General features: G+C 53.9%; 3 protein-coding genes across 4 annotated transcripts in view; all 3 read right to left on the minus strand.

Moving 5' to 3' along the window:
* Positions 1–24007: 24007 nt before the first annotated feature.
* slc35b2 (solute carrier family 35 member B2) lies at positions 24008–74613 on the minus strand. Of its 2 annotated transcripts, none has more exons than XM_078212111.1 (4): positions 74374–74613; positions 49564–49748; positions 30002–30162; positions 24008–27327 (listed from the first exon to the last, which is right to left on the minus strand). In XM_078212111.1, the coding sequence occupies exons 2-4, from the start codon at positions 49727–49729 to the stop codon at positions 26392–26394; spliced, it is 1263 nt and encodes a 420-aa protein (XP_078068237.1). In that variant the 5' UTR covers positions 49730–49748; positions 74374–74613; the 3' UTR covers positions 24008–26391. The 2 variants fall into 2 exon arrangements, with proteins under 2 accessions (XP_078068237.1, XP_078068236.1); XM_078212110.1 differs by having other exon boundaries at positions 74355–74612.
* A 7550-nt stretch (positions 74614–82163) lies between these two features.
* drc5 (dynein regulatory complex subunit 5) lies at positions 82164–102099 on the minus strand. Its single transcript, XM_078213511.1, has 4 exons — positions 101928–102099; positions 88188–89203; positions 86185–86316; positions 82164–82211 (listed from the first exon to the last, which is right to left on the minus strand). Exons 1-4 carry the CDS (start codon positions 102097–102099, stop codon positions 82164–82166), a joined length of 1368 nt encoding a protein of 455 aa, XP_078069637.1.
* Positions 102100–128441: 26342 nt separating this feature from the next.
* The window catches only part of LOC144493937 (dynein axonemal heavy chain 6-like), an 814395-nt gene continuing 799017 nt past the window's right edge, over positions 128442–143819 (minus strand). Inside the window, exons 77-80 of the mRNA XM_078213513.1 lie at positions 143480–143592; positions 131930–132087; positions 129852–129998; positions 128442–129101 (exon numbers count right to left, since the gene is read on the minus strand). Of these exons, the coding sequence (XP_078069639.1) occupies positions 128883–129101; positions 129852–129998; positions 131930–132087; positions 143480–143592 (637 nt within the window). The 3' untranslated portion in view covers positions 128442–128882. The remainder of the gene's footprint in view (positions 129102–129851; positions 129999–131929; positions 132088–143479; positions 143593–143819) is intronic.

A 143819-nucleotide genomic window follows, 5' to 3' on the forward strand; every position in this document is an offset into this window, starting at 1 on the left:
CACCAACGGGGATGAAGTAGAAAGGGTCGAGAGCTTCACGTTTTTAGGTGTCCAGGTCATCAACAACCTGCCCTGGTCCCCCCATGCCGACACTATAGTTAAGAAAGCCCACCAACGCCTCTACTTTCTCAGAAGACTAAGAAAATTTGGCATGTCAGCTACAACTTTCACCAACTTTTACAGATGCACCATAGAAAGCATTCTTTCTGGTTGTATCACAGCTTGGTATGGCTCCTGCTCTGCCCAAAACCGCAAGGAACTACAAAAGGTTGTGAATGTAGCCCAATCCATTACGCAAATCAGCCTCCCATCCACTGACTCTGTCTACACTTCCCGCTGCCTCGGCAAAGCAGCCAGCATAATTAAGGACCCCACGCACCCCGGACATTCTCTCTTCCACCTTCTTCCTTCGGGAAAAAGATACAAAAGTCTGAGGTCACCTACCAACCGACTCAAGAACAGTTTCTTCCCTGCTGCTGTCAGACTTTTGAATGGACCTACCTCGCACTAAGTTGATCTTTCTCTACACCCTAGCTATGACTGTAACACTACATTCTGCACTCTCCCGTTTCCTTCTCTATGAACGTATGCTTTGTCTGGATAGCGCACAAGAAGCAATACTTTTTGCTGTATGTTAATACATGTGACAATAATAAATCAAATCAAATCAAATCTGTGCCATGGAGCCTCCTGGGCATTGGCACTTTACCTCTTGGGCAGTGCCAAGGGGCCCAGGCTGCCACTGCCAATATGCCCATGCCCAGTTCCCCTGCCACCCAACCCTCTTTGATTGTGCCCCTTCCACTCCTGTGAGGTTGGGCCGCCAGCTCCTGTTAGTGGGGAGCTACTGCAATCCCCTTTGGAGTGAAATACTCCTAGTGAGGCGGAGTGAGGGGGGGTGGAGGGGGTAGGGAGACACCGCGGGCCCAGAGATTTCAGTCCCGAGCCTGCCAATGCCATTTAAATTATATTTAAATTAAGGTCTGCATAATTTATGCAGCTCCACGGCACTTTGCGGCGTGGAAATGACGGTGCTGGAAAGCCTGCGCTGGGAGTCACGTGGAGGTCTGTTCAGGAAGCAACCTTCCTTGGAAAGCTTCGTTTTGGAGACCACAAACTAGACGATTTCGAAGAGAATTTCTAACGACTCACCAAATTCACGATGTTGTGGCAGCCTTGTTGAGGTCGCCACAAACTGAGCCGTGTTTTTAGTGGATTCCTTTGGTGGAATGTGAACCGTTCTGTGATGATCAGTGGCTTTGGAGAGTAATGTTCTTCAAGAATCTGTCAAGTCAGCATAAGTTCTGGTTCTGCCTCAGCTGGATGAACCAAATTCCGCAGCAAATTAATGGTTTTCCTTCCAATAGTGCTGAGAAAAGCTGCCATGAGTAACTCGCTTGTAATTTTATTCTCTTGTACAAGGAACTGAAACCACTCTTCCCAGGAACTGCATGATTCAGTGTCTTCATTGAAAGGCCTGAGGGATTCTAACTGACCCACCGTTCCTTTGCAGCCACTCGCCACTCGAACCTGCTCAGTGTATTATTTTACTGTCTTCCCAGTATTCCGTTTTTCACCCTTGGAAACCACTGACTTGATATATTTTTCTCTTTTCAAACAGCCACTCTTTTGAAATATGCCAGATGTTGCCTGGAATCTCACCCTTCTCTGATCATAACCCTCGCTCCCCCTTTTTTCTTACTTGTCTCCCTGCATTGACACCTTAATCTTTAATCCTGTTCTCCCCAATCTTATAATATTCAAAGTGAGGAGCCACAACCTTTCTCTTCTACTGAGGATCTTTCCTTGATGAAACAAAATCCTGCCTTGTTGCCAGTTTTTCTATCTGCAATGTGCTCACTATGATAGGGGCGTGGGTTCTAACAGAATGAAAAGAACATTGTTTGCACACGTAGATTCAAGCTGACACACAATAGGTTTTATTGTCCTCTGCTCTGCATAGAATACAAGACTGAAAGTAAAACAGCACTTGTCCAAACACCCTAATGACATCACCATCAAATCCTATCATCAGCTCTTAAAGCAACCTGCAATCCTTTCAAATATAACTAAACTGTAGCAGTGGGACAGGTGCAACATGTTCCCTTCGAACCCATGAGAGAAATGCATATGGTTCAAGACAGTTCCAAGAATTCTTTGAGTACTGGCTATTGGATTCTGGATGTTTTGTTTCACGGGGAGAGTCCTTACTTGTACAACACAACAAGTAAACAAATGAAAAGTGAGAGATATTCTGGGCAGGTCACTCATTGGTGGTGGCTGATGATACAATTTGTGTTCCAGCAAGTTTTGTAAAGAAAAAGGTATTATTAAGGGACAATAATGGATGGAACAGAACCATTTCTTTGTGTAAATTTGACTTAAGAAGTGACTTTGTAAATATTATGGTGGGAATGATTCCTAAGTCACCCATTGGAGGGATAGATTTTATTCTGGGTAATGATTTAGCTTGTGGAGGCAGTAATGTGGCGACAAGTGTATTATAGCAAACGGATGGTCAAATATCAGAAGTCTCTGAGTATTAGGGAAGATGTTTTGAATAGGAAAGGAGTTGCTGGTATTCAGAATGCAGAATTAAAATCCAAAACCAATGAACTGAGTGAAAAGAACTTGGAAACAAACCGGAGAAACTGAAAGAGGGGAAATTCGATATGGAGTGCTCCAATTCAGAAATTGTCCTTGTGGCAATGGGAACACTGAGGCCTTTGGACACTGCTCCCACCCTCAGTGGTCTGGTCTGAGGAAGAGATTCTAGTACATTCCCAGATGTCTCTCTTCATCTCTGGCTATTTGACTTCCTGTCACTCTCCAACCTTGTCAGCTTTGTGGGGATGAGGGAAGGAAGCTTTAGGCTTTGAACAAGCTTAAAATCATGAACCAGCTCAGTTGCCTGTCTGAAACCTTTTGCTTCCCAAGATCCAGAATGATCTCCCTAAAGGTCTGACATTCGGCCTTCAGCTTTCTGCCCATGTCCAATGGGTCAAAGTTTGTTTGCTTTGTCCTCCCAAATTGTGTACAAATCAGCAACAGGCTGCTTCCAGAGATTCTGGAATTTCTGTCTCAACTTCAGGGGTCAACTCATAATTAGCAGGAATGCCTTGTATTGCCACTTCATAATCTGCAGAGGACTCTGCCACTTCACCTGCTTTGTTATCTTTTCAGAAGAAATGAATTTCTTTCATTCATTGAATTTTAGTAGCTGCTCACTGGGCCTTAGGTTAGAGGATCTTCCTCATCAACACTGATCAGGACCAGCCTTTGGAAACCTCCTACAGTCCACTTCTCCCTTTCTCATTCCCTTTCAAACTACTGCCTTTCTGCTGCTTCCCTGGAAACGCTCTCCTTTTCCTTCACCCAAAATTTCTTTTGCCCGAAATTCTAGTCCCAACCTCTTCTGTTCTAACTATAACTGCACCCATGGAAACTTGTCTCCTGATTCTAAAGGTTCCACTGTTTCTTCCACTTCCATGTTCAGCATTTTGTACAATAGTTTCTGAAGCTCTTTCTTAGCTCTTGCTCTAACTTCAATCTGTATCTCCTCCGCCATACTCGCCAATTGAGCGATGGTTAATACCATAGAGAACCATAGAATCCCTACAGTGCAGAAAGAGGCCATTTATCCCAGCGCCAACTCACCAAAGGAGCATCCTACACACACCCTCCCTCCACTCTATCACCATAAACCTGTGCATTCAGTGTGGCCAATCCACCTGTCTGCACTTCTTAGGATACAAAGGGACAATTTAGCATGGCCAATCCACCTAACCTGCACATGTTGGGAGTGTGGGAGGAAACCGGAGCACCCGGAGGAAACCCACGCAGACACGGGGAGAACTTAAGAAACTGGCTCGAGAAATAGTGGATGCATTGGTGGTCATCTTCCAGGATTCTATAGACTCTGGAACAGTCCCTGCAGATTGGAGGGTAGCGAATGTCACTCCAATATTCAAAAAGGGAGGTAGAGAGAAAACAGGGAATTATAGATCAGTAAGCTTAACGTCAGTAGTGGGGAAAATTCTTGAATTCATTATCAGGGATTTTATAGCAGAGCATTTAGAAAGCAGTGGCAGGATCAGACAGAGTCAGCATGGATTTATGAAGGGAAAATCATGCTTGACAAATTTGGTGGAATTCTTTGAAGATGTAACTTGTAGAGTTGACAAGGGGGAGCCAGTCGATGTGGTATATTTGGACTTTCATAAACCATTTGACAAAGTCCCGCATAAGAGATTATCGTGGAAGATTAAAGTGCATGGGATTGGGGGAAGTGTATTGAGATGGATAGAAAACTGGTTGGCAGAGAGAAAACAAAGAGTAGGAATTAATGGGTGCTTTTCAAGTTGGCAGGCAGTAGCTAGTGGGGGTGCCACAGGGATCGGTGCTGGGACCCCAGCTATTCACAATATATATTAATGATTTGGATGAGGGAACAAAATGTAACATCTCAAAGTTTGCGGATGAAACCAAGTTGGGTGGGAGGGTGAACTGTGACGCAGAAGCAGAGATCCTTCAGAATGATCTGGACAGGTTGGGTGAGTGGGCTAATCAATGGCAGATGCAGTATAATTTGGATAAATGTGAAGTTATTCATTTTGGAAGCAAAAACAAGGCAGCAGATTACTACCTGAATGGCTGTAAATTGGGAGAGGGCAGTGTGCAGCGGGACCTGGGTGTCCTTGTGCACCAGTCGCTGAAGGTAAGCATGCAGGTGCAGCAGGCGGTAAAGAAGGCAAATGGTATGTTGGCCTTCATTGCGAGAGGTTTCGAGTACAGGAGCAGGGATGTGTTGTTGCAATTATACAGGGCCTTGGTGAGGCCACACCTAGAGTATTGTGTGCAGTTTTGGTCTCCTTTTCTGAGGAAGGATGTTCTTGCTCTCGAGGGAGTGCAGCGAAGGTTTACCAAGCTGATTCCGGGGATGGCGGGACTGATGTATGAGGAGAGATTGACTAGGTTAGGATTGTTTTCGCTGGAGTTCAGACCGAGCGGGATCTCCTCGAGACTTATAAAATTCTAACAGGATTAGACAGGGTAGATGCAGGGAGGATGTTCCCGATGGTGGGGGGAGTCCAGAACCAGGGGTCACAGTCTGAGGATTCAGGGTAGACCATTTAGGACGGAGGTGAGGAGACATTTCTTCACCCAGAGAGTGGTGAGCCTGTGGAATTCATTACCACAGGAAGTAGTTGATGCCAAAACATTGAATGTCTTTAAGAGGCGGCTGGATATAGCACTTGGGGCGAATGGGATCAAAGGTTGTGGGGAGAAAGCAGGATTAGGCTATTGAGTTGGATGATCAGCCATGATGGTGAGGAATAGGGGAGCAGGCTTGAAGGGCTGAATGGCCTCCTCCTATCTTCTATGTTTCTGTGTTTATGTAATGTGCAAACTCCAGACAGACAGTGACCCAAGCTGGGAATTGAACCCGGGTCCCTGATGCTGTGAAGCAGCAGTGCTAACCACTGCGCCACCGTGCCACCTTCTCATTGTTAAAGAATCATAATTTAACCCAGGCTAATTCACAAACCCACACATCAAAAGTAGCCATTGAACCAAAATAAACTTTACAAAGAACAAAGAAACTTACAGCACAGGAACAGGCCCTTTGGCCCTCCAAGCCTGCACCGACCATGCTGCCCGACTTAACTAAAACCCCCGGGAACCATATCCCTCTATTACCATCCTATTCAAAGAACAAAGAACAAAGAACAATACAGCACAGGAACAGGCCCTTCGGCCCTCCAAGCCCGCGCCGCTCCCCGGTCCAGGATTGAATCCTGAATCCAGGATCCCCGCCCAATTTTCCAGCCTATCTACATACCAATATCCTATCCACCGAGCTGTCCCTCACAGCTACGATGCTTTGTTCATTACAACCTATTAACTCACCCCCACCCCCCCATTCCAGACCATGTGATCTCCAGGGAGAGGCGAAAACCCAGAGTGAAAAACCCCAGGGCCAATATGGGGAAAAAAAATCTGGGAAATTCCTCTCCGACCCCCTGAAGCGATCGAAACGAGTCCAGGAGATCACAATGGCCCTGATCGGAAAATGCTTCCCAACCCTAGTCATTTCCACTTCCACGAACACCATCTGAATTCCCTGCCCCCGAGACAGGTTCCCAACTATCCGCAGTCTCGCTCTGTACTGGCACCAGCAAGATGATCATAGAATGAAGCCTTGAAACGAGAAACAAGGAACAATTTGCCCGCGCCGCTCCCTGGTCCAAACTAGACCACTCTTTTGTATCCCTCCATTCCCACTCCGTTCATATAGCTGTCCAGATAAGTCTTAAACGTTCCCAGTGTGTCCGCCTCCACCACCTTGCCCGGCAACACATTCCAGGCCCCCACGACCCTCTGTGTGAAATATGTCCTTCTGATATCTGTGTTAAACCTCACTCCCTTCACCTTGAACCTATGACCCCTCGTGAACATCACCACCGACCCGGGGAAAAGCTTCCCACCGTTCACCCTATCTATGCCTTTCATAATTTTATACACCTCTATTAAGTCTCCCCTCATCCTCCGTCTTTCCAAGGAGAACAACCCCAGTTTCCCCAATCTCTCCTCATAACTAAGCCCCTCCATACCAGGCAACATCCTGGTAAACCTCCTCTGTACTCTCTCCAAAGCCTCATGTATTTGTCAAGACGCCCCTTAAAAGTCACTACCGTATCTGCTTCCACTGCCTCCCCCGGCAACAAGTTCCAGGCACCCACCACCCTCTGTGTAAAAAACTTGCACAAAACTTTAAAACTGAAGAAACCTGCTTGGTGCCTATTATCCTCTGATCTGAAAGACGTGTGAGTTAGGGTGAATGGGCTATGCTAAATTCTCCCGCAGTGTACCCAAACAGGCACCAGAGTGTGGCGACTAGGGGATTTCACATTAACTTCATTGCAGTGTTAATGCCTTACTTGTGACACCAATAAACTATAAAATTAATAAAACTTTATAAACTTTGTCTATTCCCAGTTATGTGGGTTCATTACGGAGTGAACACAAACTAGAAACTCACCGTGGAGTTTATGAAATGTCTGAATTGCAGTGGCAGCGGAGTTGCAGTACCCCATGGCAGCCAGAGGAGGGAGCAACTTTCATTGCTGGGCTTTCATTGTACTAACCCCAAGTATCTCACACCCTGCAGTACCTGTCCTGGGAGTGTTTGATGGGGACAGTGTAGAGGGAGCTTTACTCTGTATCTAACCCCGTGCTGTACCTGTCCTGGGAGTGTTTGATGGGGGACAGTGTAGAGGGAGCTTTACTCTGTATCTAACCCCGTGCTGTACCTGTCCTGGGAGTGTTTGATGGGGGACAGTGCAGAGGGAGCTTTACTCTGTATCTAACCCCGTGCTGTACCTGTCCTGGGAGTGTTTGATGGGGACAGTGCAGAGGGAGCTTTACTCTGTATCTAACCCCGTGCTGTACCTGTCCTGGGAGTGTTTGATGGGGACAGTGTAGAGGGAGCTTTACTCTGTGTCTAACCCCGTGCTGTACCTGTCCTGGGAGTGTTTGATGGGGACAGTGTAGAGAGAGCTTTACTCTCTACAGAGTCATGGCAGAGTCATGACAGTGTAGAGGGAGCTTTACTCTGTATCTAATGCCATGCTGTCCCTGTCCTGGGAGTGTTTGATGGGGACAGTGGAGAGGGTGCTTTACTCTGTAACTAACCCTGTGCTGTGCCTGTCCTGGGAGTGTTTGATGGGGACAGTGTAGAGGGAGTTTTACTCTGTATCTAACCCCGTGCTGTACCTGTCCTGGGAGTGTTTGATGGGGGACAGTGTAGAGAGAGCTTTACTCTCTACAGAGTCATGGCAGAGTCATCAGGAGTATAGAAACAGAGGGACCTAGGTGTGCAAGTCCACAAATCCTTGAAGGTGGCAACACAGGTGGAGAAGGTGGTGAAGAAGGCATATGGTATGCTTGCCTTTATAGGACGGGGTATAGAGTATAAAAGCTGGAGTCTGATGATGCAGCTGTATAGAACGCTGGTTAGGCCACATTTGGAGTACTGCGTCCAGTTCAGGTCGCCGCACTACCAGAAGGACGTGGAGACGTTAGAGAGAGTGCAGAGAAGGTTAGAACAAAGAACAAAGAACAGTACAGCACAGGAAACAGGCCCTTCGGCCCTCCAAGCCTGTGCCGCTCCTTGGTCCAACTAGACCAATCGTTTGTATCCCTCCATTCCCAGGCTGCTCATGTGACTATCCAGGTAAGTCTTAAACGATGTCAGCGTGCCTGCCTCCACCACCCTACTTGGCAGCGCATTCCAGGCCCCCACCACCCTCTGTGTAAAAAACGTCCCTCTGATATCTGAGTTATACTTCGCCCCTCTCACCTTGAGCCCGTGACCCCTCGTGATCGTCACCTCCGACCTGGGAAAAAGCTTCCCACTGTTCACCCTATCTATCCCCTTCATAATCTTGTACACCTCTATTAGATCTCCCCTCATTCTCCGTCTTTCCAGGGAGAACAACCCCAGTTTACCCAATCTCTCCTCATAGCTAAGACCCTCCATACCAGGCAACATCCTGGTAAACCTTCTCTGCACTCTCTCTAACGCCTCCACGTCCTTCTGGTAGTGTGGCGACCTGAACTGGATGCAGTACTCCAAATGTGGCCTAACCAGCGTTCTATACAGCTGCATCATCAGACTCCAGCTTTTATACTCTATACCCCGTCCTATAAAGGCAAGCATACCATATGCCTTCTTCACCACCTTCTCCACCTGTGTTGCCACCTTCAAGGATTTGTGGACTTGCACACCTAGGTCCCTCTGTGTTTCTATACTCCTGATGACTCTGCCATTTATTGTATAACTCCTCCCTACATTATTTCTTCCAAAATGCATCACTTTGCATTTATCCGGATTAAACTCCATCTGCCACCTCTCCGCCCAATTTTCCAGCCTATCTATATCCTGCTGTATTGCCCGACAATGCTCTTCGCTATCCGCAAGTCCAGCCATCTTCGTGTCATCCGCAAACTTGCTGATTACACCAGTTACACCTTCTTCCAAATCATTTATATATATCACAAATAGCAGAGGTCCCAGTACAGAGCCCTGCGGAACACCACTGGTCACAGACCTCCAGCCGGAAAAAGACCCTTCGACCACTACCCTCTGTCTCCTATGGCCAAGCCAGTTCTCCACCCATCTAGCCACTTCTCCTTGTATCCCATGAACCTTAACCTTCTTAACCAACCTGCCATGTGGGACTTTGTCAAATGCCTTACTGAAATCCATATAGACGACATCCACGGCCCTTCCTTCATCAACCGTTTTTGTCACTTCCTCAAAAAACTCCACCAAATTTGTAAGGCACGACCTCCCTCTTACAAAACCATGCTGTCTGTCACTAATGAGATTGTTCCGTTCTAAATGCACATACATCCTGTCTCTAAAAATCCTCTCCAACAACTTCCCTACCACGGACGTCAAGCTCACCGGCCTATAATTTCCTGGGTTATCCCTGCTACCCTTCTTAAACAACGGGACCACATTCGCTATCCTCCAATCCTCAGGGACCCGTGTCCAAAGAAGCGACAAAGATTTCCGTCAGAGGCCCAGCAATTTCATCTCTCGGCTCCCTGAGCAGTCGAGGATAGATGCAATCAGGCCCTGGGGCTTTGTCAGTTTTAATGTTCCCTAAAAAACCTAACACTTCCTCTCTTGTAATGGAGATTTTCTCTAACGGGTCAACACCTCCCTCCGAGACACTCCCGGTTAACACGCCCCTCTCCTTCGTGAATACCGATGCAAAGTATTCATTTAGGATCTCCCCTATTCCCTTGGGTTCTAACCATAATTCCCCTCCTTTGTCCCTGAGAGGTCCGATTTTCTCCCTGACAACTCTTGGTTCACATATGTGCCAGGTGCGTGGAACTGCAGCTCTTGAGGGACCGTGTTAGGGAACTGGAGCTGCAGATCGCTGACCTTAGCCTAGTCAGGGAAAATGGGAGAAAAATTGACAGCAGTTATAGGCAACTAGTTACACCGGGGCATCGGGAGAATGACACGTGGGTCACAGTTAGGAAGAGTAAAGGGCAGAAGGGTAAAGTACAAGGGAGGACTCCAGAGGTGTCTCAAAATAGGAAGGGCTTGGTGACAGGTGTGAGAGGGGAGGGGAGTGGACAGTTAGAAGAGGGGTCACCTGTGGTTGTCCCACTCCAAAACAGGTATATTGTTTTAGATAGTGTGGAGGAGTGTGCCTCTCCAGGGGTAAGACACAGTGACCAGGTCACTGGCACACAGTCAGGCTCTGTGGCCCGGAAAGGCAAGAGAGGGGTTAGGAGAGTGATAGTGGTGGGGGATGCATCAGTCAGAGGCACAGGCAGGCGATTCTGTGGGGGCGAACGGGACTCCAGGATGGTAGTCTGCCTACCTGGTGCTGGGGTCACGGATGTCTCCGAGCGGATAGGAGGCATATTAAAAGGGGAAGATAAAGAAACGGATGTCATTATACACATTGGTGGAAATGACGTAGATAGGAAGAGTAGGGGGGTCCTAAGAGAGCAATTCAGGGAGTTGGGAAATAGGTTAAAAAGTAGGGTCACTAGGGTGGCCATCTCTGGGCTACTCCCAATGCCTCGTGCCAGTGAGGCTAAGAATAGGGAGTTGGTTCAAATGAATGCCTGGCTAAAGGACTGGTCCAGGAGGGAGGGCTTTATTTTCATAGACCAATGGGAGGTTTTCAGGAGAGGATGGCACCTGTACAAGAAGGACGGGTCACAACTAAGTTGGAAGGGCACAAATATCCTGGCTGGGAGCTTTGCTAGTGCAGTTCGGGGGGGTTTAAACTAGTATGGCAGGGGGGTGGGGATCAAACTATTAGGTCTATAAGTGTGGTGGCTGGGGACGAGCTTGGGGCTGGGACAAGGCTGGCAAAGAAGAAGAGCACTCTGTGGGAGGACAACCTCACTGAGCCTGGGGGTCTGGAGTGCTTATACTTCAATGCAAGGAGCGTAGCAGGTAAAACAGACGAACTTGGGGCCTTAATGCGCACGAGGAATTTGGATGTGGTTGCGGTGACAGAGACTTGGTTGAAAGAGGGACAGGACTGGCAGCTGAATATTCCGGGGTACAAGTGTTTTAGGCGAGACAGAGGAGGGGCCAAAAGAGGTGGGGGAGTAGCGGTATTGGTTGGAGAGCATATTACAGCGGTGCAGAGGGAGGACAATTCGGAGGAGTCGTGTAGCGAGTCACTCTGGGTGGAGCTTAGAAACAGGAAAGGCGCAGTCACTATGTTGGGGGTATACTACAGGCCCCCCAACAGCCCAAGGGAAGTGGAAGAATGGATATGTCAGGAGATACTGGATAGGTGCAGGAAATATAGGGTTGTTGTAGTGGGAGACTTCAATTTCCCTGGTATAGACTGGAAATCGCTGAGGGCAGGGACTCTGGATGGGGAGGAATTTGTAAAATGTGTACAGGAGGGTTCGTTGGAACAATATGTGGACAGCCCAACTAGAGAGGGGGCTATACTGGACCTGGTACTGGGGAATGAGCCCAGTCAGGTCTTCAAAGTTTTGGTTGGGGAACATGTGGCAAATAGTGACCACAATTCTGTTAGCTTTAGGATAGTGATGGAAAAGGATGAGTGGTGTCCCAAGGGTAAGGTGTTGGATTGGGGGAAGGCTAACTTTATTGGGATCAGGCAGAAATTGGCAGCTCTTGATTGGGAGAGGCTGTTTGAGGGTAAATCCACATCTGGTATGTGGCAGTCTTTTAAGGAACGGATGTTAGGGCTACAGGACAGGCAGGTGCCTGTAAAAAAGAAGGATAGGAAGGGTAGGATTAGAGAACCGTGGATAACCAGGGAAATTGAGGGACTGGTCAAAAGGAAAAGAGAGGCGTATGTTAGGTCCAAGCAGCTAAAAACGGAGGGAGCTCTGGAGGAGTACAATGAAAGTAGGAAAATACTCAAACGGGGAATTAGAAGAGCAAAAAGGGGTCACGAAATGTTCTTGGCAGACAGGATTAAGGAGAATCCCAAGGCATTTTATTCACACGTTAGGAACAAAAGGGTTGTTAGGGAAAAAATCGGACCTCTCAGGGACAAAAGTGGGGACTTATGCTTGGAGCCCAAAGAGGTAGGGGAGATCCTAAATGAATACTTTGCGTCGGTATTCACAAAGGAGAGGGATGTGTTGACTGGGAGTGTCTCGGAGGGGAGTGTTGAACCATTGGAGAAAATCTCCATTACAAAGGAGGAAGTGTTAGGTTTGTTAGAGAATATAAAGACTGACAAATCCCCAGGACCTGATGGAATCTATCCAAGGCTGCTCAGGGAGACGAGAGGTGAAATCGTTGGGCCTCTGACGCAAATCTTTGTCTCGTCACTGGACACAGGTGAGGTCCCAGAGGATTGGAGGATAGCCAATGTGGTCCCGTTATTTAAGAAGGGTCGGAAGGATAACCCGGGTAATTATAGGCCGGTGAGCTTGACGTCCGTGGTGGGGAAGTTGTTGGAGAAGATTCTTAAAGATAGGATGTATGCGCATTTAGAAAGGAATTAACTCATTAACGATAGTCAACATGGTTTTGTGAGAGGGAGGTCATGCCTCACTAACCTGGTGGTGTTTTTTGAAGAAGTGACCAAAATGGTTGACGAAGGAAGGGCCGTGGATGTTGTCTATATGGACTTTAGTAAAGCGTTTGACAAAGTCCCTCATGGTAGGCTAGTGAAAAAGGTTGGATCCCATGGGATAAAGGGGGAGGTGGCTAGATGGGTGGAGAACTGGCTTGGTCATAGAAGACAGAGGGTGGTAGTGGAAGGGTCTTTTTCCGGCTGGAGGCCTGTGACTAGTGGTGTACCGCAGGGCTCTGTATTGGGACCTCTGCTGTTTGTGATTTATATAAATGATCTGGAAGAAGGAGTAACTGGGGTGATCAGTAAGTTTGCGGACGACACAAAACTGGCAGGACTTGCAGACAGTGAGGAACATTGTCAGAGGCTACAGAAGGATATAGATAGGCTGGAAATTTGGGCAAGGAAATGGCAGATGGAGTTCAATCCTGATAAATGCGAAGTGATGCATTTTGGTGGGAATAATGTAGGGAGGAGCTACACGATAAATGGAAGAACCATAAAGGGTGTAGAGACGCAGAGGGACCTGGGTGTGCAAGTCCACAGATCTTTGAAGGTGACGTCACAGGTGGAGAAGGTGGTGAAGAAGGCATATGGCATGCTTGCCTTTATAGGACGGGGCATAGAGTATAAAAGTTGGGGTCTGATGTTGCAGATGTATAGAACGTTGGTTCGGCTGCATTTGGAATACTGCGTCCAGTTCTGGTCGCCACACTACCAGAAGGACATGGAGGCTTTGGAGAGAGTACAGAGGAGGTTTACCAGGATGTTGCCTGGTATGGAGGGGCTTGGTTATGAGGAGAGATTGGGGAAACTGGGGTTGTTCTCCTTGGAAAGACGGAGGATGAGGGGAGACTTAATAGAGGTGTATAAAATTATGAAAGGCATGGATAGGGTGAACGGTGGGAAGCTTTTCCCCGGGTCGGTGGTGACGTTCACGAGGGGTCATAGGTTCAAGGTGAAGCGGGGGAGGTTTAACACAGATATCAGAAGGACATATTTCACACAGAGGGTCGTGGGGGCCTGGAATGTGTTGCCGGGCAAGGTGGTGGAGGCGGACACACTGGGAACGTTTAAGACTTATCTAGACAGCTATATGAACGGAGTGGGAATGGAGGGATACAAAAGAGTGGTCTAGTCTGGACCAGGGAGCGGTGCGGGCTAATTGTTCCTTGTTTCTCGTTTCAAGGCTTCATTCTATGATCATCTTGCTGGTGCCAGTACAGAGCGAGACTGCGGATAGTTGGGAACCTGTCTCGGGGGCAGGGAATTCAGATGGTGTTCGTGGAAGTGGAAATGACTAGGGTTGGGAAGCATTTTCCGATCAGGGCCATTGTGATCTCCTGGACTCGTTTCGATCGCCTCAGGGGGTCGGAGAGGAATTTCCCAGATTTTTTTTTCCCCATATTGGCCCTGGGGTTTTTCACTCTGGGTTTTCGCCTCTCCCTGGAGATCACATGGTCTGGAATGGGGGGGTGGGGGTGAGTTAATAGGTTGTAATGAACAAAGCATCGTAGCTGTGAGGGACAGCTCGGTGGATAGGATATTGGTATGTAGATAGGCTGGAAAATTGGGCGGGGATCCTGGATTCAGGATTCAATCCTGGACCGGGGAGCGGCGCGGGCTTGGAGGGCCGAAGGGCCTGTTCCTGTGCTGTATTGTTCTTTGCTGCTTCACAGCTCCAGGGACCGGGGTTCGATTCCCGGCTTGGGTCACTGTCTGTGTGGAGTTTGCACATTCTCCTCTTTTGTTCCTAACGTATGAATAGAATGCCTTAGGATTCTCCTTAATCCTGCCTGCCAAGAACATCTCGTGACCTCTTTTTGCTCTTCTAACTCCCCGTTTGAGTTCTTTCCTACTCTCTCTGTATTCCAGGATGTTGCCTGGTATGGAGGGTCTTAGCTATGAGGAGAGATTGGGTAAACTGGGGTTGTTCTCCCTGGAAAGACAGAGAATGAGGGGAGATCTAATAGAGGTGTACAAGATTATGAAGGGGATAGATAGGGTGAACAGTGGGAAGCTTTTTCCCAGGTCGGAGGTGACGATCACGAGGGGTCACGGGCTCAAGGTGAGAGGGGCGAAGTATAACTCAGATATCAGAGGGACGTTTTTTACACAGAGGGTGGTGGGGGCCTGGAATGCGCTGCCAAGTAGGGTGGTGGAGGCAGGCACACTGACATCATTTAAGACTTACCTGGATAGTCACAAGAGCAGCCTGGGAATGGAGGGATACAAACGATTGGTCTAGTTGGACCAAGGAGCGGCACAGACCTGGAGGGCCGAAGGGCCTGTTTCCTGTGCTGTACTGTTCTTTGTTCTTTGTACTCTGTATCTAACCCCGTGCTGTCCCTGTCCTGGGACTGTTTGATGGGGACAGTATAGAGGGAGCTTTTTATATCTAACCCCATGCTGTGCCTGTCCTGGGAGTGTTTGGTGGGAGCCATGATGTGGAGATGCCGGCGTTGGACTGGAGTAAACACAGTAAGAAGTCTCACAACACCAGGTTAAAGTCCAAAAGGTTTATTTGGTAGCACAAGCCACTAGCTTTCGGAGCGCTGCTGCTTCATTGATGAAGACGAACATCTCGCCAAGGCCATCCCCACAACCCCACTTCACGCCTTCAAACAACCGCACAACCTCAAACAGACCATTGTCAGCAGCAAACTACCCAGCCTTCAGGAGAATAGTGGCCACGACACCACACAACCCTGCCACAGCAACCTCTGCAAGACGTGCCGGATCATCGACACGGATGCCATCATCTCATGCGAGAACACCATCCACCAGGTACACGGTACATACTCTTGCAACTCGGCCAACGTTGTCTACCTGATATGCTGCAGGAAAGGATGTCCCGAGGCATGGTACATTGGGGAAACCATGCAGACGCTGCGACAACGGATGAATGAACACCGCTTGACAATCACCAGGCAAGACTGTTCTCTTCCTGTTGGGAGCACTTCAGCAGTCACGGGCAGTCGGCCTCTGATCCTCGGGTAAGCGTTCGCCAAGGCGGCCTTCACGACACACGACAACGCAGAGTCGCTGAGCAGAAACTGATAGCCAAGTCCTGCACATGAGGACGGCCTCAACCGGGATCTTGGGTTCATGTCACACTATCTGTAACCCCCACGACTTGCCTGGGCTTGCAAAATCTCACTAACTGTCCTGGCTGGAGACAATACACATCTCTTTAACCTGTGCTTAACCCTCTCTCCACTCACATTGTCTGTACCTTTAAGACTTGATTACCTGTAAAGACTCGCATTCCAACCATTATTTTGTAAATTGAGTTTGTGTCTTTATATGCCCTGTTTGTGAACAGAACTCCCACTCACCTGATGAAGGGGCAGCGCTCCGAAAGCTAGTGGCTTTTGCCACCAAATAAACCTATTGGACTTTAACCTGGTGTTGTGACCTGTGTCACCTGAAGAAGGGGCTTAGAGCCTCGAAAGCTTGTGTGGCTTTTGCTACCAAATAAACCTGTTGGACTTTAACCTGGTGCTGTTAAACTTCTTACAGTGTTTGATGGGGACAGTGTAGAGGGAGCTTTACTCTGTATCTAACCCCGTGCTGTACCTGTCCTGGGAGTGTTTGATGGGGGACAGTGTAGAGGGAGCTTTACTCTGTATCTAACCCCGTGCTGTACCTGTCCTGGGAGTGTTTGATGGGGGACAGTGTAGAGGGAGCTTTACTCTGTATCTAACCCCGTGCTGTACCTGTCCTGGGAGTGTTTGATGGGGGACAGTGTAGAGGGAGCTTTACTCTGTGTCTAACCCCGTGCTGTACCTGTCCTGGGAGTGTTTGATGGGGGACAGTGTAGAGGGAACTTTACTCTGTATCTAACCCTGTGCTGTACCTGTCCTGGGGGTGTTTGATGGGGGACAGTGTAGAGGGAACTTTACTCTGCCTCAATTTCTGAAGCTGATTCTCTCCAATGGAAGAGAATGTGACAAACGAGAGCAGCAGATCAGCTTTTGTGTATAATTTTTCTTGGGACCTGGGCAGCATTCACACAGCCATTGGCTGCCTGTTCCTAACTGCCTTTGAACTGAGCACCCTGCCTGCCAAGGACGGTCACCTCAGCACCTCACTGTACCGCAAGCCCACGGATAACCTCACGATGCTCCACTTCTCCAGCTTCCACCCTAAACACGTTAAAGAAGCCATCCCCTACGGACAAGCCCTCCGTATACACAGGATCTGCTCGGATGAGGAGGATCGCAACAGACACCTCCAGACGCTGAAAGATGCCCTCATAAGAACAGGATATGGCGCTAGACTCATTGATCAACAGTTCCAACGCGCCACAGCGAAAAACCGCACCGACCTCCTCAGAAGACAAACACGGGACACAGTGGACAGAGTACCCTTCGTTGTCCAGTACTTCCCCGGAGCGGAGAAGCTACGGCATCTCCTCCGGAGCCTTCAACATGTCATTGATGAAGACGAACATCTCGCCAAGGCCATCCCCACACCCCCACTTCTTGCCTTCAAACAACCGCACAACCTCAAACAGACCATTGTCCGCAGCAAACTACCCAGCCTTCAGGAGAACAGTGACCAAGACACCACACAACCCTGCCACAGCAACCTCTGCAAGACGTGCCGGATCATCGACACAGATGCCATCATCTCACGTGAGAACACCATCCACCAGGTACACGGTACATACTCTTGCAACTCGGCAAACGTTGTCTACCTGATACGCTGCAAGAAAGGATGTCCCGAGGCATGGTACATTGGGGAAACTATGCAGACGCTGCGACAACGGATGAATGAACACCGCTCGACAATCACCAGGCAAGACTGTTCTCTTCCTGTTGGGGAGCACTTCAGCGGTCACGGGCATTCGGCCTCTGATATTCGGGTAAGCGTTCTCCAAGGCGGCCTTCGCGACACACGACAGCGCAGAGTCGCGGAGCAGAAACTGATAGCCAGGTTCCGCACACACAAGGACGGCCTCAACCGGGATATTGGGTTTATGTCACACTATTTCACATAAATATTTCTGCTTTTTTCCTCCTGAGTCTTTATCATGCGATCCTAGAATCAGAATTTATGTCACACTATTTGTAACTCCCACAGTTGCGTGGACCTGCAGAGTTTCACTGGCTGTCTTGTCTGGAGACAATACACATCTTTTTAGCCTGTCTTGATGCTCTCTCCACTCCCATTGTTTTGTTTCTTAAAGACTGGATTAGTTGTAAGTATTCGCATTCCAACCATTATTCATGTAAATTGAGTCTGTGTCTTATAAGTTCTGTTTGTGAACAGAATTCCCACTCACCTGAAGAAGGGGCTCAGAGCCTCGAAAGCTTGTGTGGCTTTTGCTACCAAATAAACCTGTTGGACTTTAACCTGGTGTTGTTAAACTTCTTACTGTGTTTACCCCAGTCCAACGCCGGCATCTCCACATCATGCCAGTGGAGGGGCAGATAAGAGCTGGAGCCACATCAGACTGGGTGCGGATGGCAGATTTCCTTCCCTCAAGATGGGTTTTTACCACAATCCCTGATAGTTGCACCGTCACCATTATATTCCAGCTTCAGTAACTTAATTTAAATTTCATCAGCTGGAATTTGAACTCATTCCCCCGATCCTGGGTCTCGGCCTTACAGGTCCAGTGCTATTAACATTACACCAGCGCCTCCCACTGACCGCAAACCTGACCGCACGGAAGCCCCGAGACCAAGGATAGTGAAAGAATTTCTAACGGGTGAGATCCTAAACGAATAGTTCTCATCAGTATTTACTGTTGAGAAAAGCATGGATGTTCGGGAACTTGGGGAAATAAATAGTGATGTCTTGAGGACTGTACATATTACAGAGAAGGAGGTGCTGGAAGTCTTAAAGCGCATCAAGGTAGATAAATCCCCAGGACCTGATGAAGTGTATCCCAGGATACAAGGGCTGCAGGGAAAAGCCTGGGAACTACAGGCCGGCGAATCTCACATTTGTGGTGGGTAAGTTGTTGGAAGGTATTTTGAGAGACAGGATCTACAAGCATTTAGAGACGCAACGACTGATTAGGGACAGTCAGCATGGCTTTGTGAGTGGAAAATCATGTCTCACAAATTTGAATGAGTTTTTTGAAGGGGTAACCAAGAAGGTAGATGAGGGCAGTGCAGTTGATGTTGTCTACATGGACTTTAGCAAGACCTTTGACAAGGTACCGCATGGTAGGTTGTTGCATAAGGTTAAATCTCACGGGATCCAGGGTGAGGTATCTAAATGGATACAAAATTGGCTTCTTGACAGAAACCAGAGGGTGGTGGTAGAGAGTTGTTTTTCAAACTCGAGGCCTGTGACCAGCGGTGTGCCTCAGGGATCAGTGCTGGGTCCACTGTTATTTGTCATTTATATTAATGATTTGGATGAGAATGTAGGGGGCATGGTTAGCAAGTTTGCAGATGACACCAAGATTGGTGGCATGGTGGACAGTGAGGTAGGTTGTCTCCGATTGCGACGGGAACTTGATCAATTGGGCCAGTGGGCTGACGAATGGTAGATGGAGTTTAATTTGAACAAATGCGAGGTGATGCATTTTGGTAGATTGAACCAGGGCAGGACTTACTCAGTTAATGGTAGGGCTTTGGGGAGTGTTACAGAACAAAGAGATCTCGGGGTACATGTTCATAGCTCCTTGAAAGTGGAGTCACAGGTGGACAGAGTGGTGAAGAAGGCATTTGGCATGCTTGGTTTCATCGGTCAGAACATTGAATACAGGAGTTGGGACGTCTTGTTGAAGTTGTACAAGACATTGGTAAGGCCACACTTGGAATAGTGTGTGCAGTTCTGGTCACCCTATTATAGAAAGGATATTATTAAACTCGAAAGAGTGCAGAAAAGATTTACTAGGATGCTACCGGGACTTGATGGATTGAGTTGTAAGGAGAGGCTGGATAGACTGGGACTTTTTTCTCTGGAGCGGAGGAGGCTGAGGGGTGATCTTATAGAGGTCTATAAAATAATGAAGGGCACAGATCAGCTGGATAGGCAATATCTTTTCCCAAAGGTAGGGGAGTCTAAAACTAGAGGGGATAGGTTTAAGGTGAGAGGGGAGATATACAATAGTGTCCAGAGGGACAATGTTTTCACACTGAGGATGGTGAGTGTCTGGAACAAGCTGCCAGAGGTAGTAGTAGAGGCAGGTACAATTTTATCTTTTAAAAAGCATTTAGACAGTTACATGGGTAAGATGGGTACAGAGGGATATGGGCCAAATGTGGGCAATTGGGATTAGCTTAGGGGTTTTTTAAAAAAAAGGGCGGTATGGACAAGTTGGGCCGAAGGGCCTGTTTCCATGCTGTAAACCTCTATGACTCTGTAACTACAGCCACAGGTCAGGAGCACTCAGTCTGAGCTGCTGCATTGCCCTGCGGGCCCAGCTACTGGCAAAGGTTCCCACCCTGACTCACTGCTTTCCTTGTCTGCAGCACTGAACATATTATCAAACCTCTGAGTGTCTCAGTCTGTGCGTTCACATTGCTTGCTCAACTTCATTCAGGAAGGTGGTGGTGACAGCACAACTCCTATCAATGTGTTACTCTGTCAGTGACTTCCCGGACAGGAATGAGAGCCAAGGAAAAGGTAGCAAAACAAAGCAGGAAAGAGAGAGAAAACAGAGGGGGAGAAACAGGAGAGCGTGTGAGCAAGAGCAGAGGGACAAAATACATGAGAGAAATTTAAAAATCAGAAAAATGACAGGAGAGAGAAACAGGAATGGGCAGGAGTATGAGCAAGAGGTGGTGGTGGTGAACTGGTGTGGCAATAATAATCTCTCCCTCAGTGTCCATAAAACGAAGGAGATTGTCATCGACTTCAGGGAGCGTAAAGGAGAACATGCCTCTGTCTACATCAACGGGGACGAAGTAGAAAGGGTCGAGAGCTTCAAGTTTTTAGGTGTCCAGATCACCAAAACCTGTCCTGGTCTCCCCATGCCGACACTATAGTTAAGAAAGTCCACCAACGCCTCTACTTTCTCAGAAGACTGGGGAAATTTGGCATGTCAGCTACGACTCTCACCAACTTTTACAGATGCCCCATAGAAAGCATTCTTTCTGGTTGTATCACAGCTTGGTATGGGCTCCTGCTCTACCCAAGACCGCAAGGAACTACAAAGGGTCATGAATGTAGCCCAGTCCATCACGCAAACCAGCCTCCCATCCATTGACTCTGTCTGCACTTCCCGCTGCCTCGGGAAAGCAGCCAGCATAATTAAGGACTCCACGCACCCCGGACATTCTCTCTTCCACCTTCTTCCTTCGGGAAAAAGATACAAAAGTCTGAGATCACGTACCAACCAACTCAAGAACAGCTTCTTCCCTGCTGCTGTCAGACTTTTGAATGGACCTACCTCGCATTAAGTTGATCTTTCTCTACACCCTAGCTATGACTGGAACACTACATTCTGCACTCTCTCCTTTCCTTCTCTATGAACGGTATGCTTTGTATGTATGGCGAGCAAGAAACAGTACTTTTCACTGTATGTTAATACATGTGACAACAACAAATCAAAAAGAAAGTTAGCAGTGGGTGAAAAGAGGAGAAAGAGACAACAAAGGAGGCAGGAGAGAGTGAGTGAGAGCAGCAGCCAGTGAGAAAAACAGGACACAGCAGATAAGAGAGAATGATTGGGAGTCAGGGAAATCCAGGGAGAGGGAGAGGGGAACTGAGAGAGAGACATAAGATCATAAGACAGAGGAGCAGAATGAGGCCACTCGGCCCATCGAGTCTGCTCCGCCATTCAATCATGGCTGATATTTTTCTCATCCCCATTCTCCTGCCTTTTCCCCATAACCCCTTATTGATCAATAACCTATCTGTCTCTGCCTAAACGGCAGAGAGGAGACAGGGACAGATGAAAGGCTGGGGTAGGAGAGTCTGGTGATCTAGATACGTGTGTGTGTGGGGAGTTCAGCTGTGGGGGAATCACAATTCCTTTCTTCACCAAGTGTCACACAGCTTGTGATGAGGAAGAGGAGTCAGATCCCGGTCTTGTACATCCCGATATCACTGCCAGTGACAACCGAGAATCCAGCACTCAGCCAAACCTCCACCCATAACAGAGGCCCCGGGGAAGCTCGGGGAACCAATCCCGGCTCCGGGAGAGATCGGGGAACCAATCCCGGCTCCGGGAGAGATCGGGGAACCAATCCCGGCTCCGGGAGAGATCGGGGAACCAATCCCGGCTCCGGGAGAGATCGGGGAACCAATCCCGGCTCCGGGAGAGATCGGGGAACCAATCCCGGCTCCGGGAGAGATCAGAGAATCATTCCTGGCATCGGGAGAGATCGGAGAATCATTCCTGGCATCGGGAGAGATCGGAGAATCATTCCCAGTCCCGGGAGATATCAGAGAATCATTCCCAGCTCCGAGAGAGTTCAGAGAATCATTTCCGGCCCCGGGAGAGTTCGGAGAATCATTCCCGGCCCCGGGAGAGATCGGAGAATCATTCCCGGCATCGGGAGAGATCGGAGAATCATTCCCAGTCCCGGGAGATATCAGAGAATCATTCCCGGCTCCGAGAGAGTTCGGAGAATCATTCCCGGCCCCGGGAGAGTTCAGAGAATCATTCCCGGCCCCGGGAGAGATCAGAGAATCATTCCCGGCCCCGGGAGAGATCGGGGAACCAATCCCGACTCCGGGAGAGAATGGGGAACCAATCCCGGCTCCGGGAGAGATCGGGGAACCAATCCCGGCTCCGGGAGAGATCGGGGAACCAATCCCGTCTCCGGGAGAGATCGGGGAACCAATCCCGGCTCCGGGAGAGATCGGGGAACCAATCCCGGCTCCGGGAGAGATCGGGGAACCAATCCCGGCCCCGGCAGAGATCGGGGAACCAATCCCGGCCCCGGGAGAGATCGGGGAACCAATCCCGGCTCCGGGAGAGATCGGGGAACCAATCCCGGCTCCGGGAGAGATCGGGGAACCAATCCCGGCTCCGGGAGAGATCGGGGAACCAATCCCGGCTCCGGGAGAGATCGGGGAACCAATCCCGGCTCCGGGAGAGATCGGGGAACCAATCCCGGCTCCGGGAGAGATCGGGGAACCAATCCCGGCTCCGGGAGAGATCGGGGAACCAATCCCGGCTCCGGGAGAGATCGGGGAACCAATCCCGGCTCCGGGAGAGATCGGGGAACCAATCCCGGCTCCGGGAGAGATCGGGGAACCAATCCCGGCTCCGGGAGAGATCGGGGAACCAATCCCGGCTCCGGGAGAGATCGGGGAACCAATCCCGGCTCCGGGAGAGATCGGGGAACCAATCCCGGCTCCGGGAGAGATCGGGGAACCAATCCCGGCTCCGGGAGACATCGGGGAACCAATCCCGGCTCCGGGAGAGATCGGGGAACCAATCCCGGCTCCGGGAGACATCGGGGAACCAATCCCGGCTCCGGGAGACATTGGGGAACCAATCCCGGCTCCGGGAGAGAATGGGGAATCAATCCAGGCTCCGGGAGAGATCGGGGAACCAATCCCGGCTCCGGGAGAGAATGGGGAACCAATCCAGGCTCCGGGGGAGATCGGGGAACCAATCCAGGCTCCGGGAGAGATCGGGGAACCAATCCCAGTGTTGGGAGAGATCGGAGAACCAATCCCGGCTCCGGGAGAGATTGGGGAACCAATCCCAGCTCCGGGAGAGATCGGGGAACCAATCCCAGTGTTGGGAGAGATCGGAGAACCAATCCCGGCTCCGGGAGAGATCGGGGAACCAATCCCGGCTCCGGGAGAGATCGGGGAACCAATCCCGGCTCCGGGAGACATCGGGGAACCAATCCCGGCTCCGGGAGAGAATGGGGAATCAATCCAGGCTCCGGGAGAGATCGGGGAACCAATCCCGGCTCCGGGAGAGAATGGGGAACCAATCCAGGCTCCGGGGGAGATCGGGGAACCAATCCAGGCTCCGGGAGAGATTGGGGAACCAATCCCAGTGTTGGGAGAGATCGGAGAACCAATCCCGGCTCCGGGAGAGATTGGGGAACCAATCCCAGCGTTGGGAGAGATCGGAGAACCAATCCCGGCTCCGGGAGAGATTGGGGAACCAATCCCAGCTCCGGGAGAGATCGGGGAACCAATCCCAGTGTTGGGAGAGATCGGAGAACCAATCCCGGCTCCGGGAGAGATTGGGGAACCAATCCCAGCGTTGGGAGAGATCGGAGAACCAATCCCGGCTCCGGGAGAGATCGAGGAACCAATCCCGGCGTTGGGAGAGATCGGGGAACCGGGAATGTTGTGTAAATGCAGTCCCAGGTTAAAGGGAAATGTTGTGTAAACGCAGTCCCAGGTTAAAGGGGAATGTTGTGTAAACGCAGTCCCAGGTAATAGGCTGGAATAATTCCAGATTTCTAAATACCGTTACTTGAAGAACGCAAAAGATGAGAAATAACAAAAATGTTATAATTTTTTATTGAACAGCGATTCCAACTCACCCCTCCCCATATACACCTCAACACCCCTCCCCATATACACCTCAACACCCCTCCCCATATACACCTCAACACCCCTCCCCATATACACCTCAACACCCCTCCCCATATACACCTCAACACCCCACCCCATATACACCTCAACACCCCTCCCCATATACACCTCAACACCCCTCCCCATATACACCTCAACACCCCTCCCCATATACACCTCAACTGCCCCACCCCATATTCACCTCAACACCCCTCCCCATATACACCTCAACAGCCCCGCACCATATACACCTCAACACCCCCCCCATATACACCTCAACACCCCTCCCCATATACACCTCAACACCCCTCCCCATATACACCTCAACAGCCCCGCACCATATACACCTCAACAGCCCCGCACCATATACACCTCAACAGCCCCGCACCATATACACCTCAACAGCCCCGCACCATATACATGCACAGAATCATGCTCTGTATACTTCCCCAGTCCATAAACAGCCACAGAATAACACTCTGTATCCTCCCCGCATACTCCTGTTCATATACACTTAGACTAACACTCTCTATACTCCCCCTGTCCATATACATGCACAGAAAAACACACAGTATATTCTTCCTGTCCATATACATCCACAGAATAATACAGTATACTCTGCCTGTCCATATACACGCACAGAATCACTCCGTATACTGCCCATCCATATACACGCACTGAATCATACACTGTATACTCCCTCTGTCCATATGCACCCACAGAATAACACTGTAATAACCCCGTCCATATACAAGCACAGAACATAGCATACTTTCCCTGCCCATATACACCCACAGAATACACAATATACTCCCCCTGTCCATATATATCCAGACTAGCATTCTGTATACGCACCCTGTCCATATACACCCACAGTGTAACACAGTATACTCTCCCTGTCCATATGCATCCACAGAATAACATTATTACACTCTCCCTGTCCATATACATCCACTGACTGACACTCTGTATACTCTCCCCGTCCATATACACCCACAGACCAACACAGTATACTCTCCCTGCTCATATAGGTTCGTATGCACCCACAGAGGCTGGCACAGTGGTTAGCACTGCTGCCTCACAGCTCCAGGGACCAGTGTTCGATTCCGGCCTTGGGTCACTGTCTGTGTGGAGTTTGCACGTTCTCCCCGTGTCTGCGTGGGTTTCCTCCGGGTGCTCCGGTTTCCTCCCACAGTCCAAAGATGTGCGGGTTAGGTTGATTGGCCAGGATAAATTGACCCTAGTGTTAGGGCATTAGCAGGGTAAATATGTGGGGTTACGGGAATAGGGCCTGGGTGGGATTGTGGTTGGTACAGACTCGATGGGCTGAATGGCCTCCTTCTGTAGTGTAGGGATTCTATGATATACACAGACTAACACTCTGTATACTCTCCCTGTCCATACACACCCACAGAGTGTGAGCTTTGCAATATGAAGCCAGGGTGGAGTTTCGGGAGAAGACTCACTGCAGCTGACAAAGTTCTACTTCAAACCGGATATGGAGAGCCACACCTTCAAATGCAAACAGGAGTCAGTGCTGATTCAGCTCAGCACAGAGAGACAGCGGCCTGTGTGTTAGCCTGCGCAAACATCTCATCCGTCTGGAACAAACAGCCTGAAGGAATGACCTGCTGGAGATACTGAGAATTGAGGGAAATCGATTGGGCGCTTAGGTTTCCCCACCGGGGGGAGGGTGTAAGAGAACGGACCAAAATGTTCAAATCAGAGCCGGAATATTCCAGAGATTTGAGTAAAACGGCCCTCACACAAACAATGTGGAACCACTGCACCAAAGAGAAGCATTGAGTGTGTCCGTGTCACAGCAGAAACATGGGAGGGGGGGAATGCTCTGTCCCTGTGGGGGGGGGGGGGTTGTTTGGGTGAGGGAGTGTGGGCTCTGGCAAGGGGGGTGAGCGGGGGGGGGCGGGGAAGGGGAGCAGGGGCGGGGAGGGGGAGCGGGGGCAGGGAGGGGGAGCGGGGGCGGGGCGGGGAGGGGGAGCGGGGCGGGGAGGGGGAGGGGGAGCGGGGAGGGGGAGCGGGGAGGGGGAGCGGGGATGGGGAGGGGGAGCGGGGATGGGGAGGGGGAGCGGGGATGGGGAGCGGGGATGGGGAGCGGGGGAGGGTCACGCTGTGAAGGGGGGGTAGTGTTGCGATGGCCGCTCTCTCTGCATGGACAGCCAGGCCGCTCACTCCGCAGATTCTAATGGAGTTTCTCCGCTTCATTGCCATCAGCCCTCCCTAATCGCTGCCCTAACTGCACCGCTCACCGTTCTAACTATCCAGAAAGACGCGTGCCAATGAGCCCGGCTCCCAGTTACACCTTCTGCACTGGAGCCTGGCCCTGTGCTGTCCTCTTCTTACTCTTCATCCTACTCCTGGCGTACACCCGCAGGAAGAGGGAGAAGAAAACCGTGACCAGTCCGAGAGCACCCACCACCGCGACAGAGTGACCGTAGATAAAGCAGGACAGGAGGATGGCAAATGCCTGGCGAAGGGTCATGATGATGGTGAAGACAGCAGCTCCAAACTGGCTAATGGTGTAAAAAATGAAGAGCTGTCCACAGGCTGAGCAAACGGACAACATCCCGGCATGTGCTGCAAACTCAGGGTGCTGCATCATAAACAGCAGCGACTGGAAGAAGGCGCCCTGTTCCAGGAGCGAGCCAATGGTAAAGAGGCAGGAGAAGAGGTTCACTCCAAACATCATCTGGATAGAGGACATCTTGTACTTGAAGAGAGCGTCCTGCCAGTTGGAGGTGAAGCTGTCAAAGAGGATGTAGCCGGCGAGGATGACGACACCGGAGAAGGTGGTGACAGTGGGCGGATGTTTGTTCTGTGTGTTGGATAACAGGAACATGCTGACTCCAACAGAGATGAGAATGGCTGTCAGGTACTCCCAGTATTCATAGCTCTTGTGTGACACAATCTTGCCCATCAGCATTACAGGAATGACTTTGGAAGCCTTGGCCAGTACCTGGGTGGGAAAACTGATAAACTTCAGGGCTTCATACTGGCACCAGCTGCTCAGGATGTTGGAGATGGAAGCAAAGGAATATTTGTACATGGGCGCCCCGTGACGAGGCTGTTTTGAGAGAGCACAGCACAAGCCAGCGACTGTGACAGCCAGGATACGATTCATAAAAACCAGAAATTGGGAGTCCTGGAACTTCACGCCAGGATCAGTCTCTGTTCTCCCATACGCCTTGGTCATCACCCGTTCCTGGAGGACCCCCCACGTCAGGTAGGAAGCCTGGAGAGAAAACAGACAAACCACTGATCAGGGCAAATTGCAGAACGAGGTGAGAGTTGGGGTGGCGGGGGGGGGGGGGGGGGGTGGTGGTGCGGAAGGGGGGAGTGGTTGCTCTCTCTCCTGGGCCGGGGGGGTGGGGGGGGAGTGGTTGCTCTCTCTCCTGGGCCCGGGGGGGGGGGGGGGGGGGAGGGGGGAGTGGTTGCTCTCTCTCCTGGGCCAGGGGGGGTTGCTCTCTCTCCTGGGCCGGGGGGGGGGGGGGGGGGGGGGATGGGTTGCTCTCTCTCCTGGGCCAGGGGGGGTTGCTCTCTCTCCTGGGCCGGGGGGGGCGGGGCGGGGGAAGCACGGCCATCTTTGGAGTTCAGTATTATTGGTGCCTCACTGTCTGGAAGAGGATCACACGGGCGTCGCTGGCAAGGTCAGCATTTGCTGCCCATCCTTCATTACCCATGAAGCGAGTCACTCACTCACTCAGCCATTTCAGAGAAGAGGATCTGCAGTCACAGCTGGACCAGCAGATTTCCTTCTCTAAAGGACATTAGTGGCCCAGGTGGGTTCTTATGACAATTGATGATAATTTCATGGTCACCATTACTGAGACTAGCTTTACATTCCAACGTTTTGTTATGAATTGAATTTAAATTCCACCAGTTGCCATGGTGGGATTTGAACCCGGGTCCCCAGGCCTGGGCCTCTGGATTACGAGCCGACTATATTACCATCTCTGCGGCCTCTAAGAACCAAGGATCTTGATTTAAAGCCCAGCGGCAAGCCAGAGGATTGGGAAACTTTTACAAACCAAAGTGTCACTTAAAAAAGTAATAAAAAGAGCAAATGGCAAATTATAAAATAATTCTAGCGCAAAATTTAAAAACTGATGGCAAAAGATTCGATAAGGATATAGAAGGAAAAAAGTAGCGAAAGTCAATGTTAGTCCCTTAGAGGAGGAGACTGGGGCGTAAATAATGGGGAACACAGAAATGGTAGAGACTAAGTTAATATTCTGCCTGTTTGCACAGTGGGGGACACTAGAACCATCCCAATAGTAACAGGTAATTGAAAAGGAGGAATTTAAAACAATCGCCATCACTAGGAAAAAGTACTGAGCAAACTATTGGGATTAAAGGCAGACAAGTCCCCAGGGCCCGATGGCTGACATCCCAGGGTTTTAAAGGAAGTGGCAGCAGAGATAGTGAATCCATTGGTTACAATATTCCATTTTGGTCAGTGGAATAAAAAGGCAAATCATCTAAACGGAAAGAAACGACAAAATGCTTCAATGTAGAGGGATCTGGGTCTAAACGTTGGGAAGTGCTGTTGCAACTCTATCGAGCACTGTTGAGGCCACATCTGGAATATTGCATACAGTTCTGGTCCCCTTACCTGAGGGGGGATGGAAATGCATTCGAGGCAGTTCAGAGGAGGTTCACTGGATTGATTCCAGGATGAAGAACTTATCTTATGAAGAGAGATTGAGCAGTTTAGGCCTATTCTTACTGGAGTTTAGAAGAATGAGGGGAGATCTAATTGATATCAGATGCTAAAGGGGATTGACAGGGTAGACGCCGAGAGGATGTTTCCACTTGCTGAACATTCGAGAACGAGAAACATAGTTTTTGACTAAGGGGTGGCAGATTTAAAACAGAAATGAGGAGGAAATACTTCACTCAGAGGGAGGTGAATCTGTGGAATTCTCTACCTGAGAGTGCAGTGAATGCTGGAATGCTAAACACATTAAAGGAGGATATAGATAGGTTTTTAATTAGTGGGATGAAGGGTTACGGGCAGGCAGGTCCAAGCAGGGCCCTCTGGTGGGAGAGAGAGATGGGGGTGGTGGGGAGGGGTGCTTGGTGCTATATGAGGATCCACAGGGCAGGACTCTCTGGTGGGAGAAAGAGATGGGGGTGGTGGGGAGGGGGGGTTGGTGCTGTCCCAGGGGCCGCAGGCAGGGCCCTCTGGTGGGAGAGAGAGATGGGGGTGGTGGGGAGGGGGGGTTGGTGCTGTCCCAGGGGCCGCAGGCAGGGCTCTCTCGGGTGGGAGAGAGAGATGGGGCTTGGTGGGGTGGGGGGGGGGGGGGGGGGGGGGGGGGTTGCTTGGTGCTATATGAGGGTCCACAGGGCAGGACTCGCTCTCGGTGGGAGAGAGAGATGGGGGAGGGTGCTTGGCGCTCTGGTGCTGTCCGAGGATCCACAGGGCAGGACTCTCTGGTGGGAGAGAGAGATGGGTGTGGGCGGTGGGGTGTTCGGTGCTGTCCGAGGATCCACAGGGCAGGACTCTCTGGTGGGAGAGAGAGATGGGTGTGGGCGGTGGGGTGTTCGGTGCTGTCCGAGGATCCACAGGGCAGGACTCTCTCTGGTGGGAGAGAGAGATGGGTGTGGGTGTGGGGTGTTCGGTGCTGTCCGAGGATCCACAGGGCAGGATTCTCTCTGGTGGGAGAGAGAGAGATGGGGGAGGGTGCTTAGCGCTCTGGTGCTGTCCGAGGATCCACAGGGCAGGACTCTCTCTGGTGGGAGAGAGAGATGGGTGTGGGTGTGGGCGGTGGGGTGTTCGGTGCTGTCCGAGGATCCACAGGGCAGGATTCTCTCTGGTGGGAGAGAGAGATGGGTGTGGGTGTGGGGTGTTCGGTGCTGTCCGAGGGTCCGCAGGGCAGGACTCGCTCTCGGTGGGAGTCAGTCACCTGTAATCCAAGAACACAGGCCAGCAGCTTAAAGGTCTGTCTGGTGAAGGATGATTCTGTCGCCTCAGTTCGGGAAGTTGAGGAAGGTTCATCCTGCACTCCAGATTTCAGGTCACTCCCAAACACACAGGTTTTAATCAGAGGAAAACAGAGACCTCGGCCTAAAACACAGAAGATAACACATCACAGATAAATGGAAAAGATCTCAACATTCAACATTAAAACCACCGGTCACACTAAACCCTCTCGGCAAAAACATTTCTCCTCATCCGGGGCAGCACGGTGACACAGTGGTTAGCACTGCTCCCTCACAGAGTCAGGGACCCGGGGCAGCACGGTGACACAGTGGTTAGCACTGCTCCCTCAGAGTCAGGGACCCGGGGCAGCACGGTGACACAGTGGTTAGCACTGCTGCCTAACAGAGCCAGGGACCCGGGGCAGCACGGTGACACAGTGGTTAGCACTGCTCCCTCACAGCGCCAGGGACCCGGGGCAGCACGGTGACACAGTGGTTAGCACTGCTGTCTCACAGTGCCAGGGACCCGGGGCAGCACGGTGACACAGTGGTTAGCACTGCTACCTCACAGAGCCAGGGACCCGGGGCAGCACAGTGACACAGTGGTTAGCACTGCTGTCTCACAGCGCCAGGGACCCGGGGCAGCACGGTGACACAGTGGTTAGCACTGCTGTCTCACAGCGCCAGGGACCCGGGGCAGCACGGTGACACAGTGGTTAGCACTGCTGTCTCACAGTGCCAGGGACCCGGGGCAGCACGGTGACACAGTGGTTAGCACTGCTACCTCACAGAGCCAGGGACCCGGGGCAGCACGGTGGCACAGTGGTTAGCACTGCTGCCTCACAGTGCCAGGGACCCGGGGCAGCACGGTGACACAGTGGTTAGCACTGCTGCCTCACAGAGCCAGGGACCCGGGGCAGCACGGTGACACAGTGGTTAGCACTGCTGCCTCACAGTGCCAGGGACCCGGGGCAGCACGGTGACACAGTGGTTAGCACTGCTGCCTCACAGTGCCAGGGACCCGGGGCAGCACGGTGACACAGTGGTTAGCACTGCTGCCTCACAGAGTCAGGGACCCGGGGCAGCACGGTGACACAGTGGGTTCACACTGCTGTCTCACAGTGCCAGGGACCCGGGGCAGCACGGTGACACAGTGGTTAGCACTGCTGCCTCACAGAGTCAGGGACCCGGGGCAGCACGGTGACACAGTGGTTAGCACTGCTGCCTCACAGTGCCAGGGACCCAGGGCAGCACGGTGACAGTGGTTAGCGCTGCTGCCTAACAGAGCCAGGGACCCGGGGCAGCACGGTGACACAGTGGTTCGCACTGCTGCCTAACAGAGCCAGGGACCCGGGGCAGCACAGTGGCTAGCACTGCTGCCTCACAGCGCCAGGGACCCGGGGCAGCACAGTGACACAGTGGTTAGCACTGCTGCCTCACAGCGCCAGGGACCCGGGGCAGCACGGTGGCACAGTGGTTAGCACTGCTGCCTCACAGAGCCAGGGACCCGGGGCAGCACGGTGGCACAGTGGTTAGCACTGCTGCCTCACAGCGCCAGGGACCCGGGGCAGCACGGTGGCACAGTGGGTTCGCACTGCTGCCTAACAGAGCCAGGGACCCGGGGCAGCACGGTGACACAGTGGTTAGCACTGCTGCCTCACAGCGCCAGGGATCCGGGTTCAATTCCCGGCTTGGGTCACTGTCTGTGCGGAGTCTGCACGTTCCCTCCGTGTCTGCGTGGGTTTCCTCCCACAGTCTGAAAGACGTGCTGGTTAGGTGCATTGGCCATACTAAACTCTCCCTCACTGTACCCGAACAGGCACCGGAATGGGGCGACTAGGGGATTTTCACAGTAACTTCATTTCAGTGTTAATGTAAACCTACTCGTGACTAATAAATAAACTTTTTACTTTACCTACTTGTGATACCAATAAAAAATCTTTAAAACTTAGTGGCATCCCCATTATTTTAAATTGCGCTCCTGGTCCGAGACTCCCAACCAGGGGAAACAGCTGACTCGTATCTCCCCGTCTATTCCTTTCTGTATTTTCAATCCTCTCTTTCTCGATTCAGTTTCCCCAATCTCTCTTCACAGGACAATCTCACCATTCCTGGAAAGGTCTGCTGAACCTTTGCAGCACTGTCTCTATGGGAATAATAATAATAAAGGGTTGTGAATCTGTGGAATTCCCTGCCCAGGGAAGCAGTTGAGGCTACCTCATTGAATGTTTTTAAGGCAAGGATAGATAAATTGTTGAACAGTAAAGGGATTAAGGGTTATGGTGAGTGGGTGGGTAAGTGGAGCTGAGTCCACAAAAAGATCAGCCATGATCTTATTGAATGGCGGAGCAGGTTTGAGGGGCCAGATGGCCGACTCCTGCTCCTTGTTCTTATGTATTGTCTCCAGCCAGGATAGTTAGTGAGATTTTGCAAGCCCAGGCAAGTCATGGGGATTACAGATAGTGTGACATGAACCCAATATCCCGGTTGAGGCCGTCCTCATGTGTGCGGAACTTGGCTATCAGTTTCTGCTCAGCGACTCTGCGCTGTCATGTGTCGTGAAGGCCGCCTTGGAGAACACTTACCTGAATATCAGAGGCCGAATGCCCGTGACCGCTGAAGTGTTCCCCCACAGGAAGAGAACACTCTTGCCTGGTGATTGTCGAGCGGTGTTCATTCATCCGTTGTCGCAGCGTCTGCATGGTCTCCCCAATGTACCAGGCCTCGGGACATCCTTTCCTGCCGCGTATCAGGTAGACAACATTGACCGAGTTGCAAGAGTATGTACCGTATACCTGGTGGATGGTGTTCTCACGTGAGATGATGGCATCCGTGTCGATGATCCGGCATGTCTTGCAGAGGTTGCTGTGGCAGGGTTGTGTGGTGTCGTGGTCACTGTTCTCCTGAGGCTGTCCGCAGCAAACTACCCAGCCTTCAGGAGAACAGTGACCACGGCACCACACAACCCTGCCACAGCAACCTCTGCAAGACGTGCCGGATCATCGACACGGATGCCATCATCTCACGTGAGAACACCATCCACCAGGTACACGGTACATACTCTTGCAACTCGGTCAATGTTGTCTATCTGATACGCGGCAGGAAAGGATGTCCCGAGGCCTGGTACATTGGGGAAACTATGCAGACGCTGCGACAATGGATGAATGAACACCACTCGACAATCACCAGGCAAGACTGTTCTCTTCCTGTTGGGGAGCACTTCAGCGGTCACGGGCATTCGGCCTCTGATATTCGGGTAAGCGTTCTCCAAGGCGGCCTTCGCGACACACGACAGCGCAGAGTCGCTGAGCAGAAACTGATAGCCAAGTTCCGCACACACGCGGACGGCCTCAACCGGGATATTGGGTTCATGTCACACTATTTGTAACGCCCACAGTTGCGTGGACCTGCAGAGTTTCACTGGCTGTCTTGTCTGGAGACAATACACATCTTTTTAGCCTGTCTTGATGCTCTCTCCACTCCCATTGTTTTGTTTCTTAAAGACTTGATTAGTTGTAAGTATTCGGATTCCAACCATTATTCATGTAAATTGAGTCTGTGTCTTTATAAACTATGTTTGTGAACAGAATTCCCACTCACCTGAAGAAGGGGCTTAGAGCTTCGAAAGCTTGTGTGGCCTTTGCTACCAAATAAACCTGTTGGACTTTAACCTGGTGTTGTTAAACTTCTTACTATGTTTACCCCAGTCCAACACCGGCATCTCCACATCATGAAAAACTTATCCCTAACATCTCCCCTGTACCTACCCCCCAGCACCTTAAACCTGTGTCCTCTCGTAGCAGACATTTCCACCCTGGGAAAAAGCCTCTGAGAGTCCACCCGATCTATGCCTCTCAACATCTTATACACCTCTATTAGGTCTCCTCTCATCCTTCGTCTCTCCAAGGAGAAAAGACTGAGCTCCCTCAGCCTATCCTCATAAGGCATGCCATTCAATCCAGGCAACATCCTTGTAAATCTCCTCTGCACCCTTTCAATCTTTTCCTATAGTGAGGCGACCAGAACTGAGCACAGTACTCCAAGTGGGGTCTGACGAGGGTCTTATATAGCTGCATCATTATCCCCAGACTCCTAAACTCAATCCCTCGATTGATAAAGGCCAGCACACCATACGCCTTCTTAACCACCTCCTCCACCTGCGGGGCCGATTTCAGAGTCCTATGGACCCGGACCCCAAGGTCCTTCTGATCCTCTACAGTACTAAGAGTCTTTCCCTTTATATTGTACTCCTTCATCACATTTGACCTACCAAAATGGACCACGACGCATTTATCTGGGTTGAAGTCCATCTGCCACTTGTCCGCCCAGTCTTGCATCCTATCTATGTCCCTCTGTAACTTCTGACATCCCTCCAGACTATCCACAACCCCACCAACCTTCGTATCAAAGAACAAAGAACAAAGAACAATACAGCACAGGAACAGGCCCTTCGGCCCTCCAAGCCCGCGCCGCTCCCCGGTCCAGGATTGAATCCTGAATCCAGGATCCCCGCCCAATTTTCCAGCCTATCTACATCCTAATATCCTATCCACCGAGCTGTCCCTCACAGCTACGATGCTTTGTTCATTACAACCTATTAACTCACCCCCACCCCCCCATTCCAGACCATGTGATCTCCAGGGAGAGGCGAAAACCCAGAGTGAAAAACCCCAGGGCCAATATGGGGAAAAAAAAAAATCTGGGAAATTCCTCTCCGACCCCCTGAGGCGATCGAAACGAGTCCAGGAGATCACAATGGCCCCGATCGGAAAATGCTTCCCAACCCTAGTCATTTCCACTTCCACGAACACCATCTGAATTCCCTGCCCCCGAGACAGGTTTCCAACTATCCGCAGTCTCGCTCTGTACTGGCACCAGCAAGATGTATCTTGCTGAAGGGGCTCAGAGCCTCGAAAGCTTGTGTGGCTTTTGCTACCAAATAAACCTGTTGGACTTTAACCTGGTGTTGTTAAACTTCTTACTGTGTTTACCAGCAAGATGATCATAGAATGAAGCCTTGAAATGAGAAACAAGGAACAATTAGCCCGCGCCGCTCCCTGGTCCAGACTAGACCACTCTTTTGTATCCCTCCATTCCCACTCCGTTCATATAGCTGTCTCGATAAGTCTTAAACGTTCCCAGTGTGTCCGCCTCCACCACCTTGCCCGGCAACACATTCCAGGCCCCCACGACCCTCTGTGTGAAATATGTCCTTCTGATATCTGTGTTAAACCTCCCCCCCTTCACCTTGAACCTATGACCCCTCGTGAACGTCACCACCGACCCGGGGAAAAGCTTCCCACCGTTCACCCTATCTATGCCTTTCATAATTTTATACACCTCTATTAAGTCTCCGCTCATCCTCCGTCTTTCCAAGGAGAACAACCCCAGTTTCCCCAATCTCTCCTCATAACCAAGCCCCTCCATACCAGGCAACATCCTGGTAAACCTCCTCTGTACTCTCTCCAAAGCCTCCACGTCTTTCTGGTAGTGTGGCGACCAGAACTGGATGCAGTATCGTCGGCAAATTTACCAACCCATCCCTCCGCTTCCTCATCCAGGTCATTTATGAAAATGACAAACAGCAAGGGTCCCAGAACAGATCCCTGGGGCACTCCACTGGTGACCGACCTCCATTTAGAAAAAGACCCATCTATATTTGCATCATTTCGGAGCAGCACGCTCCGAAGGCTTATGGTATTTGCTACCAAATAAACCTGTTGGACTTTAACCTGGTGTTGTGAGACTTCTTACTGTCCTTTGGGCAAGCCAGTTCTGGATCCACCGGGCAGCAGCCCCTTGGATCCCATGCCCTCTCACTTTTTCTAGAAGCCTTGCATGGGGGACCTTATCGAACGCCTTGCTAAAATCCATATACACCACATCTACCGCCTTCCCTTCGTCAATGTGTTTAGTCACATTTTCGAAGAACTCCACCAGGCCCGTAAGGCACGATCTGCCTTTGACAAAGCCATGCTGAGTATTCTTGAGCATACTAAACCTCTCTAAATGCTCATATATCCTGTCCCTCAGGATCTTCTCCATCAGTTTACCAACCACTGAGGTTAGACTCACCGGTCGGTAATTTCCTGGGCTATCCCTATTCCCCTTCTTGAAAATAGGAACCACATCCGCAATCCTCCAATCTTCCGGCACCTCTCCCGTCTTCATCGACGACGCAAAGATCATCGCCAGAGGCTCTGCAATCTCTTCCCTCGCCTCCCACAGTAACCTGGGGTACATCCCATCCGGACCCGGCGACTTATCTATCTTGATGCCAATCAAAGATTCCAGCACAACCTCTTTCTTAAAGTCCACATACTCAATCCTTTCAGTCCACCGCACGCCCGCAGTACATCCACCCAGGTCCTTCTCCTCTGTGAAAACCGAGGCAAAATACTCATTGAGCACCTCTGCCATTTCTACTGGTTCCGTACAGACTTTCCCGCCTTCACCTTTTATAGGCCCTATTCCGTCACGTCTCATCCTTTTACTCTTCACATATTTATAGAACGCCTTAGGGTTCTCCTTAATCCTACCTGCCAGGGTCTTCTCGTGACCCCTTCTGGCTCTCCTAATTTCCTTCTTTAGTCCCTTCCTACAAGCCGTGTACTCTTCTAAATCCCTATCTTCGCCAAGCTCTCTGAGCCTTTTGTACGCTTTCCTTTTCTTCTCGACTAGGTCCCGCACAGCTTTCGTGCACCACGGTTCCTTTAACCGACCAACACCTCCCTGTCTGCTCGGAACGTTGTTCTGTAGAACTCTAGACAGACATTCCTTGAAAAACTGCCACCTCTCTTCAGTAGATTTCCCCGAGAATACCTCCTTCCAATTTACTCCTCTAATTTGCTGTCTAATGTCTTCATATTTCCCCTTACTCCATATAAACACTTTCCGAGCTTGCCTGATCCTCTCTTTTTCCAATGCAAGCCTAAAGGAGATAGAGTCATGATCGCTATCCCCAAGATGCTCTCCCACTGAGAGATCTGACACCTGTCCAGGTTCATTGGTCAGTATCAGATCAAGTACAGCCTCTCCTCTTGACGGCTTGTCCACATGCTGTGTCAGGAAACCCTCCTGAACACACGTAACAAACTCTTCCCCATCCAATCCCCTTACCCTAGGGATATTCCAATCTATGTTTGGGAAATTAAAGTCTCCCATCACAACAACTCTGCTATTACTGCATCTCTCCAGGATCTGTTTCCCTATCTGCTCCTCCACCTCCCTGTTACTATTGGGCGGCCTATAGAAAACTCCCAGCAAAGTGACCGGCCCCTTCCCACTCTGAACTTCCACCCACAGAGACTCTGTGGACAATCCCTCCACAGCATACACCTTCTCTACAGCTGTGACACTATCCCTGATCAGCAGTGCCACTCCACCCCCTCTCTTGCCTCCCTCCCTGTCCTTCCTGAAACATCTGAATCCCGGCACCTGGGGTATCCAGTCCTGTCCCTGAGACATCCAAGTCTCCGTAATGGCCACCACATCACACTTCCAGGCATCGATCCACGCTCTGAGCTCATCCCCTTTATTCACTGAGCAGAGACTGATAGCCAAGTTCCGCACATGAGGACGGCCTCAACCGGGATCTTGGGTTCATGTCACACTATCTGTAACCCCCACGACTTGCCTGGACTTGCAAAATCTCACAAACTGTCCTGTCTGGAGACAATACACATCTCTTTAACCTGTGCTTAACCCTCTCTCCACTCACATTGTCTGTACCTTTAAGATTTGATTATCTGGAAAGACTCGCATTCCAACCATTATCTGGTAATGTGAGTTTGTGTCTGTATCTGCCCTGTTTGTGAACCCAGCTCCTCACTCACCTGAAGGAGGAGCGAGACTCCGAAAGCTCGTGCTACCAAATAAAGCTGTTGGACTTTAACCTGGTGTTGTGAGACCTCTTCCTGTGCTTCCCCCAGCCCAACGCCGGCCTCTCCACATCACAACACCAATTCTCCAGCCACCTGTTCAATTGCTCAATCCTCCTACTCTGACCCTCACCAGAATGTGGCACCGGGAGTAATCCTGCTCCGAGAGCTCCTGCTTTTTAATTTCCTTCCTCACTCCCTGAAACCTGCTTTCAGAACCTCATCCCTCTTCCCACTCATCTCATTGGTACCAATGTGGACCACGAGCTCTGGCTGCTCACCCTCCCCCAGAAGGATGTCCATAACCTCCTTGAACCAAGGAGGCAACACACCTTCCTGGAGTCAGGTTTAAGCTGCAGGAACGCCTGTCTGATCCCCTCACTATCGAATCCCCGGTCACTATTGCTCCACCACCCTTCTCCTGTGCAGCTCAGCCACCTGCGGTACCAGGGACTTGGCTCTGGCTGCACCTCCAGGAGGAACCATCACCTGACCAGTGTCCAAAGCAGAAGACCAATTAGCAAGTAAGAGAGATGTCAGGGTCTCCTGCACTACCTGCCTGCCGGTCACTCATTTCCTTTAAGTCTGCATGTCCCTAAACTATGGTGTGACAATCTCCTTACTATCCAAGTATTTCTGCGCCTCAGGGATGCACAACGGTGGCTCCAACCGTCCCTTAAATTTGGAAAGCCAGAGTTCCTGCATCCATTGACACTTCCTGGGACACTTTGTCTGGGACACATAGCACATCCACGACTTCCCACGCGCTGCAGGATACACACTCAACCCAGCCAAGCACTTTTCACAAACGTTGTAATACAATTAGCACAAGAACTTCCAGTTACCCACCAGTCAACTTCTTCTCCACCCGAGAGAGAGAGGCACCCACTCACTAAACTCCCACTGTGCACAGTGTGTACTCGAGAGAGAGAGAGAGGCACCCACTCACTAAACTCCCACTGTGCACAGTGTGTACTCGAGAGAGAGGCCACTCACTAAACTCCCACTGTGCACAGTGTGTACTCGAGAGAGAGAGAGGCCACTCACTAAACTCCCACTGTGCACAGTGTGTACTCGAGAGAGAGAGAGGCCACTCACTAAACTCCCACTGTGCACAGTGTGTACTCGAGAGAGAGAGAGGCCACTCACTAAACTCCCACTGTGCACTGTGTGTACTCGAAAGAGGTCACCCACTCACTAAACTCCCACTGTACACAGTGTGGACTCGAGAGAGAGAGGCACCCACTCACTAAACTCCCACTGTACATAAGAACATAAGAAATAGGAGCAGGAGTAGGCCATCTGGCCCTTCGAGCCTGCCCCGCCATTCGATAAGATCATGGCTGATCTGAAGCGAATCAGTTCCACTTACCCGCCTGCTCCCCATATCCCCTAATTCCCTTATCGATCAGAAAACTACCCGTGATTTAAACATATTCAACGAGGAAGCCTCCACCACTTCAATGGGCAGAGAATTCCAGAGATTCACTACCCTCTGAGAGAAGTTGTTCCCCCTCAACTCTGTTCTGAACCGGCCCCCCCTTATTTTGAGGCTGTGCCCTCCAGTTCTGGTTTCCCTTCTAAGTGGAAAGAATCTCTCCACCTCTACCCTATCCAGCCCCTTCATTATCTTATATGTCTCTATAAGATCACCCCTCATCCTTCTAAACTCCAACGAGTACAGACCCAATCTGTTTAATCTCTCCTCATAAGCTACACCCCTCATCTCCGGTATCAACCTGGTGAACCTTCTCTGCACTCCCTCCAAGGCCAATATATCCTTTCGCAAATAAGGGGACCAAAACTGCACACAGTACTCCAGTTGCGGCCTCATCAGTGCCTTGTACAGTTGCAGCAAGACCTCCTTGCTTTTATATTCTATCCCCCTCGCGATAAAGGCCAACATTCCATTCGCCTTCTTGATCACCTGCTGCACCTGCAGACTGAGTTTTTGCGATTCGTGCACAAGGACCCCCAGGTCCCTCTGCACAGTCGCACGATGTAATTTTTCTCCATTTAAATAATATTCCAATTTACTATTATTTCTTCCAAAGTGGATAACCTCACATTTGCTAACGTTATATTCCATCTGCCAGATCCTCGCCCACTCGCTCAGCCTATCCAAATCTCTCTGCAGACTTTCCGCGTCCTCCACGCAATTCGCTTTCCCACTCACCTTCGTGTCATCAGCAAACTTGAATACCCTACATTCAGTCCCCTCCTCCAGATCATCTATGTAAATGGTAAACAATTGAGGCCCCAGCACCGATCCCTGTGGCACGCCACTGGTCACCAACTGCCAACCAGAAAAGCACCCATTTATCCCAACTCTCTGCTTCCTGTTAGATAGCCAATCCTCAATCCACGCCAACACCTTACCCCTAACTCCGTGTACCCCAATCTTCTGCAGCAACCTTTTGTGAGGCACCTTATCGAACGCCTTCTGGAAATCTAAAAACACCACATCCACCGGTTCCCCTCTGTCAACCGCACTAGTGACATCTTCATAAAAGTCCAGTAGATTCGTCAAACACGACTTTCCCTTCATGAATCCATGCTGCGTCTGCTTGATCGAACCATTCTTATTCAGGTGCTCTGTTATTTCCTCTTTAATAATGGACTCTAGCATCTTCCCAACTATGGACGCTAAGCTAACCGGCCTGTAGTTACCCGCCTTTTGTCTACTTCCTTTTTTAAACAGCGGCGTAACAGTAGCTGTTTTCCAGTCAGCCGGCACTACCCCAGAGTCCAGCGAATTTTGATAAATTACTAACGCATCTGCTATTACCTCAGCCATTTCTTTCAGTTCCCTGGGATGCATTCCATCCGGGCCCGGGGACTTGTCTACCTTCAGTCCCATTAGTCTACCAAGCACCACCTCCTTAGTAACAGTAATTGTATTAAGGACCTCCCCTCCCACCAACTCTCGATCTCTAATATTCGGCAAACTATTTGTGTCTTCCACCGTGAAGACCGACACAAAGAACTTATTTAAAGTCTCAGCCATTTCCTCGTTTTCCACTATTAAATCCCCCCTCTCATCTTCCAAGGGTCCAACATTCACTCGAGCCACTCTATTCCTTTTTATATACTTGTAAAAACTTTTACTATCATTTTTTATATTTTGAGCTAGTTTAGTTTCATAATCTATCTTTCCTTTCTTAATCGCTTTCTTAGTCGTTCTTTGTTGTTTTTTAAAGCTTTCCCAATCCACTAATTCTCCACTATTTTTGGCCACTCTGTACGCATCTGTTTTTATTTTAATACTCTCCTTTATTTCCTTCGTTATCCACGTCCGGTTATCCTTTTTCTTACAGTCCTTCTTTATCACCGGAATATATTTTTGCTGAGTACTTAAAAAATCTCCTTAAAAATCCTCCACTGTTCCTCAGCTGTCCTACCTACCAGTCTGCTCGCCCAGTCTACATTAGCCAATTCCACCCTCATCCTATCGTACTCCCCTCTGTTCAAGCAGAGGACACTGGTTTGGGACCCTACTTTCTCACCCTCCATCTGGATCAGAAATTCCACCATATTATGATCACTCAATCCAAGAGGATCCTTCACAAGAAGATCCTTAATCCTACCTGTCTCATTACACAGTACCAGATCTAAGATAACTCGCTCTCTCGTAGGTTCTGTAACATACTGTTCAATGAAACTATCCCGACAGCATTCCAAGAACTCTTCCTCAAGCCCTCCACGTCCAATTTGAGTCGACCAATCAATATGTAGGTTAAAATCCCCCATGATAATTGCCGTTCCACGTTTGCACGCATCCATTATTTGCTTGTTTATAGCCCTCCCCACCTCTAAGTTATTATTTGGGGGCCTATAGACCACGCCTACCAGTGTCTTTCTCCCCCTACTATTCCTTATCTCCACCCACAACGATTCCACGTTTTGCTCCTTAGAGCCTATGTCGTCTCTCACTACCGTCCTGATATTATCCTTTATTAACAAAGCTACCCCACCTCCTTTTTCTACCTGTCTATCCTTCCTAAATGCCTGATAACCCTGTATATTCAGTTCCCAGTCCCGGTCACCCTGCAACCACGTTTCTGTGATGGACACTAGATCATATTCATTTGTATGGATTTGTGCCATCAACTCGTTTACTTTGTTTCGAATGCTTCGTGCATTCAGGCAAAGTGTCTTTATGCCAGCCTTTATCTGGACCCGGTTTGTTGAAGCGCTACTAACATCTCCCAAGCCCTCTCCTCCTTTAGCTAGTTGTTTATTCACTATACTCCTGGCATTAGAGTAGACACCTCTCAATCCTATGGTCTGACCTCTCCCCTTCTCTGTTCCCAGTCCACCTGCCCTCTTGCACTGCCTATAACCCTTCTCTGTTTGCGAGCTACCTTCCTCACTCTCAGTCACGTCACATTGATCCCCTCCCCCCCAACCTATCTAGTTTAAACTCTCCCCAGTAGCCTTGGCCAACCTTCCTGCCAGGATATTGGTCCCCCTGGGATTCAAGTGCCACCCGTTTTTAGTATACAGGTCACACCTGCCCCTAAAGAGGTCCCAATGGTCCAGGAACCTGAATCCCTGCCCCCTGCACCATTCCCTCAGCCACACATTCATCCTTCACCTCACTCCATTCCTTTCCTCACCTTCCCGTGGCACAGGCAGCAATCCCGAGATTACTACCTTTGCTTTCCTCCTTCTCAGCTGTCTCCCTAATTCCCTATACTCTTTTTTCATGTTCCCTTCCCCCTTCTTACCCACATCAGCAGTACCAATATGTACCGCTACCTCCGGCTCCTCTCCCTCCCACCTCAGGATTTCTGGGACTCGCCCAGCGACATCCTGGATCCCGGCCCCAGGGAGGCAGACTACCATCCGAGACTCCCGCCTGCCTCCGCAAAATCGCCTGTCCGTCCCCCTGACTGTCGAGTCCCCGATTAATACCGCCTTCCTCCTCCTTTCCTTAGCTCTGTGAGTTACAGGGCCGGACCCCACCCCGGAGACACGGTCACTGCTGCTTCCCCCAGATGGGCTGTCCCCCCCAACAGTACTCAGGCAGGAGTACTTGTTGTGTAGGGGCACTTCCACCGGGGTGCTCTCAATCACCCGAGCTTCACCCTTCCTGGCCGTCACCCACTTGGCCTCCTCCCGCGGCCCTGGTGGAAGATGAGTCTGGGAAAGGATGTGTAGATAGTTTGAGTCATGTTGAGATCAAAAAGGAGGTATTAGAGTTCTTGAGAAACATTAAGGTCGACAAGTCCCCAGGGCCTGATGTGATATACCCCAGAATACTGAGAGGGGCAAGGGAAGAAATTGCTGGGGCCTTGAGAGAAATCGTTGTATCCTCACTGGCTACAGGGGAGGTCATGATGTGGATCTCCCACCCACCTGACAAAGGAACAGCCTGTTCCGAAAGCTAGTGGCTTTTGCTACCAAATAAACCTGTTGGACTTTAACCTGGTGTTGTGAGACTTCTTACAGGGGTGGTCCCAGAGGATTGGAGAATAGCCAATGTTGTTCCTTTGTTTAAGAAGGGTAGCAAGAATAATCCAAGTAATTACAGGCCGGTGAGCCTGTCAGTGGTAGGGAAATTATTGGAGAGGATTCTTCGAGACAGGATTTATTCCCACTTGGAAATAAGTGGACGTATTAGCGAGAGGCAACATGGTTTTGTGAAGGGGAGGGCGTGTCTCACTAACTTGATTGAGTTTTTCGAGGAAGTGAAGATGATTGATGAGGGTAGGGCAGTGGATGTTGTCTACATGGACTTCAGTAAGGCCTTTGACAAGGTCCCTCATGGCAGACTGGTGCAGAAGGTGAAGTCGCATGGGATCAGAGGTGAGCTGGCAAGGTGGATACAGAACTGGCTCGGTTATAGAAGACAGAGGGTAGCAGTGGAAAGGTGCGTTTCTGAATGGAGGGCTGTGACAAGTGGCGTTCCTCAGGGATCAGTGCTGGGACCTTTGCTGTTTGTAATATATATAAATGATTTGGAGAAAAACATAACTGGTTTGATTAGTAAGTTTGAGAACGACACAAAGGTTGGTGGACTTGCGGATAGCAATGAGGACCATCAGAGGATACAGCAGGATATAGATAGGTTTTAGGCTTGGGCGGAGAGATGGCAGATGGAGTTTAATTTGGACAAATGTGAGGTAATGCATTTTGGAAATCTAATCAGATAGGAAATGTACAGTAAATGGCAGAACCCTTAAGAGTATTGATAGGCAAAGGGATCTGGGCGTACAGGTACACAGGTCACTGAAAGTGGCAATGCAGGTGGAGAAGGTAGTCAAGAAGGCATACGGCATACTTGCCTTCATCGGCCGGGACATTGAGTTTAAAAATCGGCAAGTCATGTTGCAGCTTTATAGAACCTTAGTTAGGCTGCACTTGGAATATAGTGTTCAATTCTGGTCGCCACACTACCAGAAGGATGTGGAGGCTTTGGAGAGGGTACAGAAAAGATTTACCCGGATGTTGCCTGGGTATGGAGGGCATTAGCTACGAGGAGAGGTTGGAGAAACTTGGTTTGTTCTCACTGGAATTACGGAGGTTGAGGGGCGACCTGATAGAAGTCTACAAGCTTATGAGAGACATGGACAGAGTGGATAGTCAGAAGCTTTTTCCCAGGGTGCAAGAGTCAATTACTAGGGGGCACAGGTTTAAGGTGCGAGGGGCAAGGTTTAAAGATGTACAAGGCAAATTTTTTACACAGAGGGTGGTGGGTGCCTGGAACCCGTTGCCGGGGAAGATAGTGGAAGCAGATACGATAGTGAGCTTTAGGGGGCGTCTGGACAAGTACATGAATAGGATGGGAATAGAGGGATATGGTCCCCGGGGGTTTTAGTTAAGTCGGGCAGCATGGCCGGTGCAGGCTTGGAGGGCCGAAGGGCCTGTTCCTGTGCTGTAACTTTCTTTGTTCTCTTTGTTTAGATACATTCCAGAAAGGTCCAAAACCAGAGCTTCCGGAACTGAACCCGGGTCCCTGGCTCTGTGAGACAGCAGTGCTAACCACTGTGCCACCTTAATACGATGGGACGGATCGATTCTTCCCAACTGTCTCACCTGGAGATTCTATCTCCTGGGATGTTGAGCTGCCAATCCTGCCCCTCACTCAGCTACATCTCTGTGATCATAATCACACCCGTCAATCCTCACCCTGAACTCATCTCCTTTAACTTTAATACTCCTGGCAGCAAAGTAGAGGCTTCCAGCCTGGTCTTACTCCCTTAAACTTCAACTGTCCTCCTTCTGAGCTGATTGTGTTTCTGTGTTATACTGGGTCCCAATTCTGCTCAGTCTGGCTCCCCAAACTCGTTTAAACTCTACCCAGCAGCACGAGCAAACCCACTGACTCCCTGGGTGGGGGAAACTCTCCCCCACCCAGAGAGAGAAACTCTCCCCCACACACCCCACCCAGAGAGACTCTCCCCCACACACCCCACCCAGAGAGACTCTCCCCCACACCCCCACCCAGAGAGACTCTCCCCCACACACCCCACCCAGAGAGACTCTCCCCCACACCCCCACCCAGAGAGACTCTCCCCCACACCCCCACCCAGAGAGACTCTCCCCCACACCCCCACCCAGAGAGACTCTCCCCCACACACACACCCAGAGAGAGAAACCCTCCCCCACACCCCCCCACCCAGAGAGAGAAACCCTCCCCCACACCCCCCCACCCAGAGAGAGAAACCCTCCCCCACACCCCCCCACCCAGAGAGAGAAACCCTCCCCCACAGACCCACCCAGAGATACTCTCCCCCACACACACACCCAGAGAGAGAAACCCTCTCCCACACCCCCACCCACATGGACAGAAACCCTCCCTCACACAACCCCCCACCCACAGAGACATAAACCCTCCCACATCCCCCACCCACATGGACAGAACCCCTGCCACACACACCCCACCCACATGGACAGAACCCCTGCCCCACACACCCCACCCACATGGACAGAACCCCTGCCACACACACCCCACCCACATGGACAGAACCCCTGCCACACACACCCCACCCACATGGACAGAACCCCTGCCCCACACACCCCACCCACATGGACAGAAACCCAGCCACACATCCCACCCACATGGACAGGACCCCTGCCACACACACCCCACCCACATGGACAGAACCCCTGCCACACACACCCCACCCGCATGGACAGAACCCCTGCCACACACACCGCACCCACATGGACAGAACCCCTGCCCCACACACCCCACCCACATGGACAGAAACCCTGCCACACATCCCACCCACATGGACAGGACCCCTGCCCCACACACCCCACCCACATGGACAGAACCCCTGCCACACCCACCCCACCCACATGGACAGGACCCCTGCCACACACACCCACCCACATGGACAGAGCCCCTGCCTCACACACCCCACCCACATGGACAGGACCCCTGCCACACACCCCCACCCAGAGAGAGAGAAACCCTCCCCCACCCACAGAGGGAAATCCTCTCCCACTCACCCCACCAACAAAAAGAACAAAGAACAGTACAGCACAGGAAACAGGCCCTTCGGCCCTCCAAGCCTGTGCCGCTCCTTGGTCCAACTGGACCAATCGTTTGTATCCCTCCATTCCCAGGCTGCTCATGTGACTATCCAGGTAAGTCTTAAACGATGTCAGCGTGCCTGCCTCCACCACCCTACTTGGCAGCGCATTCCAGGCCCCCACCACCCTCTGTGTAAAAAACGTCCCTCTGATGTCTGAGTTATACTTCGCCCCTCTCACCTTGAGCCCGTGACCCCTCGTGATCGTCACCTCCGACCTGGGAAAAAGCTTCCCACTGTTCACCCTATCTATACCCTTCATAATCTTGTACACCTCTATTAGATCTCCCCTCATTCTCCGTCTTTCCGGGGAGAACAAGCCCAGTTTACCCAATCTCTCCTCATAGCTAAGACCCTCCATACCAGGCAACATCCTGGTAAACCTTCTCTGCACTCTCTCTAACGCCTCCACGTCCTCCTGGTAGTGCGGCGACCAGAACTGGACGCAGGACTCCAAATGTGGCCTAACCAGCGTTCTATACAGCTGCATCATCAGACTCCAGCTTTTATACTCTATACCCCGTCCTATAAAGGCAAGCATACCATATGCCTTCTTCACCACCTTCTCCACCTGTGTTGCCACCTTCAAGGATTTGTGGACTTGCACACCTAGGTCCCTCTGTGTTTCTATACTCCTGATGACTCTGCCATTTATTGTATAACTCCTCCCTACATTATTTCTTCCAAAATGCATCACTTCGCATTTATCCGGATTAAACTCCATCTGCCACCTCTCCGCCCAATTTTCCAGCCTATCTATATCCTGCTGTATTGCCCGACAATGCTCTTCGCTATCCGCAATTCCAGCCATCTTCGTGTCATCCGCAAACTTGCTGATTACACCAGTTACACCTTCTTCCAAATCATTTATATATATCACAAATAGCAGAGGTCCCAGTACAGAGCCCTGCGGAACACCACTGGTCACAGACCTCCAGCCGGAAAAAGACCCTTCGACCACTACCCTCTGTCTCCTATGGCCAAGCCACCTCTCCTTGTATCCCATAAGCCTTAACCTTCTTAACCAACCTGCCATGTGGGACTTTGTCAAATGCCTTACTGAAATCCATATAGACGACATCCACGGCCCTTCCTTCATCAACCGTTTTTGTCACTTCCTCAAAAAACTCCACCAAATTTGTAAGGCACGACCTCCCTCTTACAAAACCATGCTGTCTGTCACTAATGAGATTGTTCCCTTCTAAATGCACATACATCCTGTCTCTAAGAATCCTCTCCAACAACTTCCTTACCACGGACGTCAAGCTCAACGACCTATAATTTCCTGGGTTATCCCTGCTACCCTTCTTAAACAACGGGACCACATTCGCTATCCTCCAATCCTCAGGGACCTCACCCGTGTCCAAAGAAGCGACAAAGATTTCCGTCAGAGGCCCAGCAATTTCATCTCTCGTCTCCCTGAGCAGTCGAGGATAGATGCCATCAGGCCCTGGGGCTTTGTCAGTTTTAATGTTCCCTAAAAAACCTAACACTTCCTCTCTCGTAATGGAGATTTTCTCTAACGGGTCAACGCCTCCCTCCGAGACACTCCCGGTTAACACGCCCCTCTCCTTCGTGAATACCGATGCAAAGTATTCATTTAGGATCTCCCCTATTCTCTTGGGTTCTAAGCATAACTCCCCTCCTTTGTCCCTGAGAGGTCCGATTTTCTCCCTGACAACTCTTTTGGTCCTCACGTATGAATAGAATGCCTTAGGATTCTCCTTAATCCTGCCTGCCAAGAACATTTCGTGACCTCTTTTTGCCCTTCTAACTCCCCGTTTGAGTTCTTTCCTACTCTCTCTGTATTCCTCCAGAGCTCCATCTGTTTTCAGTTGCCTGGACTTAACGTACGCCTCCCTTTTCATTTTAATCAGATCCTCAATTTCCCTGGTTATCCACGGCTCTCGAATCCTACCTTTCCTATCTTTCCTTTTTACAGGCACATGCCTATCCTGCAGCCTGATCAATAGTTCCTTAAAAGACTCCCACATGCCAGACGCGGACTTACCCTCGAACATCCTCTTCCAATCAACATCCACCAATTCCTGCCTAATCCGGCTATAGTTAGCCTTCCCCCAATTTAGCACCCTACCCTTAGGACAACACTCGTCCTTGTCCATTACTATCCTAAAGTTAACAGAGTTGTGGTCACTATTTGCCACATGTTCCCCTACCGAAACTTTGACGACCTGACCGGGCTCATTTCCCAGAACTAGGTCCAGTATAGCCCCCTCTCTAGTCGGGCAATCTACATACTGTTCCAAAGAACCTTCCAGTACGCATTTTACAAATTCCTCCCCGTCCGGACCCCCAGCTCTAAGCACTTTCCAGTCTGTGCCAGGGAAATTAAAGTCCCTCACTACAACAACCCTATTTTTTCTAATATAGAAACATAGAAACCCTACAGTGCAGAAGGAGGCCATTCGGCCCATCGAGTCTGCACCGACCACAATCCCACCCAGGCCCTACCCCCACATATTTACCTGCTAATCCCTCTAACCTATGCATCCCAGGACTCTAAGGGGCAATTTTTAACCTGGCCAATCAACCTAACCCGCACATCTTTGGACTGTGGGAGGAAACCGGAGCACCCGGAGGAAACCCACGCAGACACGAGGAGAATGTGCAAACTCCACACAGACAGTGACCCGAGCCGGGAATCGAACCCGGGACCCTGGAGCTGTGAAGCAGCAGTGCTAACCACTGTGCTACCGTGCCGCCAATCTGCACCTATCCAGAATCTCCTGACATATCCTTTCCTCCACTTCCCGTGGGCTGTTGGGTGGTCTGTAGTACACCCCCAGCATAGTGACTGCACCCTTCCTGTTTCTGAGTTCCACCCACAGTGACTCAGTACATGACCCCTCTAAGTTGTCTACCCTCTGCACCGCGGTAATATGCTCCTTAACTAATATCGCTACTCCCCCACCTTTTTTAGCCCCTCCTCTGTCTCGCCTAAAACACTTATACCCCGACAGGACAGGACCCCTGCCACACACCCCCCCCACCCACATGGACAGGACCCCTGCCACCCCCCCCCCCCACCCACATGGACAGGACCCCTGCCACACCCCCCCCACCCACATGGACAGGACCCCTGCCACACTGCTGCTATACCTGTTTCCAGGTAGTTCCTGTGTTTGAAATACTGAACCAGGAGGTATCCGGGGAGGATGATGGACGAGTAACCGGCAAGATTGATAACAAATCGCAGAATCCAGAACTCAGACCAATCCCGGTCCGGAGTGGAATCCTCGGCAGCGCCCTCAGAGACGCAGAACATCAGAACCAGGAGGATATTCCTGGAATAGAATTCAAATCCGTCAACACCAGGCAGCATCACAGCGTCCGGCCCCATCACTGCCGCTCTGTGCGATCCTCCACACTCTCCCCGTCTCTCTCTCTCCTCCACACTCTCCCCGTCTCTCTCTCTCTCCTCCACACTCTCCCCGTCTCTCTCTCTCCTCCACACTCTCCCCGTCTCTCTCTCTCCTCCACACTCTCCCCGTCTCTCTCTCTCCTCCACACTCTCCCCGTCTCTCTCTCTCCTCCACACTCTCCCCGTCTCTCTCTCTCCTCCACACTCTCCCCGTCTCTCTCTCTCCTCCACACTCTCCCCATCTCTCTCTCTCTCCTCCACACTCTCCCCGTCTCTCTCTCTCTCCTCCACACTCTCCCCGTCTCTCTCTCCTCCACAGTCTCCCCGTCGCTCTCTCTTCTCCACACTCTCCCCGTCTCTCTCTCTCTCCTCCACTCTCGCCCCGTCTCTCTCTCTCTCCTCCACACTCTCCCCGTCGCTCTCCTCCACACTCTCCCCGTCTCTCTCTCTCTCCTCCACACTCTCCCCGTCTCTCTCTCTCTCCTCCACACTCTCCCCGTCTCTCTCTCTCTCCTCCACACTCTCCCCGTCTCTCTCTCCTCCACTCTCCCCATCTCACTCTCTTTCTCCTCCACACTCTCCCCCTCTCCCCGTCCCTCACCTCCACTCTCCCCATCTCTCTCTCCTCCACACTCTCCCCGTCTTTCTCTCTCTCCTCCACACTCTCCCCGTCTCTCTCTCTCCTCCACACTCTCCCCGTCTCTCTCTCTCCTCCACACTCTCCCCGTCTCTCTCTCTCTCTCCTCCACACTCTCCCCGTCTCTCTCTCTCTCTCTCCTCCACACTCTCCCCGTCTCTCTCTCTTCTCCATACTCTCCCGGTCTCTCTCTCTCTCCCCCACACTCTCCCCGTCGCTCTCCTCCACACTCTCCCCGTCTCTCTCTCTCTCCTCCACACTCTCCCCGTCTCTCTCTCCTCCACACTCTCCCCGTCTCTCTCTCTCTCTCCTCCACACTCTCCCCGTCTCTCTCTCTCTCCTCCACACTCTCCCCGTCTCTCTCCTCCACACTCTCCCCGTCTCTCTCCTCCACACTCTCCCCGTCTCTCTCTCTCCTCCACACTCTCCCCGTCTCTCTCTCCTCCACACTCTCCCCGTCTCTCTCTCTCCTCCACACTCTCCCCGTCGCGCTCTCTCTCCTCCACACTCTCCCCGTCTCGATCTCTCTCTCCTCCACACTCTCCCCGTCTCGCTCTCTCTCTCCTCCACACTCTCCCCGTCTCTCTCTCTCTCCTCCACACTCTCCGTCTCTCTCTCCTCCACTCTCCCCATCTCACTCTCTCGCTCCTCCATACTCTCCCCATCTCTTTCGCCTCCACACTCTCCCCGACACTCTCCCCGTCTCTCTCTCCTCCTCTCCCCGTCCCTCACCTCCACACTCTCCCCGTCTCTCTCTCTCCTCCACACTCTCCCCATCTCTCTCTCCTCCACACACTCCCCGTCTCTCTCTCTCTCCTCCACACTCTCCCCGTCTCTCTCTCTCCTCCACACTCTCCCCGTCTCTCTCTCCTCCACACTCTCCCCGTCTCTCTCTCCTCCACACTCTCCCCGTCTCTCTCTCTCTCCTCCACACTCTCCCCGTCTCTCTCCTCCACACTCTCCCCGTCTCGCTCTCTCCTCCACACTCTCCCCGTCTCTCTCTCTCTCTCCTCCACACTCTCCCCGTCTCTCTCTCTCTCCTCCACACTCTCCCCGTCTCTCTCTCTCTCTCTCCTCCACACTCTCCCCGTCTCTCTCTCTCTCCTCCACACTCTCCCCATCTCTTTCGCCTCCACACTCTCCCCGTCTCTCTCTCCTCCTCTCCCCGTCCCTCACCTCCACACTCTCCCCGTCTCTCTCTCTCCTCCACACTCTCCCCATCTCTCTCTCCTCCACACACTCCCCGTCTCTCTCTCTCTCCTCCACACTCTCCCCGTCTCTCTCTCTCCTCCACACTCTCCCCGTCTCTCTCCTCCACACTCTCCCCGTCTCTCTCTCCTCCACACTCTCCCCGTCTCTCTCTCTCCTCCACACTCTCCCCATCTCTCTCTCTCCTCCACACTCTCCCCATCTCTCTCTCTCCTCCACACTCTCCCCGTCTCTCTCTCTCCTCCACACTCTCCCCGTCTCTCTCTCTCCTCCACACTCTCCCCGTCTCTCTCTCCTCCATTCTCTCCCCGTCTCTCTCTCTCTCTCTCTCTCCTCCACACTCTCCCCGTCTCTCTCTCTCTCTCTCCTCCACACTCTCCCCGTCTCTCTCTCTTCTCCATACTCTCCCGGTCTCTCTCTCTCTCCTCCACACTCTCCCCGTCGCTCTCCTCCACACTCTCCCCGTCTCTCTCTCTCTCCTCCACACTCTCCCCGTCTCTCTCTCTCCTCCACACTCTCCCCGTCTCTCTCTCTCTCTCCTCCACACTCTCCCCGTCTCTCTCTCTCTCCTCCACACTCTCCCCGTCTCTCTCCTCCACACTCTCCCCGTCTCTCTCCTCCACACTCTCCCCGTCTCTCTCCTCCACACTCTCCCCGTCTCTCTCTCTCCTCCACACTCTCCCCGTCTCTCTCTCCTCCACACTCTCCCCGTCTCTCTCTCTCCTCCACACTCTCCCCGTCGCGCTCTCTCTCCTCCACACTCTCCCCGTCTCGCTCTCTCTCTCCTCCACACTCTCCCCATCTCGCTCTCTCTCTCCTCCACACTCTCCCCGTCTCTCTCTCTCTCCTCCACACTCTCCGTCTCTCTCTCCTCCACTCTCCCCATCTCACTCTCTCGCTCCTCCATACTCTCCCCATCTCTTTCGCCTCCACACTCTCCCCGACACTCTCCCCGTCTCTCTCTCCTCCTCTCCCCGTCCCTCACCTCCACACTCTCCCCGTCTCTCTCTCTCCTCCACACTCTCCCCATCTCTCTCTCCTCCACACACTCCCCGTCTCTCTCTCTCTCCTCCACACTCTCCCCGTCTCTCTCTCTCCTCCACACTCTCCCCGTCTCTCTCTCCTCCACACTCTCCCCGTCTCTCTCTCCTCCACACTCTCCCCGTCTCTCTCTCTCTCCTCCACACTCTCCCCGTCTCTCTCCTCCACACTCTCCCCGTCTCTCTCTCTCCTCCACACTCTCCCCGTCTCGCTCTCTCCTCCACACTCTCCCCGTCTCTCTCTCTCTCTCCTCCACACTCTCCCCGTCTCTCTCTCTCCTCCACACTCTCCCCGTCTCTCTCTCTCTCTCTCCTCCACACTCTCCCTGTCTCTCTCTCTCTCCTCCACACTCTCCCCATCTCTTTCGCCTCCACACTCTCCCCGTCTCTCTCTCCTCCTCTCCCCGTCCCTCACCTCCACACTCTCCCCGTCTCTCTCTCTCCTCCACACTCTCCCCATCTCTCTCTCCTCCACACACTCCCCGTCTCTCTCTCTCTCCTCCACACTCTCCCCGTCTCTCTCTCTCCTCCACACTCTCCCCGTCTCTCTCCTCCACACTCTCCCCGTCTCTCTCTCCTCCACACTCTCCCCGTCTCTCTCTCTCCTCCACACTCTCCCCATCTCTCTCTCTCCTCCACACTCTCCCCGTCTCTCTCTCTCCTCCACACTCTCCCCGTCTCTCTCTCTCCTCCACACTCTCCCCGTCTCTCTCTCCTCCATTCTCTCCCCGTCTCTCTCTCTCTCTCTCTCTCCTCCACACTCTCCCCGTCTCTCTCTCTCTCTCTCCTCCACACTCTCCCCGTCTCTCTCTCTTCTCCATACTCTCCCGGTCTCTCTCTCTCTCCTCCACACTCTCCCCGTCGCTCTCCTCCACACTCCCCCCGTCTCTCTCTCTCTCCTCCACACTCTCCCCGTCTCTCTCTCTCCTCCACACTCTCCCCGTCTCTCTCTCTCTCTCCTCCACACTCTCCCCGTCTCTCTCTCTCTCCTCCACACTCTCCCCGTCTCTCTCCTCCACACTCTCCCCGTCTCTCTCCTCCACACTCTCCCCGTCTCTCTCCTCCACACTCTCCCCGTCTCTCTCTCTCCTCCACTCTCCCCGTCTCTCTCTCCTCCACACTCTCCCCGTCTCTCTCTCTCCTCCACACTCTCCCCGTCGCGCTCTCTCTCCTCCACACTCTCCCCGTCTCGCTCTCTCTCTCCTCCACACTCTCCCCGTCTCGCTCTCTCTCTCCTCCACACTCTCCCCGTCTCTCTCTCTCTCCTCCACACTCTCCCCGTCTCTCTCTCCTCCACTCTCCCCATCTCACTCTCTCGCTCCTCCATACTCTCCCCATCTCTTTCGCCTCCACACTCTCCCCGACACTCTCCCCGTCTCTCTCTCCTCCTCTCCCCGTCCCTCACCTCCACACTCTCCCCGTCTCTCTCTCTCCTCCACACTCTCCCCATCTCTCTCTCCTCCACACACTCCCCGTCTCTCTCTCTCTCCTCCACACTCTCCCCGTCTCTCTCTCTCCTCCACACTCTCCCCGTCTCTCTCTCCTCCACACTCTCCCCGTCTCTCTCTCCTCCACACTCTCCCCGTCTCTCTCTCTCTCCTCCACACTCTCCCCGTCTCTCTCCTCCACACTCTCCCCGTCTCTCTCTCTCCTCCACACTCTCCCCGTCTCGCTCTCTCCTCCACACTCTCCCCGTCTCTCTCTCTCTCTCCTCCACACTCTCCCCGTCTCTCTCTCTCCTCCACACTCTCCCCGTCTCTCTCTCCTCCACACTCTCCCCGTCTCTCTCTCTCTCCTCCACACTCTCCCCATCTCTTTCGCCTCCACACTCTCCCCGTCTCTCTCTCCTCCTCTCCCCGTCCCTCACCTCCACACTCTCCCCGTCTCTCTCTCTCCTCCACACTCTCCCCATCTCTCTCTCCTCCACACACTCCCCGTCTCTCTCTCTCCTCCACACTCTCCCCGTCTCTCTCTCTCCTCCACACTCTCCCCGTCTCTCTCCTCCACACTCTCCCCGTCTCTCTCTCCTCCACACTCTCCCCGTCTCTCTCTCTCCTCCACACTCTCCCCATCTCTCTCTCTCCTCCACACTCTCCCCATCTCTCTCTCTCCTCCACACTCTCCCCGTCTCTCTCTCTCCTCCACACTCTCCCCGTCTCTCTCCTCCACACTCTCCCCGTCTCTCTCCTCCACACTCTCCCCGTCTCTCTCTCTCCTCCACACTCTCCCCGTCTCGCTCTCTCTCCTCCACACTCTTCCCGTCTCTCTCTCTCTCCTCCACACTCTCCCCGTCTCTCTCTCTCCTCCACACTCTCCCCGTCTCTCTCTCTCCTCCACACTCTCCCCGTCTCTCTCTCTCTCTCCTCCACTCTCCCCGTCTCTCTCTCTCCTCCACAATCTCCCCGTCTCTCTCTCTCCTCCACACTCTCCCCGTCTCTCTCTCTCCTCCACAATCTCCCCATCTCTCTCTTTCTCCTCCACACTCTCCCCGTCTCTCTCTCTCTCCTCCACACTCTCCCCGTCTCTCTCTCTCCTCCACAATCTCCCCATCTCTCTCTTTCTCCTCCACACTCTCCCCGTCTCTCTCTCCTCCTCTCCCCGTCCCTCACCTCCACACTCTCCCCGTCTCTCTCTCTCCTCCACACTCTCCCCGTCTCTCTCTCTCCTCCGCACTCTCCCCGTCTCTCTCTCTCTCTCCTCCACTCTCGCCCCGTCTCTCTCTCTCTCTCCTCCACACTCTCCCCGTCGCTCTCCTCCACACTCTCCCCGTCTCTCTCTCTCCTCCACACTCTCCCCGTCTCTCTCTCTCCTCCACACTCTCCCCGTCTCTCTCTCTTCTCCACACTCTCCCCGTCTCTCTCTCTCCTCCACACTCTCCCCGTCTCTCTCTCTCCTCCACACTCTCCCCGTCTCTCTCTCTCTCTCCTCCACTCTCCCCGTCTCTCTCTCTCCTCCACAATCTCCCCGTCTCTCTCTCTCCTCCACACTCTCCCCGTCTCTCTCTCTCCTCCACAATCTCCCCATCTCTCTCTTTCTCCTCCACACTCTCCCCGTCTCTCTCTCTCTCCTCCACACTCTCCCCGTCTCTCTCTCTCCTCCACAATCTCCCCATCTCTCTCTTTCTCCTCCACACTCTCCCCGTCTCTCTCTCCTCCTCTCCCCGTCCCTCACCTCCACACTCTCCCCGTCTCTCTCTCTCTCCTCCACACTCTCCCCATCTCACTCTCTCGCTCCTCCATACTCTCCCCATCTCTTTCTCCTCCACACTCTCCCCGTCTCTCTCTCCTCCTCTCCCCGTCCCTCACCTCCACACTCTCCCCATCTCTCTCTCCTCCACACTCTCCCCGTCTCTCTCTCTCTCCTCCACACTCTCCCCGTCTCTCTCTCTCATGATGGAGGAGAACCGGTGGATGCGGTGTTTTTGGATTTCCAAAAGGCGTTTGATAAGGTGCCCCATAAAAGGCTGCTGAAGAAGATTAGGGCACACGGAGTTGGGGGTAGTGTGTTAAAGTGGATTGGGGACTGGCTATCCGACAGGAAGCAAAGAGTCGGAATAAATGGGTGTTTTTCCGGTTGGAGGAAGGTAACTAGTGGCGTGCCGCAGGGATCGGTACTCGGGCCGCAACTGTTTACCATTTATATAGATGATCTGGAGGTGGGGACGGAGTGTAGGGTAACGAAGTTTGCAGACTACACAAAGATAAGTGGAAAAGTGAATCGTGTGGAGGATGGAGAAGATCTGCAGAGAGATTTGGACAGGCTGAGTGAGTGGGCGAGGATATGGCAAATGGAGTATAACGTTGAGAAATGCGAGGTTATACACTTTGGAGGAAATAATAACAAATGGGATTACTATCTCAATGGAAACAAATTAAAACATGCTACCGTGCAAAGGGACCTGGGGGTCCTTGTGCATGAGACGCAAAAGCCCAGTCTGCAGGTACAACAGGTGATCAAGAAGGCAAATGGGATGTTGGCCTATATTGCGAGGGGGATAGAATATAAAAGCAGGGATGTCTTGATGCACCTGTACAGGGCATTGGTGAGGCCGCAGCTGGAATACTGTGTGCAGTATTGGTCCCCTTATATGAGGAAGGATATATTGGCATTGGAGGGAGTGCAGAGAAGGTTCACCAGGTTGATACCGGAGATGAGGGGTTTGGATTATGAGGAGAGGCTGAGGAGATTGGGTTTGTACTCGTTGGAGTTTAGAAGGATGAGGGGGGATCTTATGGAGACTTATAAGATAATGCGGGGGCTGGATAGGGTGGAGGCGGAGAGATTCTTTCCACTTAGTAAGGAAGTTAAAACTAGAGGACACAGCCTCAAAATAAAGGGGGGTCGGTTTAAGACAGAGTTGAGGAGGAACTTCTTCTCCCAGAGGGTGGTGAATCTCTGGAATTCTCTGCCCACTGAGGTGGTGGAGGCTACCTCGCTGAATATGTTTAAAGCGCGGATGGATGGATTCCTGATCGGTAAGGGAATTAAGGGTTATGGGGATCAGGCGGGTAAGTGGTACTGATCCACGTCAGATCAGCCATGATCTTATTGAATGGCGGGGCAGGCTCGAGGGGCTAGATGGCCTACTCCTGCTTCTATTTCTTATGTTCTTATGTTCTTATCTCTCTCTCCTCCACACTCTCCCCATCTCTCTCTCCTCCACACTCTCCCCATCTCTCTCTCCTCCACACTCTCCCCATCTCTCTCTCCTCCACACTCTCCCCGTCTCTCTCTCTCTCCTCCACACTCTCCCCGTCTCTCTCTCTCCTCCACACTCTCCCCGTCTCTCTCTCTCTCTCTCTACTCCACTCTCCCCGTCTCTCTCTCTCTCTCCCCCACACTCTCCCCGTCCCTCTCTCCTCCACACTCTCCCCGTCTCTCTCCGCCACACTCTCCCCGTCTCTCTCCTCCACACTCTCCCCGTCTCGCTCTCTCTCCTCCACACTCTCCCCGTCTCGCTCTCTCTCCTCCTCACTCTCCCCGTCTCTCTCTCTCTCCTCCACTCTCCCCATCTCACTCCTCCAGACTCTCCCCATCTCTTTCTCCTCCACACTCTCCCCGACACTCTCCCCGACACTCTCCCCGTCTCTCTCTCTCCTCCTCTCCCCGTCCCTCACCTCCACACTCTCCCCGTCCCTCACCTCCACACTCTCCCCGTCTCTCTCTCCTCCACACTCTCCCCGTCTCTCTCTCTCCACTCCACACTCTCCCCGTCTCTCTCTCCTCCACACTCTCCCCGTCTCTCTCTCCTCCACACTCTCCCCGTCTCTCTCTCCTCCACACTCTCCCCGTCTCTCTCTCTCTCTCCTCCACACTCTCCCCGTCTCTCTCTCCTCCACACTCTCCCCGTCTCTCTCTCTCCTCCACACTCTCCCCGTCTCTCTCTCTCCTCCACACTCTCCCCGTCTCTCTCTCCTCCACACTCTCCCCGTCTCTCTCTCCTCCACACTCTCCCCGTCTCTCTCTCTCTCTCCTCCACACTCTCCCCGTCTCTCTCTCTCTCCTCCACTCTCCCCGTCTCTCTCTCTCTCCTCCACACTCTCCCCGTCTCTCTCTCCTCCACACTCTCCCCGTCTCTCTCTCTCCTCCACACTCTCCCCGTCTCTCTCTCTCCTCCACACTCTCCCCGTCTCTCTCTCTCCTCCACACTCTCCCCGTCTCTCTCTCTCCTCCACACTCTCCCCGTCTCTCTCTCTCCTCCACACTCTCCCCGTCTCTCTCTCTCCTCCACACTCTCCCCGTCTCTCTCCTCCACACTCTCCCCGTCTCTCTCTCTCTCCTCCACACTCTCCCCGTCTCTCTCCTCCACACTCTCCCCGTCTCTCTCTCTCTCCTCCACACTCTCCCCGTCTCTCTCCTCCACACTCTCCCCGTCTCTCTCTCCTCCACACTCTCCCCGTCTCTCTCTCTCCTCCACACTCTCCCCGTCTCGCTCTCTCTCCTCCACACTCTCCCCGTCTCTCTCTCTCCTCCACACTCTTCCCGTCTCTCTCTCTCCTCCACACTCTCCCCGTCTCTCTCTCTCTCCTCCACACCCACCCCATCTCTCTCTCTCCTCCACACTCTCCCCGTCTCTCTCCTCCACACTCTCCCCGTCTCTCTCTCTCCTCCACACTCTCCCCGTCTCTCTCTCTCCTCCACACTCTCCCCGTCTCTCTCTCTCCTCCACACTCTCCCCGTCTCTCTCTCTCCTCCACACTCTCCCCGTCTCTCTCTCTCCTCCACACTCTCCCCGTCTCTCTCTCTCCTCCACACTCTCCCCGTCTCTCTCTCTCCTCCACACTCTCCCCGTCTCTCTCTCTCCTCCACACTCTCCCCGTCTCTCTCTCTCCTCCACACTCTCCCCGTCTCTCTCTCTCCTCCACACTCTCCCCGTCTCTCTCTCTCCCCCACACTCTCCCCGTCTCTCTCTCTCCTCCACACTCTCCCCATCTCTCTCTGTCTCCTCCACACTCTCCCCGTCTCTCTCTCTCCTCCACACTCTCCCCGTCTCTCTCTCCTTCACAATCTCCCCATCTCTCTCTGTCTCCTCCACACACTCCCCGTCTCTCTCTCCTCCACTCTCCCCATCTCACTCTCTCGCTCCTCCATATTCTCCCCATCTCTTTCTCCTCCACACTCTCCCCGACACTCTCCCCGTCTCTCTCTCCTCCTCTCCCCGTCCCTCACCTCCACACTCTCCCCATCTCTCTCTCCTCCACACTCTCCCCGTCTCTCTCTCTCCTCCACACTCTCCCCGTCACACTCTCCCCGTCTCTCTCTCTCCTCCACTCTCCCCGTCTCTCTCTCTCTCTCCTCCACACTCTCCCCGTCTCTCTCTCTCTCCTCCACACTCTCCCCGTCTCTCTCTCTCCCCCACACTCTCCCCGTCTCTCTCTCCTCCACACTCTCCCCGTCTCTCTCTCTCCTCCACACTCTCCCCGTCTCTCTCTCTCCTCCACACTCTCCCCGTCTCTCTCTCTCCTCCACACTCTCCCCGTCTCTCTCTCTCCTCCACACTCTCCCCGTCTCTCTCTCTCCTCCACACTCTCCCCGTCTCTCTCTCTCCTCCACACTCTCCCCGTCTCTCTCCTCCACACTCTCCCCGTCTCTCTCTCTCCTCCACACTCTCCCCGTCTCTCTCTCTCCCCCACACTCTCCCCGTCTCTCTCTCTCCTCCACACTCTCCCCATCTCTCTCTGTCTCCTCCACACTCTCCCCGTCTCTCTCTCTCCTCCACACTCTCCCCGTCTCTCTCTCCTTCACAATCTCCCCATCTCTCTCTGTCTCCTCCACACACTCCCCGTCTCTCTCTCTCCTCCACTCTCCCCATCTCACTCTCTCGCTCCTCCATATTCTCCCCATCTCTTTCTCCTCCACACTCTCCCCGACACTCCCCCCGTCTCTCTCTCCTCCTCTCCCCGTCCCTCACCTCCACACTCTCCCCATCTCTCTCTCCTCCACACTCTCCCCGTCTCTCTCTCTCCTCCACACTCTCCCCGTCACACTCTCCCCGTCTCTCTCTCTCCTCCACTCTCCCCGTCTCTCTCTCTCTCTCTCCTCCACACTCTCCCCGTCTCTCTCTCTCTCCTCCACACTCTCCCCGTCTCTCTCTCTCCCCCACACTCTCCCCGTCTCTCTCTCTCCTCCACACTCTCCCCGTCTCTCTCTCTCCTCCACACTCTCCCCGTCTCTCTCTCTCTCTCCTCCACTCTCGCCCTCTCTCCTCCACACTCTCCCCGTCGCTCTCCTCCACACTCTCCCCGTCTCTCTCTCTCCTCCACACTCTCCCCGTCTCTCTCTCTCTCCTCCACACTCTCCCCGTCTCTCTCTCTCTCTCCTCCACTCTCGCCCCGTCTCTCTCTCTCTCTCCTCCACACTCTACCCGTCTCTCTCTCTCCTCCACACTCTCCCCGTCTCTCTCTCTCCTCCACACTCTCCCCGTCTCTCTCTCTCTCCTCCACACTCTCCCCGTCTCTCTCTCTCTCTCCTCCACACTCTCCCCGTCTCTCTCTCTTCTCCACAATCTCCCCATCTCTCTGTCTCCTCCAATCTCTCCCCGTCTCTCTCTCCTCCACTCTCCCCATCTCACTCTCTCGCTCCTCCATATTCTCCCCATCTCTTTCTCCTCCACACTCTCCCCGACACTCTCCCCGTCTCTCTCTCCTCCTCTCCCCGTCCCTCACCTCCACACTCTCCCCATCTCTCTCTCCTCCACACTCTCCCCGTCTTTCTCTCTCTCCTCCACACTCTCCCCGTCACACTCTCCCTCCTCCACTCTCCCCGTCTCTCTCTCCTCCACACTCTCCCCGTCTCTCTCTCTCTCTCCTCCACACTCTCCCCGTCTCTCTCTCTCTCTCCTCCACACTCTCCCCGTCTCTCTCTCTCCTCCACACTCTCCCCGTCTCTCTCTCTCCTCCACACTCTCCCCGTCTCTCTCTCTCCTCCACACTCTCCCCGTCTCTCTCTCTCCTCCACACTCTCCCCGTCTCTCTCTCTCCTCCACACTCTCCCCGTCTCTCTCTCTCCTCCACACTCTCCCCGTCTCTCTCTCTCCTCCACACTCTCCCCGGCTCTCTCTCTCCTCCACACTCTCCCCGGCTCTCTCTCTCCTCCACACTCTCCCCGTCTCTCTCTCTCCTCCACACTCTCCCCGGCTCTCTCTCTCCTCCACACTCTCCCCGTCACACTCTCCCTCCTCCACTCTCCCCGTCTCTCTCTCCTCCACACTCTCCCCGTCTCTCTCTCTCTCTCCTCCACACTCTCCCCGTCTCTCTCTCTCTCTCCTCCACACTCTCCCCGTCTCTCTCTCTCCTCCACACTCTCCCCGTCTCTCTCTCTCCTCCACACTCTCCCCGTCTCTCTCTCTCCTCCACACTCTCCCCGTCTCTCTCTCTCCTCCACACTCTCCCCGTCTCTCTCTCTCCTCCACACTCTCCCCGTCTCTCTCTCTCCTCCACACTCTCCCCGTCTCTCTCTCTCCTCCACACTCTCCCCGTCTCTCTCTCTCCTCCACACTCTCCCCGGCTCTCTCTCTCCTCCACACTCTCCCCGTCACACTCTCCCTCCTCCACTCTCCCCGTCTCTCTCTCCTCCACACTCTCCCCGTCTCTCTCTCTCTCTCCTCCACACTCTCCCCGTCTCTCTCTCTCTCTCCTCCACACTCTCCCCGTCTCTCTCTCTCCTCCACACTCTCCCCGTCTCTCTCTCTTCTCCACACTCTCCCCGTCTCTCTCTCTCCTCCACACTCTCCCCGTCGCTCTCCTCCACACTCCCCCGTCTCTCTCCTCCACACTCCCCCAGTCTCTCTCTCTCCTCCACACTCTCCCCGTCTCTCTCTCTCTCCTCCACACTCTCCCCGTCGCTCTCCTCCACACTCTCCCCGTCTCTCTCTCTCTCCTCCACTCTCCCCGTCTCGCTCTCTCTCCTCCACACTCTCCCCGTCTCTCTCTCTCTCTCCTCCACACTCTCCCCGTCTCTCTCTCTCCTCCACACTCTCCCCGTCTCTCTCTCTCTCCTCCACACTCTCCCTGTCTCTCTCTCTCCTCCACTCTCCCCATCTCACTCTCTCGCTCCTCCATACTCTACTCATCACTTTCGCCTCCACACTCTCCCCGACACTCTCCCCGTCTCTCTCTCCTCCTCTCCCCGTCCCTCACCTCCACACTCTCCCCATCTCTCTCTCCTCCACACTCTCCCCGTCTCTCTCTCTCCTCCACACTCTCCCCGTCACACTCTCCCCGTCTCTCTCTCTCCTCCACTCTCCCCGTCTCTCTCTCTCTCTCCTCCACACTCTCCCCGTCTCTCTCTCTCTCCTCCACACTCTCCCCGTCTCTCTCTCTCTCCTCCACACTCTCCCCGTCTCTCTCTCCCCCACACTCTCCCCGTCTCTCTCTCTCCTCCACACTCTCCCCTTCTCTCTCTCTCCTCCACACTCTCCCCGTCTCTCTCTCTCTCCTCCACACTCTCCCCGTCTCTCTCTCTCCTCCACACTCTCCCCGTCTCTCTCTCTCCTCCACACTCTCCCCGTCTCTCTCTCTCTCCTCCACTCTCGCCCCGTCTCTCTCTCTCTCTCCTCCACACACTCCCCGTCTCTCTCTCTCCTCCACACTCTCCCCGTCTCTCTCTCTCCTCCACACTCTCCCCGTCTCTCTCTCTTCTCCACACTCTCCCCGTCTCTCTCTCTCTCCTCCACACTCTCCCCGTCTCTCTCTCTTCTCCACAATCTCCCCATCTCTCTCTCCTCCACTCTCCCCATCTCACTCTCTCGCTCCTCCATATTCTCCCCATCTCTTTCTCCTCCACACTCTCCCCGACACTCTCCCCGTCTCTCTCTCCTCCTCTCCCCGTCCCTCACCTCCACACTCTCCCCATCTCTCTCTCCTCCACACTCTCCCCGTCTTTCTCTCTCTCCTCCACACTCTCCCTCCTCCACTCTCCCCGTCTCTCTCTCCTCCACACTCTCCCCGTCTCTCTCTCTCTCTCCTCCACACTCTCCCCGTCTCTCTCCTCCACACTCTCCCCGTATCGCTCTCTCTCCTCCACACTCTCCCCGTCTCGCTCTCTCTCCTCCACACTCTCCCAGTCTCGCTCTCTCTCCTCCACACTCTCCCCGTCTCGCTCTCTCCTCCACACTCTCCCCGTCTCGCTCTCTCTCCTCCACACTCTCCCCGTCTCGCTCTCTCTCCTCCTCACTCTCCCCGTCTCTCTCTCTCTCCTCCACTCTCCCCATCTCACTCCTCCAGACTCTCCCCATCTCTTTCTCCTCCACACTCTCCCCGACACTCTCCCCGACACTCTCCCCGTCTCTCTCTCTCCTCCTCTCCCCGTCCCTCACCTCCACTCTCCCCGTCTCTCTCTCTCCACTCCACACTCTCCCCGTCTCTCTCTCCTCCACACTCTCCCCGTCTCTCTCTCCTCCACACTCTCCCCGTCTCTCTCTCTCTCTCCTCCACACTCTCCCCGTCTCTCTCTCCTCCACACTCTCCCCGTCTCTCTCTCTCCTCCACACTCTCCCCGTCTCTCTCTCTCCTCCACACTCTCCCCGTCTCTCTCTCCTCCACACTCTCCCCGTCTCTCTCTCCTCCACACTCTCCCCGTCTCTCTCTCCTCCACACTCTCCCCGTCTCTCTCTCTCTCTCCTCCACTCTCCCCGTCTCTCTCTCTCTCCTCCACACTCTCCCCGTCTCTCTCTCCTCCACACTCTCCCCGTCTCTCTCTCTCTCTCCTCCACACTCTCCCGGTCTCTCTCTCTCCTCCACACTCTCCCCGTCTCTCTCTCTCCTCCACACTCTCCCCGTCTCTCTCTCTCCTCCACACTCTCCCCGTCTCTCTCTCTCCTCCACACTCTCCCCGTCTCTCTCCTCCACACTCTCCCCGTCTCTCTCCTCCACACTCTCCCCGTCTCTCTCCTCCACACTCTCCCCGTCTCTCTCTCTCTCCTCCACACTCTCCCCGTCTCTCTCCTCCACACTCTCCCCGTCTCTCTCCTCCACACTCTCCCCGTCTCTCTCTCCTCCACACTCTCCCCGTCTCTCTCTCTCTCCTCCACACTCTCCCCGTCTCGCTCTCTCTCCTCCACACTCTCCCCGTCTCTCTCTCTCCTCCACACTCTTCCCGTCTCTCTCTCTCCTCCACACTCTCCCCGTCTCTCTCTCTCTCCTCCACACCCACCCCATCTCTCTCTCTCCTCCACACTCTCCCCGTCTCTCTCCTCCACACTCTCCCCGTCTCTCTCTCTCCTCCACACTCTCCCCGTCTCTCTCTCTCCTCCACACTCTCCCCGTCTCTCTCTCTCCTCCACACTCTCCCCGTCTCTCTCTCTCCTCCACACTCTCCCCGTCTCTCTCTCTCCTCCACACTCTCCCCGTCTCTCTCTCTCCTCCACACTCTCCCCGTCTCTCTCTCTCCTCCACACTCTCCCCGTCTCTCTCTCTCCTCCACACTCTCCCCGTCTCTCTCTCTCCCCCACACTCTCCCCGTCTCTCTCTCTCCTCCACACTCTCCCCATCTCTCTCTGTCTCCTCCACACTCTCCCCGTCTCTCTCTCTCCTCCACACTCTCCCCGTCTCTCTCTCCTTCACAATCTCCCCATCTCTCTCTGTCTCCTCCACACACTCCCCGTCTCTCTCTCCTCCACTCTCCCCATCTCACTCTCTCGCTCCTCCATATTCTCCCCATCTCTTTCTCCTCCACACTCTCCCCGACACTCTCCCCGTCTCTCTCTCCTCCTCTCCCCGTCCCTCACCTCCACACTCTCCCCATCTCTCTCTCCTCCACACTCTCCCCGTCTCTCTCTCTCCTCCACACTCTCCCCGTCTCTCTCTCTCCTCCACTCTCCCCGTCTCTCTCTCTCTCTCCTCCACACTCTCCCCGTCTCTCTCTCTCTCCTCCACACTCTCCCCGTCTCTCTCCCTCTCCCCCACACTCTCCCCGTCTCTCTCTCTCCTCCACACTCTCCCCGTCTCTCTCTCTCCTCCACACTCTCCCCGTCTCTCTCTCTCTCTCCTCCACTCTCGCCCCGTCTCTCTCTCTCTCTCTCCTCCACACTCTCCCCGTCGCTCTCCTCCACACTCTCCCCGTCTCTCTCTCTCCTCCACACTCTCCCCGTCTCTCTCTCTCTCCTCCACACTCTCCCCGTCTCTCTCTCTCTCTCCTCCACTCTCGCCCCGTCTCTCTCTCTCTCTCCTCCACACTCTACCCGCCTCTCTCTCTCCTCCACACTCTCCCCGTCTCTCTCTCTCCTCCACACTCTCCCCGTCTCTCTCTCTCTCCTCCACACTCTCCCCGTCTCTCTCTCTCTCTCCTCCACACTCTCCCCGTCTCTCTCTCTCTCCACAATCTCCCCATCTCTCTGTCTCCTCCACACTCTCCCCGTCTCTCTCTCCTCCACTCTCCCCATCTCACTCTCTCGCTCCTCCATATTCTCCCCATCTCTTTCTCCTCCACACTCTCCCCGTCTCTCTCCTCCTCTCCCCGTCCCTCACCTCCACACTCTCCCCATCTCTCTCTCCTCCACACTCTCCCCGTCTTTCTCTCTCTTCCTCCACACTCTCCCCGTCACACTCTCCCTCCCTCCACTCTCCCCGTCTCTCTCTCCTCCACACTCTCCCCGTCTCTCTCTCTCTCTCCTCCACACTCTCCCCGTCTCTCTCTCTCTCCTCCACACTCTCCCCGTCTCTCTCTCTCCTCCACACTCTCCCCGTCTCTCTCTCTCCTCCACACTCTCCCCGTCTCTCTCTCTCCTCCACACTCTCCCCGTCTCTCTCTCTCTCCTCCACACTCTCCCCGTCTCTCTCTCTCCTCCACACTCTCCCCGTCTCTCTCTCTCCTCCACACTCTCCCCGGCTCTCTCTCTCCTCCACACTCTCCCCGTCTCTCTCTCTCCTCCACACTCTCCCCGGCTCTCTCTCTCCTCCACACTCTCCCCGTCACACTCTCCCTCCTCCACTCTCCCCGTCTCTCTCTCCTCCACACTCTCCCCGTCTCTCTCTCTCTCCTCCACACTCTCCCCGTCTCTCTCTCTCTCTCCTCCACACTCTCCCCGTCTCTCTCTCTCCTCCACACTCTCCCCGTCTCTCTCTCTCCTCCACACTCTCCCCGTCTCTCTCTCTCCTCCACACTCTCCCCGTCTCTCTCTCTCCTCCACTCTCGCCCCGTCTCTCTCTCTCTCCTCCACACTCTCCCCGTCGCTCTCCTCCACACTCTCCCCGTCTCTCTCTCTCCTCCACACTCTCCCCGTCTCTCTCTCTTCTCCACACTCTCCCCGTCTCTCTCTCTCCTCCACACTCTCCCCGTCGCTCTCCTCCACACTCCCCCCGTCTCTCTCCTCCACACTCCCCCAGTCTCTCTCTCTCCTCCACACTCTCCCCGTCTCTCTCTCTCTCTCCTCCACACTCTCCCCGTCGCTCTCCTCCACACTCTCCCCGTCTCTCTCTCTCTCCTCCACACTCTCCCCGTCTCGCTCTCTCTCCTCCACACTCTCCCCGTCTCTCTCTCTCTCTCCTCCACACTCTCCCCGTCTCTCTCTCTCTCCTCCACGCTCTCCCCGTCTCTCTCTCTCTCCTCCACACTCTCCCCGTCTCTCTCTCTCTCCTCCACACTCTCCCTGTCTCTCTCTCTCCTCCACTCTCCCCATCTCACTCTCTCGCTCCTCCATACTCTACTCATCACTTTCGCCTCCACACTCTCCCCGACACTCTCCCCGTCTCTCTCTCCTCCTCTCCCCGTCCCTCACCTCCACACTCTCCCCATCTCTCTCTCCTCCACACTCTCCCCGTCTCTCTCTCTCCTCCACACTCTCCCCGTCTCTCTCTCTCCTCCACTCTCCCCGTCTCGCTCTCTCTCCTCCATACTCTCCCCGTCTCTCTCTCTCTCTCCTCCACACTCTCCCCGTCTCTCTCTCTCTCCTCCACACTCTCCCCGTCTCTCTCTCTCTCCTCCACACTCTCCCCGTCTCTCTCTCTCTCCTCCACACTCTCCCCGTCTCTCTCTCTCTCCTCCACACTCTCCCCGTCTCTCTCTCTCTCCTCCACACTCTCCCTGTCTCTCTCTCCTCCACTCTCCCCATCTCACTCTCTCGCTCCTCCATACTCTACTCATCACTTTCGCCTCCACACTCTCCCCGACACTCTCCCCGTCTCTCTCTCCTCCTCTCCCCGTCCCTCACCTCCACACTCTCCCCATCTCTCTCTCCTCCACACTCTCCCCGTCTCTCTCTCTCCTCCACACTCTCCCCGTCACACTCTCCCCGTCTCTCTCTCTCCTCCACTCTCCCGTCTCTCTCTCTCTCCTCCACACTCTCCCCGTCTCTCTCTCTCTCCTCCACACTCTCCCCGTCTCTCTCTCTCTCCTCCACACTCTCCCCGTCTCTCTCTCCCCCACACTCTCCCCGTCTCTCTCTCTCCTCCACACTCTCCCCTTCTCTCTCTCTCCTCCACACACTCCCCGTCTCTCTCTCTCTCCTCCACACTCTCCCCGTCTCTCTCTCTCCTCCACACTCTCCCCGTCTCTCTCTCTCCTCCACACTCTCCCCGTCTCTCTCTCTCCTCCACACTCTCCCCGTCACACTCTCCCCGTCTCTCTCTCTCCTCCACTCTCCCCGTCTCTCTCTCTCTCTCCTCCACACTCTCCCCGTCTCTCTCTCCTCCTCTCCCCGTCCCTCACCTCCACACTCTCCCCATCTCTCTCTCCTCCACACTCTCCCCGTCTCTCTCTCTCCTCCACACTCTCCCCGTCTCTCTCTCTCCTCCACTCTCCCCGTCTCGCTCTCTCTCCTCCATACTCTCCCCGTCCTCTCTCTCTCTCCTCCACACTCTCCCCGTCTCTCTCTCTCTCCTCCACACTCTCCCCGTCTCTCTCTCTCTCCTCCACACTCTCCCCCGTCTCTCTCTCTCTCCTCCACACTCTCCCCGTCTCTCTCTCTCTCCTCCACACTCTCCCCGTCTCTCTCTCTCTCCTCCACACTCTCCCTGTCTCTCTCTCCTCCACTCTCCCCATCTCACTCTCTCGCTCCTCCATACTCTACTCATCACTTTCGCCTCCACACTCTCCCCGACACTCTCCCCGTCTCTCTCTCCTCCTCTCCCCGTCCCTCACCTCCACACTCTCCCCATCTCTCTCTCCTCCACACTCTCCCCGTCTCTCTCTCTCCTCCACACTCTCCCCGTCACACTCTCCCCGTCTCTCTCTCTCCTCCACTCTCCCCGTCTCTCTCTCTCTCCTCCACACTCTCCCCGTCTCTCTTCTCTCCTCCACACTCTCCCCGTCTCTCTCTCTCTCCTCCACACTCTCCCCGTCTCTCTCTCCCCCACACTCTCCCCGTCTCTCTCTCTCCTCCACACTCTCCCCTTCTCTCTCTCTCCTCCACACACTCCCCGTCTCTCTCTCTCTCCTCCACACTCTCCCCGTCTCTCTCTCTCCTCCACACTCTCCCCGTCTCTCTCTCTCCTCCACACTCTCCCCGTCTCTCTCTCTCCTCCACTCTCGCCCCGTCTCTCTCTCTCTCTCCTCCACACTCTCCCCGTCTCTCTCTCTCCTCCACACTCTCCCCGTCTCTCTCTCTCCTCCACACTCTCCCCGTCTCTCTCTCTTCTCCACACTCTCCCCGTCTCTCTCTCTCTCCTCCACACTCTCCCCGTCTCTCTCTCTTCTCCACAATCTCCCCATCTCTCTCTCCTCCACTCTCCCCATCTCACTCTCTCGCTCCTCCATATTCTCCCCATCTCTTTCTCCTCCACACTCTCCCCGACACTCTCCCCGTCTCTCTCTCCTCCTCTCCCCGTCCCTCACCTCCACACTCTCCCCATCTCTCTCTCCTCCACACTCTCCCCGTCTTTCTCTCTCTCCTCCACACTCTCCCCGTCACACTCTCCCTCCTCCACTCTCCCCGTCTCTCTCTCCTCCACACTCTCCCCGTCTCTCTCTCCTCCACACTCTCCCCGTCTCTCTCTCTCTCCTCCACACTCTCCCCGTCTCTCTCTCTCCTCCACACTCTCCCCGTCTCTCTCTCTCCTCCACACTCTCCCCGTCTCTCTCTCTCCTCCACACTCTCCCCGTCTCTCTCTCTCTCCTCCACTCTCGCCCCGTCTCTCTCTCTCTCCTCCACACTCTCCCCGTCGCTCTCCTCCCACCACTCTCCCCGTCTCTCTCTCTCCTCCACACTCTCCCCGTCTCTCTCTCTTCTCCACACTCTCCCCGTCTCTCTCTCTCCTCCACACTCTCCCCGTCGCTCTCCTCCACACTCCCCCCGTCTCTCTCCTCCACACTCCCCCCGTCTCTCTCTCTCCTCCACACTCTCCCCGTCTCTCTCTCTCTCTCCTCCACACTCCCCGTCGCTCTCCTCCACACTCTCCCCGTCTCTCTCTCTCTCCTCCACACTCTCCCCGCCTCGCTCTCTCTCCTCCACACTCTCCCCGTCTCTCTCTCTCTCTCCTCCACACTCTCCCCGTCTCTCTCTCTCTCCTCCACACTCTCCCCGTCTCTCTCTCTCTCCTCCACACTCTCCCTGACTCTCTCTCTCCTCCACTCTCCCCATCTCACTCTCTCGCTCCTCCATACTCTCCTCATCTCTTTCGCCTCCACACTCTCCCCGACACTCTCCCCGTCTCTCTCTTCTCCTCTCCCCGTCCCTCACCTCCACACTCTCCCCATCTCTCTCTCCTCCAAACACTCCCCGTCTCTCTCTCTCCTCACACTCTCCCCGTCTCTCTCTCCTCCACACTCTCCCCGTCTCTCTCTCTCTCCTCCACACTCTCCCCGTCTCTCTCTCCTCCACACTCTCCCCGTCTCTCTCTCCTCCACACTCTCCCCGTCTCTCTCTCCTCCACACTCTCCCCGTCTCTCTCTCCTCCACACTCTCCCCGTCTCTCTCTCCTCCACACTCTCCCCGTCTCTCTCTCTCTCTCTCCTCCACACTCTCCCCGTCTCTCTCCTCCACACTCTCCCCATCTCTCTCTCTCTCTCTCCTCCACACTCTCCCCGTCTCTCTCTCTCTCTCCTCCACACTCTCCCCGTCTCGCTCTCTCTCCTCCACACTCTCCCCGTCTCTCTCTCTCTCCTCCACACTCTTCCCATCTCTCACTCTCTCCTCCACACTCTCCCCGTCTCTCTCTCCTCCACACTCTCCCCGTCTCTCTCTCTCTCCTCCACACTCTCCCCGTCTCTCTCTCTCTCCTCCACACTCTCCCCGTCTCTCTCTCTCTCCTCCACACTCTCCCCGTCTCGCTCTCTCTCCTCCACACTCTCCCCGTCTCGCTCTCTCTCCTCCACACTCTCCCCGTATCGCTCTCTCTCCTCCTCACTCTCCCCGTCTCGCTCTCTCTCCTCCACACTCTCCCCGTCTCGCTCTCTCTCCTCCACACTCTCCCCGTCTCTCTCTCTCTCCTCCACACTCTCCCCGTCTCACTCTCCTCCACTCTCCCCATCTCACTCCTCCATACTCTCCCCATCTCTTTCTCCTCCACTCTCCCCGACACTCTCCCCGACACTCTCCCCGTCTCTCTCTCTCTCCTCCTCTCCCCGTCCCTCACCTCCACACTCTCCCCGTCTCTCTCTCCTCCACACTCTCCCCGTCTCTCTCTCCTCCACACTCTCCCCTCCACACTCTCCCCGTCTCTCTCTCTCCTCCACACTCTCCCTGTCTCTGTCTCCTCCACACTCTCCCCGTCTCTCTCTCTCTCTCCTCCACACTCTCCCCGTCTCTCTCTCCTCCACTCTCCCCGTCTCTCTCTCTCTCCTCCACACTCTCCCCGTCTCTCTCTCCTCCCACACCCCCTCCCCCCCTCACTCCCACCCACCCCCCTCCCCCCCTCACTCCCACCCACCCACCTCCCTCCCTCACTCCCACCCACCCCCCCTCCTCCCCCACTCCCACCCACCCCCCCTCCTCCCCCTCACTCCCACCCACCCCCCCTCCCCCCCTCACTCCCACCCACCCCCCCCTCACTCCCACCCACCCCCCCCCCCCCCCTCACTCCCACCCACCCCCCCACCCACCCCCCTCCCCCCCCTCACTCCCACCCACCCCCCCTCCCCTCACTCACTCCCACCCACCCCCCTCACTCCCACCCACCCCCCCTCCCCCCTCACTCCCACCCACCCCCCCTCCCCCCCCCCTCACTCCCACCCACCCCCCTCCTCCCCCCCTCCTCCCCCCCCTCACTCCCACCCACCCCTCCCCTCACTCCCACCCACCCCCCCTCCTCCCCCCCCTCACTCCCACCCACCCCCCCTCCTCCCCCCCCTCACTCCCACCCACCCCCCCTCACTCCCACCCACCCCTCACTCCCACCCACCCCCCCTCCCCCCCTCACTCCCACCCACCCCCCCTCCCCCCCTCACTCCCACCCACCCCCCCTCCCACCCCCACCCACCCCCCCTCCCACCCCTCACTCCCACCCCTCACTCCCACCCTTCACTCCCACCCACCCCCCCTCCCCCCCTCACTCCCCCCCACCCCCCCTCCCCCCCCTCACTCCCACCCACCCCCCCCACCCCCCTCACTCCCACCCACCCCCCGTCCCCCCCACCCACCCCCCCCCACTCCCACCCACCCCCCGTCCCCCCCCTCACTCCCACCCACCCCCCCCTCCCCTCACTCACTCCCACCCACCCCCCCTCCCCCCCTCACTCCCACCCACCCCCCTCCCCCCCCTCACTCCCACCCACCCCCCCTCCCCTCCCTCACTCCCACCCACCCCCCCCTCCCTCCCCCCTCACTCCCACCCACCCCCCTCCTCCCCCCCCTCACTCCCACCCACCCCTCCCCTCACTCCCACCCACCCCCCCCCCTCCTCCCCCCCCCCCACCCCCCCTCCTCCCCCCCCCTCACTCCCACCCACCCCCCTCCTCCCCCCCCCCCTCACTCCCACCCACCCCCCCTCCTCCCCCCCCTCACTCCACCCACCCCCTCCTCCCCCCCCCCTCACTCCCCCCCACCCCCCTCCTCCCCCCCCCTCACTCCCACCCACCCCCCCTCACTCCCACCCACCCCCCTCCTCCCCCCCCCACCCCTCCCCCCCACCCCCCCCTCCTCCCCCCCTCACTCCCACCCACCCCCCCTCCTCCCCCCCCTCACTCCCACCCACCCCCCCTCCCCCCCCCTCACTCCCACCCACCCCCCCTCCCCCCCCCTCACTCCCACCCACCCCCCCTCCCCCTTCCCTCACTCCCACCCACCCCCCTCCTCCCCCCCCTCACTCCCACCCACCCCTCCCCCCCACCCCCCCCCCCTCCTCCCCCCCTCACTCCCACCCACCCCCCCTCCTCCCCCCCTCACTCCCACCCACCCCCCCTCCCCCCCCCTCACTCCCACCCACCCCCCTCCCCCCCCTCACTCCCACCCACCCCCCCTCCCCCCCCTCACTCCCACCCACCCCCCTCCCCCCCCTCACTCCCACCCACCCCCTCCCCCCCCCTCACTCCCACCCACCCCCCCCTCACTCCCACCCACCCCCCCCCTCACTCCCACCCACCCCCCCCCTCACTCCCACCCACCCCGCTCACTCCCACCCACCCCCCCTCCCCCCCTCACTCCCACCCCCCCTCACTCCCACCCCCCCTCCCCCCCTCACTCCCACCCCCCCTCCCCCCCTCACTCCCACCCCCCCTCCCCCCCTCACTCCCACCCACCCCCCCACCCCCCCTCACTCCCACCCACCCCCCCTCCTCCCCCCCTCACTCCCACCCACCCCCCCCCCCCCCCCTTCACTCCCACCCACCCCCCCTCCCCCCCCTCACTCCCACCCACCCCCTCACTCCCACCCACCCCCTCCCCCCCCCTCACTCCCACCCACCCCCCCCTCACTCCCACCCACCCCCCCCCTCACTCCCACCCACCCCGCTCACTCCCCACCCACCCCCCCTCCCCCCCTCACTCCCACCCCCCCTCACTCCCACCCCCCCTCACTCCCACCCCCCCTCCCCCCCTCACTCCCACCCCCCTCCCCCCCTCACTCCCACCCCCCTCCCCCCCTCACTCCCACCCACCCCCCCACCCCCCCTCACTCCCACCCACCCCCCCACCCCCCCTCACTCCCACCCACCCCCCCCTCCTCCCCTCACTCCCACCCACCCCCCCCACTCCCACCCACCCCCCCCACCCCCCTCCACTCCCACCCACCCCCCCCTCACCCCACCCACCCCCCCTCCCCTCCTCACTCCCACCCACCCCCCCTCCCCTCCTCACTCCCCCCCACCCCCCCTCCCCTCCTCACTCCCACCCACCCCCCCTCCCCCCTCCCTCCTCACTCCCACCCACCCCCCCTCCCCTCCTCACTCCCCCCCACCCCCCCTCCCCTCCTCACTCCCACCCACCCCCCCTCCCCCCCACCCCCCCTCCCCTCCTCACTCCCACCCACCCCCCCTCCCCCCCACCCCCCTCCCCTCCTCACTCCCCCCCACCCCCCCTCCCCTCCTCACTCCCACCCACCCCCCTCCCCCCCACCCCCCTCCCCCCCACCCCCACCCACCCCCCTCCCCCCCACCCACCCACCCCTCTCCCCCACCCCCCTCCCCCCCACCCCCACCCACCCCCCTCCCCCCCACCCACCCACCCCTCTCCCCCCCACCCACCCACCCCTCTCCCCCCCCCCCCCCTCACTCCCACCCACCCCCCCACCCCCCCTCACTCCCACCCACCCCCCCTCACTCCGACCCACCCCCCCTCCTCCCCTCACTCCCACCCACCCCCCCTCACTCCCACCCACCCCCCCCCACCCCCCTCACTCCCACCCACCCCCCCCTCACTCCCACCCACCCCCCCTCCCCTCCTCACTCCCACCCACCCCCCCTCCCCTCCTCACTCCCCCCCACCCCCCCTCCCCTCCTCACTCCCACCCACCCCCCCTCCCCCCTCCCCTCCTCACTCCCACCCACCCCCCCTCCCCTCCTCACTCCCCCCCACCCCCCCTCCCCTCCTCACTCCCACCCACCCCCCCTCCCCCCCACCCCCCTCCCCTCCTCACTCCCCCCCACCCCCCTCCCCTCCTCACTCCCACCCACCCCCCCTCCCCCCCACCCCCCTCCCCCCCCACCCCCCACCCACCCCCTCCCCCCCACCCACCCACCCCTCTCCCCCCCACCCACCCCTCTCCCCCCCACCCCTCTCCCCCCCCCCCCCCTCACACCCCCCCCCCTCCCCTCACACCCCCCCCCCCTCTCCCACCTCCTCCCAGGCTCCATGCCTCTCTGCCTCTCAGTCGCGGTTCAGGCCGCCTCAGTCCCCGGGGCCTCTTCCCCTGGGCCCCGCTGCCGCTGTAGCATCACCCGGCACCGAGCCTCGGCCTTTCAGGCTGCGCTTCCCGGGGAGGGAGCGGCTTCCAACGGCAGCGGCGATGCTGCACCTTCCCCGCCCGGGATAGCGACTCCAGCAGCGGCTGGGATGGCCGAGCGATGCGCCCTCTGCGGCCGGGAGGACCCGGAGCTGCGCCCCCTGCGGCCGGGAGGACCCAGAGCAGCGCCCCCTGCAGCCGGGAGGACCGAGCGGAGCGCCCCCTGTTGCCGGGAGGACTGAGCGGAGCGCCCCGTGCGGCCGGGAGGACGCAGAGCTGCGCCCCCTGCACCCCCAGTGGACAGGAGGAATAACTGCAGCATCCCCAGTGGACAGGAGGAATAACTGCAACGCCCCCAGTGGGTGGGAGGAATAACTGCAGTGCCCCCAGTGGACAGGAGGAATAACTGCTGTGCCCCCAGTGGACAGGAGGAAGAACTGCAACGCCCCCAGTGGGTGGGAGGAATAACTGCAGTGCCCCCAGTGGACAGGAGGAATACCTGCAGTGCCCCCAGTGGACAGGAGGAATAACTGCTGAGCCCCCAGTGTACATAGAACATAGAACGTTACAGCGCAGTACAGGCCCTTCGGCCCTCGATGTTGCGCCGACCAGTGAAACCAATCTAAAGCCCATCTAACCTACACTATTCCAATATCATCCATATGTTTATCCTGCGGCTGGGAGGACCGAGCGGAGCGCCCCCTGTGGCCGGGAGGACCCAGAGCAGCGCCCCCTGTGGCCGGGAGGACCCAGAGCAGCGCCCCCTGCGGCTGGGAGGACTGAGCAGAGCACCCCCTGCGGCCGGGAGGACCCAGAGCAGCGCCCCCTGCGGCCGGGAGGACCCAGAGCAGCGCCCCCTGCGGCCGGGAGGACCCAGAGTAGCGCCCCCTGCGGCCAGGAGGATCGAGCGGAGCGCCCCCTGTGGCCAGGAGGATCGAGCGGAGCGCCCCCTGCGGCCGGGAGGACTGAGCGGTGCGCCCCCTGTGGCCGGGAGGACCCAGAGCAGCGCCCCCTGTGGCCAGGAACTGAGCGGAGCACCTCCTGCGGATGGGAGGACCGAGCGGAGCGCCCCCTGTGGCCGGGTGGACACAGAGCAGCGCCCCCCTGTGCCCCCAGTGGACAGGAGGAATAACTGCAGCATCCCCAGTGGACAGGAGGAATAACTGCAACGCCCCCAATGGCTGGGAGGAATAACTGCAGTGCCCCAGTGGACAGGAGGAATAACTGCTGTGCCCCCAGTGGACAGGAGGAATAACTGCTGTGCCCCCAGTGAACATAGAACATAGAACATTACAGCGCAGTACAGGCCCTTCGGCCCTCGATGTTGCGCCGACCAGTGAAACCAATCTAAAGCCCATCTAACCTACACTATTCCAATATCATCCATATGTTTATCCAATGACCATTTAAATGCCCTTAATGTTGGCGATTCCACTACTGCTGCAGGCAGGGCATTCCACGCCCTTACTACTCTCTGAGTAAAGAACCTACCTCTAACATCTGTCCTATATCTCTCACCCCTCAATTTAAAGCTATGTCCCCTCGTGCTAGCCATCACCATCTGAGGAAAAAGGCTCTCACTATCCACCCTATCTAATCCTCTGATCATCTTGTATGCCTCTATTAAGTCACCTCTTAACCTTCTCTACGAAAACAACCTCAAGACCCTCAGCCTTTCCTCATACGATTTTCCCACCATACCAGGCAACATCCTGGTAAATCTTCTCTGCACCCTTTCCAATGCTTCCACATCCTTCCTATAATGCGGCGACCAGAACTGTACGCAATACTCCAAGTGCGGCCGCACCAGAGTTTTGTACAGTTGCAGCATGACCTCATGGCTCCGAAACTCAATCCCTCTACCAATAAAAGCTAACACTCCGTACGCCTCCTTAACAACCCTATCAACCTGGGTGCCAACTTTAAGGGATCTATGCACATCGACACCCAGATCCCTCTGTTCATCCACACTACCAAGTAGCTTACCATTAGCCCAGTACTCTGTGTTCCTGTTACTCCTTCCAAAGTGAATCACCTCACACTTTTCCGCATTGAACTCCATTTGCCACCTCTCAGCCCAGCTCTGCAGCTTATCTATGTCCCTCTGTAACCTGCAACAACCTTCCGCGCTGTCCACAACTCCACCGACTTTAGTGTCATCCGCACATTTCCTAACCCATCCTTCCACGCCCTCATCCAGGTCATTAATAGAAATGACAAACAGCAGTGGCCCCAAAACAGATCCTTGCGGTACACCACTAGTAACTGAACTCCAGGACGAATATTTCCCATCAACCACCACCCTCTGTCTTCTTACAGCGAGCCAATTCCTGATCCAAACCACTAAATCACCCTCAATCCCATGCCTCCATAATCTTCTGCAATAGCTTACCGTGGGGAACCTTATCAAACGCTTTACTGAAATCCATATACACCACATCAACTGCTTTACCCTCATCCACTTCTTTGATCACCTTCTCAAAGAACTCAATAAGGTTTGTGAGGCACGACCTACCCTTCACAAAACCGTGCTGACTATCCCTAATCAAATTATTCCTTTCTAGATGATTATAAATCCTATCTCTTATAATCCTTTCCAAAACTTTGCCCACAACAGAAGGTAAGGCTCAGTGGTCTATAATTACCAGGGTTGTCCCTACTCCCCTTCTTGAAGAAGGGGACAACATTTGCTATCCTCCAGTCTTCTGGCACTATTCCTGTAGACAATGACGACATAAAGATCAAAGCAATCTCCTCCCTTGCCTCCCAGAGAATCCTGGGATAAATCCCATCCGGTCCAGGGGACTTATCTATTTTCACACTTTCCAGAATTGCTAACACCTCCTCCTTATTAACCTCAATCCTATCTAGTCCAATAGCCTGTATCTCAGTATTCTCCTCGACAACATTGTCTTTTTCCTGTGTGAATACTGACGAAAAATATTCATTCTCTTCAGGCTCCACGCACAACTTCCCACTACTGTCCTTGACAGATCCTAATCTTACCCTCGCCATTCTTTTACTCCTGACATACCTATAGAAAGCTTTAGGGTTTTCCTTGATCCTACCTGCCAAAGGCTTCTCATGTTCCCTCCTGGCTCTTCTTAACTCTCTCTTTAGGTCCTTTCTGGCTAACTTGTAACTCTCATGCGCCCTAACTGAGCCTTCACGTGGGTGGGAGGAATAACTGCAGCGCCCCCAGTGAGCAGGAGGAATAACTGCAGTGCTCCCAGTGGACAGGAGGAATAACTGCAGTGCCCCCAGTGGGTGGGAGGAATAACTGCAGCGCCCCCAGTGGACAGGAGGAATAACTGCAGTGCCCCCAGTGGGTGGGAGGAATAACTGCAGGGCCCCCAGTGGGTGGGAGGAATGACTGCAGCACCCCCAGTGGGTGGGAGGAATAACTGCAGCACCTCCAGTGGATGGGAGGAATAATTGCAGTGCCCCAGTGCACAGGAGGAATAACTACAGTGCCCCCAGTGGACAGGAGGAATAACTGCAGCACCCCCAGTGAGCAGGAGGAATAACTGCAGCGCCCCCAGTGGGTGGGAGGAATGACTGCAGCGCCCCCAGTGGGTGGGAGGAACAACTGCAGTGCTCCCAGTGGGTGGGAGGAATGAGTGCAGTGCTCCCAGTGGGTGGGAGGAATGACTGCAGTGCTCCCAGTGGGTGGGAGGAATTGGGGGATTTGTCCCACTCTCTGGGCCCTGGGCGAAGCTGGAGGAATCACCCAGCTCTCCGAGCCACTCCCTTGTTCAATAACACCATGGCTCATCCTTCATTTCTTCATCATTGTCCTGCAATGAGGGTTTAAAGAGGTTTCTGTAGAGCTGGTGGATAAACCGGTGATCATTTTCCAAATTTCTTTCGGTTCTGGACTGGTTCCTGGCAATTGGAAAGCAGCAAATGTCCTCCCTGCTGTTTCAGGATGGGAGCGACAGGCCTTATATCAGTGACAAGGAAAATGTGGCATCGATTGTAAAGGATATGTTAATCGGACAATTGTGACGTGATTGGGCAGAGTCAGCATGGATTTACAAACCTGTTGGAGTTTTTTGAAGATGTTACGAACAGAATTGATAAGGGAGAGTCAATGGACATCATATACTTCGACTTTCAGAAAACCTTGGATAAAGTTCCCCACAGAAGATTAATTAGCAAAAGAAAAGCACATGGGATAGGAGACAATCTGCCTGGATTGAGGATTGGCGAACTGTTGTGCTGTTGTCAAGAGATTTCAGACGTTGTTAAGAACACAAGATATTTATTGATAAAGAGGAACAGGAGGTTGGTCGCTCTAGGAGTTCATCATTTATCCTGCGGATGGTGTCACTCTCCAATCCATTGTTGAACCTTTTCTCTGCCCAACAACTTGCTCTACAATGTATGTAGGTGCCAAGACAACTGTCAAGACAGTAAGAAGTCTCACAACACGAGGTCAAAGTCCAACGGGTTTATTTGGAATCAGAAGCTTTTGGAGCAGCCCAATTCCAAATAAACCTGTTGGACTTTAACCTGGTACTGTGAGACTTCTTACTGTGTCCACCCCAGTCCAATGCCAGCATCTACTTATCATAAAACTGTGTTGTCTTGACAGCTCTTGCACAATCTTGGTGTGTCACTTGTGAAGGAAATAGTCGTGGTACTCTTTCTGGAATTTAGGGCATGTGATAAAGTTTCTTCTCTTCCCAGCATTCCTATTCATGATGTTTTCCATCGACCATCTTATATTGGTTCTTGCACATTTTTATTAGTGTAAAAATGAGTGTAAGCCTTACTTGTGACTAATAAATAAACTTTAAAAATTTACTTCTTTTACTTTACCTGTACACCAGATCCCTCTGCCTATCAATACTCCTAAGGGTTCTGCCATTTACTGTATATTTCCTATCTTTATTAGACCTTCCAAAATGCATTACCTCACATTTGTCCGGATTAAACTCCATCTGCCATCTCTCCGCCCAAGTCTCCGACCGATCTATATCCTGCTGTATCCTCTGATGGTCCTCATCGCTATCCGCAAATCCACCAACCTTAGTGTCGTCCGCAAACTTACTAATCAATCCAGTTACATTTTCCTCCAAATCATTTATATATATTACAAACAGCAAAGGTCCCAGCACTGATCCCTGAGGAACACCACTTGTCACAGCCCTCCATTCAGAAACGCACCTTTCTGCTGCTATCCTCTGTCTTCTATGACTGAGTAAGAAGTCTCACAACACCAGGTTAAAGTCCAACAGGTTTATTTGGTAGCAAAAGCCACTAGCTTTCGGAGCGCTGCTCCTTCATCAGGTGACTGGGAGTTCTGTTCACAAACAGGGCATATCAAGACACAAACTCAATTTACAAAATAATGGTTGGAATGCAAGTCTTTACAGGTAATCAAGTCTTAAAGGTACAGACAATGTGAGTGGAGAGGGTTAAGCACAGGTTAAAGAGATGTGTATTGTCTCCAGACAGGACAGTTAGTGAGATTTTGCAAGCCCAGGCAAGTCATGGGGGTTACAGATAGTGTGACATGAACCCAAGATCCCGGTTGAGGCCGTCCTCATGTGTGCGGAACTTGGCTATCAGTCTCTGCTCAGCGACTCTGCGCTGTCGTGTGTCGTGAAGGCCGCCTTGGAGAACGCTTACCCGAAGATCAGAGGCCGAATGCCCGTGACCGCTGAAGTGTTCCCCAACAGGAAGAGAACACTCTTGCCTGGTGATTGTCGAGCGGTGTTCATTCATCCGTTGTCATAGCGTCTGCATGGTGTCCCTCGGGACATCCTTTCCTGCAACATATCAGGTAGACAACGTTGGATATCAAGCTGACAGTGCCAGTGTGCCAGGGGAACCCTCTCCTGCCCCTGACCTCTCTGGGGATCTCAATGACCTCTGGTCCCACCAGCGAAGCTATCATGCCTGGTCCCTATTGCTGGGGATCATACGTGGTCACTGCTGGTGTGGGCCTCCAGTAGCGAGGAACATTAGCAAGCCCGGCCAATTGAGTCCCTGCTTCAGCATATTGTAACCACGCTGTTCCCCGGCACGAGGCTGATTACGTCCAAAAAAATGGACCAGGAAGATTGCAACCGGCCAGGGGCCTTTCCCATTTTTGGTCTCCTGCTGACATTTCCTGGCCCGGGAAATTCTATGTCAACAAAAACAATTTTATCCTGTATCCACTCTCTCTCTTCTCCTCATCATTTTGGACACTTCTATCAAGTCACCCCTCAGCCTTCTTTGTTCCAAGGACAATAATCCCAACCTATCCCCACTCTCCTCATAGCTACACTTTTCCAGCCCTGGCAACATTCCTGTAAACCTCCTCTGCATTCTCTCCAGAGCAAATGTGTCGCTCCTGTAATATGGTGACCAGAACTGCACACAATACTCCAGTTGTGGCCTCACCAGTGCTTTGTACAATTCCAACATTATATTCTTATTTTTATATTCTGTACCTCTGCCAATGAAGGAGCGCATTCCATATACCTTCTGTACAACCTTGTCTACTTAAACTGCTGCCTTCAGGGACCTGTGTTCTTGAACGCTAAGATCTCTCACTTCAACCCCTCTTAGTACATTCCTATCTACTGTGTATTTCCTATAACTGTTTGAACTCCCTAAATACATGACCTCACACTTCTCTATATTATAATCAACCTGCCACTTTACCGCCCACTCTCCCAACCCATCGATATCGTTTTGGAGATTATAGCTCTCCTCTACACTATCCACTACTCGGCCAATCTCTTTGTGTCGTCTGCAAATTTCCCAATCACGCCTCCCACATTCATGTCCAAATCATTAATATATAACACAAACAGCAAGGGTTCCAACACCGAGCCCTATGGACCCCCACTGGAAACAGCTTCCCATTCGCAAGGGCATCCATAGATCATTACCCTTTGTTTCCTGTTACGAAGCCAGTTTGCCACATTACCCAGGATCCAATGGGCTTTTACTTTTCTGACCAATCTGCAATGTGGGACCTTGTCAAACTCCTTGCTAAAATCCATGTCCACCACATTCGCTGCACTACCTTCATCAACACTTCTTGTCACTTCCTCAAAGAATTCAATCAAATTTGTGAGGCAAGACCTTCCTTTAACCAACCCATGCTGACCATCCCTAACAAGTCCATCCACAGTTAATCCCATCCCTCAGGATTGATTCTACTCATCTGCCCACCACCGATGTAAGACTAACTGGTCTATAATTGTTTGGCATTTCCTTCAGTCCCTTTTTAAACAATTTCTCCAGTGTTCTGGTACCTCCCCTGTATCTAGTAAGGATTGGGAAATCATCCCTAGAGCATCTGCTGGCTCCTCCCTGACCTTCAGCAGCCTCAGAAACAATCCATCTGGCCCTGGCGACTTATCAACCTTCAACCCTTTGATTACTTCCTCTCTCTCTGAGATTATCCTGTCCAATATCTCAGTGTTCCTCTCGGACTGCTGAATCTGCATCATCCCTTTATAAACACGGAGACAAAATATTCATTTAACACTCTTCCCACAGCCGCTGCATCAACACACAACGTCCCTTCTTCATCTCTGCTCGGTCCCGCTTTTTGATGAACTAATCTTTTGCTATTAATATCTTAGTAAAACATCTTTGATTTTATTTAACGTTACTTTGTCATGCCCTCTCTTTGATTTCCTTATTTCCTTTCTGACTTCACCCCGACATTTCCAATATTTGTCTATGTGCAGTATTTATTTCTTTGTGCCTGTCCCTACACTTTCATTTTCTGTTTGATCTTCCTGTGTATTCCTCCAGACCACCAGGGGAGTTGTTTGTTTTTTTAGCTTTGAATGAATTAGGCCTCTCCTCATGTAGAGTTGGGTCAGAAATGTTGACCTTATTTTCTATTTGCTGTAGTTCCCGGTGAAGTTTATCCAGCTGCTGCGGCTTGCTTTACTTTCTGACTGATTGCAGCTTTATTGTTTCCTTGTAATTTATTGATGAAACATCCTCCTTCTTATACAAAAGAATGTGACGTAACTCGGTTTTGCTTTCAACTCTTCATTTAATCATTTAGGGTCTTCCATTGCCCTTTCGTTGGGGTCTTTTGTTGTCCTCCTTCTGGCTCCCCCACCCCCCCGCCCCCCCAGGGGCCTCTTACTGCTTACCCCAAGTCTGGCGTTGCCTCTTGCTTGAGGGTTTATTACCTCCTCTGAGCTCCAGCATTGCCTCTTCTTTGAGATCTTAATTTCCTCCACTGAGTTCTGGCATTGTTTACAGACCCCCTTTTTAGAGTTGCCCTCTTCCTGGGGTCTTCTCTGATTTTTCTGGGCCTGGTCTTTTGTTCCTCCTTGTGGTTGTATCATTAAATGTTGAGCAACTTTAAATACATTACCTCTTTAAATGCATTACTGCTTTAAGACTGTCAGCCCTTTTGAAAACTGCCAACAGCTGCTGTTTGTGTGTGTGCGGCTGTGCTTTTCCCACCTTTCTGGCAGAAGGCTTCCCGGGTCCTTTTTCAACTCTTCAACTTCTCCTTTGAGCTGCTGAAGACTCTCTAATTTCTGTCGTTTTCCCATGAATTCTGGACAATCCTTGTTCCCACATTGATCTTTCTGTCAGTTTCACCAGTGACGGTCTGGCAGGAACTGTTTCTCACTTTCAAACAAATGGAGCTCCTCTTCCGAAAGCTTCTAAACCTCGCTGCCTGCATCATTGGCAGAGACCCCACCCTCTCCCCCATCCCTGCACACCCCCACAAGCCCCCACTCTTCACCCCCCCCCACCCCGCACACCCCCCTTACCCAGCACCCCTCATCCCCCTGCACACCCCCCACCCAATCCTCCCCAGCACCCACCCCCCCAATCCCCCACCCCCTGCACACCCCTCTCAGCCCCCACCCAACCCTCCCCAGCACACATCCCCACAACCCCCCACCCTCACTCCGCACCCTACGCACCCCCATCACCCAGCACCCCTAGCCCCCACCCTCCGCACATCCCACCATCCCCCGCACCCCCACCCCACACACCCTCCTCACCACATCCCCACCCCTGCAGATCCCCCCTCACTCAGCCCCCCACACTGCATACCCCCCCACACTGCACACCCCCACCCTTCACCCCCCCACACTGCACACCCCCACCCTTCACCCCCCACACTGCACACCCCCACCCTTCACCCCCCCACACTGCACACCCCCACCCTGCACACCCCCCCACCCTTCAACCCCCTTACCCAGCACCCCTCACCCCCCACCCCCTTCACATCCCCCACCCAACCCTCCCCAGCACCCACCCCCCCCACCCTCCGCGCACCCCTCTCACCCACCACCCCATACCCTCCCACCCAACCCTCCCCAGCACACACCCCCCAACCCCCCACCCTCACTCCGCCCACCCCCCTAACCCCCCACTCCCACCCCCCCATCCCGCACACCCCCCTCACTCACCACCCCTCACTCCCCCCTCACCCACCACCCCTCACTCCCCCCACCTCCCCTCACTCCTCCCACCTCCCCTCCTCCTTTTTTGAAAGGGTGGTAGACCTGACCCCGCACACTCAGCCTGACCCCGCACCCTCAGCCTGACCCCGCCCCCTCAGCCTGACCCCGCCCCCTCTGCCTGACTCCACCCCCTCTGCCTGACCCCACCCCCTCAGCCTGCCCCTGCCCCCTCAGCCTGCCCCTGCCCCCTTAGCCTGACCCCGCCCCTCAGCCTGACCCCGCCCCCTCTGCCTGACACCACCCCCTCTGCCTGACCCCACACCCTCTGCCTGACCCCACACCCTCTGCCTGACCCCACACCCTCTGCCTGACCCCACCCCTTAGCCTGCCCCCGCCCCCTCAGCCTGACCCCGCCCCCTCAGCCTGACCCCGCCCCCTCAGCCTGACCACGCCCACTTAGCCTGACCCCGCCCCCTTAGCTTGCCCCCACCCCCTCAGCCTGACCCCGCCCCATCTGCCTGACCCCGCCCCCTCTGCATGACCCCGCCCCCTCTGCCTGACCCCACCCCCTCTGCCTGACCCCACCCCCTCTGCCTGACCCCGCCCCCTCAGCCTGACCCCGCCCCCTCAGCCTGACCCCCCCCAGCCTGACCCCACCCTTTAGCCTGATGCCTGACCCCTCGCCCCTCAGCCTGACCCCACGCCCCTCACTCTGACCCCACGCCCCTCAGCCTGACCCCACGCCTCTCACCCTGACCCCACGCCCCTCGGCCTGACCCCACGCCCCTCGGCCTGATCCCACGCCCCTCAGCCTGACCCCGCCCCTCAGCCTGACCCCGCCCCTCAGCCTGACCCCGCACCTCAGCCTGACCCCGCACCTCAGCCTGACCCCGCACCTCAGCCTGACCCCGCACCTCAGCCTGACCCCATCCCCTCAGCCTGAACCCGCCCCTCAGCCTGACCCCACCCCTCAGCCTGACCCCACCCCCTCAGCCTGACCCCACCCCCTCAGCCTGAACCCGCCCCTCAGCCTGACCCCACCCCCTCAGCCTGAACCCGCCCCTCAGCCTGACCCCACCCCCTCAGCCTGACCCCACCCCCTCAGCCTGACCCCATCCCCTCAGCCTGACCCCGCACCTCAGCCTGACCCCATCCCCTCAGCCTGAACCCGCCCCTCAGCCTGACCCCACCTCTCAGCCTGACCCCACCCCCTCAGCCTGACCCCACCCCCTCAGCCTGAACCCGCCCCTCAGCCTGACCCCACCCCTCAGCCTGACCCCACCCCCTCAGCCTGAACCCGCCCCTCAGCCTGACCCCACCCCTCAGCCTGACCCCACCCCTCAGCCTGACCCCACCCCCTCAGCCTGGCCCCATCCCCTCAGCCTGACCCCACCCCTCAGCCTGGCCCCATCCCCTCAGCCTGAACCCACCCCTCAGCCTGACCCCACCCCTCAGCCTGACCCCACCCCCTCAGCCTGACCCCACCCCCTCAGCCTGAACCCGCCCCTCAGCCTGACCCCACCCCTCAGCCTGACCCCACCCCCTCAGCCTGACCCCACCCCCTCAGCCTGGCCCCACCCCCTCAGCCTGGCCCCATCCCCTCAGCCTGGCCCCACCCCTCAGCCTGACCCCACCCCCTCAGCCTGAACCCGCCCCTCATCCTGACCCCACCCCTCAGCCTGACCCCACCCCCTCAGCCTGACCCCACCCCCTCAGCCTGACCCCACCCCCTCAGCCTGACCCCACCCCCTCAGCCTGGCCCCACCCCTCAGCCTGACCCCGCCCCCTCAGCCTGACCCCGCCCCTCAGCCTGGCCCCACTCCCTCAGCCTGACCCCGCCCCCTCAGCCTGACCCCACCCCTTGCTCTGACTCTTCCCCTCAGTGTGTGTTAATCACTGTCTGCATTTGCTGGTTCGTTTGAGTCATTATTCCACTGAGGGGTCAGGCTTGAAGGGCCGAATGGCCTACTCCTGCTCCTAGTTTCTGTGATTCCTATTGGCTTGTTTTTACCCAGGTTAAAGCTGCTATGTAAGTACTACGTTTTTGTGTGTAAAAAGTAAAACGTGTCAAAATGGGCTTCAAGCTACAGATTTTATTTTGAACGGTATAAAAATAGTTTGTGTTTCATCCGAACCCTCCATTAGTATTACAATGGACTGTTAGAGCAGATTGGGAGCAGAGCAATGTGACACAGAGCTGTGAGGTTGCACAAGGCCATTCGGCCCATTGTGTCTGTACTGGGATTCAGTCACTCACCATGTAGTGGTCTGATGCAACCTCGTTTGCTTTGAGGACTTTGAGTGGATGACAGACTGCGTTCCTCACCCTCTCCCTGTTACTATGCAGCATCTGGTTGATGGCGTATTCATTCTCCTGGCCAATATCTGTCAACCGCAGGTCAAACTCCATCACAGTCTTGTTCATTGACATTCCCTCCTGGAGCTGCCTCCCGCCTTCCTGGTAAAACAAGACGGGAAAACTTAGTGGAGTCGAGAGAGAGAACTGAAGGAAAGACACAATAGAATCATAAGAGAGAGGTTTGGGAAAGAGGGATTTGAGTGAGAGGGAAAGAGAATCGATAGAGAGACCTGCGGAGAACCAGGGAGCTGAGAGACAAAGACTCTCAGTAGAGAATCTCTCTGTGTCAGAATCAGGAATGACTCCCCAGGAACACACAAGTTTTTCATTTCCTCGGAGTGGCTGAGTCAGAATCCGAGACCGCTGCCTAACGGGAAGGAAAGTACCTTCAGCGTGTAGACACAGTGTTTCAGAAAGACAGCTCACCACCACCCTCACCAATGACTAATGGGCAATAAATGCTGGCCTTGCCAGCAATGCCCATACCTCCGGGATAAATAAAAACACACCCATGAGGAAGGCTGTGAATAAACGTCATGTTGCTGAAGGTGCAGCGTCTGGTGTGATACATGGCGGTACAGAATTGGAAGATACCATCAAACTAACTCTCTGTACGAGGGGAGGGGCACTGATGAAGTGACCTCTGTGTCCGGGAAGGTGAGTTGCAGCCACCCAGTATTCACTGGCACCAGCAGCCTGAGCTTTGCGAATGGTGGGGGGAACCTGGGGGTGAGATGTTCCTCACACTGTACCCAGCCCACTGACCTGCTCCTGTGGTTAGAATGCTGATATAGCAAGTCCTGTTCAATGTTCACTCCTTGGACATTCCCAACAAGTGGTGTAAGCAAGTGGGTGGAGTTGTATCTGGCCTGTTTTAAATTCATTCTCATAGAAACATGGAAACTAGAAGCAGGATGAGGCCATTCGGCCCTCCCAGCCTGCTCCACCATTCATTTTGATCATGGCTGATCATTGAATTCAATATCCTGATCCCCCCTTCCCCCCATATCCCTTGATCCCTTTAGCCCCAAGAGTTATATCTAACTCCTTCTTGAAATCAGACAACGTTTTGGCCTCAACTACTTTCTGTGGGAGTGAATTCCACACATTCACCACCCTCTGGGTGAAGAAATTTATCCTCACCTCAGTTCTAAAATGTTTACCCCTTATCCCCAAACTGTGACCCCCTAGTTCTGGATTCCCCCACCATCGGGAACACTCTTTCTGAATCTACCCTGTCTAATCCTGTTAGAATAGCCACAGGAATAGAAATATAGAAACATGGGAAGATAGAAAACAGAAGCAGGAGTAGGCAATTTAGTTCCTCAGCCATTTCTTTATTCCTGTTATGAATTCTCCCGTTTCTGACTGTAAGGGGCCTACATTTGTTTTTGTCAATCTTTTTCTCTTTACATACCTGTAGAAACTTTTACAGTCAGTTATTATGTTCCCCACTCGCTTACTTTCATACTCTATTTTTCCCTTCTTAATCAATCCCTTGGTCCCCCTTTGCTGAATTTTAAACTGCTCCCAATACTCAGGCCTATTGCTTTTTCTTGCCAATTTGTGAAGGATGGGGACTGGGAGGGGCTGCAGAGCTGAAGCCCAGCAATGGAGAGAAGGTGGAGGGAGAATTGGGAGAGGCGCTGATAGACTTAACATGGTTGACGGAAACATGGAGGAGTCAGTAGTTTGGTTTATAACAGTCACTTTAATTGCTGTCTGTGTGGAGTCTGCACATTCTCCCCATGTCTGCATGGGTTTCCTCCGGGTGCTCCGGTTTCCTCCCACACTCTGAAAGATGTGCTGGTTAGGTGCATTGGCCATGCTAAATTCTCCCTCAGTGTACCCGAACAGGCACCGGAGTGTGACGACTAAGGGATTTTCACTAACTTCGTTGCAGTGACTAATAAATAAATTTTAAACTTAAACACCATTGTTGTACCACAAACATTTCCACACATACTGACCGGGCCTAAGTTATTACAGGAAAGATCAATGGACTTCAGGGTACGGTTCTTCATCAGGAGTTCAGAGAAGACCACAGCTGCAGGCTCCGTCAGCTCATTGCACGACAAGTTGATGTTTTCCACTGAAGATTTGACCAGAGCTTGCCCCAAGGCCTCACCCCCTTCATCACCGATTTGATTGAGGCGAAGATTGATGGATTTGAGGGTTGAATAACGTCGGACTTTGTAGGAGATGGCCTTGGCTCCATAAGCTGAGATGCGATTGTTGCACAGGTTGACCTTCTCCAGGTTAGTCTTGTGGAGAAGCTTGGCCACGACCTTTGCTCCGTTGTCTTCGATCAAGTTGTGTGACAGGTCCAACTCTTTCAGTGAGGGATGGTTTAGCATGTACTTCACCAACACTCGCAACTTCTCATCATCAATCCTGTTCCGAGAGAGTGTCAGCACCTTCAGGCTCTTGCAAGAATGGATGGCCTTTGCGAGTGAGAAGCAGTCTCGGTACGTGAACTGGAAGATATTCCATTCGAAATTCATCCCGCAGTCTTTGACCCCGTACGTCACATGCAGTTCTTCGAGATTGACAAGTTTGCTGAGTAAGATGCTGAAGTCAAAGTGATCAACCGAAGGTCCGTTCACATCGCTATCACTGCCACCATCCGAAGAGTCGTCATCCATTCTCTCAGGGGACTGTTTGACGGGAGGAAGGAGCTGGCCAATCTCTAAACTCTTCACATAGTTTTTACACAGTGGGATCAGTTCCAGGACTACTTTCACATCAGTGGTGTCTGGGACAAAGAACTCAATGATGTTCTTCAGCAGCCGTTCAAAGAACATTCTCTTCCAGCTCCCCCCATAACTGGAGGTGTCACATACTTCCCAGCATTCTAGGCAGCACCTTTTCCAATAACCCTCGTCGCTGACCAGGTTTGCTGTCACTTGCAGTGGGATACTGGTGGAGATCTTGGCCAATACCTTACGTTTATGCTTCTCTAGAAGTTGGTTCAAGATGGGGTGTTCTGTGATGTTAAAAGAGGACACGGGGAATGAGTGATCCAGCAACATTATCTCCAGCCACTGTGTACACATTAATCCTCATTCAAATCAAACGATCATTGCAAAGACTCATCAAATAATAAAGCACAGGAAGTGGTGAATCGGCCCATTCTGCCTGTGCTAGCTCATTGAAAGAATTAATCCCACTCCCTACTTTTTCCATATAGCCTGGGGTAGCACAGTGGTTAGCACTGCTGCTTCACAGCGCCAGGGACCCAGGTTCAATTACCGGCTTGGATCACTCTCTGTGTGGAGTCTGCGTGGGTTTCCTCCGGGTGCTCCGGTTTCCTCCCACAGTCTGAAAGACGTGCTGGTTAGGGTGCATTGACCAGAACGGGCGCCGGAGTGTGGCGACTAGAGGAATTTCACAGTAACTTCATTACCGTGTTAATGTAAGCCTTACTTGTGACGAATAAAATAAACTTTAACTTTAAACTTTAGATTATTCCCCTTCAACTATTTATCCAATTCTCTTTGGGACATTACCACCAAATCTGCTCCCATGATGAGAGTCATGATGTGGAGATGCCGGCGTTGGACTGGGGTGAACACAGTAAGAATTTTAACAACACCAGGTTAAAGTCCAACAGGTTTATTTGGTAGCAAATACCATAAGCTTTCGGAGCGCTGCTCCTTCGTCAGATGGAGTGGAAGTGTCAGATGGACTTCCACTCCATCTGACGAAGGAGCAGCACTCCGAAAGCTAATGGTATTTGCTACCAAATAAACCTGTTGGACTTTGACCTGGTGTTGTTAAAACTCTTCCCATGATGAGAGTGCAGAGAAGGTTTACCAGGATGTTGCTTGGTATGGAGGGTCTTAGCTATGAGGAGAGAATGGGTAAACTGGGGTTGTTCTCCCTGGAAAGATGGAGAATGAGGGGAGATCTAATAGAGGTGTACAAGATTATGAAGGGGATAGATAGAGTGAACAGTGGGAAGCTTTTTCCCAGATCAGAAGTGACGATCACGAGGGGTCACGGGCTCAAGGTGAGAGGGGCGAGGTATAACTCAGATATCAGAGGGATGTTTTTTACACAGAGGGTGGTGGGGGCCTGGAATGCGCTGCCAAATAGGGTGGTGGAGGCAGACACGCTGACATCGTTTAAGACTTACCTGGATAGTCACATGAGCAGCCTGGGAATGGAGGGATACAAACGATTGGTCTAGTTGGACCAAGGAGCGGCACAGGCTTGGAGGGCCGAAGGGCCTGTTTCCTGTGCTGTACTGTTCTTTGTTCTTTTGTTCTTTATGATCTCAAGCAGTGCTCTCCAAATCAGCACACACTGTGTAAAAATATTCCTTATTTCCCTCTGGCACCTTTGCTAAGGAGGGGGGCATTTCTATCCTTGAGTCTGTCCTATGCAATGAGATTATGTCTGATCTGTGACCTCTCTCCATTTCCTCACTTTTACCCTGCATCCCGCAGTACCTTCAGCTAACACAGATCTATCAATCTGCAATTTAAAAATAACAATAGACCAAGAAGCAGCAGTTGCGTATGTGATTACCAAACTTCACCCTCCCTTTGTGTGGAGAAGCATTCCCTAATTTCATTCCAAAAGCTCTGCTCTGAATATTTAGATGACGCTCCAAGTTCTAAACTCCTTAACCAGATGAAATAGTTTCAATTTAACCTTTTTCATTCCGCATAATATTTTTAAAAACTCGACCAGATCATTGGCAAATTACTGCGGATGCTGGAATCTGAAAAAGAAAATGCTGGAAAATCTCAGCAGATCTGACAGCCTCTGTGCAGAGAGAATAGAGCCAATGTTTCGAGTCAGGATGATCCGTGAAACCTTGGCTCTATTCACTCTCCCACAGATGCTGAAATTTCCCAGAATTTTCTGTTTTCCATCAGACCATCCCTGTATCTTCTAAATCTCCAGCCATGATATTTTAGCGATCGGTGTACCTGGGTCACTTTTCAAAGAGGTCTTTCAGCTAATGAGGGAGGGTTCACATTTAGAAGATTAATGATAAAAGTCAAAGCAATAGTGTAGGATAGCAAAACTGGGAATGATGGCCAGAGTGTGATAGGAAGGGGCAGAGTGTACAAACATAAGATGGCACCAGCAAATAGGATCAGACAGGGAAAATGGTAAAACAACGGTAAAACAGAATTGAAGTTGCTTTATATGATGCTTGCATGTTGTAGCAACTCCCCGAGTCTTCTGCAACAGCACCTTCTAAACCTGCATCCTTTATCATCTGGAAGGACAAGGGCAACAGATACCTGGGAACACCACCACCTGCAAGTTCCCCTCCAAGCCACACACTATCATGATTTGGAATTATATTACCGTTCCTTCACTGTCGCTGGGTCAAATTCCCAGAACGACCCCACTGGGCGGCACGGTGGCACAGTGGGTTAGCACTGCTGCCTCACAGCGCCAGGGACCAGGGTTCGATTCCCAGCTTGACTGTGTGGAGTTTGCACATTCTCCCCCTGTCTGCATGGGTTTTCTCTGGATGCTCCGGTTTCCTCCCACAGTCCAAAAGATGTGCGGGTTAGGTTGATTGGCCCTGCTAAATTGACCCTAGTGTTAGGGGATTAGCAGGGTTGATATGTGGGGTTACGGGGATAGGGCCTGGGTGGGATTGTGGTTGGTGCAGACTCGATGGGCTGAATAGTCTCCTTCTGCACTGTAGGGATTCTATGATTCTATCAGCAACGTGGGTGTACCTACATAACCTGGGACTGCAGCAGTTCAAGAAGAGTTCCTCACCACCCTCTGAAGGACAATTCAAGATGGGTAATAAATGCTGGCCCGGCCAGCGACACCCACATTGCACAATAGATTAACAGGGAGATGGATGAATTGGCAACACAAATAAATGGGTAAATGATAGTCAAAGTGACCAATGCTGGGAACTGAATATTCAAGTGCATTTGACATTTCAGAAGGAAGGAAAATTGGAAAAGAGGGTGGGCTAGCTCTGTTAATAAACAATGGGAACAGTACCTTTGTGAGAAATGATCTTGGCTCAGAGTTCAAAATGTAGAATCAGTTTTGGTGCAGATAGAAAGAGTAAGGGAAATAAATCACTGGCCAGAGTGGCTTATAGCCCCGACCCCCTCAACCACCCCCACACCCCTACCCACCCACTGCCAACAGTAGCTGTAAATCAAGAAATAACGGGGTCTTGTAAGAAAGGTGCTGCATTAATAATGGGCGAGTTTGATCTGCATATTAATCAAACTGGCAAAGATAGCCTTGAGGATGTGTTTATAGAGTGTATTCAGGAAACTAGTCAGGGAACAGGCTTTAGAAACCTGGAAACATGTACTAAGAGAAGATGAAATAATGATCTCACAGTAGAGGATCCTCTAAGTAACAAGCAACAGGATCGGATTACACCTTCAGCTTAAAATGAGCAACTTGGATCTGAAACTAATGTCTTAAATTTAAATAAAGGCAATTACAAAGTATGAAGACAGATTTGGCTAAAGCTGACTGAGAACATAGGTTAACAGATAGAGAAGCAGTGGCAGATATTGAGGAGATATGTCATAACTTCAACAGGGATACATTTCATTGAGAAAGGTAATCTTTGTGGCTAACTAAGGAAGTTAAGGATAGTATCAAATTGAAAGAAAGTGCAGGCAAAGCTGTACAGATTAGGGAGTGGGTTAGAGGATTGAGAACCAGCAAAATAGAACTAAAAAGTGTCAGAGGGAAAGTTAGAATATGAGAGTAAACCGACAAGAAATACGAAAAAACAGACAGTAAGAGTTTCTACAAGTATATTAAAGGAAGAAAGTAGCTAAAGTGAGCATTGATCCCTTAAAGCATGATAATGGGCAATTAATAATGGGAAAGAAGGAAAGGCTTTGAACATAGATGTTGTATTGTGGACCTGAAGGCCTTAAAGCTGCATTGGTCGTGGACGCATTGGTTGTAATTTTCCAAACTTCCCGAGATTCTGAAATATCCCTATGGATTGAAAAACCACAAATGTAACAGCAAGAAAGGAGGAAAACAAAGCAGGAAACAACAGGCCAACTAGCCTAACATCTACCATAGGGAAATGCTAGAATCCATTATAAAGGAGGTACTAGCAAATCATTTATAAAACTAGAATGCAATCAGCACATTGGGGGAGTGAGCAGGGGGCGTGATATTTTTACGTGGATGGTGAATTGGTGAACTTACAGAATAGGAATGAATGGTTCATTTAGATTGGCACCCTGTAAATAGTGGAGTGCCACAGTTATCGGAGCTGGGGTCTCAATATTTACCACAGAGATTAATGAAGGAACCGAGTGTGAGATTGTTACATTTGTTGAGACTATTAAAAGCAGAAGGATACAAGTTGTGAGAAGGACACACAATGAGATTCAGTGAATGAGCAGAAATGATGGCAGACAGTGTAAGGATGTGGTTCCCTCTGAAATGCCTTCGAAATCGGCCTAACCAGCAACTGCTACAAGGAAACAAACAGGAATGAAAGCGAACAGACCACCTGGCATCGACCGAGACACCACAAATTATAACGGCAAACACAGTCCCATTGACCCTGCAGAGTTCTCCTTCCTAACATCTGGGGGCTTGTGTGGAAACTGGGAGAGCTGTCTCACAGACTAGCCAAGCAACAGCCTGACACAGTCATTCTCACAGAATCATACCTTACAGATAACACCCCAGACACCACCATTACCATCCCTGGGTAGGTCCTGTCCCACCGGCAGGACAGAACCAGCAGAGGTGGCAGCAGCCCAGTGATATACAGTCGGGAGGGAGTTACCCTGGGAGTCCTCAACATCGACTCCGGACCCCATGAAGTCTTATGGCACCAGATCAAACATGGACAAGGAAACGTCCTGCTGGTTACCACGTACCGTCCCCCCTCAGCTGATGAATCGGTACTCCACCATGTTGATCACCACTTGGAGGAAGCACTGAGGGTGGCGAGGGTGCAGAATGTGCTCTGGGTGGGACTTCAATGTCCATCTCCAAGAGTGACTCAAAGAGGTATCACCATAGACCCAGCTGGCCGGGTCCTAAAGGACATCATTGCTAGACTGGGACTGGGCAGGTGGTGAGGGAACCAACAAGAGGGAAAAATATACTGACCTCATCCTCACCAACCTGCCGGCCGCAGATGCATCTGCCCATGACAGTATCGGTAAGAGTGGCCACCGCACAATCCTTGTGGAGACAAAGTCCCGCCTTCACATTGAGAATACCCTCCATCGTGTTATGAGGCACTATCACCGTGCTGAATGGGACAGACTTCGAACCGATCTAGCAACTCCAGACTGGGCATCCATGAGGTGCTGTGGACCATCATTTTTAAAAATTCATTTGTGGGACATGGGCGTCGCTGGCTGGCCAGCATTTATTGCCCATCCCTAGTTGCCCTTGAGAAGGTGGTGGTGAGCTGCCTTCTTGAATCGCTGCAGTCCCCGTGCTGTGGGTTGATCCGTTAGGGAGGGAATTCCAGGATTTTGACCCAGCGACTATGAAAGAATGGCGATATATTTCCAAGTCAGGATGGTGACTGGCTTGGAGGGGAACTTGCAGGTGGAGATATTCCCATGTATCTGCTGCCCTCGTCCTTCTGGATGGAAGTGGTCGTGGTCAACAGCAGCGGAACGGTACTCCAGAACAATCTGGAACCTCATGGCCCGGCATAACCCCCCACCAAGCCAGGAGATCAACCCTGGTTCAATGGAGAGTACAGGAGGGCATGCCGGGAGCAGCACCAGGCATCCCTAAAACTGAGGTGTCAACCTGGTGAAGCTACAACACAGGACAACACATGTGCCAAATGGCAAAAACAGCAAGTGATAGACAGAACTAAGCGATTCCACAATCAACAGATCAGATCCAAGCTCTGCAGTCATTCCACATCCAGCCATGAATGATGGTGGACAATTAAACAACTCACGGGAGGAGGAGGCTCCACAAATATCCCCATCCTCAGTGATGGAGGAGCCCAGCACATCAGTACAAAATTGCAAACCCCGGAGCGACAGGGAGTCTCTCACTCTCCAATCCCCGGAGTGACAGGGAGTCTCTCACCCTCCAATCCCCGGAGTGACAGGGAGTCTCTCACCCTCCAATCCCCGGAGTGACAGGGAGTCTCTCACTCTCCAATCCCCGGAGTGACAGGGAGTCTCTCACTCTCCAATCTCTGGGAGTGACAGGGAGTCTCTCACTCTCCAAACCCCGGAGTGACAGGGAGTCTCTCATTCTCCAATCCCCGGAGTGACAGGGAGTCTCTCACTCTCCAAACCCCGGAGTGACAGGGAGTCTCTCACTCTCCAAACCCCGGAGTGACAGGGAGTCTCTCACTCTCCAATCCCCGAAGTGACAGGGAGTCTCTCACCCTCCAATCCCCGGAGTGACAGGGAGTCTCTCACTCTCCAATCCCCAGAGTGACAGGGAGTCTCTCACTCTCCAATCCCCAGAGTGACAGGGAGTCTCTCACTCTCCAAACTCTGGGAGTGACAGGGAGTCTCTCACTCTCCAATCCCCAGAGTGACAGGGAGTCTCTCACTCTCCAATCCCCGGAGTGACAGGGAGTCTCTCACTCTCCAATCCCCGGAGTGACAGGGAGTCTCTCACTCTCCAAACCCCAGAGTGACAGGGAGTCTCTCACTCTCCAATCCCCGGAGTGACAGGGAGTCTCTCACTCTGCAATCCCCACAGTGACAGGGAGTCTCTCACTCTCCAATCTCTGGGAGTGACAGGGAGTCTCTCGCTCTCCAATCCCCGGAGTGCCAGGGAGTCTCTCACTCTCCAATCGCCGGAGTGACAGAGAGTCTCTCACTCTCCAATCCCCGGAGTGACAGGGAGTCTCTCACTCTCCAAACCCCAGAGTGACAGGGAGTCTCTCACTCTCCAAACCCCGGAGTGACAGAGAGTCTCTCACTCTCCAATCTCTGGGAGTGACAGGGAGTCTCTCACTCTCCGATCCCCGGAGTGACAGGGAGTCTCTCACCCTCCAATCCCCGGAGTAACAGGGAGTCTCTCACCCTCCAATCCCCGGAGTGACAGGGAGTCTCTCACCCTCCAATCCCCGGGGTGACAGGGAGTCTCTCACTCTCCAATCCCCAGAGTGACAGGGAGTCTCTCACTCTCCAATCTCTGGGAGTGACAGGGAGTCTCTCACTCTCCAATCTCTGGGAGTGACAGGGAGTCTCTCACCCTCCAATCACCGGAGTGACAGGGAGTCTCTCACCCTCCAATCCCCAGAGTGACAGGGAGTCTCTCACTCTCCAATCCCCGAGTGACAGGGAGTCTCTCACTCTCCAATCCCCACAGTGACAGGGAGTCTCTCACTCTCCAATCTCTGGGAGTGACAGGGAGTCTCTCGCTCTGCAATCCCCGGAGTGACAGGGAGTCTCTCACTCTCCAATCGCCGGAGTGACAGAGAGTCTCTCACTCTCCAATCCCCGGAGTGACGGAGTCTCTCACTCTCCAAACCCCAGAGTGACAGGGAGTCTCTCACTCTCCAAACCCCGGAGTGACAGAGAGTCTCTCACTCTCCAATTTCTGGGAGTGACAGGGAGTCTCTCACTCTCCGATCCCCGGAGTGACAGGGAGTCTCTCACCCTCCAATCCCCGGAGTAACAGGGAGTCTCTCACCCTCCAATCCCCGGAGTGACAGGGAGTCTCTCACCCACCAATCCCCGGAGTGACAGGGAGTCTCTCACCCTCCAATCCCCGGGGTGACAGGGAGTCTCTCACTCTCCAATCCCCAGAGTGACAGGGAGTCTCTCACTCTCCAATCCCCAGAGTGACAGGGAGTCTCTCACTCTCCAATCTCTGGGAGTGACAGGGAGTCTCTCACTCTCCAATCTCTGGGAGTGACAGGGAGTCTCTCACCCTCCAATCCCCAGAGTAACAGGGAGTCTCTCACTCTCCAATCCCCGGAGTGACAGGGAGTCTCTCACTCTCCAATCCCCAGAATGACAGGGAGTCTCTCACTCTCCAATCCCCAGAGTGACAGGGAGTCTCTCACTCTCCAATCTCTGGGAGTGACAGGGAGTCTCTCACTCTCCAATCTCTGGGAGTGACAGGGAGTCTCTCACCCTCCAATCCCCGGAGTGACAGGGAGTCTCTCACTCTCCAATCCCCGGGAGTGACAGGGAGTCTCTCACTCTCCAATCCCCGGGAGTGACAGGGAGTCTCTCACTCTCCAATCTCTGGGAGTGACAGGGAGTCTCTCACTCTCCAATCTCTGGGAGTGACAGGGAGTCTCTCACTCTCCAATCTCCGGAGTGACAGAGAATCTCTCACTCTCCAATCCCCGGAGTGACAGGGAGTCTCTCACTCTCCAATCCCCGGGAGTGACAGAGAATCTCTCACCCTCCAATCCCCGGAGTGACAGAGAATCTCTCACTCTCCAATCCCCGGGAGTGACAGGGAGTCTCTCACTCTCCAATCCCCTGGGTGACAGGGAGTCTCTCACTCTCCAATCCCCAGAGTGACAGGGAGTCTCTCACTCTCCAATCCCCAGAGTGACAGAGAATCTCTCACTCTCCAATCCCCGGGAGTGACAGAGAATCTCTCACTCTCCAATCCCCACAGTGACAGGGAGTCTCTCACTCTCCAATCCCCGGAGTGACAGAGAATCTCTCACTCTCCAATCTCTGGGAGTGACAGGGAGTCTCTCACTCTCCAATCTCTGGGAGTGACAGGGAGTCTCTCACTCTCCAAACCCCGGAGTGACAGGGAGTCTCTCACTCTCCAATCCCCGGAGTGACAGAGAGTCTCTCACTCTCCAATCCCCGGAGTGACAGGGAGTCTCTCACTCTCCAAACTCCGGAGTGACAGAGAGTCTCTCACTCTCCAATCCCGGGAGTGACAGGGAGTCTCTCACTCTCCAATCCCCGGAGTGACAGGGAGTCTCTCACTCTCCAATCTCTGGGAGTGACAGGGAGTCTCTCACTCTCCAAACCCCGGAGTAACAGGGAGTCTCTCACTATCCAATCTCTTGGAGTGACAGGGAGTCTCTCACTCTCCAATCTCTGGGAGTGACAGGGAGTCTCTCACTCTCCAAACCCTGGAGTGACAGGGAGTCTCTCACCCTCCAATCCCCAGAGTGACAGGGAGTCTCTCACTCTCCAAACCCCGGAGTGACAGGGAGTCTCTCACTCTCCAAACCCCGGAGTGACAGGGAGTCTCTCACTCTCCAAACCCCGGAGTGACAGGGAGTCTCTCACTCTCCAATCTCTGGGAGTGACAGGGAGTCTCTCACTCTCCAATCCCCAGAGTGACAGGGAGTCTCTCACTCTCCAATCCCCAGAGTGACAGGGAGTCTCTCACTCTCCAATCCCTGGGAATGTCAAAGTCTCTCACTCTCCAATCCCCGGAGTGACAGAGAATTTCTTACTCTCCAATCCCTGGGAATGTCAAAGTCTCTCACTCTCCAATCCCTGGAGTGACAGAGAATCTCTCACTCTCCAATCCCCGGAGTGACAGGGAGTCTCTCACTCTCCAATCCCCGGGAGTGACAGGGAGTCTCTCACTCTCCAATCCCCGGGAGTGACAGGGAGTCTCTCACTCTCCAATCTCTGGGAGTGACAGGGAGTCTCTCACTCTCCAATCTCTGGGAGTGACAGGGAGTCTCTCACTCTCCAATCTCCGGAGTGACAGAGAATCTCTCACTCTCCAATCCCCGGAGTGACAGGGAGGCTCTCACTCTCCAATCCCCGGGAGTGACAGAGAATCTCTCACCCTCCAATCCCCGGAGTGACAGAGAATCTCTCACTCTCCAATCCCCGGGAGTGACAGGGAGTCTCTCACTCTCCAATCCCCTGGGTGACAGGGAGTCTCTCACTCTCCAATCCCCAGAGTGACAGGGAGTCTCTCACTCTCCAATCCCCAGAGTGACAGAGAATCTCTCACTCTCCAATTCCCGGGAGTGACAGAGAATCTCTCACTCTCCAATCCCCACAGTGACAGGGAGTCTCTCACTCTCCAATCCCCGGAGTGACAGAGAATCTCTCACTCTCCAATCTCTGGGAGTGACAGGGAGTCTCTCACTCTCCAATCTCTGGGCATGACAGGGAGTCTCTCACTCTCCAAACCCCGGAGTGACAGGGAGTCTCTCACTCTCCAATCCCCGGAGTGACAGAGAGTCTCTCACTCTCCAATCCCCGGAGTGACAGGGAGTCTCTCACTCTCCAAACTCCGGAGTGACAGAGAGTCTCTCACTCTCCAATCCCGGGAGTGACAGGGAGTCTCTCACTCTCCAATCCCCGGAGTGACAGGGAGTCTCTCACTCTCCAATCTCTGGGAGTGACAGAGGGTCTCTCACTCTCCAAACCCCGGAGTAACAGGGAGTCTCTCACTCTCCAATCTCTGGGAGTGACAGGGAGTCTCTCACTCTCCAATCTCTGGGAGTGACAGGGAGTCTCTCACTCTCCAAACCCCGGAGTGACAGGGAGTCTCTCACTCTCCAATCTCTGGGAGTGACAGGGAGTCTCTCACTCTCCAATCCCCAGAGTGACAGGGAGTCTCTCACTCTCCAATCTCTGGGAGTGACAGGGAGTCTCTCACTCTCCAACCTCTGGGAGTGACAGGGAGTCTCTCACTCTCCAATCTCTGGGAGTGACAGAGAGTCTCTCACTCTCCAATCTCTGGGAGTGACAGAGAGTCTCTCACTCTCCAATCTCTGGGAGTGACAGGGAGTCTCTCACTCTCCAAACCCCGGAGTGACAGGGAGTCTCTCACTCTCCAATCCCCGGAGTGACAGGGAGTCTCTCACTCTCCAATCTCTGGGAGTGACAGGGAGTCTCTCACTCTCCAACCTCTGGGAGTGACAGGGAGTCTCTCACTCTCCAATCTCTGGGAGTGACAGGGAGTCTCTCACTCTCCAAACCCCGGAGTGACAGGGAGTCTCTCACTCTCCAATCCCCGGAGTGACAGAGAGTCTCTCACTCTCCAACCTCTGGGAGTGACAGGGAATCTCTCACTCTCCAAACCCCGGAGTGACAGGGAGTCTCTCACCCTCCAATCCCCAGAGTGACAGGGAGTCTCTCACTCTCCAATCCCCGGAGTGACAGGGAGTCTCTCACTCTCCAATCCCCGGAGTGACAGGGAGTCTCTCACTCTCCAATCCCCAGAGTGACAGGGAGTCTCTCACTCTCCAATCCCCAGAGTGACAGGGAGTCTCTCACTCTCCAAACCCCGGAGTGACAGGGAGTCTCTCACTCTCCAAACCCCGGAGTGACAGGGAGTCTCTCACTCTCCAAACCCCGGAGTGACAGGGAGTCTCTCACTCTCCAATCTCTGGGAGTGACAGGGAGTCTCTCACTCTCCAATCCCCAGAGTGACAGGGAGTCTCTCACTCTCCAATCTCTGGGAGTGACAGGGAGTCTCTCACTCTCCAACCTCTGGGAGTGACAGGGAGTCTCTCACTCTCCAATCTCTGGGAGTGACAGAGAGTCTCTCACTCTCCAATCTCTGGGAGTGACAGAGAGTCTCTCACTCTCCAATCTCTGGGAGTGACAGGGAGTCTCTCACTCTCCAAACCCCGGAGTGACAGGGAGTCTCTCACTCTCCAATCCCCGGAGTGACAGGGAGTCTCTCACTCTCCAATCTCTGGGAGTGACAGGGAGTCTCTCACTCTCCAAACCCCGGGAGTGACAGGGAGTCTCTCACTCTCCAATCTCTGGGAGTGACAGGGAGTCTCTCACTCTCCAAACCCCGGAGTGACAGGGAGTCTCTCACTCTCCAATCCCCGGAGTGACAGAGAGTCTCTCACTCTCCAATCTCTGGGAGTGACAGGGAATCTCTCACTCTCCAAACCCCGGAGTGACAGGGAGTCTCTCACCCTCCAATCCCCAGAGTGACAGGGAGTCTCTCACTCTCCAATCCCCGGAGTGACAGGAAGTCTCTCACTCTCCAATCCCCGGAGTGACAGGGAGTCTCTCACTCTCCAATCCCCAGAGTGACAGGGAGTCTCTCACTCTCCAATCCCCAGAGTGACAGGGAGTCTCTCACTCTCCAATCCCCGGAGTGACAGGGAGTCTCTCACTCTCCAATCCCCGCAGTGACAGGGAGTCTCTCACTCTCCAATCCCCAGAGTGACAGGGAGTCTCTCACTCTCCAATCCCCAGAGTGACAGGGAGTCTCTCACTCTCCAATCCCCGGAGTGACAGGGAGTCTCTCACTCTCCAATCTCTGGGAGTGACAGGGAGTCTCTCACTCTCCAATCTCTGGGAGTGACAGGGAGTCTCTAACTCTCCAATCCCCGGAGTGACAGGGAGTCTCTCACTCTCCAATCCCCGGAGTGACAGGGAGTCTCTCACTCTCCAATCCCCGGAGTGACAGGGAGTCTCTCACTCTCCAATCCCCGGAGTGACAGGGAGTCTCTCACTCTCCAATCCCCGGAGTGACAGGGAGTCTCTCACTCTCCAATCCCCGGAGTGACAGGGAGTCTCTCACTCTCCAATCTCTGGGAGTGACAGGGAGTCTCTCACTCTCCAATCTCTGGGAGTGACAGGGAGTCTCTCACTCTCCAATCTCTGGTAGTGACAGGGAGTCTCTCACTCTCCAATCTCTGGGAGTGACAGGGAGTCTCTCACTCTCCAATCCCCGGAGTGACAGGGAGTCTCTCACTCTCCAATCCCCGGAGTGACAGGGAGTCTCTCACTCTCCAATCCCCGGGGTGACAGGAATCTCCTCCCTCCCAGTTCAGTGTATAGTATTCAGGAATAACTCACCAGCGAAGTTCTTGACAATGTGCTTGATGCAGAGGTCAGAGAGCAGTGGGACGGTAGCCAGTGACCATTCGGGATCCTCTGCAATGATTCTCCTCATTCTCCTGGGATCAGCTGCAGGATTGGGCCCTGTCAACTTGGTGGCCCAAGGATTAATAATCGTGGATGCGAGCATGACTATTCTTGGGGTTAATTCCACTATTGGATTGGATGTGGACACCTGAAACCTGTGGAGATGAACAACAACCAATCGAGGATAAATTGGTTGGAGATTCCCATTTACCTTTCCGCCTGTCAGTTGCTAACTCTCCCACTGACCCTCTGACAGACTGTCTTTCCAATACACACACACACACACACAGACACACAGACACAGTCACTCTCCCACACCTACTCTCTCCCACTCTCCCTCTCGCACGCTCCCTCTCGCACGCTCCCTCTCGCACGCTCCCTCTCGCACGCTCCCTCATACACACACACTCTCTAACACTCTCCCTCACACACACAGACACAATCACTCTCCCACACCTACTCTCTCTCACTCTCGCACTCTCCCTCACACTCTCACACTCTCTAACACTCTCCCTCACACACACCCACTCTTTCTCTCCCTCACACACTCCCACACACGTTCCCTCACACACTCTCCCTCATACACACACACAGTCCCCCTCACACACACTGTCCCTCATACACACACACACTGTCCCCCTCACACACACTGTCCCTCACACACACACACTGTCCCTCACACACACACTGTCCCTCACACACACACTCTCCCTCACACACACACACTGTCCCTCACACACACACACTGTCCCTCACACACACTGTCCCTCATATACACACACACACTCTCCCTCACACACACTGTCCCTCACACACACACTCTCCCTCACACACACACACTGTCCCCCTCACACACACTGTCCCTCACACACACACACTGTCCCTCACACACACACTGTCCCTCACACACACACTCTCCCTCACACACACACACTGTCCCTCACACACACACACTGTCCCTCATATACACACACACACTCTCCCTCACACACACTGTCCCTCACACACACACTCTCCCTCACACACACACACTGTCCCTCACACACACACACTGTCCCTCACACACACACACTGTCCCTCACACACACTGTCCCTCATACACACACACACTGTCCCTCACACACACTGTCCCTCATACACACACACACTGTCCCTCACACACACTGTCCCTCACACACACACACTGTCCCTCACACACACACACTGTCCCTCACACACACTGTCCCTCATACACACACACACTGTCCCTCATACACACACACACTGTCCCTCACACACACTGTCCCTCACACACACTGTCCCTCACACGCACACTGTCCCTCACACACACACACACTGTCCCTCACACACACACACACTGTCCCTCACACACACACACTGTCCCTCACACACACACACTGTCCCTCACACACACACACTCTCCCTCACACACACACACTGTCCCTCACAAACACTGTCCCTCACACACACACTGTCCCTCACACACACTGTCCCTCATACACACACACACTCTCCCTCACACACACTGTCCCTCACACACACACACTCTCCCTCACACACACACTGTCCCTCACACACACACACTGTCCCTCACACACACACACTGTCCCTCACACACACACTCTCCCTCACACACACACACTGTCCCTCACACACACACACTGTCCCTCACACACACACACTGTCCCTCACACAGACACACTGTCCCTCACACACACACACTGTCCCTCACACACACACACTGTCCCTCACACACACACTCTCCCTCACACACACACACTGTCCCTCACACACACACTCTCCCTCACACACACACACTGTCCCTCACACACACACACTCTCCCTCACACACACACACTGTCCCTCACACACACACACACACTGTCCCTCACACACACTGTCCCTCATACACACACACTGTCCCTCACACACACACACTGTCCCTCATACACACAAACACTGTCCCTCACACACACACACTGTCCCTCACACACACACACACTGTCCCTCATACACACACACACTGTCCCTCATATACACACACACACTGTCCCTCATACACACACACTGTCCCTCACACACACACACTGTCCCTCATACACACAAACACTGTCCCTCACACACACACACTGTCCCACACACACACACACTGTCCCTCACACACACACACTGTCCCTCACACACACACACACTGTCCCTCACACACACACACTGTCCCTCACACACACACACTGTCCTTCACACACACGCACTCTCCCTCACACACACACACTGTCCCTCACACACACACTGTCCCTCACACACACACTGTCCCTCACACACACTGTCCCTCACACACACACACTGTCCCTCATACACACACACACTGTCCCTCACACACACTGTCCCTCATACACACACACACACACTCTCCCTCACACACACACACTGTCCCTCACACACACACACTGTCCCTCACACACACACACTGTCCCTCACACACACACACTCTCCCTCACACACACACACTGTCCCTCACACACACACACTGTCCCTCACACACACTGTCCCTCACACACACTGTCCCTCATACACACACACACACACTCTCCCTCACACACACACACTGTCCCTCACACACACACACTGTCCCTCACACACACACACTGTCCCTCACACACACACACTCTCCCTCACACACACACACACTGTCCCTCACACACACACTGTCCCTCACACACACTGTCCCTCATACACACACACACTGTCCCTCACACACACTGTCCCTCATACACACACACACTCTCCCTCACACACACACACTGTCCCTCACACACACACACTCTCCCTCACACACACACACTCTCCCTCACACACACACACTGTCCCTCACGCACACACACTGTCCCTCACACACACACACTGTCCCTAACACACACACTCTCACTCACACACACACTCTCTCTCACACACACACACTGTCCCTCACACACACACTCTCCCTCACACACACACACTGTCCCTCACACACACACACTGTCCCTCACACACACACTGTCCCTCACACACACTGTCCCTCACACACACACTGTCCCTCATACACACACTCTCCCTCACACACACACACACTGTCCCTCACACACACACTCTCCCTCAGACACACACTGTCCCTCACACACGCACTGTCCCTCACATTTTCCCACATACACACCCACTCTCCCACACTCTTAGTCTCTCTCTCTCTGTCTCTCTCTTTAACTCATGGTCTCTCTGTCTCTCCCTGTCTATCTCTCTCTGTCTGTCTCTCACTATCTGTCTGGTTGTCTCTGTATCTCTCTCTGTTTCTTCACCTGTGTCTGTCTCTCCCTCTGTATCTCTGTCTCTCAGTCTGTCTCTCATTCTCTCTCTCCCTCTCTCTATCTTCCCCCCTCTCTCTATCCCTGTCTCTCTCTGTCTTTTTTTTATTGATTTGTGGGACATGGGTGTCGCTGGCTGGGCAACATTTATTGCCCATCCCTAGTTGCCCTAGAGAAGGTGATGGTGAGCTGCCTTCTTGAATCACTGCAGTCCCTGTGCTGTAGGTTGACCCACAATGCCTTTCGGGAGGGAATTCCAGGATTTTGACCCAGCGACTGTGAAGGAACGGCGATATATTTCCCAGTCAGGAAATGTCCATGTCTCTCTCACTCTCTCTGTCTGTGTCTCTCTCTTTGTCTCTCATCATAGAAACCCTACAGTGCAGAAGGAGGCCATTCGGCCCATCGAGTCTGCACCGACCACAATCCCACCCAGGCCCTACCCCCACATATTTACCCGCTAATCCCTCTAACCTATGCATCTCAGGACTCTAAGGGGCAATTTTTAACCTGGCCAATCAACCTAACCCGCACATATTTGGACTGTGGGAGGAAACCGGAGCACCCGGAGGAAACCCACGCAGACACGAGGAGAATGTGCAAACTCCACACAGACAGTGACCCAAGCCGGGAATCGAACCCAGGTCCCTGGAGCTGTGAAGCAGCAGTGCTAACCACTGTGCTACCGTGCCGCCCTCTCTTGTTCTGTCTCTCTCTCTCTCTGCCTGTCTCTCTCTCTCTGTCGCTGCCTGTCCCTCTATCTCTCTCTTTCTGTCTATATATCTCTCTCTCTGTCTCTCTCTATCTCTCCCTGTCTCTCTCTCTCTGTCTCTCTCTATCTGCCGCTCTCTCTTTCTGTCTCTCTCTCTCTCTCCTTCTGTCTGTCTCTCTCTCTCTGTGTCTCTCTCTCTATCTCCCTCTCTCTCTCTGCCTGTCTCTCTCTCTGCCTGTCTCTCTCTCTCTGCCTGTCTCACTCTCTCTCTGCTTGCCTCTTTCTGTTTCTCTCTCTCTGTTTCTCTGTCTGTCTCTCTCTCTGTCTGTCTCTCTCTGTCTGTCTCTCTCCCTCTCACTGTCTCTCTCGCTCTCTCTCGGTCTCTGTCTCTCTCGCTCTCTCTCGTTCTCTGTCTCTCTCGTTCTCTGTCTCTCTCGTTCTCTGTCTCTCTCGTTCTCTGTGTCTCTCTCGTTCTCTGTGTCTCTCTCGTTCTCTCTGTCTCTCTCGTTCTCTTTGTCTCTCTCCCTCGTTCTCTGTCTCTCTTGTTCTCTGTCTCTCTCTCGTTCTCTGTCTCTCTCTCGTTCTCTGTCTCTCGTTCTCTGTCTCTCTCTCTCTGTCTCGCTCTCTCTGTCTCGCTCTGTCCGTCTCTCCCCCCCCTCTCTGTCTGTCTCTCTGTCTCTCTCTCTCTCGCACCCTCTCTCTTCCTGTCTCTCTATCTCTGTCTCTCTATCTCTGTCTATCTCTCTCTCTTTCTCTGTCTCTCTGTCTCTCTCTCTGTCTCACTCTGTCTCTCTCTCTCTCTGTCTCTCGCTCCCTCTCTCTCCCTGTCTCTCTCTCTGTCTCTCTCTGTCTCTCGCTCCCTCTCTCTCCCTGTCTTTCTCTCTCTGTCTCTCTCTCCCTGTCTCTCTCTGTCTGTCTCTCGCTCCCTCTCTCTCCCTGTCTCTCTCTCTCTGTCTGTCTCTCGCTCCCTCTATCTGTCTCTCTCTGTCTGTCTCTCGCTCCTTCTCTCTCCCTGTCTCTCACTCCCTCTCTCTCCCTGTCTCTCTCTGTCTCTCGCTCCCTCTCTCTCCCTGTCTCTATCTCTGTCTCTCTCTGTTCACCTCCTTCAGGCCCTCTCTCTAGACGAGGCCTCTGTTGACGTTGCCATTGGCAACAATTGCTCGGCCACGCTGCACTGCCCGGATTGGCCAGAGAGAAACCGGCAGGGGCGGAACAGGGAACCCCACCTGGGCATTAAACCCCGCCCCCAGGCACTAAACCCTGCCCCCAGGCACTAAACCCCACCCCAAACACGAAACCTGGCAGACTGGTGCAGAAGGTGAAGTCGCATGGGGTCAGAGGTGAGCTGGCAAGGTGGATACAAAACTGGCTCGGTCAAAGAAGACAGAGGGTAGCAGTGGAAGGGTGCGTTTCTGAATGGAGGGCTGTGACAAGGGATCAGTGCTGGGACCTTGCTGTTTGTAATATATATAAATGATTTGGAGGAAAATGTAACTGGATTGATTAGTAAGTTTGCGGACGACACTAAGGTTGGTGGATTTGCGGATAGCGATGAGGACCATCAGAGGATACAGCAGGATATAGATCAGTTGGAGACTTGGACGGAGAGATGGCAGATGGAGTTTAATCCAGACAAATGTGAGGTAATGCATTTTGGAAGGTCTAATAAAGATAGGAAATATACAGTAAATGGCAGAACCCTTAAGAGTATTGATAGGCAGAGGGATCTGGGTGTACAGGTACACAGGTCACTGAAAGTGGCAACGCAGGTGGAGAAGGTAGTCAAGAAGGCATACGGCATGCTTGCCTTCATCGGCCGGGGCATTGAGTTTAAAAATTGGCTAGTCATGTTGCAGCTTTATAGAACCTTAGTTAGGCCGCACTTGGAATATAGTGTTCAATTCTGGTCGCCACACTACCAGAAGGATGTGGAAGCTTTGGAGAGGGTACAGAAAAGATTTACCAGGATGTTGCCTGGTAAGGAGGGCATTAGCTACGAGGAGAGGTTGGAGAAACTTGGTTTGTTCTCACTGGCACGACGGAGGTTGAGGGGAGACCTGATAGAAGTCTACAAGATTATGAGAGACATGGACAGAGTGGATAGTCAGAAGCTTTTCCCCAGGGTGGAAGAGTCAATTACTGGGGGGCATAGGTTTAAGGTGTGAGGGGCACAGTTTAAAGAAGATTTTTACACAGAGGGTGCTGGGTGCCTGGAACTCGTTGCCGGGGGAGGTAGTGGAAGTGGATACGGTAGTGACTTTTAAGGGGCATCTGGACAAGTACGTGAATAGGATGGGAATATAGGGATATGGTCCCCGGAAGGGTAGGCGGTTTTAGTTCAGTCAGGCAGCATGGTTGGTGCAGGCTTGGAGGGCCGAAGGGCCTGTTCCTGTGCTATAATTTTCTTTGTTCTTTGTTCTTAAACCCCTGATGCACTATCAATCAAGCAAAGACTCGTTTGTACGCTGGAACAAATAGGCTTTTATTCGCAAAAGACTTGGAGCACACCCATGCCGATGAACTGGTCCAGAGACTGAGGCAGGGGGGTGGGGAGCAGTCACCTTTATACCTGGACTAGGTGGGGAGGAGTCTCAGGCAGGGCCGGCAGGGGCATGTCCAGGCATGTCACACACACACACAGGCAATAAGCTTAACAGTGGTTTACCACATCCCCACCAGACACTAAACCCGCGCCAGAGACTGAACCCCACCCCAGAGACTAAACCCTGCCCCCAAACATGAAACCCCACCTCCTGACACCTAACCCCACCCCCAGACACTAAACCCCACCTCCTGACACCTAACCCCACCCCCAGACACTAAACCCCACCCCCTGACACCTAACCCCGCCTACAGGCACAAAACCGTGCCCCCAGACACTAAACCCAGCCCCTGGCACTAAACCCCACCCCCAGACATTAAAGCCCGCCCCCAGACACGAAACACCGCCCCTGGCACAAAAGCCCATGCCCAGACACAAAACCCCACCCCCAGACACTGCACCCCGCCCCCAGGCACCGAACCCCGCCCCTGGGCACAGAACCCCTCCCCTGGGCACAGAGCCCCGCCCCCGGGCACAGAACCCCACCCCCAGGCACAGAACCTCACCCCCAGGCACAGAATTCCACCCCAGGCACAGAACCCCACCCCCAGACACTAACCCTGCCCCCAGACACTAACCCCACCCCCAGGCACAGAGCCCGCCCCCAGGCACAGACGCCTGCCCCCAGGCACAAAGTCCCACCCCCAGGCACAGACGCCTGCCCCCAGGCACAGACCCCCGCCCCCAGGCACAAAGTCCCACCCCCAGGGCACATAATCCCGCCCCAGACACTAACCCCACCCCCAGGCACTAACCCCACCCCCAGGCACTAACCCCACCCCCAGACACTAACCCCGCCCCCAGGCACAGAGCCCGCCCCCAGGCACAGACCCCCGCCCCCAGGCACACAGCCCCACCCCCAGGCACAGACCCCCACCCCCAGGCACAGACCCCCACCCCCAGGCACACAGCCCCACCCCCAGGCACAGACCCCCACCCCCAGGCACAGACCCCCACCCCCAGGCACAGACCCCCGCCCCCAGGCACACAACCCCGCCCCCAGGCACAGACCCCCACCCCCAGGCACAGACCCCCACCCCCAGGCACAGACCCCCGCCCCCAGGCACAGAACCCCACCCCCAGGCACACAACCCCGCCCCCAGGCACAGAGCCCGCCCCCAGGCACAGACCCCCGCCCCCAGGCACACAACCCCGCCCCCAGGCACAGACCCCCGCCCCCAGGCACACAACCCCGCCCCCAGGCACAGACCCCCGCCCCCAGGCACAGACCCCCGCCCCCAGGCACTGACCCCGCCCCCAGGCACAGAACCCCGCCCCCAGGCACAGACCCCCGCCCCCAGGCATACAGCCCCGCCCCCAGGCACACAACCCCACCCCCAGGCACACAACCCCGCCCCCAGGCACAGAACCCTACCCCCAGGCACAGACCCCCGCCCCCAGGCACTGACCCCCGCCCCCAGGCACAGAACCCCACCCCCAGGCACACAACCACACCCCCAGGCACACAACCCCGCCCCCAGGCACACAACCCCGCCCCCAGGCACAGAACCCCGCCCCCAGGCACACAACCCCGCCCCCAGGCACACAACCCCGCCCCCAGGCACAGCCCCCGCCCCCAGGCACAGACCCCCGCCCCCAGGCACAGCCCCCGCCCCCAGGCACAGCCCCCGCCCCCAGGCACAGCCCCCGCCCCCAGGCACAGACCCCCGCCCCCAGGCACAGACCCCCGCCCCCAGGCACAGACCCCCAGGCACAGACCCCCGCCCCCAGGCACAGACCCCCGCCCCCAGGCACAGCCCCCGCCCCCAGGCACAGCCCCCGCCCCCAGGCACAGCCCCCGCCCCCGCCCCCAGGCACAGCCCCCGCCCCCAGGCACAGAACCCCGCCCCCAGGCACAGCCCCCGCCCCCAGGCACAGAACCCCGCCCCCAGGCACAGCCCCCCGCCCCCAGGCACAGCCCCCGCCCCCAGGCACTGACCCCCGCCCCCGCCCCCGCCCCCAGGCACAGACCCCCGCCCCCAGGCACAGACCCCCGCCCCCAGGCACAGACCCCCGCCCCCAGGCACACAACCCCGCCCCCAGGCACACAACCCCGCCCCCAGGCACACAACCCCGCCCCCAGGCACAGACCCCCGCCCCCAGGCACAGCCCCCGCCCCCAGGCACAGCCCCCGCCCCCAGGCACAGCCCCCGCCCCCAGGCACAGCCCCCGCCCCCGCCCCCAGGCACAGACCCCCGCCCCCAGGCACAGACCCCCGCCCCCAGGCACACAACCCCGCCCCCAGGCACAGACCCCCGCCCCCAGGCACAGCCCCCGCCCCCAGGCACAGCCCCCGCCCCCAGGCACTGACCCCCGCCCCCAGGCACAGACCCCGCCCCCAGGCACAGACCCCCGCCCCCAGGCACAGACCCCCGCCCCCAGGCACACAACCCCGCCCCCAGGCACAGACCCCCGCCCCCAGGCACAGCCCCCGCCCCCAGGCACAGAACCCCGCCCCCAGGCACAGCCCCCGCCCCCGCCCCCAGGCACAGACCCCCGCCCCCAGGCACAGACCCCCGCCCCCAGGCACACAACCCCGCCCCCAGGCACAGACCCCCGCCCCCAGGCACAGACCCCCGCCCCCAGGCACTGACTCCCGCCCCCAGGCACAGACCCCCAGGCACAGCCCCCGCCCCCAGGCACTGACCCCGCCCCCAGGCACAGAACCCCGCCCCCAGGCACAGACCCCCACCCCCAGGCACAGAACCCCACCCCCAGGCACAGACCCCCAGGCACAGACCCCCAGGCACAGCCCCCGCCCCCAGGCACACAACCCCGCCCCCAGGCACTGACTCCCGCCCCCAGGCACAGAACCCCGCCCCCAGGCACAGCCCCCGCCCCCAGGCACAGCCCCCGCCCCCAGGCACAGACCCCCGCCCCCAGGCACAGACCCCCGCCCCCAGGCACAGACCCCCAGGCACAGCCCCCGCCCCCAGGCACAGACCCCCGCCCCCAGGCACAGACCCCCGCCCCCAGGCACAGACCCCCAGGCACAGACCCCCGCCCCCAGGCACAGCCCCCGCCCCCAGGCACAGCCCCCGCCCCCAGGCACAGCCCCCGCCCCCAGGCACAGAACCCCGCCCCCAGGCACAGCCCCCGCCCCCAGGCACAGAACCCCGCCCCCAGGCACAGCCCCCGCCCCCAGGCACAGACCCCCGCCCCCAGGCACAGCCCCCGCCCCCAGGCACTGACCCCCGCCCCCAGGCACAGCCCCCGCCCCCGCCCCCAGGCACAGACCCCCGCCCCCAGGCACACAACCCCGCCCCCAGGCACAGACCCCCGCCCCCAGGCACACAACCCCGCCCCCAGGCACAGACCCCCGCCCCCAGGCACAGCCCCCGCCCCCAGGCACAGCCCCCGCCCCCAGGCACTGACCCCCGCCCCCAGGCACAGACCCCGCCCCCAGGCACAGACCCCCGCCCCCAGGCACAGACCCCCGCCCCCAGGCACACAACCCCGCCCCCAGGCACAGACCCCCGCCCCCAGGCACAGCCCCCGCCCCCAGGCACAGCCCCCGCCCCCAGGCACAGCCCCCGCCCCCAGGCACTGACCCCCGCCCCCAGGCACAGCCCCCGCCCCCAGGCACTGACCCCGCCCCCAGGCACACAACCCCGCCCCCAGGCACAGACCCCCGCCCCCAGGCACACAGCCCCGCCCCCAGGCACAGACCCCCGCCCCCAGGCACAGACCCCCGCCCCCAGGCACAGCCCCGCCCCCAGGCACACAACCCCGCCCCCAGGCACTGACCCCCAGGCACAGCCCCCGCCCCCAGGCACACAACCCCGCCCCCAGGCACAGACCCCCGCCCCCAGGCACAAAACCCCGCCCCCAGGCACACAACCCCGCCCCCAGGCACAGACCCCCGCCCCCAGGCACAGCCCCGCCCCCAGGCACACAACCCCGCCCCCAGGCACAGACCCCCGCCCCCAGGCACAGACCCCCGCCCCCAGGCACAGACCCCCGCCCCCAGGCACAGACCCCGCCCCCAGGCACACAACCCCGCCCCCAGGCACACAACCCCGCCCCCAGGCACACAACCCCGCCCCCAGGCACAGACCCCCGCCCCCAGGCACAGACCCCCGCCCCCAGGCACAGACCCCCGCCCCCAGGCACAGACCCCGCCCCCAGGCACAGACCCCCGCCCCCAGGCACAGACCCCCGCCCCCAGGCACAGACCCCGCCCCCAGGCACACAACCCCGCCCCCAGGCACAGACCCCCGCCCCCAGGCACAGACCCCCGCCCCCAGGCACTGACTCCCGCCCCCAGGCACAGACCCCCAGGCACAGACCCCTGCCCCCAGGCACAGCCCCCGCCCCCAGGCACACAACCCCGCCCCCAGGCACAGACCCCCGCCCCCAGGCACAGACCCCCGCCCCCAGGCACTGACTCCCGCCCCCAGGCACAGACCCCCAGGCACAGACCCCTGCCCCCAGGCACAGCCCCCGCCCCCAGGCACACAACCCCGCCCCCAGGCACAGACCCCCGCCCCCAGGCACAGACCCCCGCCCCCAGGCACAGACCCCCGCCCCCAGGCACAGACCCCCGCCCCCAGGCACAGACCCCCGCCCCCAGGCACAGACCCCCGCCCCCAGGCACTGACTCCCGCCCCCAGGCACAGACCCCCAGGCACAGCCCCCGCCCCCAGGCACTGACCCCGCCCCCAGGCACAGAACCCCGCCCCCAGGCACAGACCCCCACCCCCAGGCACAGAACCCCACCCCCAGGCACAGACCCCCAGGCACAGACCCCCAGGCACAGCCCCCGCCCCCAGGCACACAACCCCGCCCCCAGGCACTGACTCCCGCCCCCAGGCACAGAACCCCGCCCCCAGGCACACAACCCCGCCCCCAGGCACAGACCCCCGCCCCCAGGCACAGACCCCCGCCCCCAGGCACAGACCCCCACCCCCAGGCACAGACCCCCGCCCCCAGGCACAGACCCCCGCCCCCAGGCACAGACCCCCACCCCCAGGCACAGACCCCCGCCCCCAGGCACAGAACCCCGCCCCCAGGCACAGACCCCCGCCCCCAGGCACAGACCCCCACCCCCAGGCACTGACCCCGCCCCCAGGCACAGAACCCCGCCCCCAGGCACAGACCCCCACCCCCAGGCACAGAACCCCACCCCCAGGCACAGACCCCCAGGCACAGACCCCCAGGCACAGCCCCCGCCCCCAGGCACAGCCCCCGCCCCCAGGCACACAACCCCGCCCCCAGGCACAGCCCCCGCCCCCAGGCACAGACCCCCGCCCCCAGGCACAGACCCCCGCCCCCAGGCACAGACCCCCACCCCCAGGCACAGACCCCCGCCCCCAGGCACAGACCCCCACCCCCAGGCACAGACCCCCACCCCCAGGCACAGACCCCCGCCCCCAGGCACAGACCACCGCCCCCAGGCACAGAACCCCACACCCGGACACTAAATTCCGCACAGACAGTGACCCAAGCCGGGAACCGAAGCCGGGGCCCTGGCGCTGTGTTGCAGCATTGCTAACCACTGTGCTACCGTGCCGCCCATATTATCAGAGGCAGACTAAGCAGCTGCAGTACCAAGGTTTTTGTAATAAGAACATTAGAACTAGGAGCAGGAGAAGGCCATTTGGCCCCTCGAGCCTGCTCTGCCATTCAATAAGATCATGGCTGATCTTTTCGTGGACTCAGCTCCACTTACCCGCCCGCTCACCATAACCCTCAATTCCTTTACTGTTCAAAAATCTATCCATCTTTGCCGTAAAAACATTCAATGAGGTAGCTTCAACTGCTTCACTGGGCAGGGAATTCCACAGATTCACAACCCTTTGTGTGAAGAAGTTCCTCCTCAACTCAGTCCTAAATCTGCTTCCCCTTATTTTGAGGCCATGCCCCCTAGTTCTAGTTTCAGCCGCCAGTGGAAACAACTTCCCTGCTTCTATCTTATCTATAGGATTCAGCTTCCAGCTATGATGAATAGTGGTGATGCAGCCTCTATTGATAAAAGGGCAGGGAAACAGACAGGGACAATGACTGCCTTAGTGTTCTCAGGATTGCAGGTGGTAGGAGCGACCCTGGGGCATATTGGATTTGTGTAGGTGAAGTTACGAGGCAACAGGGGGAGAAAGTCTATGGATCCGGTTGACCAATGAATACCTAATTCTGCTAGAGGCTAGAACACGAATGGCCAACGTAAATGAAGTGGATTAATGTAACTGGATCATCCAGTTTGGATGACAGGTGGGGGCAGGAAGATCAAATCTTCAGGAATGTATAACTGTTGTGTTGATGTGATGTAACGTCGGAGAGAGGCGAGAATCCTCTGACCAGCTCTCTCCCAATCCGTGTTATCCATTAAAGTATCTTTAACTGCACATTGTCTTTCCCAAGTCTTTGTGTTTGCTGTGATTGGCTGAATACAAGACTCCCCAGGGGTTTACTCCTAGAAATTAAGGACCCCACGCACCCCGGACATTCTCTCTTCCACCTTCTTCCGTCGGGAAAAAGAGGTCATGTACCAACCGACTCAAGAACAGCTTCTTCCCTGCTGCTGTCAGACCTTTGAATGGACCTACCTCGCATTAAGTTGATCTTTCTCTACACCCTAGCTATGACTGTCACACTACATTCTGCACTCTCTTGTTTCCTTCTCTATGAACGGTATGCTTTGGCTGTATAGCGTGCAAGAAACAATACTTTTCACTGTTTGTAAATTCATGCGACAATAATAAATCAAATCAAAAATTTAATCTGCCACAAACCTGCCCATCCACTAACCAGCCTGTCTCTGTCCTCTTGAGGTCTATCGAGAACCTCCTCACGGTTCACAATGCTTTGAAATGTTGCCCTTCATGCCCAGGTTGAGGCCTAAGGGGACATTTTACATGAAAGGCTCCATATAAGTACAAGTTGTTGTTATATGCAACTCTGTCCTGCAGTGGGAGTTGGCTCCACCCAGCTTGTAGAGCATCCTAGCCCCATCGTTGATCATGAAGAGCGGTCACCTTTGAACTTGCAGTGGGGCTGCTGGGAGGCCGACGCTCTGACATTGTAAATCTCCTTGATCGTGTCAGAAGCCGAGCTCCTCCCAGTCATGTGGTACCAACGCTGAGGGAAAGCCTCAGGCGGGTCTGGAGACCTGGCACCTACTGGCAGCAGTGAGGGTGAGGGTGAGATTGATTTGTGGCTGGGACTGTGCTGCTGCTGCTTGGAAAGGTTAGCAGCCCTGTGAGGCCTTGCATTAGCAAAACAGCGCTCTGTATTAACACAGACCTCACCATCGATGCTCAGTGTCCCCTCAGACAGTAAATTTGCATATAGTTTATACAATAAAGCTTTACTTCACATCATTATGACATCATTACCTGACTCCCCTGGTGGTTATTTTAAAATTTATCTTTTCATTTATATCTGTGAATGGGATATGACTGTCATTGATAAGGTCAGTTACTGTGCATTCCTGATAGTCCCTTGACAAGATGGTCGAGAGCCATCACCTTGAACCTACTGCAGCCCCTGTGGTGTAGGTACACCCACAGTGCTGTTAGGGAGGGAGTTCCAGGATTTTGACCCAGTGACAGTGAAGGAACAGCAATATATTTCCAGAGTCAGGATGGTGAGTGGCTTGGAGGGGAACTTGCAGGTGATGGTGTTCCCATGTGTCTGCTGCCCTCTGTTTTTCTAGATGGTAGAAGTTGGGGGTTTGGTGGTGTTCCCATGTGTCTCTGCTCTTGTCTGGTAGAGGCTGGGGTTTGGGAGGTGCTGTCAAAGGATGAAGGGTGGATGATGATAAGATGTTTCTCCCTGTGGGGATCTAGAACTGGGGCTGTAATTGCAGAATAAAAGGTCGACGGCGATGGTAGAGGAGCGACTTCCTCAGTGTAGAATTCTCTTCCCAGAATGCAGTGGGGGCTGGATCATCCAATTTATTCAAGGTCAAGTTTGGCAGATTTTTGATCAAAGGGGTCGAGGGTTACGTGGGGGTTGAGGGTTATGGGGGGGTCATGGGTTGGGGAGGGTCGAAGGTTATGGGAGGGTCGAGGGTTAAGGGGGGCAGAGAGGAAAACGGAGTCAAGGCTACAATCAGGTTCAGATCTTAGTGAATAGAAGAGCAGGCTGGAGGGGCTGAATGGCCTACCCTGGTATGTTTAACTGGCTGGTTTCCTTGGCTATCTCAGAGGGCAGCCATACTGCAGTGGGTTCATCATTATTGAAAGAAGTGTTTTACTCCAGATTTATTAATGAACTGAAGTTAAATTCCCCCAGATACCAGGGTGGGATTTGAACTCAGGTCTCTGAATTATTACAGTGGAAGGTTATTAACCCGGCCCTCAGGAGATGAGGACAAGCAGAGACATTACACTCCCTGTATGGGGCTGGATTCAATGTCAGGTCCCAGTTCCTCAGGATTATGTGGAGGGTGCAGTGTGTGTTCACTGAGCTGGATAAGTTTTCCTCATCTCCGATGGCTTTGAAAGCTGATGCGATAACGTGAGCCCGGATTCTTTGCAGCTGGTTAAATGAAAGTGCTTGTTATCAGGCTGTTTGTGTGAAGAAATCACGACAGGTGGTATGTTGGCACAGTGGTTAGCACTGCCGCCTCACAGCGCCAGTTCGATTCCTGGCTTGGGTCACTGTCTGTGTGGAGTTTGTACGTTCTCCCCGTGTCTGTGTGGGTTTCCTCCGGGTGCTCCGGTTTCCTCCCACAGTCTGAAAGATGTACGGGTTCGGTTGATTGGCTATGCTAAATTGCCATTTAGTGTCAGGGGGATTCATAGAAAACCTACAGTTCAGAAAGAGGCCATTCGGCCCATCGAGTCTGCACCGACCACAATCCCACCCAGGCCCTGCCCCTCTATCCCTACATATTTACCCACTAGTCCCTCTAACCTATGCATCTCAGGACTCTAAGGGGCAATTTTTAACCTGGCCAATCAACCTAACCCGCACATCTTTGGACTGTGGGAGGAAACCGGAGCACCCAGAGGAAACCCACACAGACACGAGGAGAATGTGCAAACTCCACACAGACAGTGACCCAAGCCGAGAATCGAACCCAGATCCCTGGAGCTGTGATGCAGCAGTGCTAACCACTGTGCTACCGCGCTGATTAGCAGGGTAAATATGAGGCATTACGGGTTTAGGGTTTGGGTGGGATTGTGGTCGGTGCAGACTCGATGGGCCGAATAGCCTCTTTCTGCACGGTAGGGATTCTATGGATTCTACCTATTCTATGAATATGTCTGACCATGATTGGCTGCTCCCGCTAATCCGTGTGCTTGTTGTGTTGAAGGTTTTGTGTTGAAGTGGTTGCTGGTTCCAGGAGGTGAGGACAAGCAGACAACCATGGCCCGCACATATGTGACAGGTATGTCCAACTCCGCACACATTCCGGACAGCCATGGCCCGCACATATGTGACAGGTATGTCCAACTCCGCACACATTCCGGACAGCCATGGCCCGCACATATGTGACAGGTATGTCCAACTCCGCACACATTCCGGACAACCATGGCCCGCACATATGTGACAGGTATGTCCAACTCCGCACACATTCCGGACAACCATGGCCCGCACATATGTGACAGGTATGTCCAACTCCGCACACATTCCGGACAGCCATGGCCCACACGTATGTGACAGGTATGTCCAACTCCGCACACATTCCGGACAGCCGTGGCCCACACTTGATTTCTGTGTCTGTGCACTGTTTGAGAGCACATTTCCACTCCATCTGACGAAGGAGCAGTGCTGCGAAAGCTTATGATATTTGCTACCAAATAAATCTGTTGGACTTTAACCTGGTGTTGTGAGACTTCTTACTGTGTTTACCCCAGTCCAACGCCAGCATCTCCACACCACACGTATGTGACAGGCATGTCCAACTCCACACACATTCCGGACAGCCATGGCCCGCACGTATGTGACAGGCATGTCCAACTCCTCCCACATTCCGGACAGCCATGGCCCACACGTATGTGACAGGTATGTCCAACTCTGCACACATTCCGGGCAACCATGGCCCACACGTGTGTGACAGCTATGTCCAACTCCTCACACATTCCAGACAGCCATGGCCCACACGTGTGTGACAGGTATGTCCAGCTCCGCACACATTCCAGACAGCCATGGCCCACACGTGTATGACAGGTATGTCCAACTCCTCACACATTCCAGGCAACCATGGCCCACATGTGTGTGACAGGTATGTCCAGCTCCGCACACATTCCGGGCAGACAGCCATGGCCCACACGTATGTCATGATGTGGAGATGCCAGCGTTGGACTGGGGTAAACACAGGAAGGAGTTTAACAACACCAGGTTAAAGTCCAACAGGTTTATTTGGTAACAAACGTCACTAGCTTTCGGAACGCTGCTCCTTCATCAGGTGAGTGGGAGATCTGCTCACTCACAAGCAGATCTCCGCACACATTCCGGGCAGACAGCCATGGCCCACACGTGTGCGACAGGTATGTCCAACTCCACACACATTCCGGGCAGACAGCCATGGCCCACACGTGTGCGACAGGTATGTCCAACTCCACACACATTCCGGGCACTCTCTCTGTCTTTTGTCTCACTGGTTTTTGTTCTCATCTTGTCGTCACGATGATTTCTCTTCCCACTCCTCCATCATTCCCTCTGGTTCCCCTGGGGATCTATCCTTGCTGCTTATTTCTCATCTAGATGCTGTCTCTTGGTGAGAAAGTGAGAAAACCCACTGCGAGAGGAAATTCTTCCTCCTCTCTCTCTTAAATGGGAGATCCCTTCTTTTGAAACTCTGCCCCCCTCAATCTCGGTTCCCACATGACGGGGCAGCATCTACTCTGTCTGTAGGATCACCTCTTATTTTTCTAAACTCGAACGAACTTGCTGAAACCTTTCAAAAGAACCCCAGATCCTCTGAACTAATTCCAATGTAAGTACATCCCGCATTGAGTAAGGAGTTCAAAACTATGCACAGTGCTCGGAGTGTGGTCTCAGCAATGTCCAGTACAGTTAGAGCTCTGATATTCCATTCCTCTGGTCAGCGTTCCATTTTCCTTCCTAATTACTTGCTCCCGCTGCTTAATGTTGACATTTTGTGATTCATGTACAAGGACGCCCAGATCCCTCTACACTGCTGCATTGTCTCTCTATTTATTTAAGATTCTGCTTTTTCTATTCTTCCTGCCAAAGTGGACGACCTCACATTTTCCCCCATTATACCAATCTCCGAAAACTTTGCACAGTTATCGAACCTGCCTGTATCCCTCTGTAGTCTCTCTATATCCTCTTCACAATGAACTACCCTGCCGATCTTTGTATTATCAGCAGGAACACAGTTCAGCTGAGTCACCAATATAGATGGGAATAGTTGAGATCCCAGCACTGACCCGTGTAGCTCTCTTCCAGCTGGTTTAGCAACCTGTAAATCACTCATTTGATTTGGTTCTTTGATTCCTGTCAGTTAGCCAATCCATGCTGATATATCATCACAAACACCTCGAGGTCTCACCTTGATATATGCCTTTTGCAAATCCAAATACACCACATCTACTGGTTCCCTTTTTCTCCCCTGCTTTTTACATCTTCAAAGAGCTTGAATACATTTTCCCTTTCACAAAAGGATGTGGAAAAGATTGAAAGGGTGCAGAGGAGATTTACAAGGATGTTGCCTGGATTGAGTGTAATGCCTTATGAGGATAGGCTGAGGGAGCTCGGTCTTTTCTCCTTGGAGAGACGAAGGATGAGAGGAGACCTAATAGAGGTATATAAGATGTTGAGAGGCATAGATCGGGTGGACTCTGAGGTTTTTTCCCAGGGTGGAAATGGCTGCGACGAGAGGACACAGGTTTAGGGTGCTGGGGGGTAGGTACAGGGGAAATGTTAGGGTGGTGGGCGAGTGGAATCGGCGGCCATCAGTGGTGGTGGAGGCAAACTCAATAGGGTCTTTTAAGAGACTCCTGGATGAGTACATGGAGCTTAATAGGATGGAGGGTTATAGGTAGGTCTAGAAGGTAGGGATATGTTAGAACATAGAACATAGAACATTACAGCGCAGTACAGGCCCTTCGGCCCTCGATGTTGCGCCGACCAGTGAAACCAATCTAAAGCCCCTCTAATCTACACTATTCCAATATCATCCATATGTTTATCCAATAACCACTTGAACGCTCTCAACATTGACGAGTCCACCACTGCTGCAGGCAGGGCATTCCACGCCCTTACTACTCTCTGAGTAAAGAACCTACCTCTAACATCTGTCCTATATCTCTCACCCCTCAATTTAAAGCTATGTCCCCTCGTGCTAGCCAACACCATCCGAGGAAAAAGGCTCTCACTATCCACCCTATCTAATCCTCTGATCATCTTGTATGCCTCTATTAAGTCACCTCTTAACCTTCTTCTCTCTAACGAAAACAACCTCAAGCCCCTCAGCCTTTCCTCATACGATTTTCCCACCATACCAGGCAACATCCTGGTAAATCTCCTCTGCACCCTTTCCAACACTTCCACATCTTTCCTATAATACGACGACCAGAACTGTACGCAATACTCCAAATGCGGCCACACCAGAGTTTTGTACAGTTGCAGCATGACCTCCTGGCTCCGAAACTCAATCCCTCTACCAATAAAAGCTAACACACCATACGCCTTCTTAACAACCCCATCAACCTGGGTGCCAACTTTCAGGGATCTATGCACGTGGACACCCAGATCCCTCTGTTCATCCACACTACCAAGTATCTTACCATTAGCCCAGTACTCTGTATTCCTGTTACTCCTTCCAAAGTGAATCACCTCACACTTTTCCGCATTAAACTCCATTTGCTACCTCTCAGCCCAGCTCTGCAGCTTATCTATGTCCCTCTGTAACCTGCCACTTCCCTCCGCACTGTCTACAACTCCACCGACTTTAGTGTCATCCGCAAATTTACTAATCCATCCTTCCACGCCCTCATCCAGATCATTAATAAAAATGACAAACAGCAGTGGCCCTAAAACAGATCCTTGCGGTACACCACTAGTAACTGAACTCCAGGATGAATATTTCCCATCAACCACCACTCTCTGTTTTCTTACAGCTAGCCAATTCCTGATCCAAACCGCTAAGTCACCCTCAATCCCATGTGTCCGTATTTTCTGCAAAAGCTTACCATGGGGAACAAAATAGGCCAAAGGACCTGTTTTGTGCTGTAGTTTTTCTATGTTTCTAAAACCATGTTGACTCTACTTGACAGGAATGAATTTTTCTAACTTTGTTCACAGCGGCACAGTGGTTAGCGCTGCTGCCTCACAGCACTGGGGGCGGGTTCAATTCTGGCCTGGGTCATTGTCTGTGTGGAGTCTGCAAGTTCTCCCCGTCTCTGCATGGGTTTCCTCCGGGTGCTCTGGTTTCCCCCCACAGTCTGGAAGCTGTGCTGGTTAGATGCATTGGCCGTGCTAAATTCTTCCTCAGAGTGTCAGTACTGAGGAAGTGCTGCACTGTCAGAGGGTCAGTGCTGAGTGAGTGCTGCACTGTCAGAGCGTCAGTGCTGAGGGAGTGCCGCACTGTCAGAGGGTCAGTACTGAGGGAGCGCCGCACTGTCAGAGGGTCAGTGCTGAGGGGGTGCCGCACTGTCAGAGGGTCAGTGCTGAGTGAGTGCTGCACTGTCAGAGCGTCAGTGCTGAGGGAGTGCCGCACTGTCAGAGGGTCAGTACTGAGGGAGCGCCGCACTGTCAGAGGGTCAGTGCTGAGGGGGTGCCGCACTGTCAGAGGGTCAGTACTGAGGGAGTACCGCACTGTCAGAGGGTCAGTTCTGAGTGAGCGCCGCACTGTCAGAGGATCAGTACTGAGAGTGCCGCACTGTCAGAGGGTCAGCGCTGAGGGAGTGCCGCACTGTCAGAGAGTCAGTACTGAGGGAGTGCTGCAATGTCAGTGGGTCAGTGCTGAGGGAGTGCCGCACTGTCAGAGGGTCAGTGCTGAGGGAGTGCCGCACTGTCAGAGGGTCTGTACTGAGGGAGTGCCGCACTGTCAGAGGGTCAGTACTGAGGAAGCGCTGCACTGTCAGAGGGTCAGTACTGAGGGGGTGCTGCATTATCAGAGGATCAGTACTGAGGGAGTGCTGCACTGTCAGAGGGTCAGTGCTGAGTGAGTGCTGCACTGTCAGAGGGTCAGTACTGAGGGAGTGCCACACTGTCAGAGGGTCAGTACTGAGGGAGCGCCGCACTGTCAGAGGGTCAGTGCTGAGCAAGTGCTGCACCGTCAGAGGGTCAGTACTGGGGGAGTGCCACACTGTCAGAGGGTCAGTACTGAGGGAGCGCCGCACTGTCAGAGGGTCAGTGCTGAGGAAGTGCTGCACCGTCAGAGGGTCAGTACTGGGGGAGTGCCACACTGTCAGAGGGTCAGTACTGAGGGAGCGCCGCACTGTCAGAGGGTCAGTGCTGAGGAAGTGCTGCACCGTCAGAGGGTCAGTACTGAGGGAGTGCTGCACTGTCAGTGGGTCAGTACTGAGGGAGCGCCACACTGTCAGAGGGTCAGTGCTGAGGGGGTGCTGCATTATCAGAGGATCAGTAGTGAGGGAGTGCCGCACTGTCAGAGGGTCAGTGCTGAGGGAGTGCTGCACTGTCAGAGGGTCAGTACTGAGGGAGTGCTGCACTGTCAGAGGGTCAGTACTGAGGGAGCGCTGCACTGTCAGAGGGTCAGTACTGAGGGAGCGCCGCACCGTCAGAGGGTCAGTGCTGAGGAAGTGCTGCACCGTCAGAGGGTCAGTACTGAGGGAGTGCCACACTGTCAGAGGGTCAGTACTGAGTGAGTGCTGCACTGTCAGAGGGTCAGTACTGAGGGAGTGCTGCACTGTCAGAGGGTCAGTACTGAGGGAGTGCCCCACTGTCAGAGGGTCAGTACTGAGTGAGTGCTGCACTGTCAGAGGGTCAGTACTGAGGGGTGCTGCATTATCAGAGGGTCAGTACTGAGGGAGTGCTGCACTGTCAGAGGGTCAGTACTGAGGGAGTGCTGCACTGTCAGAGGGTCAGTACTGAGGGAGTGCCGCACTGTCAGATGGTCAGTGCTGAGGGAGTGCCGCACTGTCAGAGGGTCAGTACTGAGGGAGTGCCGCACTGTCAGAGGGTCAGTGTTGAGGGAGTGCCGCACTGTCAGAGGGTCAGTGCTGAGGGAGTGCTGCACTGTCAGAGGGTCAGTACTGAGGGAGTTCTGCACTGTCAGAGGGTCAGTACTGAGGGAGTGCCGCACTGTCAGAGTGTCAGTACTGAGGGCTGCTGCATTATCAGAGGATCAGTAGTGAGGGAGTGCTGCACTGTCAGAGGGTCAGTACTGAGGGAGTGCCGCACTGTCAGAGGGTCAGTACTGAGGGAGTGCTGCACTGTCAGAGGGTCAGTGCTGAGGGAGTGCCGCACTGTCAGAGGGTCAGTACTGAGGGAGTGCCGCACTGTCAGAGGGTCAGTACTGAGGGAGCGCTGCACTGTCAGAGGGTCAGTGCTGAGGGAGTGCCGCACTGTCAGAGGGTCAGTACTGAAGGAGTGCCGCACTGTCAGAGGGTCAGTACTGAGGGAGCGCTGCACTGTCAGAGGGTCAGTACTGAAGGAGTGCCGCACTGTCAGAGGGTCAGTACTGAAGGAGTGCCGCACTGTCAGAGGGTCAGTACTGAAGGAGTGCCGCACTGTCCTCTGAGGACAAATTCTCTGCCGCTTAGCGGAATGAGAGGCGATCTCATTGAAATATACAACATTTTTCAGGGCGTGACAGGGTAGACCATAGAATCCTACAGTGCAGAAAGAGGCCATTCGGCCCATCGAGTCTGCACCAACCACAATCCCACCCAGGCCCTATCCCCATATCCCTACATATTTACCCACTAATCCCTCTAACCTACGCATCCCAGGACACTAAGGGGCAATTTAGAATGGCCAATCAACCTAACCTGCACATCTTTGGACTGTGGGAGGAAACCGGAGCACCCGGAGGAAACCCACGCAGACACGGGGAGAATGTGCAAACTTCACACAGACAGTGACCCGAGCCGGGATTTGAACCCAGGTCCCTGGAGCTGTGAAGCAGCAGTGCTAACCACTGTGCTACCGTGCTGCCCACGATGCAGGAAGGATGTTTCCCCTGGTTGGGAAGGGTGGGTGTTTGGTAAATGATGGGTTCTAGAAGCAAGGGTCACAGTCTCAGAATAAGGGGAGCCCATTTCGGATGGAGATGAGGAGGAAGTTCTTCACTCAGAGGGTTGTGAATCTTTGGAATTCTCTATCCCAAAGGGCTGTGGAAGCTCAGTCATTGGCTGGAATTTTCCAGCCCGCCTGCCCGGTTATCGGAGCGGGTGAAGGGTGGACCATGGGAAGGTCCTTTGACCTCAGGCAGGTTTCTATGGTTTCGGGGCAAGCAAGGCTGTAAAATCCCTCCTTTTGAGTCTGTTCACACAAACGTACAAACAAGGAGCAGGAAGAGGCCATTCAGCCCCTCGAGCCTGCTCCGCCATTTAATAAGATCATGGCTGATCTGATAGCTGATAGTAATCTCAAATCATACCCCGATAACCTTTCACCCTTTTACTTTCCAGGAATCTTCCACCCCTGCCTTAAAAATATTCAGAGATTCTGCTTCCTTTGAGGAAGAGTTCCAGCGACTCTCCACCCTCTAGGAGACAAAAATCTCACCTCATCTCTGTTTTAAATGGATGGCACGTTATTTTTAAACAGAGTCCCCCTGGCTCCTGATTCTTCCACAAGAGGAAAGATCCTCTCCACAGCCACCCTGTCCAGACCCCGCAGCATCTTGTATGTTCCAATCACTGAAATCGATAGATTTGTACATGTGAAGAAGATCAATGCACACACAGGAACAGTGCAGGAAAACCTTGCTGAATGGAGTAGGGCTGCCATGATGCCATTAAATAGCAGCTCAAAGTGCTGAATGGCCTACTCCTGTACCTATTCCTGCTGTCCGTACGTAAGACCCTGTCCAGGGTAGGCTATCTCTTGGTTGCTATTTTGAAAAGGAATGAGGCATTTTTACTGGGGCCAATATTAATTCTTCAAACAAGACCACAAAAAAGTAGATGATGTGGCCATTTATCTCATTGCCATTTGTGGGATCTTACTGTGCCATTTCTCCTACCTTATGACGGTGGCTGTACCCCGATGGTACTCCAGCGCTGATGAAGTGTTTAGGGACTCGCTGTGATCTGAAATTCTAAATCTTTCTTTGTTTTCAGAAGGACAAAGAGCAAGATGGATCCGCCAGGTGACAGGGTTGGAAATTCCAGGGGAAGGAGATAAGGAAGGCGCTGAGCTCCAGGAGACTGAGGAGATACAGGGAGCCCCCTGGACCTTCAGAACTCACCCACAACTGTCGGCCGTGGCTGGCGTACTGGCAGCAGCCGAGGGAGGGGGAGACTGCCCAGGGCAACATGCCAATTGGCTTGCTCCGAATCCTGGCGAGATCCAGAGGAGTGGAGCTGGGATTCTCCCAACCCTGCCTGTTGGAGTGGCTCCTGGTGTCCGAGGCACGATCTCACAGTTTATCAGCAGCGGAGGTCCTTCTGTAGAGATGTCTGGAGGACGGGGGAGTGAGGACTCTCTCCTGGACAGTAGGCGCTCTGGAAATTGAGCTGAGGCAGTCCCTCAGGGTCATTCTAATCAAGAGCATAAAGCCACCACGTCCAGCCTGGCTCCAATCACACTTACAGACTGCCATCTTCACCTGCAGATTATTCCTCTTCAAATACATGTCCAGTTGTGTTTGGAAAGTTCCTGCTGAATCGGGTTCCATCAGTCTGTCAGCTCATGTGTTCCAGATTATAACAACCCTCTGGGTGAAGACATTATTCCCATTTCTCTCTCATTCTTCTTACCATTTGTTTTAAGTCTGTGAGCATGGGGGAACACTTTGGCCCCATTTAGTCAAATGAAACCCCTCATCATTTTGAATATTTTTATTGGTCTCCCATTAATCCCGTGCTCTGTAAGGATAACAACCCCAGTTTCCACAGTCTCCCCACGTAACAAAACTCCCTCTTCAAGCCAAAGGGCCTGTTTCCATGCTGTAAACCTTTATGACCCTATTTGGGACTAGCTTAGTGGTAAAAACTGGGCAGTATGGACAAGTTGGGCCGAAGGGCCTTTTTCTATGCTGTAAACCTCTATCTCTGCTGTCGTCCTAATGTGCCTCCTCTGTTCCTCTCCAAGGCCATGACATCCTTCCTAAAGTTTGGAGCCCGGAATTGTATCTAACCCTCCAGCTGAAACCTAAGCGGTCATTTGCAAAGTTTTATCATACCTCTCTTGTTTTTGTATTCAATGCTCCGTTTTCTGACCCAACCTTCTCAACTTGCCCTCCCAGCTTGGAGAGTTTATGAAAATGCATCCACAGGCTGCCTTGAGATGATTTATTTTCTCTCAGAAGGTTGTGGGTCTTTGAACTCTACTCCTAAGTAGGTGGCAGAAGCAGTCTTTGAATATCTTTAAGGCAATAGTGGATAGCTTCTTGGTAAATCATAGAAAGAAACCCTACAGTGCAGAAGGAGGCCATTCGGCCCATCGAGTCTGCACCAACCACAATCCCACCCAGCCCCTACCCCCACATATTTACCCGCTAATCCCCCTAACCTATGCATCTCAGGACTCTAAGGGGCAATTTTTAACCTGGCCAATCCACCTAACCCGCACATCTTTGGACTGTGGGAGGAAACCGGAGCACCTGGAGGAAACCCACACAGACACGAGGAGAATGTGCAAACTCCACACAGTGACCCGAGCCAGGAATCGAACCCAGGTCCCTGGAGCTGTGAAGCAGCAGTGCTAACCACTGTGCTACCGTGCCGTAAGCACGGGGAGGGGGGCACAATGGTGGATAGCTTCTTGGTAAACACGGGGAGAGGGGCGCGGTGGTGGAAAGCTTCTTGGTAAGTCACATGTAGGCCAGACCAGGTGAGGATGGCAGATTTCCTTCCCTAAAGGGAAATTAGTGAACCAGATGGGTTTTTCTGACAATCGACAATGGTTTGGTCATCAGTAGATTCTTAATTCCAGATTTTTAAAAATTGAATTCAAATTCCACCATCTGCCATGGTGGGATTTGAACTCAGGTCCCCGGAACATTAGCTGAGTTTCTGGATTAACAGTCCAGCGATAATACCACTAGGCCATTGCCTTCATTCCCTTTTGCCAAGTCATTTGTATCAATTGTAACCAGTTGAGGTCCCAGTGCTGGTGACTGGCACACTATTTACCACACCTTGCCAACCTGAAAAAGGCCCATTTCCCCTTGGACAGGCTAACAGGAAGCAATCTTCAATGTCAATATGTCAGCCCGTACTCCTCAGCTTTTATTTTCTGCAATTACATTGGATGTGACAATGGATCTAATGTTTTCTGGAAATCTAAGTGCAGTACATTCACCGGTTCCCCTTTATCCACGGCACGTTACTTCCTCAAAGAACTCCAATAAATTGGTTAAACATGATTTTCCCTTTCACAAAACCATGTTGGCTGAAATCTCCCAGCCGTTCATGCTGGGGGGGTTCTCTGCTCCCACTGCAGTGGATGGAGCGTTTGTGTGAAATTCTGACCTCTCCTGAACATTCACTCTTGTTCCCTTTGGCAGCTCTGTCTCCTTTCCCCTCAACTGAGAACCTTCATCCTCGCTTTCACTTCCCTCCATGGCCTCAACCTCTTCCCGTTTCTGACTCTTCTCCAACCATCTGAGGTATCTCTGCATTCCGCTGACAGATTTGTCCAGGATTGTAGTTTGAAATAAGGCTGGGCAGTAAATTAATGGAAATAAAACCAGCAAGAGTGGAGAAATGACAACCATATTTTTAATTAATCAATGTTTGGCCCAAACATCGGGAATGTGTTTACATCTGTTCAAATAAAACCCAAAGCCCCTCAGGTCTGGCAGTCGCAGAAGGGAGAAGGACACCCTGTAGATTCTCAGGCAGATTGTCCCAGACTCTCAAATCTGTCTCAGAGGATGCTGCAGACACCATTCCCAGCTCTCCTTCCCCAGCAAGTGCCAGGGCTCATGGCCAGAGATTATCCAGTCACATGAGTGCGAGTAAGTGAGAATGGAATATTCCAATCCTGTGGTAGCAATGAGATTGATTACATCAGGGGGAAGGAATGTGGTTTATTGGAAATCCAGGGATGGAATTGATTTGGGAATTTCCCTCAGAATGGAAGGATGATATGGACATTCTGGGATGTAGGGAATGGGAAAATGGTATCAAACAGGGGGTAAACTTGGATTGCGAACACAGGACCATAAAGGGAACAGGAAGTTGTCAGTCATCCAACTGGCAAAGCAATGCCACACCACCGGTCACCCAATGATCACCGGGCATAACGGTGGGCAGGTTAATGGCAATTACAAAGTTGGTGGAGTGACCAGTGGAGGAAAGAGTGCCAGCGCGTCGTGAGGTTTGGTACAGAGGACACTCATAGCAATTCTTCACGGCCTGAGGCCCGCCACCGAGCTCCAAGGAAGCCCTCTGACCATCAATCTGAAAAGAGACAAAATCTTTAAATCTTTGCCTGGAGTCTCCCACGCAGCTTTCAAACATCAGTAACTAACACAGAGCAGAATGTGTCAACTCCACACAGTCATCCAAGCTCTGAATTGAACCTGGGTCCCTGGCACTGAGCAGCAGTGCAATCCACCGTGCCACCCTATCCTGGATTGTTCATATGTTTACTGTACTGGATTTTCCTCATGGTTCATATCCCATATTGCCCGAATGCATCCTATCCCAGATTGTTATCATAGAATCCCTAGAGTGCAGAATGAGGCTATTCGGCCCATCGAGCCTGCACCAACAACTATCCCATCCAGGCCCTATCCCCATAACCCCACATATTTATCCCAGCTAGTCCCCTGACATTAAGGGCAATTTAGCAGGGCCAATCAAACTAACCCACACATCTTTGGACTGTGGGAGGAAACCGGAGCACCCGGAGGAAACCCACGCAGACACGGGGAGAATGTGCAGACTCCACACAGACAGTGACCCAAGCCGGGAATCGAACCCGGGTCCCTGGCGCTGTGAGGCAACAGTGCTAACCACTGTGCCACCGTGCTGTTCCGTAATGTATCCCATCTAGCATCGTTCCTGGATCGTTCCAAAGGATCCCATTCCAGATCGTTCCTGTCCTGATTGTTCTAATCATTCCAATGCTGTTACACCGGAATACTGGGATTTAAGTCCTGGTTACAATCAGAAACAATATTGAACTAAATAGTAAGCTGCACCTACCTGTACAGGCAGGAACAGAATCTCAGGCATTTGACAATATCTGTGACCAACATTGGAATCCTTGAGGATATGTCTGTCTGGATCCCAGCAAGCGCCATCCAAATAGAACCCGAACAAGATGGCTCCGTCTTCAGGAGGGGTGGGGTACTGTGTGCAAAGTAACATTTGAACGGTTGGATCCTTCACCTTAGGACCCTGCTCAGTATACACCCCCCGATCATCGCCCTGGGTATACACCCCACTCTTTCCCAGTATATCATCGCCCTAGGTATACACCCTACACCCTGGGCTGAGAGGTGGCAAATGGAGTTTAATGCGGAAAAGTGCGAAGTGATTCACTTTGGAAGGAGTAACAGGAATACAGAGTACTGGGCTAATGGTAAGATACTTGGTAGTGTGGATGAACAGAGGGATCTGGGTGTCCATGTGCATCGATCCCTGAAAGTTGGCACCCAGGTTGATAGGGTTGTTAAGAAGGCGTACGGAGTGTTAGCTTTTATTGGTAGAGGGATTGAGTTTCGGAGCCAGGAGGTCATGTAGGGGATAGATAGAGTGAACGTTCAAAGACTATTTCCTCGGGTGGATGGAGCTATTACAAGGGGGCATAACTATAGGGTTCGTAGTGGGAGATATAGGAAGGATATCAGAGGTAGGTTCTTTACGCAGAGAGTGGTTGGGGTGTGGAATGGACTGCCTGCAGTGATAGTGGAGTCAGACACTTTAGGAACATTTCAGCGGTTATTGGATAGGCACATGGAGCACACCAGTATGATAGGGAGTGGGATAGCTTGATCTTGGTTTCAGATAAAGCTCGGCACAACATCGTGGGTCGAAGGGCCTGTTCTGTGCTGTACTGTTCTATGTTCTATGTTGCAACTGTACAAAACTCTGGTGCGGCCACACTTGGAGTATTGCGTACAGTTCTGGTCGCCGCATTATAGGAAGGATGTGGAAGTGTTGGAAAGGGTGCAGAGGAGCTTTACCAGGATGTTGCCTGGTATGGTGGGAAAATCGTACGAGGAAAGGCTGAGGGGCTTGAGGTTGTTTTCGTTAGAGAGAAGAAGGTTAAGAGGTGACTTAATAGAGGCATACAAGATGATCAGAGGATTAGATAGGGTGGATAGTGAGAGCCTTTTTCCTCGGATGGTGATGGCTAGCACGAGGGGACATAGCTTTAAATTGAGGGGTGATAGATATAGGACAGATGTCAGAGGTAGGTTCTTCACTCAGAGAGTAGTAAGGGCGTGGAATGCCCTGCCTGCAGCAGTAGTGGACTCGTCAACATTAAGAGCATTCAAATGGTTATTGGATAAACATATGGATGATATTAGAATAGTGTAGGTTAGATGGGCTTTAGATTGGTTTCACTGGTCGGCGCAACATCGAGGGCCGAAGGGCCTGTACTGCGCTGTAATGTTCTATGTTCTATGTACTCTCTCCCAGTGTACACCCCACTCTCTCCCAGTATATACCCGACTCTTTCCCAGTATACACTCCCCCGATCATTGCCCTGGGTACACACCCCATTCTCTCCCAGTATACACCCCACACTTTCCCAGTATACTCCCCCGATTATCACCCTGGGTATACACCCCAATCTTTCCCAGTGCACACCTGACTCTTTCCCAGTATACTCCCCCCAATCATCGCCCTGGATATACACTCCACTCTCTCACAGTATACACCCCACTTTGTGTCAGTACACTCCCCTGATCATCACCCTGGGTATACAACCGAGTCTGTCCCAGTATACTCCCCCCGGTCATCACTCTGGGTATACACCCCACTCTGTCCTGGTATACTCCCCCGATCACCGCCCTGGGTATACACCCCACTCTGTCCTGGTATACTCCCCCGATCATCGCCCGGGGTATACACCCCACTCTGTCCCATTATACATCCCCTGATCCTCACCCTGGGTATACATCCCATTCTGTCCCAGTATACACCCCATTCTCTCCCAGTATACTCCCCTGATCGTCACTCTGCGCATACACTATACTGCGTGCTGCCCTGAGTTGTGCTTTATTCCCCAGCGTTTTACCTGGAGCAGGTTGTTGTAGTTAGCACGCACTCACCTTGAAGGCTTGCATCCAGATACTAGGTTTGCGTTTTGGGATGCTCCAGGACTCCTCAGTCTGCTTACTGAGAGGCAGCACGTGAAACTCAAAGGTGACAGTATCCACGGATATCCTATGTTTCCGAGCATGGTTTTGTAACAGAGCTGTCAGGAATCCTGCAATGACACATGGTTAACTATTCTATGATGGGTGCAGGACAGTTATGACAGTAAACCCAGAGTGATCAGGGGCTGGATGCCAGAAATCAATGCGGAGCTATAATTTATTTAAATGATCATTTTAATACAGTTTGAATCTTAACGGGCCCGGGACTGAAGTGTCCGTGCCCGGGACTGAAGTGTCCGTGCCCGGGACTGAAGTGTCTGGGCCCGGGACTGAAGTGTCTGGGCCTGGGACTGAAGTGTCCGTGCCCGGGACTGAAGTGTCTGGGCCCGGGACTGAAGTGTCTGGGCCTGGGACTGAAGTGTCCGTGCCCGGGACTGAAGTGTCTGGGCCCGGGACTGAAGTGTCTGGGCCTGGGACTGAAGTGTCCGGGCCCGGGACTGAAGTGTCTGGGCCCGGGACTGAAGTGTCCGTGCCCGGGACTGAAGTGTCTGGGCCCGGGACTGAAGTGTCCAGGCCCGGGACTGAAGTGTCTGGACCCGGGACTGAAGTGTCTGGACCCGGGACTGAAGTGTCCGGGCCCGGGACTGAAGTGTCCGAGCCTGGGACTGAAGTGTCTGGGCCCGGGTCTGAAGTGTCTGGGCCCGGGACTGAAGTGTCTGGGCCCGGGACTGAAGTGTCTGGACCCGGGACTGAAGTGTCCGGGCCCGGGTCTGAAGTGTCCGGGCCCGGGTCTGAAGTGTCCGAGCCCGGGACTGAAGTGTCTGGGCCTGGGACTGAAGTGTCTGGGCCCGGGACTGAAGTGTCTGGACCCGGGACTGAAGTGTCCGTGCCCGGGCCTGAAGTGTCTGGACCCGGGACTGAAGTGTCTGGGCCCGGGACTGAAGTGTCCGGGCCCGGGACTGAAGTGTCTGGGCCTGGGACTGAAGTGTCTGGGCCCGGGACTGAAGTGTCTGGGCCCGGGACTGAAGTGTCTGAGCCCGGGACTGAAGTGTCCGTGCCCGGGCCTGAAGTGTCTGGACCCGGGACTGAAGTGTCTGGACCCGGGACTGAAGTGTCTGGGCCCGGGACTGAAGTGTCCGGGCCCGGGACAGAAGTGTCTGGGCCTGGGACTGAAGTGTCTGGGCCCGGGACTGAAGTGTCTGGGCCCGGGACTGAAGTGTCCGGACCCGGGACTGAAGTGTCTGGGCCCGGGACTGAAGTGTCCAGGCCCGGGACTGAAGTGTCTGAGCCCGGGACTGAAGTGTCCGGGCCTGGGACTGAAGTGTCTGGACCCGGGACTGAAGTGTCTGGACCCGGGACTGAAGTGTCTGGACCCGGGACTGAAGTGTCCGAGCCCGGGACTGAAGTGTCTGGACCCGGGACTGAAGTGTCTGGACCCGGGACTGAAGTGTCTGGACCCGGGACTGAAGTGTCCGGACCCGGGACTGAAGTGTCCGAGCCCGGGACTGAAGTGTCCATGCCCGGGACTGAAGTGTCCGGGCCCGGGACTGAAGTGTCTGGGCCCGGGTCTGAAGTGTCTGGGCCCGGGACTGAAGTGTCCGGGCCCGGGACTGAAGTGTCTGGGCCTGGGACTGAAGTGTCTGGACCCGGGACTGAAGTGTCCGGGCCCGGGACTGAAGTGTCTGGACCCGGGACTGAAGTGTCTGGGCCTGGGACTGAAGTGTCTGGGCCTGGGACTGAAGTGTCTGGACCCGGGACTGAAGTGTCCGGGCCCGGGACTGAAGTGTCTGGACCCGGGACTGAAGTGTCTGGGCCTGGGACTGAAGTGTCTGGACCCGGGACTGAAGTGTCTGGACCCGGGACTGAAGTGTCTGGACCCGGGACTGAAGTGTCTGGGCCCGGGACTGAAGTGTCCGGGCCCGGGACTGAAGTGTCCGGGCCCGGGACTGAAGTGTCTGGGCCTGGGACTGAAGTGTCTGGACCCGGGACTGAAGTGTCTGGACCCGGGACTGAAGTGTCTGGGCCCGGGACTGAAGTGTCTGGACCCGGGACTGAAGTGTCCGGGCCCGGGACTGAAGTGTCTGGGCCTGGGACTGAAGTGTCTGGGCCTGGGACTGAAGTGTCTGGACCTGGGACTGAAGTGTCCGGGCCCGGGACTGAAGTGTCTGGGCCTGGGACTGAAGTGTCTGAGCCTGGGACTGAAGTGTCCGGGCCCGGGCCTGAAGTGTCTGGACCCGGGACTGAAGTGTCTGGGCCTGGGACTGAAGTGTCCGGGCCCGGGACTGAAGTGTCTGAGCCTGGGACTGAAGTGTCTGGGCCCGGGACTGAAGTGTCTGAGCCTGGGACTGAAGTGTCCGGGCCCGGGACTGAAGTGTCTGAGCCCGGAACTGAAGTGTCTGGGCCCGGGTCTGAAGTGTCCGAGCCCGGGTCTGAAGTGTCCGGGCCCGGGACTGAAGTGTCTGAGCCCGGGACTGAAGTGTCTGGGCCTGGGACTGAAGTGTCCGGGCCCGGGTCTGAAGTGTCTGGGCCCGGGACTGAAGTGTCCGTGCCCGGGACTGAACTGTCCGGGCCCGGGCCTGAAGTGTCCGGGCCTGGGACTGAAGTGTCCAGGCCCGGGACTGAAGTGTCTGGACCCGGGACTGAAGTGTCCGGGCCCGGGACTGAAGTGTCCAGGCCCGGGACTGAAGTGTCTGGACCCGGGACTGAAGTGTCCGGGCCCGGGACTGAAGTGTCCGGACCCGGGACTGAAGTGTCCATGCCCGGGACTGAAGTGTCCGAGCCCGGGACTGAAGTGTCCGTGCCCGGGGCTGAAGTGTCTGGACCCGGGACTGAAGTGTCCGGGCCCGGGACTGAAGTGTCCGGGCCCGGGACTGAAGTGTCCGGGCCTGGGACTGAAGTGTCCGGGCCCGGGACTGAAGTGTCTGGACCCGGGTCTGAAGTGTCTGGGCCTGGGACTGAAGTGTCTGAGCCCGGGACTGAAGTGTCTGGGCCCGGGACTGAAGTGTCCGGGCCCGGGACTGAAGTGTCTGGGCCCGGGTCTGAAGTGTCTGGGCCCGGGACTGAAGTGTCTGGGCCTGGGACTGAAGTGTCCGTGCCCGGGACTGAAGTTTCCGGGCCCGGGACTGAAGTGTCTGGGCCCGGGACTGAAGTGTCTGGGCCCGGGACTGAAGTGTCTGGGCCAGGGACTGAAGTGTCCGAGCCCGGGACTGAAGTGTCTGGGCCCGGGACTGAAGTGTCTGGGCCCGGGACTGAAGTGTCCGTGCCCGGGACTGAAGTGTCTGAGCCCGGGACTGAAGTGTCTGGGCCCGGGACTGAAGTGGGGAGCTGGCGGCCTGACCCTGCTGGAGTGAAGGCCATGAAGGCCCCCCAGAGGGTCAGGAGCCAGGGAGAGTGTCCCACTGACAAGGGACAAAGTGGCAAGACCCAGATACTGCCCATATTAATTTTGAAAATCCCGATGAAAAAACAGCGGGAGTTGCTCCAGGTTTTCCGCAAATTCGACACATAGAATTTTTTTGGGAGAATGGTCCCCATTACATTCAGTTCCTTCTTCCAAATCATTAATATATAATGTGAACAGTTGGGGTCCTGGCACAGATCCCTGCGGAACCCCACTAGTCACTGACTGCCAATCAGAAAAAGACCCATTTATGCCAACTCTTTGCTTCCTATCTGCTAACCAGCTTTCTATCCATCTCTGGACATTACCTGCAATCCCATGTGCTTTATCCACCTTGAATCCCATTAATTTCCCCAAAACCATTTCTCCACAGATTTCCTTCAGCTCCTCACTAAAACCTGTTCTCAGAACACCGAGTACATTACTCATGTCTTCCTTTGTGAAGACAGAAGCAAAGTACAAATTTAATTCCTCAGCCATTTCTTCATTCCCCGTTATGAATTCTAAAGTAAAAGATTATTTATTAGTCACAAGTAAGGCTTACATTAACACGGCAATGAAGTTACTGTGAAATTCCCCTAGTCGCCACAGTCCGGCACCTGTTTGGGTCAAAGCACCTAACCAGCACGTCTTTCAGACTGTGGGGGGAAACCGGAGCACCCGGAGGAAACCCACACAGACACGGGGAGAACATACAAACTCCAAACAGACAGTAATCCAAGTCAGGAATTGAGCTCGGGTCCCTGGCGCTGTGAGGCAGCAGTGCTAACCACCGTGCCGCCCTGAATTCTCCTGTTTCTGACTGTAAGGGGCCTGCATTCATTTGTGTCGATCTTTTTCTCTTTACCTATCTATAAAAACCTTGACAGTCAGTTATGTTCTCCGCCATCTTACTTTCATACTCTATTTTTCCCTTCTTAATCAATCCCTAGGTCCTCCTTTGCTGAATTTTAACCTGCTCCCAATACTCAGGCCTATTGCTTTCTCTTGCCAATTTGTATGTTTCTTCTTTGAATCTGATACTATCTCTAATTTCCCTTGTAAGCCATGGTTTGGCCACAATTCCCTTTCCACTCTTGAGCCAAACAGGAATAAACAACGTCTGGAGTTCACCTATTTGTTCTTTAAATGCCTGTCATTGCCTGTCCACTGTCATAGAGTCAGAGAGGTTTACAGCATGGAAACAGGCCCTTCGGCCCAACCTGTCCATGCCGCCCTTTTTATAACCCCTAAGCTAGTCCCAATTGCCCGCATTTCGCCCATACCCATGTTACCCATGTTACTGTCTAAACGCTTTTTAAAAAACAAAATTGTACCCGCCTCTACTACTACCTCTGGCAGTAGTAGAGGCAGGTTCAATTTACTGCACTCTTTCTAGCTTCTATAATAGGGTGACCAGAACTGTACACAGTATTCCAAGTGTGGCCTTACCAATGTCTTGTCCAACTTCAACAAGACGTCCCAACTCCTGCGTTCAATGTTCTGACCAATGAAACCAAACATGCCGAATGCCTTCTTCACCACTCTGTCCACCTGTGACTCCACTTTCAAGGAGCTATGAACCTCTACCCCTAGATCTCTTTGTTCTATAACTCTCCCCAATGCCCTACCATTAACTGAGTAAGTCCTGCACTGGTTCGATCTACTAAAATGCATCACCTCACATTTATCTAAATTAAACTCCATCTACCATTCGTCAGCCCACTGGCCCAATTGATCAAGATCCCGTTGCAATCCGAGATAACTTTCTTCACTGTCCACTATGCCACCAATCTTGGTGTCATCTGCAAACTTACTAACCATGCCTACTGAATTCTCATCCAAATCATTAATATAAATGACAAATAACAGTGGACCCAGCACCGATCCCTGAGGCACACCGCTGGTCACAGGCCTCCAGTTTGAAAAATAACCCTCTACAACCACCTGTCATCTGTCATCAAGCCAATTCTGTATCCATTTGGCTACCTCACCCTGGATCCCGTGAGATTGAATCTTATGCAACAACCAATGTGGTACCTTGTCAAAGGCCTTGCTAAAGTCCATATAGACAACATCAACTGCACTGCCCTCATCTACCTTCTTTGTTACCCTTTCAAAAAACTCAATCAAATTTGTGAGACATGATTTTCCACTCACAAAGCCATACTGACTGTCCCTAATCAGTCCTTGCATCTCTCAACGCCTGTAGATCCTGTCTCTCAAAATACCTTCCAACAATTTACCCATTACAGATGTGAGGCTCACCGGCCTGTAGTTCCCAGGCTTTTCCCTGCAGCCCTTTTTAAACAAAGGCACAACATTTGCCACCTTCCAATCTTCAGGCACCTCACCTGTGACTATCGATGATTCAAATATCTCTGTTACGGGATCCGCAATTTCCTCCCTAGCCTCCCACAGTGTCCTGGGATACACTTCGTCAGGTCCTGGGGATTTATCTACCTTGATGCGCTTTAAGACTTCCAGCACCTCCTTCTCTGTAATATGTACACTCCTCAAGACATCACTATTTATTTCCCCAAGTTCCCTAACATCCATGCTTTTCTCAACAGTAAATACTGATGAGAAATATTCATTTAGGATCTCACCCATCTCTTGTGGATCCCCACATAGATGACCTATACCTAGTTACTCTTTTGCCTTTTATGTATTTGTAGAATCTCTTTGAATTCTCCTTTGCCTTATCTGCCAAAACAATCTCGTGTCCCCTTTTTGCCCTCCTGATTTCTCTCTTAACTCTACTCCTACACCCCCTATACTCTTCAAGGGATTTACTTGATCCCAGCTGCCTATGCATGTCATGTGCCTCCTTCTCCTTCTTAACCAGGGCCTCAATATCCCGAGTCATCCAGGGTTCCCGACTTCTACCAACCTTGCCCTTCACTCTGAGAGGAATGTGCTTACCCTGAACCCTGGTTAACACACATTTGAAAGCCTCCCACTTACCAGACATCCCTTTGCCTTCCCACAGACTCCCCCAATTAACTTTTGAAAGTTCCTGTCTGATACCATCAAAATTGGCATTGCCCCAATTTAAAATTTTAACTTTTGGGCCTGACCTATCATTCTCTATAGCTATCTTAAAACTAATAGAATTATGGTCACTGGTCCCAAAGTGATCCCTCACTAACACTCCTGTCACCTGCCCTTCCTTATTTCCCAAGAGGAGGTCAAGTTTTGCCCCCTCTCTAGTCGGGCCATCCACATACTGAATGAGAAATTCCTCCTGAATACACTCAACAAATTTCTCTCCATCCAACCCTCTAATACTATGGCTGTCCCAGTCAATGTTGGGAAAGTTAAAATCCTCTACTATTAGCCCCTATTTTTCTTGGAGCTGTCTGTAATCTCCTTACATATTTGCTCCTCAATTTCCCGCTGACTATTTGGGGGTCTATAGTACAACCCTATCAAAGTGATTTCCCCCTTCTTATTTCTCAGTTCTACCCATATAGACTCAGTGGCCGAACCCTCGGATATATCCCCTCTCAGTACGGCCGTGATGCTTTCCCTAATCAAAAGTGCAACTCCCCCTCCTCTCTCATCTCCTGGTCTATCTTTCCTATAGCATCTGTACCCTGGAACATTGAGCTGCCAGTCCTGTCCCTCCCTTAGCCATGTTTCAGTAATTGCTATAATATCCCAGTCCCACGTACCCATCCATGCCCTGAGTTCATCTGCCTTGCCCGTCAGGCCTCTTGCATTGAAATAAATGCAGTTTAATCTGGACTTCCCTTGCTCTCTGTCTTGCTTTTGCCTGATCTGTCTGGTACTAGGATTACTGACACTGCCTTCGCTATTTAATGTGCTCTCTTTAACTTCTGTGCTGTCCTCAACCTTCTCTTCTGTCTCCCTACTGCTTTGGATTCAACCCCCCCCGTCAAACTAGTTTAAACTCTCCTGAGCGGCTCCAGTAAATCTCCCCGCTAGGATATTAGTCACCCTCCAGTTCAGGTGTAACCGGTCCCTCTTGAACAGGTCAGCCCTTCCCCAGAAGTGATCCCAATGTCTTTCCTTTCAGTAATGTTTCTCAGTTCATCATGGCCAGTTCATGCCTCATACCATCATAGTTATGTTTATTAAGATTCAGGACCCTGGTCTCAGAATCAACTCCATCATTATCCACATTGACAATGAATTCTACCACATGGCCACTGGTTCCCAAGGCTTCTCTCACAACCAGATTGCCAACTAATCCTTTCTCATTGCACAATGCCCAGTCCATTCGAGTCTAGATGACCCTTTGTCAGAGCTCTGCCGAAGGGCCATTCAGACTCGAAACGTTGGCTCTATTCTCTGCCCCACAGATGCTGTCAGATCTGCTGAGATTTTCCAGCATTTTCTGTTTTAGTTGTTGTTGTGGACTCTTCCCTTGTTGGTTTCTCAACATATTGCTGCAGTATCCGTCCCAAATGCATTCCAGAAGTTCCTCCTCTATTGTACCATGAATAATTTGACTCTCATAATCTACAATTCCTACCTTTCATTAAGTTGATCTTTCTCTACACCCTAGCTATGCTGTAACACTACATTCTGCACTCTCTCCTTTCCTTCTCTATGAATGGTATGCTTTGTCTGTATAGTGTGCAAGAAACAATACTTTTCACTGTACACTAATACATGTGACAATAATAAATCAAATCAAATCAAAATAAGCAGAATAAAGTCACCCATAATCACAGATGTTCCTTTAACACATGCATTTCTGATTTCCTGTCTAATGCTATTCCTGTCCACGACAGTTTGGTAGTCTGTACACCACCCGCACCAATGTTTCTTGCTGGTTTGTGTTTCTTAACTCGACCCATGCAGATTCCATATGGTCTGTGCTAAAATCTTTCCTCAATATCTTCTTTAATCAACAAGGCAACTGCATCATCTTTTCCTATTTGTCTGTCCTTCCTAAACACTCAATAGTCCTCAATGCTTAGTTCCCATCCTTGCTCACCTTGGAGCCACATCTCCATAATGCCAACAATATCTTTACATCGACTCAGAACTCAGGGTTCAGTATCTGAGAGATCAGTACAGGGATTCAGATAGAGACTGGTACAGGCGTTCAGTATCTGAGAGACCAGTCTGGGAATTCAGATAGAGACTGGTACAGGCGTTCAGTATCTGAGAGACCAGTACAGGGATTCAGATAGAGACTGGTACAGGCGTTCAGTACCTGAGAGACCAGTCTGGGGATTCAGGTAGAGACTGGTACAGGGTGTTCAGTATCTGAGAGACCAGTCCGGGGATTCAGATAGAGACTGGTACAGGCGTTCAGTATCTGAGAGACCAGTACAGGGATTCAGATAGAGACTGGTACAGGCGTTCAGTATCTGAGAGACCAGTACAGGGATTCAGATAGAGACTGGTACAGGCGTTCAGTATCTGAGAGACCAGTACAGGAATTCAGGTAGAGACTGGTACAGGCGTTCAGTATCTGAGAGACCAGTCTGGGAATTCAGATAGAGACTGGTACAGGCGTTCAGTATCTGAGAGACCAGTACAGGGATTCAGATAGAGACTGGTACAGGCGTTCAGTATCTGAGAGACCAGTACAGGGATTCAGATAGAGACTGGTACAGGTGTTCAGTATCTGAGAGACCAGTCTGGGAATTCAGATAGAGACTGGTACAGGCGTTCAGTATCTGAGAGACCAGTACAGGGATTCAGATAGAGACTGGTACAGGCGTTCAGTATCTGAGAGACCAGTACAGGGATTCAGATAGAGACTGGTACAGGCGTTCAGTATCTGAGAGACCAGTACAGGAATTCAGGTAGAGACTGGTACAGGCGTTCAGTATCTGAGAGACCAGTCCGGGGATTCAGATAGAGACTGGTACAGGTGTTCAGTATCTGAGAGACCAGTCTGGGAATTCAGATAGAGACTGGTACAGGCGTTCAGTATCTGAGAGACCAGTACAGGGATTCAGATAGAGACTGGTACAGGCGTTCAGTATCTGAGAGACCAGTACAGGGATTCAGATAGAGACTGGTACAGGCGTTCAGTATCTGAGAGACCAGTACAGGAATTCAGGTAGAGACTGGTACAGGCGTTCAGTATCTGAGAGACGAGTACAGGGATTCAGATAGAGACTGGTACAGGTGTTCAGTATCTGAGAGACCAGTCCGGGGATTCAGATAGAGACTGGTACAGGTGTTCAGTATCTGAGAGAGCAGTACAGGGATTCAGGTAGAGACTGGTACAGGTGTTCAGTATCTGAGAGACCAGTCCGGGGATTCAGATAGAGACTGGTACAGGCGTTCAGTATCTGAGAGACCAGTCCGGGGATTCAGATAGAGACTGGTACAGGCGTTCAGTATCTGAGAGACCAGTACAGGGATTCAGATAGAGACTGGTACAGGGTGTTCAGTATCTGAGAGACCAGTACAGGGATTCAGATAGAGACTGGTACAGGGTGTTCAGTACCTGAGAGACCAGTCCAGGGATTCAGATAGAGACTGGTACAGGTGTTCAGTACCTGAGAGACCAGTACAGGGATTCAGATAGAGACTGGTACAGGTATTCAGTATCTGAGAGATCAGTCCGGGGATTCAGATAGAGACTGGTACAGGCGTTCAGTATCTGAGAGACCAGTACAGGGATTCAGATAGAGACTGGTACAGGCGTTCAGTATCTGAGAGACCAGTACAGGGATTCAGATAGAGACTGGTACAGGGTGTTCAGTATCTGAGAGACCAGTCCGGGGATTCAGATAGAGACTGGTACAGGTGTTCAGTATCTGAGAGACCAGTACAGGGATTCAGGTAGAGACTGGTACAGGTGTTCAGTATCTGAGAGATCAGTCCGGGGATTCAGATAGAGACTGGTACAGGGTGTTCAGTATCTGAGAGACCAGTCCGGGGATTCAGATAGAGACTGGTACAGGGTGTTCAGTATCTGAGAGACCAGTACAGGGATTCAGATAGAGACTGGTACAGGGTGTTCAGTACCTGAGAGACCAGTCCGGGGATTCAGATAGAGACTGGTACAGGTGTTCAGTATCTGAGAGACCAGTACAGGGATTCAGATAGAGACTGGTACAGGTATTCAGTATCTGAGAGACCAGTCCGGGGATTCAGATAGAGACTGGTACAGGCGTTCAGTATCTGAGAGACCAGTACAGGGATTCAGATAGAGACTGGTACAGGGTGTTCAGTATCTGAGAGACCAGTCCGGGGATTCAGATAAGAGACTGGTACAGGTGTTCAGTACCTGAGAGACCAGTACAGGGATTCAGATAGAGACTGGTACAGGTGTTCAGTATGTGAGAGACCAGTCCGGGGATTCAGATAGAGACTGGTACAGGTGTTCAGTATCCGAAAAACCATAAGACCATAAGACATAGGAGCAGAATTAAGCCACTCGGCCCATCTAGTCTGTTCCGCCATTCAATTATGGCTGATATTTTTGTCATCCCGATTCTCCTGCCTTTTCCCCATAACCCCTGATCCCCTTATTAATCAATAACCTATCTATCTCTGTATTAAAGACACTCAATGATCTGGCCTCCACAGCCTTCTGCGGCAAAAAGTTCCACAGATTCACCATTCTCTGGCTGAAGAAATTCCTCCTCATCTCTGTTTCAAGGGAAAGTCCCTTCAGCCTGAGGTTGTGGCCTCCGGTTCTACTTTCACCTACTAGTGGAAACATCCTCTCTACATCCAGTTTATCCAGGCCTCACAGTATCCTGTAAGTTTCAATAAGATCCCCCCTCATCCTTCTAAACTCCAATGAGTACAGACCCAGAGTCCTCAACCGTTCCTCATACGATAAGTTCTTCATTCCAGGGATCATTCTTGTGAATCTTCTCTGGACCCTTTTCAAGCCAGCACATCCTTCTTTAGATAGGGGGCCCAAAACTGCTCAAAATGCTCCAAATGAGGTCTGACCAGAGCCTTCCACAGCCTCAGAAGTAGATCCCTGCTCTTGTATTCTAGCCCTCTCGACATGAATGCTAACATTATATTTGCCTTCCTAACTGCCGACTGAACCTGCACGTTAACCTTAAGCGAATCTTGAACAATGACTCCCAAGTACAGGGATTCAGACAGGGACTGGTACAGGTGCTGAGGTGCTGAGAGACCAGCACTGGGGATCAGATGCTTACCTTGGGGAAAGAAGAAAGCTGAGAGCCAGAATGCATGTGGTAATGCGCTACCAACCTCCTCCATCACTTTTGCAGATGGAGCATGTACTTTCGCTGTTGTCTGGGGAAAGATCCTGTTGTAGATCAAGAAATCAATAATGTTAGAACATACACTGACAAATAACACCAGCAGCCTGATCAATGCATATCCAGAGAGACTGTAATGTATAACCACAGACTGTGGTGACATTATAATATATATCCAGAAACTGTAATTATATTCAGAGACTGTAATTATATCCAGAAAGTGTGGGCTGACGAATGGCAGATGGAGTTTAATTTAGATAAATGCGAGATGATG

The sequence above is a fragment of the Mustelus asterias genome, chromosome 5 (assembly GCF_964213995.1).
Source record: "Mustelus asterias chromosome 5, sMusAst1.hap1.1, whole genome shotgun sequence".
Classification (NCBI taxonomy): domain Eukaryota; kingdom Metazoa; phylum Chordata; class Chondrichthyes; order Carcharhiniformes; family Triakidae; genus Mustelus; species Mustelus asterias.

What these genes read in the sequence shown, in the direction of transcription:
- drc5 (XM_078213511.1), bottom strand. Translation starts at nt 102,099, where the DNA reads ATGCTCGCATCCACGATTATTAATCCTTGGGCCACCAAGTTGACAGGG. An exon ending in CATTGTCAAGAACTTCGCTG is followed by an intron (nt 89,204 to 101,927) that starts GTGAGTTATTCC and finishes TTAACATCACAG; the next exon opens with AACACCCCATCTTGAACCAA. An exon ending in CCTGTAATAACTTAGGCCCG is followed by an intron (nt 86,317 to 88,187) that starts GTCAGTATGTGT and finishes TTGTTTTACCAG; the next exon opens with GAAGGCGGGAGGCAGCTCCA.
- slc35b2 (XM_078212110.1), bottom strand. An exon ending in CAGGAACTACCTGGAAACAG is followed by an intron (nt 30,163 to 49,563) that starts GTATAGCAGCAG and finishes TCTGTGTTTTAG; the next exon opens with GCCGAGGTCTCTGTTTTCCT. An exon ending in CCTGTGTTCTTGGATTACAG is followed by an intron (nt 27,328 to 30,001) that starts GTGACTGACTCC and finishes TTTTCTCTCCAG; the next exon opens with GCTTCCTACCTGACGTGGGG.